Genomic DNA, 121,896 nt, shown 5'->3' on the forward strand with positions numbered 1-121,896 from the left:
CTCCAGGATCAGGGCCCGCTCCTTCTCGCCCAGCGGCCGCAGCTTGATGGCCAGCTCGTCTGCGGGAAAAAGCGGCTGGAGAGGAGGAAGCCCAGGGCGCAAAGAGCCACGGGAGAGGAACTCGGGGTCCCCCGGCTGCCTGGGCTCTACAAGCAACCGGGATGGGTGGGTGTGTCTCCCAGGGGCACAGAGGAGGCTAAAACACAACACACAGAGGAGCCGCTGCAGGGTCAGAGCCAGGCCACTTCATCTAGGCCACGAACCAGTCCAGTGTTTCCAACAGAGGACAGCTAAATGTCCTCAAGGGAGGGAAAACCACGAGTAACAGGCAGAGGTAGAACCCATCACAGCTTGAGAGACCTCTCTGGATTTGTCTACCGCCTCTAAGCTGGAGCCTGCCACCACGTCTCGCATTGGCAGGAAACGCCGTGCATCAAACGCTGCTTTGTGATCGGGGGGGGGGGGCTTCCTTTTACCTGAAAAGGGTCTCCTGCTCCTTTGGGGATCCCCCAAGATACGTCTGGCTGAGGCTGCCATTGTTTGGGGGGGGTGTTCCACCATGGGGAAAAGGGCGCAAATGGGGGCCTGATCCGGCAGGGTTCTCAGGCCTGGGCGGACTTTTCTCCCCACTGCCTTACCTAGGAAACCTGCCACCGTCTTGCAGTCCTTGGCCATGTTCATCTCCAGCACGAAGTCGGCGTGGGTGTCGAAGCCCAGCAGAGCGGACTTCTGGGCCCGCAGAGCCACCAGCTCCTTCAGGATCCGGCTGTTCTCCTGCGGGGGGCGGAGCGCAGAAGGAGCTCAGCCGCCGGCCGCGAAAAGAAAGCTGAAGCCGACGCAAAGTGTGGGGAGGAGGAGGAGGAGGGAGGGAGGGTCCCGGGGGGGCCCAGCCTGCTTACCTCCTTGCACCTGGAGTTGAAGTGCTCCTCCATCTGCCTCCGGGTCTCCGGCACGTGACACTTCTTCATCAGGGGGAAATAGTGCGGGTATTTCAAGGTGACCTTGAGCCTCCCGTCTTCCGCCTTCTCCAGGGAGCTGCAGAAGTCGTCGGGGAGCCCTCCTGGGGACCGGGGGGGTGGGTGGGAAGGAAGCCGGAGGGGACCGGTCACTGGGGGCCCGGGTGGGACCCTAACCCTAACCCATTCCCACAGGAAAGCCACGGACGGTGCCCGTCCGTCCGGGAGACACGGCCGCCTCCAGGCCCAGCGCGCTCCTCCCCTACGCCGCCTTACCCAGCTCTTCCTTGGTGAAGGGCAGGAAGGTCGTGTCCTCGTTCAGGTTCTTGTTGAAGTCGATGCAGAGGACGCTCAGCTTCTTCTTGATCTCTTTGATTTTCTGTCAGAGAGGGAGAGGCGGGGCTGAAGGAAGCCTGGCGCTCAGCCGCCCCTAAGCGCCTCTGCGCAACCGCGGCATGCCCAACCCCAAAGTCCCTGGGATATGCACTGCCGCGATTCCTGGGCATCAGGCTTGCTTGTAGCAGAGATCCCTGGGGCAAGTCCCATCATCCCCAGTCAACATGGCCAATGGCTGCCTTGCCGGTTTGAAACTCCGGCAAATTTGGAGAAGGCTTTTGTTTCGCTTGTGGGTGGGCGGTCACGTTTGCTTGTTTTTTTAGGTTGCCTTAATGACACAATTACATTTTATTGTCTTATTGCAAAAATCCACCCTGGGATTTATTTATACAAACACCTGAATGGTTAAACTAGGCTGACCCTATGAAAAGGAGAACGGGGCTCCTGTATCTTTAACAGTTGCATAGAAAAGGGAATTTCAGCAGGTGTCATTTGTATATATGGAGAACCTGGTAAAATTCCCTCTTCATCACAGCAGTTAAAGCTGCAGGAGCTATACTAGAGTGACCAGGTTTAAAAGAGGGCAGCTTTAACTGGTGTGATGAAGAAGGGATTTCACCAGGTTCCCCATCTATACAAATGACACCTGCTGAAGTTCCCTTTTCAATATAATTGTTAAAGATACAGGAGCCCGGTCCTCCTTTCCATAGGGTCACCCTAGTTAAACAAAAAAATAAAAAGAGAAGCCCTGTGTTCAGTTTCCCCCACAGCGATGGTTCTTACAGCGACCGCTCGGAGGAATCGCACTCACCTCCTGCGTGGCCTCGGGGAGATGAAGCCCGCTCCTCCTGCCCAGTTTGATCAGCCTCTCCAAGTACCGCTTTGCTTCTGGCTTCATGGAGGTGCTTTCGAGTTTTTCCTGGAAGAAACGGGGGCCGGGGGATGGAGGGGTTAGCAGTTTCCAGAGCTCTTTTGCTTTTCAGCTGTTTTAAGACCTCGCAGTAGGGGATCGCTTGGGGAATGCTAATATTAAATGGCCAGTCAAACTGTTCTTACAGATAGCCGTGACACCAGCAGAGCAACTGGTCTCTTGCAAGGAGCCCTGAGCTGGCCTAGCAGCTCAGCTCTTGCAAAGCTCACCTTTGTAGCTTTCCTGGCCAGGGATATATAAGGGGAAGTTATAGCTACAAAAACACGTGCTACTCTTTTCAGAAGAACAGGAAAGCTGGTTTTTCTGCGGGGTGAGAATAGCAGAAGAAAAAATACAGGATGTGGCATATGGACGCCCCGTAAAAAAAAAGCCAGAGAGCGAAACGTGGCGATTTCGTGCTGAACGCTGAGCATGCAAAGGCCGCCTGGGTGATCAGCACATCTTACTACAGCGCAGCGAGGCAGGGAAGGCGCCCCCTGGAGCCATTCATCATGCAACGAAGGCAAGGCGGCTCTCTCGCCTGGCAGGGCAAGGCAGGATCTGTAGGGCTTTTTCCTGCCTAAACTTGGGTAAAACTGTGCCCAAAGTCTCTCACCCTGTGGGCGAAAAAATTTCACCCAGCAAATAATCCTTTGATTTAGAGGCTTGTAGGAATAATTAGTAGGTGGGCCCCCGTACTCTTAATGAGCTGTCAGAGCAACTGAGCTCTTGCAAAGAGCCCCCAGGTGAATTAGCAGCTGGGCTCTCAAAAAGCTCACCTCCACAGCGTGGTTGACACTCACAATGGACATCTCCGTAGCTTTACTGCCACTGATAGGTTTGAGGTAACAACAAAATAAAATAAAAATAAAGGCAGACTTTGGCTTCTGCTGAGATGAGTAAAGATTAAGCCATGAGTTGATTTAATCTTGATTAGGAGCTTACGCCACAATAAATTTATTAGATGTTGAAGGAACCCAAGTCTGGGGCAGTCCCCAATCTCTTTGGACCGGCGCGCACACCTGGGAATTTGAGGGAGGGCTGTGGGCACCCCCACAAAATGCCTACCTAGCGGATCGCCACTTTGGCGCCTCCCTGTCGCATGTATGGATCGCAGGCTGCGTCTTACGCTGCAAAAGTGTTTGTTTCTTGTCTATTGGTTGCTGCAAGGTCTCTTTAATAAGCGAGCGTCCAATTTGGCTCATTGCTGGTGGTACAATACAGCTAACCTTCTCTTAAGCATATATTTTGCAAGTGGCTTCTTTTTGGGAGGAGGTTTTTATGCAGATAAATTTAGTACTGGAACAGTCTTTAATATTCACTGATGTACACGCTTTTAAATTGCTTACCGGCCTCACGGGAATTAACAAAGGATCAGAGTAAACTATTTCTCCACGCCCTTTTTGACAGCTACAAGACTGACATTACAAGAGTGGAAGGATAAACACTCATCTCTTGTAATCCAATGGTTTGGGGACCTTTTCAAGATTTGAATGGGTGGCCGACACGCCACCTTCGAATGGATGCCGATTTGGATATCGAACGTTTTGACTTACAATGGTGGTGGATGATGGGAGTTGTTGGCCCAAACTTCTGGAGATCTGCTGCAGCGCTCTCCTGATGTTTCGGGGTGTTCAGGGATGATGGGGTCACGGTCTGAGGGTGGGGTGGGGGGGAAGGGTGAGAAGGGCAGGCCGTCGCCTGGGGGCCCGGCCCCTCACCTCCGTACCCACCTGGAGCCAGATGACGCGCTGGTAGACGTCCCTGCGCATGCTCATCTCCACGTCAAACTCCGAGAGCTTCTTGTCGGCCTCCGTGCTGGCCGAGCGGACCTCCTTGCAGGGCGAGACGTGCTGCGGGAAATCCAGCATGTTCCTCTGCACTGGAAGGTCAAGAGACACCGCCTTCCATCACCCTTTGCCGGGGAGACCCCCAGACCCCCCAGTAAAGACCCCCCCCAGCCCACTGTGGCCGGAGAAGGGACCTTTTTGGAGACCTAATTCTCGCTCACAGTGGCGGTGTTCTCTTTCTTCCATGTTTTGCATTCTATTACATTTGGTTCTTTTGCATATTTGCACAGTCGTTCATATTTCTACGTGTTCTACGGCATTTGGGGGCTTTTTAACTGGTTAGAATCCACGCAGGCAGCATCCGTTCTCGGGCGGATTAGAAATAAATAAAAACAACGCTGAGGGGACGGGGCCTGCGTGGCATGGCCCCACTCACCGGTGTAGTCCACTTCCACGGCCGCCAGGGCCTTCAGGGTGCTTTCGTAGGAGACGTCGCGCTGCTCCAGGGCGCCCACCGCGTCGTAGACCCGCTTGGTCCTGTCCATGAGCTCGGCGGTGGCGGTTTCGATCTGGGGCGCCGTCAGGTCCCACCGGAGGCGGTTGGCTACGCAGGCCGGGCTCCGGCTCTCCATGACGCTGCCTGAACCAGTCAGACCAGAAGTTAGGGGCCCCGGGCAGAGGCAACCCGGGCGGGCAAGAAAGGAGACACACACACACCACACGTACACAACACACACCTCTCCCACAGGTGTAGCTCAGCTCGCCACACAGTCACAAAACAGCTTCTGTTATTTCTCAAAAAAGAAGTATTTCTGAATGCAGGAATCAAAGCTGTCTTGGGCGGGGGGTCCAGGTTGGGGGCCGCCACGACCTCCCGGGGCGCCGGATGCCACCGCTGAAGAAGCCCGGTGTGTGTGGGGCTCAGCGGTGCCAGGAGCAGCCCGCTTCGATCAAAGGGCCCCCTCTCACCCCGAGGGGCTGGCAGAGGTGAATCGGAGGCACAGCTGCAGGATCCCCTCGCCCTGATCCTGGGTGCCGTCAACAGCACCCCGGCAGGCAGAAATGCAACCGGTGAAGCAGCTCCTCCCTCTCCCAGGCTGGGTGTTTCCTAGCCTGCAACCCCTGCAGGACTGGGGCAAGCTTCACCGGGGACATGGGTGCCTGTCAAGGCTGCCGCTCCGAGGGGCGAGGCCAGAGGAGTGGCGAGGAGGAGGGAGGAGGAATCGGGCAGCCCCCCGCGCATTCCCCCCTCTCCTCCTCCTCCTCCTCCCGGGTTACCTGTGGGGGGAGCCATGCTTCGCTCGGCGGTTCGCTCGCTGCAGCTGCTCACCATGCAGGTTGCAAAAAGAGCGAGGGATTGTGGGAGCAGGAGGAGGAGGACCCCGGAGGAGCCCTGCCCTACTAGGGGCGGGCAAATGGTGGCCCGAGGAGCCGCCCGCCCCACACCCACCCCACACCCCCCGCAAACCAGCCGGTGAATCATCTGCTTTGCATGCGCAAAGCCCCCAGTCCGCCCCTGCTTTGCATGCAGCCAGAAGGCTCCGGGTTCGATCCCCGCCACCCCCAGTTTGGAAAAAGGATGAGCAGCCCCCGGGGGAAGGGAAGGGACCCTTCTCCACCCTCGTCCCAGAAACAGCCGCTGCCCCCGTGGCCCGACTGGCTCCGCGTAAGAGAAGCTCCACGGGGTTCCACTTCGATCCAGACCCATGAGGACTAGCACCTTTTGCATGCAAAAGGACCCAAATTCACACGCGCGCGGTCTCAAAGGACCTCAGGCTTGCAGGGCTGGGAAAGTCCCGGGTGCAATCACGCAGGAGGAGGTTCCACCGGTCCGGCTCCCCTTATGCTCCAGAAGGGGCTAGAGACCCGCCAGACCCTAAGCGGCTGGAGGGCAGAGCCATGGCGGCTGGTGATGGCTTAATGAATGGAATGCACTCTGTGCATGCTCAGAGGCACAGCCACATTGCTAGCATCCCTTCCCCTCGCGTGTTTTCTCTCAAGGGCCTTCGAACGGCACCTCTGACAAGCAGGCGGAGTTTCCCCTTTCCTTCCACCCACAACCTCGGGCCAATAGGAGCCGGAAGTGTCGTTAGGCTACCCTGAAGACCGAAGCCCCTTTGAGCCAAGAACGAGGGGCGGGGCCACTTCGTTCCCTTCTTTAGGCTCCTCCCCTACACCATGCATGGCGCCTCCATAGCGGCGACTCGCCCGTCTTCCGCCCTCAGTTGAAGTTTCTACAGAGCTACGCAGCCTGCAGGTCACTGAGTACTGGATTTGGGGTGGGGGTCTGAGGGGTGAGTTTGCTTTGCATGGGGGCGGGGAGTTCGACTTTTGTCTGGAAAACAGAGGCACCCCCTTGCAAGGTTAACAGTGCACTACCTTGCAGGGCTGTTGTAAAGCTATTTCTGCCCTGCTGCAACCCTGATGTCCAACCGGTCGTTCTGACCTACATCGCATGGTAGTTGTACGCTAACTGCTCGGCCTGCCGTGCAGCAGGGTCGTAGCAGCGCAGGGCAACTTTGCAGGGCTGTTGTGTGCCGGCTGTTCAGTCCTCAGCCTAACACTGGACTACCTTGCAGGGCTGTACGTGGCCTTTTTTGCCCTGATTTGGGTGGTATGGAGTGCCAGGCTGTGCATTTCTACTCAGAAGCTGTTCCCAACGCATTCGATGGGGCTTACCCGCAGGAAAGCGTGCCGAGAACTTGGCCTACACCTCCCATCATCCCTTACCATTAGCTCTGCTGGCCAAGGCAGATGGGAGTTGTAGTCTGAAGCACCCAGAGGCCCACAAATGGCCCGTGCCTGGATGAGGAGGATTGGGGCCGGGGGCAGCCTGAAATCTCACCTCAGCCATGAGGCTCGCTGTGCGACCCTGAGCCCTACCTTTCAGGGTTGTTGTGAGGGGGGAGAGCTGAGCAAAACGTCCTTGGGCCACTTGCACAGTAGGGAGGCAGGATAGGTAAGGAATGTATGCTGGCAACAGAGTGGTGGTAATAACAACAACAACATTTACACCGGACTACAGCGCAGGGTTGTTGTAAAGCATGGTGGACTACCCTGCAGGGTTGTCATTTGCCAGCCTCTCTCAGAGCTAGGGCACACACACACCGCCCTCAACCCATTCCTGCAATATGGGGGTGATGGGCTGTGTGTGCACATTACTGTGAATAATCACATTATTCACACGATGACATTTAAATCCCGAGTCAGGAAGACTTGTGTGTGTGTGTGTGTGTTTTTTTTGGGGGGGAAGGGTCACCTGCCGCCCAATCACAGCTATTATTATTATTATTAATTTATATAGCACCATCAATGTACATGGTGCTGTACAGAGTAAAACAGTAAATAGCAAGACCCTGCCGCATAGGCTTACAATCTAATAAAATCATAGTAAAACAATAAGGAGGGGAAGAGAATGCAAACAGGTACAGGGTAGGGTAAGCAGGCACAGGGTACTGTTTCTACTAACAGTAGAAAGTAACAGTAGCTATGTTCAAATCTCAGATTTCTCCCTACATTTTCACCTTCCCATTCCACCCTGTAACTGGGGATTTTTGTACCCGGAAATACCCTACTGAGCGAAGGAGATGTGTCACTCTAAATTTTCCTATCTCTATAGAAAGTTGGATGACGTCACGTATTCTCCTCCGCGCGTGCGCCTTCCGGAGCAGCGCCAGGACCTCCGACGCATGCGCTGTTGAGAACAGGGGGCGGGGGGAGAGGCGGAGCGTGAGAGAACCGAGGCATGGACGTCGATGACTGGCGGAACCTGCGCCGCCGCGCAGGCGCAGTAGAGGGCCTGTCCATTGCGGCTGCGCAGTTGAATCGGAGCCTGGAGAACAAGGCAAGGGGGCCTTGGCCGCGCATGCGCATTCGGGGGGACTCGCGGGCTGCTGCGCTGGTGGGGGGCGACGGAGCGCTGGTGAGTGGGGCAGGGGCAGGGGGCGGGGTGGGGGGCAGAGAGGGAGCCCCCTCCCCAGGAAGGTGGGGGGAAGGAAAACAGGGGGCCCGTCCCCAACCCCCAGGCATTCAGGGGGGTTTGGGTGTCCTGGGCTTTACCAGTTGGGTTTCTGCCTGTCTCCTCCTCCCCCTCCTTGAGTAGCGAGGGAAGGGGCGGCTCCTTTGAGGTATCCTAGGTCAGGGGGTGGGGGTGAAGGTGCTGCAGGGCTGTACCTGTTGGATTTCTGCCTCTCCCGCCCCCCTTCATGAAGAGGGGGAAGGAGCTGCTCCCCCCCCACCCACCCCAAGGCATCATGGGGGATTTGGGATGTTCGCCGGACCTGTTGGGCTTCTGCCTCCTCTTTCTCCCCCGGATGGGAGGAAAGCAGCAGCCCCTGAACCTCCCTGAAGGTCTTCTGGGTTATTCTCTGTGTTTCTCCCCAGGACTGCACCTGTTGGATCTCTGCCTCCTGCGTAGTTCTCTCTGTGTGTGTGTGTGTGTGTGTGTGTGTGTTTGTCCCCCCAGGACCGTTCCTATTGGATTCCTACTTCCTAAGCGTGTGTGTGTCTTTCCCACTCCTGGTGCTATACCTGTTGAATTTCTGCTTTTTTATTTTCCTCCCCCCCCCCCGCCCACTTCTTTGGGGAGAAAGGAAAGGAGGAACTGCCCCTCCCTTTCCTCGAAGGCACCCTGGCTTATTTTGATGAGGGGTCCTTATTTGGGGTGGGGGGAGCAAAAAGGGCCCTGGAGATTTGGGGGGGGGAGAGAGAAGGGGGTTTCCCTGTTGGATTTCTGCCTGTCCTGAAGCCACAAACATTCCCCTGCTCCAGTTTTCCAACCCCCGGGACTCCCTCTCCCCAGCCTCAAGACACAGGATGGGCTATAAATGCTGCATTTCCCCTACCCTATATTATTATTATTATTATTATTATTATTATTGTTTATAAATGATATTCAGGGGTTTTCTGAGTTCAGCCACAGAGGGTCAGATATCAGAAATAATATCCTGCCTCAGATCCCCGTCCGGGAAGGCCAAAGAAGCCTCCTACGAGACCCTCCTCTCCCAGGACTGCCCCACAAAGAGACCCGCAGGGGGTCTCTTTGGCCACCCACCTACCTGTGACCTGGCCAAGGTCGTCCCTCCTTTGAGCGATGATGTTAATTTAATAATGCAATACCATCGGGGTACGTGTGTGTGTGTGTGGGGGGGAGTCTGGGGGTTATTCGAACCAGAGCCCTCGAGAGTGGTAGGACTTCCCCCCCCCCCGCCTAAACCCTTAATTTCTTTTGTGGATTAAGACTAGAAGTGGAATGGGACCAGGTCTGTGTGTGTGTGTGTTGAATTATCCTTTATTCCCTAAAATGCTCCTTTATTCCATATTTAAACTGCCCACTTCTTTTCCTGCCTCCCAAAGTCATGTCAATATCCAAAAGCCCTACTCCTCCACGCAAAACCCCCAGTTCCTCACACATAGCAAGCTAGCTTGTCAGGGACCAGCCAGGACCCTCCTCCTTGCCACGCTAGCTTTCTGTGTGCAATGAATTACAAATGTGGGAAACATGATTGCTTTTCCTTGAACCCGTCGCTTCTGCCTTCTGCTCTCCATCCAGACCTGTGCTAACCAAACTGGAATAATATAGTGTTGCATTTCCAAGCTGCGAGCCGTCTCAGCCGTCCTGATGCCAAAAATCCCAGGAAGGTTTCTCAAGAGCTGACGTTCGGCTTCACAAACACATTTCTGCATTTCATAACTTAGGTTGTGCAGATTTGGATCTGGGGTGGAGGCAGGATCCTGCCTTTGGGTGGAGCCTGGATTGGATGGATCCTGGCCAGCCGGAGGGCACCCCCACGCCAAGGCGAGGATCTTTGCAGCTGCTCAGGGGTCCCCTTGCCTCGCCCTGCCCTGGAACTGTAGGTTCCGGGAGCGTGTAGGGGTCGTGCCGGCCAGCCCCCACGCCGATTGGGATCTGGCCTCCTTAGGTCCCATAAGCATAGGGGACCTGATCTGGAAAGGACAGGGGCTTTAGTAGGACGTGGGTGCTCCCAGGAGGAGGCACAGGGGGGGACGACACCCAGATTATGGACGTGAAGAACACACTTCCGCACGGTCCGTGTTTGTGCAGCGGTGCTTTGCCGGGGCAGAACGGACCCTTCCCCAACCTAGCGCCCTCCAGATGTGCGCTCCAACACATCTGGGGGAGCCTGGGATCCCATCTCACCTCCGAAGCAAGAGGCGTTCGGTCGGGGGCAAACAGCATGGCCAAGCGGCCTTCACCCCAGCTCGTCGGCTGCATGTGCAAAGCCGTCTAGCTGAGGAGCGGGCCTCTGAGCGTGTGCAAAGTTCTTTCCTGCCGTGGCTGAGCAGCCGCAGCTGGCTCCGTGCAGCCGTGGGATGGAGGGGGAGGGCCTCTGGGTCAGAGGATGCGGCAGGCTGGCCGGCCGGTGTGGGTCCTCGGCCTCCTCTGAACCCGGCGCCTCTCAGCCCCACCCCGCCTTCGTGGTACCGATCCCTTTAGCTTCCCGCCTCTCTCTGCTTCACCCAGCAGGGCAGTAGCGGCAAAGGGCTCCCCGGGAGGCACAGCATGGCGGACAAGAAGCGTTTGGCCTTCTCCATCATCCACTTCCTCCAGGATCAGCTGCACAACGGAGGCCTCTCCCCGGATGCCCAGGAGAGCCTGGAAGGTCAGGGGCGGGAAGCGAGGGCGGGGGGGGGGGGCAACGGTCTGCCAGAAGCCCTGCGCCGGTTGGGAGAGGGCCTGTCCCAGGGGGTCCCTTCCTCCCCCGCTGCCTCGAAAACAAAGGCCCACCCACAACGGTTGCTCTCTCTGCAGGATGGCTGAGTGGCCCCCGCAGCATGTGGGGGTGGGTGGAAAAGCCAACGGCCCTGGGGTGCTGGGCGTCGCTTGGGCCACGAGCCCCACGCTAACCGCGCCCCCTTGGTCCCGTCTTCCCCAGTCGCCATCCAGTGCCTCGAGACGGCCTTCGGAGTGTCCATGGAAGACAGAGGCCTGGCCGTGTCCCAGACCCTCCCGGAGATCTTTGAAGCCGCGGCAGCAAAGGTGGGCGGCCCCAGGGACAACCCGGTGGGTGGGGGTGGGTGGGATTCCCGTCCACTTTCTCCTGGGATCGGCAGGTGGGAAAAGCGAACCCCGTCGCCCGGAAAGCCCCACCCCGTCTCCTCCTCCTCCCGTGACACGGTGGTTTCAGAGATGCAAAGCTCTCTCCCGGACAGCTTCCTTCAGGGAAACGCTCCCTGGCCCAGAGACGTCCGTTGGCGTTACTCGTGTAGGAGCCCCGTGCTGAAGCCGAGCAGCTGCTCCCATGGCGATTTAAAAGTTTAGAAGTATAATATAAAATTAGAAATAAGCAAACAGAAGCTAGCAGCAGTGCAAAGCTTTAAAATACAACCCCAGGTAAAAGCAAATAGAAAAAGTAAGGTGCCTGGGGGAATGGGAAGGTCTTCCTGACGCCAGGCGAGCCTCTCTGGGAAGCTCCTTCACAACTGGGGTGCCACAGCAGAGAAGGCCCTATTCTCAGCAGCCTCTTCTTAATCCTCAGCTTCTCCGAGTAGAGCAGGAAAAGGCCGTTTGCCGCTGGAACCCCTGGGGCTGCCGGTCAGTGTAGAGAAGACTGAGCCAGATGGAGCCGTGGTCTGGGTCAGCGGGGAGGGCCCCAGATGCCCTTCCAGGCAGTGTGGGTCTCCTTTCTCTGTGATGCCGGCCCGGCTCCTCCCGGTGTTGCAGCAGCCGGAAAGGCCTGTGCGAAACGCTCCCCCTGCAACACACACGCACACATGGCCGTTTGCAACACCTGCCATGCTCCGACCACGCCGTCCCGAGGCCTAAGCGTGTGTTTCTCTCTCTTTCCGGGCCTCCAGGAGCCGCTGCCCAGCACGCCGACTTCGGAGCCGGTCACCCCCTCGGAAGAAGACGCCGCCGAAGCGGAGAGGCTGAAAGCTGAAGGTAAGGAGAGCCCGGGCCTCTCCTCCGAGCGGGAGGCAGGGCCCCGTCTCCGGCCGCCCCTTCCCCTCCGGCTTCAGGAGGCGGGGCAGCTGAGCTCTGGAGGGCAGGGCCCCCACTGGGCTGCCAGGCCCCAAGGGTGGTGGGCCGGGGCGTGTGTGTGTGTGCAGCTTGAGGGATGGCTTTGCCTCTGTCAGCCACCGGCCCTCCGGATACTTTGTGCTCCATCGACCGGCCTTCCTAGGTCGCCGTCTGGAGGCTGCAGAGTGCTGGACGTCCGCTTCCGCTGCTCCCTTGCTGCGGCCCCTCTCCTGCCGGGAGGGACGCTTGCTGCTCCGGTGGGGGGCTGGAATAGGGCTGGGGGCTGATGCAGGGCAAGGCAGCAGAGGGCCCCCTCTCAGGAAGGCCCCAGCACCAGCCGTAACCCGCCCCCCTCGCCTCCCCCCTCGCCAGGGAACGAGCAGATGAAAGTGGAGCACTTCGAGAATGCCGTCTTGTACTACGGGAAAGCCATCGAGCTGAACCCATCCAACGCGGTCTACTACTGCAACAGGTGAGCCCTGCGCGGAGGCTTGGCGGCCCTGCCCGGTGTGGAGCGGAGCGCTGAGTGGGACTCCCGCTCTGCACATGCTCTTCTGCCCTCTTGCTTCAGCTTCTCTCCCCCTGCGCCCGGTTTGTGGTGTCTGGTTACGAAACACACGCACGCCCTGCCGCCCTAACCCTAACCCTTCCCAAAAAAGTGCCAGAGGAAGGACGGAGGCGAGTCCCTCTTCTTCCTCCTCCTGGCGCTCCGTTCCTGGTGGTTGCTGCCGGGTGGTGTTTTAGGCCACGCCCCTTCTGCCCCTAGCCCCGCCCACTGCTGGGATGCAACACGCACACACCTCGGACAGCTTTTTCACAGCCGAATTCGGCCCCTCGGGGTGAAAGTGGCTCAAGACCCCCGGTTCTGTACCATGAATACAGTTCCCCACGTTTGTGCCTCGTGCGGACGCCGACGCTTAGAAACGGATCGATAAGCGGCGCTCCGCGTGACTCCTCTGAAGCATTTCCTCAAATCGCTTTATGGCTTTAAAGCGAGCAAAGATTTAATGGCTTTTAAATGCCATTGATGGCTGTAAAATGGGGCTCGATGAATTCCTGGAGGAGGCGAAGAAGGCTGTCCGTGGCTGCTAGCCCTGATGGCTCGGTGCTCCCTCCAGCGTCAGAGGCAGTAGGCCTGTGTGCACCAGTTGCTGGGGAACATGGGCGGGGGGGGCTTTGTTGGTCCCTGGCCGACGGCTGGTCGGCCACTGCGTGAACCGAGTGCTGGACTAGATGGACCCTCGGCAGCCTCGGGGCTCTTCTGATTTCTCGTTCAGCCACGTGTCTTTCCCTCCTGCTGCTGAAATACGGACCGTGAGTTGCAGCCAGGAGGAATCGTGTTGAGTCTCTCTCTCTCTCTCTCTCTCTCTCTCTCTCTCTCTCTCTCTCTGCAGGGCTGCTGCTTACAGCAAACTCGGGAACTACGCCGGGGCAGTTAGAGACTGCGAAAGAGCCATAAACATTGACCCAAAATACAGCAAAGCGTACGGCAGGATGGGGTGAGGCCCTTTCGTCGCCTTCCTTCCGCCGCGGCTTAACATCTGCCCCGTTTGGTAGATTGGAGCCCACTATGGTGGGGGTGGGGGGTGAAGAGATGCAGTGGGGGCAGGGGAGCGCTTCAGGCAAGGGAGGTGCCACCTCCAAGCAGCCCCTGTGTGCAGGAACTGCAGGCGCACGTCGGAGGGTGCCGGGTTGAGGAGCGGAGCCGCCCCAGAAGAACTTAATGGGCGGGCAGAGCCATGGCAGTCCTTTGGGGGGTCCACGTGTGTAAACCCCCGATAACTCCACCCCCACATTCTGGCCTCTGAAGCCTGCAGAGAGTCTGGCTGGGGCTTCCCCAGTTCCTGCCCCCCACCCTGCCCTTAATCCGACATTCCTGGGGCCTGCTGCTCTCTCCCGGCCAGGCTTCCTCCACCCAAACCAGTGGGTTGGGCGTTGCATCTTCATCTCCCCGTCGCTGTCCCTTAAACCACAGGAAGGGGGGGGCATAAGCAAGTCGGGGGGCTGATTTCCCAGTTGTTCCTCTCCCCCCCCCCCCGTCCGCTCCTTCCTGCAGCTTAGCGCTGTCCAGCCTGAACAAACTCTCGGAAGCCGTAGTCTACTACAGAAAAGCCCTGGAGCTCGATCCGGACAATGAGACGTACAAGTCGAACCTGAAGGTCACCGAGCAGAAAATGAAGGAGGCGCCGAGCCCGGTGGGTTCTCCGGACACGGCAGGGAGGGACCTGGGAGGGGCTTCCTGAGTCCTGGGGGTGGGGGCGGGGGAGGCCCAGGGACCTGCCGCCCCCCAGCCTAATTTCCTTCAGAGATGGGGGGGGCATGGGGGGGAACGGGGGGAGAGAGAGAGGCAGGCACAGTTTTGCCAACTCCGCCCAGTCTTGCCCCCGGCCACCTTCGGCTGTGCCCCCAAACGTCTCTCCCCACAACGGCTCCTCGTAGGAAAAAGCCCCCCTGGTGTGCATTAGCTGCCCTTGACACCTGCTCCCCCCCCCCCGTTGTCCTCGCAGACGGGAGGCGCTGGAGGCTTCGACCTGGCCGGCCTACTCAACAACCCTGGCTTCATGAGCATGGTGAGTGAGGGTTGCGCCTTGCCTGTCGGATCGCGCCCTGAGTTTGCCTCCTGAAGGCGGAGATGCACCGGGCCTGTCCTTGCACAGCGGAAGGAGGGGGGCTTGGCTGGCCCAAACCGGATGGGGCAATTTGGGGGGGGGGACCCTGGCTCAGAGGGGGAGAGGCCGGGAAGGCGCTTGGCTCGATCCCCGGAAGCTGAAGGCTGGGAAGAGGCGCTGTCCAGGAGCCATTGGCTGGGGCATGCTGGGAGTCGTGGGGCTTTTTCCTGACTAGGGTGGGAGAGCCCACTGCCTCCCTAGGTCATGGGTTCCACTGCTGTACTGCTCTAACAGTCAGGGAGTTTTTCCTGATGTCCAGCCGGAATCTGGCTTCCTGTCACTTGAGCCCATGATTCCAAGCAGGATTGCACCTGGCTCTTCAGCCCCAAATGACTCCCTGAGTGGCTTGCCAAGGCTAATCTTTTCCCCTGCCCTTGCAGTCTGAAAGACATGATGCGAAAGGAGAAAGCATGGTGGGGGGGGGGCAAAGGAGGATCCGAACTCAGGCCATTGGTCTTCATTTCAAAGTGCTTCTGCGCATTCCTTGTGGCCAGGAGGGCTGGAGACCAGACGGAGCACGTTGACGTTTTTCACCTCCTCGGTCGTCTTCCGCCCCCTGCTCTAAAACGCAGTCCCTGTTCAGCCCAGGTGGGCAGCTTGAGCTTGGACTCCACCTCCCATCATCCCTTAGCTTGTAGGGACTGGAGTCCGGCCTCATGTGGAGAGCCACAGATATTTTCTGCTGTTCCTATCAAAGTAACACGGATCTGTGAATGTGTTCTAATATAGCATGAAACCGCGTTGTTGCATTTAAAACGTATACAGAAGATCCGTTCTCTCTCTCTCATTTAATAGGCCTCGAACTTGATGAACAACCCACAAGTGCAACAGCTGTGAGTAGGGGGGGGCTTGGCTTTGGGTTCCTCTAAAGCGGTCGGTCCGGTCCCCTAGACGTGGCGTGGAAGCAGCGGGCTGCGATGCTCAGGCCCAGAATCCTCTGTGCACTTACGTGGGAGTAAGCCTGGGCTGGCTCCCCACTCGTGAACATGCAGAGGGCCGCGGCGGGAGTCCTTCAAAGGGGGCAGGAAATGTCCTCAGCTGCCGAAACAACGGAACTCCCTGATTTAAATCCAGTGGCAGGTTTTTTATTATTATTATTATGAGAAAGGGGCAGGGAACGACCCCCCCCCTGAGAAGAGCCTCCGGACCGCTTTGGGAGCCACACCCCCGTCCCACTGATGCGTGGCTTTCTCTGCCCCTCCCACACCCACCTTCTGCCACGGGGGGTGCTTCCACCGTGTGGCACCCCGTCATCTGCGTGAGGGAGAAGTATTTTTAATTGTATTAATTTTCCAAACACAAAGAGAAAACTCAACAGATTTTGAATCCGATTCTTGACGGAGAGTGACGCCTCTTTCTCCCCTTGGAGACGGAACTGTGCGCGTGGGATCTGTTGACGGCGTGGAGGTTTTCTTTGGCTTTTCTTCACCATAACAAAATACATTTAGGGCACAATCCTACGCGGGGAAGAAGCCCTTCGGACTCTCCGCATGCCCCGGCCAGCCGCATGGGTCGGGTTGTGCCTTTGGTCTCCTCCCCGTAATCCGAGGGGGGAGCCTTCCAGCAATATAGCCGCTTTGTACGTAACATGGAATCATGCCCTATTTTGTGGAAAGCAGGTATTTTGCCTTTAGTTCACCTTGGCCCCCTGTGGCTCTTTGTCAAAACGTCAAGACGTTTTTCCTAAATCTTTTGGGAAAGCTGCCGTTGTGACTTCATTTCGCCTTTGGGGAGGGTGGGATTTAATCTTTTCTTTCCCACGCACAGAAAAATCTGCCTTTTGTGTGTGTGGTTTCACCGGCCCGGAAAGACGGGTCCCAGCACACGGCCGAAGGGCTGGGAGGGCGGCTGTTTTCCTTCCAGAGAGCTTCGGCTATGGGGCGGAACATACATGTCATAAATAAATAAATAAATTCTGAAGGCCAATAATCCTGCTTCTTCCGCCGCCTGGCCCACCTTGGGGTTTTCTGAGGCCATTTCATGAGGGCAGAAGAAGGAGCATTGAACCCCAGAGCATTTGGGAGCCACGAAGGGGGTTTCTGAACCAGATTTCCCGTTCCTTGGATCCTCTTTCACGGGGCAGGCGAGATCCGTGGCTCGAACCACGCGTCTGAGAAGAGCCTTCCGTGGATTTGAGGCCAGTAACTCTGAGCAGGTGGGGAAATGCTCCCCTTTTTGTCACCCCACATGACAAACCCTAATCCCCCCCCTTCTTCTTTTTTTGTTTTTCTGTAGAATGTCCGGAATGATCTCGGGCGGCCACAATCCCATGGCGACACCGGGCGCCAGCGCTTCCCCCAACGACCTCGCCAGCCTTATCCAAGCGTGAGTAGGGCCACGTTCTCTCTTGTCACAGCCGCCGCTGGGGCGCAGGGAAGGGGCAGCGACCCACCTGTTGCGCACAGCTGCTTCTGCTTGATCTTTTGCTTACATTCCTCTCCTGTCGCGTTGTCCTTGGACCCTTCCGCTGGCTTCCTGCTCCTTTCCTGTTTCCTTGACCTTTTAAACAGGGTGACCATTATGGAAAGGAGGACCGGGCTCCTGTCTCTTTAGCAGTGGAATAGAAAATGGGATTTCTTTGTTACGCACGCAGCACCTGGCGAAATCCCCTCTTCATCGCAACAGCTAAAGCTGCAGGAGCCCTGCCCTCTTGACCAGATACAAAAGAGGGCAGGGCTCCTGCAGCTGTAACTGTTGTGCAAGGAGAGGATTCTGTCTTGTGCGGGGCGGCGGCTCCAAGAGCTCTTTGCCGGCACTTTTTCGGTTTTCAGGCAAATGACCAGAACTGCCTGTAAAGTTTGAACTTTATTTTTTTCCCCCCAAGTTAAAATACTGTCGTTTTTAACTTTTATATTGCATTTTTATTCTGATGCCTTTTAACGGTTGTAATTGTTTGCGGACCGCCCAGAGAGCTTTGGCTGCTGGACGGTGTGGAAAAGCCATCGATGAGTAAACGAGCATCAATGCTCGGCCCTCACTCCTGGCTTCCTTCTGTCGGCCGCCGCAGGGGACAGCAGTTCGCCCAGCAGATGCAGCAGCAGAACCCAGAGCTGATCGAACAGCTGCGCAGCCAAATCAGGAGCCGGACCCCCAGCAACAGCAACGAAGAGCAGCAGGAATGAGAGAGAGCCGGCGGGTGAGTTTGCAAGTCAGTCCGTCCCCCCTCTGTCTCTCTGTCTGTCTGTGTGTGTCTCTCTCTGTGTCTGTCTCTTTCTGTCTCTCTCTCTCTCTGTGTGTCTGTGTGTGTCTCTTTCTGTCTCTCTTCGCTCTCTCTTTCTGTCTGTCTGTGTCTCTCTCTCTCTCTGTCTCTTTCTGTCTCTGTCTCTCTCTCTCTCTCTCTGTCTCTTCACTCTCTCTCTTTCTGTCTGTCTCTCTCCGTGACTGTCTGTCTCTCTCTCTGTGTCTGTCTCTTTCTGTCTCTCTCTCTCTCTCTGTCTCTTCATTCTCTCTCTTTCTGTCTGTCTCTCTCCATGACTTTCTGTCTCTCTCTGTGTGTCTGTCTCTTTCTATCTCTGTCTCTTCGTTCTCTCTGTCTCTCTCTCTCTGTGTCTGTTTCTCTCTCTCTTTCTGCGTGGACCAGTGGCCAGCCACCAGGCAGTGAATCAAGGGGCAGTCCTGTGCGTGTCCAGACAGGAGAAGTGTGTATATTTAGTTGGTTTCAAAATCCATCACGGCACAAAATGTGGCCCCGTGCAAGTACGGAAGGGAGGCAGTGCTTTAGCCACGTCAGCGGACGTCCGTCTCCAGAGCCGGCGTTGCTCCCTCTAATTCCAGCCTCCGGTGGCGAGGGCTGACAGGATCGCAGCCCAGGCCGGAGAGGCAAGAGGGGAGGGGTCGTGGTTCTCGAGGGAAGCCCGGGGTGTGCAGGAGTAAAAAAAAACCTTTAGTGGGGAAAGCTGAAGCGGCACCCGCCATCCCAAGCACCCAGTTGCTGGGGAACATGGGCGAGAAGGTGCTGTTGCCCCCATGTCCTGGTCGACCCCTGTGTGAGCAGACTGCTGGACTACATGGACCCTGGGTCTGATCCAGCCTCAGGGCTCTTGTGGGGTTCTTACGGCACGCTGTGCCCGGCGGCCCGAGGGTTTTGGGGGTTGGGGCCGGGCCGGGCCGCCGCAGAGAAAGCCACGGAGGAGAGGAGAGTCCAAGCGGCCAACGCACGGCTGCGTGTGCCTGTTTCCCTTCTGTCCAGGGCTGCTCTTTGCTGGGGAGACGTCCTTCGCTGCCGGGGGAAGAAGGAAAGAAGGAAGAGGAAGGAGCAGGAACCGGGGAGCCCGTCTTTTCCTTGCCGTCTCTCCATCTGGAAGCCCCCCCAAGAGGGACAGCGGGTGGGGAGCCCACCCTGGTCCGACCTGCATGTTCTAGACAGTTTCTTGTAGTCCGCCCACCCTCCTCCTCCCTCCTTCGCACGCTGTTCCTGCGGAGTAGGCCTCTCCAGAAGAGCCGGTGAGCCGTTGACCACGACCAGCGTTCAGCCCCTCTTCTCCCTCATCCTCCCCCCCCCAAACTCCTGAGAATCAGTCAGATGTCCGGTGATTTTAAATCCCGCCCCCCCACTTGGGGAGGCGCCGCTGCCCAGAAGAACACTCCACTCTGAACCTGCACTGCTTGCCAGCCGCCGGGAGACACAGGGCTGCGTATGATCTCTTTTCCCCCACCCTCCCTCCCGTCTTACAAACCTGTTTCCCTCCCAGTTTGGAAGGATTTCTGTTTTCGCTTCCCCCGTTTGCCACCTTTGCAGACTCTTTCTGGCACCCATGAGCCCCGCAGGGGAGCGGAGGGAGGGCGGGGGCACGCTGGGGGCCTGCCGTCGGCCAGATGACCCCCCCGGGGTGCAGCAGCGGTGCTCGCTGGCCTGTAACACCGAACAGTAAAGAAGAACCCGCCAGGAGGAGACTTTGTGTGATCATGTGTGTTTTGGGGAGGGGGGTAGGAGCTGCCGCCGTGGGTAGGAGGGGGGCGGGGGGGCAAGACCGTTTTCTGGGATTCTTGCAAATTGGAGCGCTCTCTCTTTGCTTTGTTTCTAAGCGGGATTCCGTTGATTTGTTGAAGGTGACGGGCAGCGTGGCTTGAATAGTCGGAGGGAGAGTGGGCAGCCGGCAGCCGTAGGCTGTTTGAAGTGTTTTTAATTCCAGTTTGGCTTTTGTTTTTGGGGGGAGGGGGAGGCGTTCTGCCCACAGGTGACCCCCTGGAGACCCTCGGGGCCGTCCCCAGCTTGCACGAGGGCACCCCGGGGGTCGCTTTCCTGGCCTCGGAATGGGCGGAGGGGGCTCCTTGCCTTTTTCTCAGGCTGGGCAGAGACCGGCCCGCCAGCCGCTGTGTCCCCAGCCCAGGGGTGTCTCACACGTGCCACGAAAACGCCCCTTGGAAGCTGTTTCTTGTGGTAGGGGCTGGCCAAGGGAGCGACCTGCAAAGACGTGGGTCTGAAACCGACCCCCTTCCTGACCGGCTGTTCGGGGGCCCTTCCGCCTCTCCTCCTCCAATGAGCCAGAACAGGCCAGTTCTGTGTCAGGGTCTGGATCGAGAGGGCGGGGGGCCGTTTCCAAAGACAAGTAGCTCAGCTGAAAGGAGGCCTGGACCCAGAACCCCACACATCGCCCCAGCCTGAGCCACGCTGCCTCGCCCTCCAGGGGAATACGCCACCAGCCACGGCTCCGCTCTTGGATCTGAGCCTTCCCGCCACGGGAGCTCCTGTTTCGCTCGGCCTGCAGCCGTGGGTGCCGGGACCGTCTCCATCGACGCTCTTATGCAGGATTGGGGGGCAGGGGAGTATATGGCCTCAGTTTCCACCTTCCCACAGGCACACCTGGGCTGGACCCCTGGTTCCAGCCTGGGCTGGGACTGGTGATACCAGAAGGGCTCTGGGTCCTTTGCAAACGGTGGAGCAGGAGAGGGGTGGGGGGTGATGGAGGGACGTGACGTTTCCAAGATGGCAAATGAGGCCTCGGTGGAAACACAGGAGGGATCTCAGAAAGGAAACCCCAACGGGTCAGGTGGCGCGTTGCCGCCTTCGTGTTTCCAGGGGCCGGCGGAGAGCCGACCTGACGTCCGTTTCCCAAAATCGGCGCTGTTTACTTTTCTTTTTTTAATGTAGAAAATAAACTTCTTTTGACACTGTTTATCTTCTGATCTCAGCTTGTCGGTCGCTCAACGTTTGCTCAGAATTGCCTTCCGCGAAAGGTGCAAGTTAAAAAAGGTGATGCCGGGTCTAAAATGCTGTGGGCCGTTTGTAAGGAATTGTAAGGTGCAAAGGAAAGTCAGTTTTTCAGCCAGCTACTAATGTGTTAGAAGGACAGGAAAGCATTTCTCTGTCCTGTGACAAGCATTGCAGGATCAGGCCGCCAAAGTAATCTGTAGCGTGTAACCTGGGTGTTTCCAAACAAGGGCGGTTCGGATGGCTCATTCCAGGCCCCTCATAAAGGCCAGCAACACCTCGGCCCCACCGTTTGACCCCTGCATTGGGTGCTGACCAGGAAAGGGGTCTTGGAGGCACGACAAAGATGCCTACCAGCTGTGGAAAAGGCTGGTTCTGTGCTCTAGATCGAGAGCAAAAGGATGAAACAGATGGCCTTCAATAAAGAACGCACAGTTACGTGTCCTGCAGCAGAGCCAGGTTGGGTCAGTGAAACCCCAGCATCCTGTCCCTGGCAGTGGGCAGCCAGATGTCGCCGTAAGGGAAGCTAAGAAGAGCCCCGAGGCTGGATCAAGCCATGGGTCCATTTGTTCCAGCCTTCTGTTCACACGGGTCAACTAGATGCCTGAATGGGAAGTTTCTAGTCCTGGGGATGATGGCATGGACCTTCTGTCTGATCCGGTCTCCGGGCTCTTCTGGTGTTCTTATGACCTGACACACGAGGAAAAGGCGTTGGGGAGGGAAGAGGGGGAAGCGAAGTAGACCGGCGACAAGGCCGATGGGATGGTCCCGCTCCCGAAGGAGGGGCGCCAAACTGGTGCAGGCCTTGATGGTCCCTGAGCCTGCTCCGGTCTCCCCTTGCCTTTTCTTCCCCACAGGGCCAAGATGTCAGTTACCCTGGGGGTGGGGGTCCGGCTGCAGCAGGCCCCGATTGCTGTTGGACTCCAATTCCTGCCAGGCAGGCATGATTGGAGTTGTAGTCCGACAACATTTTGGTTCTGTGAATTGCGCACACCGCTTTGAAATCTTTAGGTCTAAGCAGTTCATAAATGCTCATAAACATCTGGAGCAACGTTCCTTAACCTGGTGGTGTACTACAATTCCCATCATCCTGGCCAGCTCACTGGGAATTGGAGTACAATGCATCTGGAGAGCGCCTGGTTGGGGAGGGCTGCGGAGAGACCCGGGTTCAAATCTCTTCTCTGGCCCAGCGGCCAATCTCTTTCTTGCCCTAGCCTACCTCACAGGGTTGTTGTGTGTGGACAGAGTGGGATGTGGGGAACCATGAAGGAGAGTCATGCACCCTCATTTTAGCACCTTGTGGGATATAAATGTAATCAATTAACGTAATTAGTAGATTTATTGATTCCACATCCACACGCACTACCCGCGTGCGCGTCTTTCCTTCTCCCGGCACCTTCCTTCCGCCGGCTCCTGTTCCTGGCCGGTCGCCCTTCTGGGACGCGCAGCCCCTCCTCGGAAGGCGGCGGACGCCATTACAAGCCGTACCGCAAGGAAGCGGAAACGGCGATGGGGCGGGGCTAGAAGGGACGTGGGCGGGCGAGATAGCCAATGAGAGTCGACATGGCGTCACCGGCAGCCAATAGGCGGCGAGACACCTGCGGGCCGGGCGGTTGCCAAGGGAGGAACGAGGAAGAAGAAGAATTCAGGGAAGGAGGAAGAAGAGACGAGGAAGAGGAGGAGGAAAGAGGTGGAGGAGGAAGAAGAAGGGGCGCCCTGAGGGGGGGGGGGAGAGAAATGTGGGGCGGGGCTGCGCCTTCCCTTCCAGCTGCGCAGCGCCGAGCACCCCGGGACTGGGGGGGGGGGAATTCGGAGTCAATTCGGATTCGATTCGGATACTCCAATTAGGAAACCGGGAGGGGGAGGGGAGGAGGGATCAGGACCTGCGGTGCAGGCTGGGCAGCATGCTAATTAGTAATAATAATCATTTATTATTATTATTAATAGTGATTAATTCGTCTTATTAATTCGCATTAATTGCTGTGCTGTGTGCTTCTGTGCAGGATTTGCACCTGGGCCCCTCTTCCGAAAAGGCTCCCGGAGGGGCTTGCAAAGGTAAGGAAAGAAAAGCATTGGAATAAATAAATAAATAATAATAATAATAGACACGTTACTTGTAAGCATCGCCATTGTGGGTAGCAAAGCGCAGAAACTTTGGTGCAGGCTAAAATCTGTGCTTATTGTTGCTGTTTTGATGAGATTATTGTTGTTGCTTGTTTATGTGGATTATTTACTGTGTATTTGTCAGCGATGCTCACCTACCACGTAAATACGATAAAAGCTCTCAGCGCTGTGGCGTTTGAGTCCGGCCCTTCGGCCAAAGAGTCCCCCGGAGGCGCTTGCAAAGCGGAAAAAAGAAGACAGAACAGTATAATAATAATAACAGCATTAGGACTACGAATAACAGAATTGTGTTATGATATCATCCACAGCCTTCCCCAGCCTGGAGGATACTGGGTGTTGTAGTCCAAGACACCTGGAGGGCAGCCAGATTCGAGGAGGCTGCCATCCGATCACTCGCTTACCTGGGAATAAGCCCCGTTGAACTTCTCAGGATGGCAGCCCTCCAGGCGCGTTGGACTGTGTTGCATTCTGGGAATGTGGGAAGCTGCCTGATACACTGAGTCAGACCATTCGTCCATCCAGCCCAGTGTTGCAGACACTGACTGGCAGCAGCAGCGTCTGTCCAGGTTTTCCAGGCCGGGTTCCTTCCTAGCTCTCCCTGGAGCGTCTGCCGGGGATCGAACCGGGGCTCTGACACTCTGCCTAAAAACAAAGAAGATTCTTCTAGTCCTCATGGCTCAATAAAGGGCTGATTTAAACAGGAACATCAGGAAAAACTTCCTGACTGTTAGAGCAGTATGACAATGGAACCAGTGACCTAGGGAGGTGGTGGTCTCTCCCACACTAGAGGCCTTCAAGAGGCAGCTGGACAAGCATCTGTCAGGGATGCTTTAGGGTGGATTCCTGCATTGAGCAGGGGGTTGGACTCGATGGCCTTAGAGGCCCCTTCCAACTCTGCTATTCTATGATTCTATGATTCTAAGCTGCCATGTACAGAGTCAGACCCTGAGTCCGCCCAGCCCAGTCTTGTCAGCACGGACCGGCAGCAGCAAGGGCTCTCCAGGGTTTCAGGCCTTTCCCAGCCCTACCCGGAGATGCTGCCGGGAATTGAACCCGGCTCCTTCTGCATGCAAAACTGGGGCTCCTACCACTGGGCCATGGCCCTTGTAGGCCAACACAGCTGGCAGGCCCCAGGTTGTGAAAGGCTGCCGTAGGGCCGAGCAGCCGGGTGTGTGCTTGCTCCGGGAGGCATCCATTCCTCCTCCTCCTCCTCAGGTGTTCCTTCCTGCCGGCTGTTTGTCTCAATCCGCCAATCTGTGGTCAGGCCGGGACTGCTCGGCATCTCTTGCTTGACTTCCGAACGGACTTCCTTTTCCTCTGTGCCCTGCAGAGCCTGCCCCCCCCTTTTGCTTTATAGAAATCTCTCTCTCTCTCTCTTTCTCTCTCTCTCTCTCTCTCTCTCTCCCCCTTCAAGTACAAGCGGACCTCCCTGCACAGCCCCTGAGATGCGCCGCGGCCCTCGGAGACGCCCGTCTCGACCCCTGAGCTGAGCCTTCCAGCGCCGCCACCATGAAGGTGCTGGTGGCCAAGGTGCTGTGCCTGGTGGGCGTCTTCGTGCTGATGCTGGCTGGCTCCCTGCTGCCGGTCAAGATCCTGGAGGCCGACCATGAGAAGGCCCACCGGTCCCGGAGGGCCATGGCCCTCTGCAACTCCTTCGGTGGAGGCGTCTTCCTGGCCACCTGCTTCAACGCTTTGCTTCCCGCCGTGCGAGAAAAGGTAGGCGAGGCGGATCCGACCGCGGCTGCGGGCCTTCACTTGCAGCGCGTTCGCACGGTGTCAGTCCTCTGCAAAGGCCATCTGACCTTGGAATACTGGTCGTCAGAAGGGGGGTCTGATTGCTTTGGACGTCTTCGGTCCAACCCAGAAAAGTGAAGACAGGTGAAGTCCTCTGGAGGCGTTTGAAGCTCAGCGCACCGTTTGCCTCTTGAACGACATGTGGAAGTGGGTTCCAGGGGAGTCGGTGCTGCTGCCGAGAAGGCTCCGCTTACATATTGTTCCCTGGTGATCTGCTGTTGGTCGTGGGGCGGCTAATATGGCCTCAGGGATCAACAGGGTGTACATAGGGGAAGGGAGCCCCCTGTATTTAAGAGCTCCATGCCCAGAAGTCCCCCCGCTTATGGAATAAACTCCCCAAAGGGTTTTGCCTGGCACTCATCCGGTTGTCTTTCCAGCGTAAGGCAAAGACCTCCCTTTTCTCCCAGGTGTTTCAGGGATCTACTTCTTGGGTGGATGTTAGAGGTAGTAAATAAACGACAATGAACATCAACTGTGCAGGACAAAGGACCGGGCAAGGCGGAGAGCTAGTTTTGTGCGCCTTCTTTGGGCATGGAAGGCTGGCGTTGCCCCCTCCTCAGCTGTCCTGAGCCCTGGAGGAAGGTGCTGAGCGTTCTTCGCAGGCACAGTCCTAGAGAGAGGAAAGTCCTGCAACTCCCAGCCTTCCCTAGCTGCTCCTCTTCCTGGGATGGCTTCTTTGAGACGGAGCCACGCACAGGACTCTCAGTCTGGGCACGCTGTGGCTTTGTTGCGTAGCTTGACAGGGCTGGACAGCCCCGGGGCGCCCTCTGCACACGTTGGCTGCCTGTTGCCCCCCGCACTGAGAGTGGATGACGCCATTGCGGCGGAACGCCTCGGGCAGCCTGAACTCCAGCTTTAGGGTTCCCTGCGGCCGTCTGGCCATCGTGGGGTGGGGGGGCCGGCGGGTGTCGGCCAGGAGGCGAGGCAGGAAGGCTGGTTGAACTGGGCGAAGGAGGCTGTTCAGGAGGCAGGAACCCGCCAACGAAGGCGTTGGAGCAGGAGAGGGGGACCGCGGGGCCACCTTGGAGCCTCCCGCCCGTTGGGCCTCGCCACGTCGCCCTGGAATCTTCAGCGAGCCCCGGCAGATTCTGCCGGACGGCCATGAGGGCCGGGCACTTGGGCAGGGCCAAACGTGGAGTCGGTCGCAGGGCCTCGGTTTGGAACTGTTCTCTCCTTCAGCCCGCCTCTCTCTCTCTCTCTCTCTCTCTCTTCTCCTTCGCAGCTCCAGGAGGTGTTGAAGCTGGGCAACATGACCACGGACTACCCCCTGGCGGAGACGCTGATGGTGCTGGGCTTCTTCATGACGGTGTTCGTGGAGCAGCTGGTGCTGACCTTCCGGAAGGAGAAGCCGTCCTTCATCGACCTGGAGACCTTCAACGCCGGCTCGGACGTGGGCAGCGACTCGGAGTACGAGAGCCCCTTCATCGAGCCCTCCTGGGGGCGGGGCCACGGGCCCCACGGGCCCCACCCCGGCCACGCGGGCCACGCCCACGGCCTCAACGTCCACGAGCTGTCGCGCTCCGGCCCACTGCGCCTCTTCAGCCTGGTCTTTGCCCTGTCGGCCCACTCCGTCTTCGAGGGCCTGGCCCTGGGCCTGCAGGAGGAGGGCGACGCGGTGGTGAGCCTCTTCCTGGGCGTGGCCATCCACGAGACGCTGGTGGCCGTGGCCCTGGGCATCAACATGGCCAAGACCGGGCTGGCGCTGCGGGAGGCGGCCAAGCTGGCCGTCACGGTCAGCCTGATGATCCCGCTGGGCATCGTGGTGGGCCTGGGCATCGAGAGCGCCCGGAACGTGGCCAGCAGCGTGGCCTCCGTGCTGCTGCAAGGGGTGGCGGGCGGCACCTTCCTCTTCGTCACCTTCTTTGAGATCCTGGGCAAGGAGCTGGAGGAGAAGAGCGACCGGCTGCTCAAAGTGCTCTTCCTGGTGCTGGGCTACACCGTCCTGGCCGGGCTGGTCTTCTTCAAGTGGTGACCGGCGTTGGCGTCCGCCGCGGGCCCTCGCTTCTGTCCCGGCGCCGGAGAGTGGGCTGCTCACGAGGAGGAGCGGCGCGGCCCCTCCCGCCCGCCCGCCCCAGGCTCTTCGCACCCTCAGGGAGAAATTGGCGGCTGAGCCAACCACGGCGCCTGTGGAACATGCTAGGGAAAAATACAGCCACACACACAGACACACGCGTGTATCTATGTCTGTATTGAGCGGCGGCTGATGGGGCTGGTTGATCCTGCGGCGCCCGGGAGGCAGAGGAGGGGCCGCCTCCGTCTCGGGCGCACGACCCCGCCGAGGGGCCCCCATTCCGCCTTTTCCTTTCTCCCCCCTTCCCCCCCCCCCCCCGGCAACGCTCTTGTTTACAGGCGGCTGCAGAGTTTCAGCCGCTCTCGAGCACCACTGCCGTTTAACGAAGGGGAGAAGGGGGGACCCTCTCGACGGCCCGTCTTAAAAACAAGCGCGGGGTCTCTAGCAGGGACGTTGTTCCCCCACCCTGGGGGAGGCCGTGCCCTGCAAACCGGCCCTCCACCGCTCCGTCACAGGCAGCCGTTGGACACTTGCCATTTTCCAGCCGCTCATGTTTAGCTTGTGTGACCAAACACTGTTAATGTGCGAAGATGTTTTCATTTTTTTTAGATTGGGGCCAATCTTTGGAAGGGCTCCCAAAGGGGATCTCTCTCTCTCTCTCTCTCTCTCACACACACACACACACACCTACCTTGCTGAGGGGGAGGAGGGATTCTACATTTGAAAGTGTGACACTTGTCTTGTCCAGAGAAGAATTGGATGCTTTTGCCACGGGAGCTGCAAGCGCAGAAGTCTGAATCCGACGTTTCCTTCCAAGAGGCTTGAAGTTCGCCTCGCCGAGGTTCCTCCCAGGATCGCCCCAGGCGAGCCGCCTTTGGAGCAGCCTCTGGCTGTATGAAGCTGTCTTGCCCGATGTCTGGAACGCCCCGGGTTCTGCGTGTGCGATGAGTGAGTAAGGAAGCGGCACGTATCTCCAGACACGAACTGCAGGTTCCGGTGGGGTGCTGGTTTGCCGGCTGCCACGTGGGGAGAGGCGCATCGGAGGACCTGCAGGCTTCACCTCCAGACAACGACGGCTTCTGCAGCGCGTCGGACATGTGGACGTGGCCACCCCGGTGCCATCCGTTTTAAGCTACATCCCTGCCCTTTCCCACATATTTAAATCTAGCATGGAGAATTGTTGTGGGTTATTTATTTATTACGTTCCCACTGCAGGAACACTTTTTTTGTTGTTTTGCAGCCGACTCCGTTGTGCTGCGAAGAGAAATACTGCAGATACGCTACCAATAGCCCGGCCTTTTAGCCTGTATTTAAATAAAAAGTCCTTTCAAAATGGTTTCCCGCCCTGTGTAATTGTAGCTCTGTTCATCATGCGGAGGGAAGTTGTAAGCCTTCCTGTTCGTGGCCGAGAGCCAGCTGCTTGGTGATGTGGGAAACGCCTTCCGGTGGGGGTGGGGGTGGGGGGGAATACTAGGTAACAGCCGTCCAGCTCTATGCCCCCCGCGGAGGCCCAGAGCCTGCAAAAGGATCCAGAGCCAAGGGGATGCGTTGCGGCCGCGTATCGCATCCATCGTCCGCAGGGCCTCCTCCTCCTCCTCCTCCTCTTTCTGCCCCTTGGAAGGTGCTCTGGAGGTCTAGCTGGGCTTTTCTGCACGCAAAAGAGGACTAAGGATCGTACTGAGAGCTACCTCGCAAGGCTGTTGTGAGGGGGACCAACGGAATGGCTGAAAAGCACGTGGAAAGTACCCACGCCTCATCGTTCTTTTCCGGTAGGTTTACGGAAGTATTTCCTACAGGCTGGAACAGGCCAAGGGTCCATCCGGTCCAGCGTTCTCCTCACATGGTGGCCAACCTTTCCGGCCCTGGTTTCCTCTGGATGTCTTGGACTACAAGTCCCATCATCCCCCAGAGTCGCAGTCCAGCACGTCTGAAAGGCCCCAATTGGGGAAGGCTGGTGTCTAGCTTGTTTATTTACAACTTTTATGCCCCGCTCTATATCTGGAGAGATTCCTCGGCAGTCAACGAGAAAAGAAAAATGGGATCAACGTGTAGAAGTGTTTAAACATGGAAAACCAGACCAGGCTAATAAAACCAGGGTTGGTCCATCCGGGAAGGCTGGTTTAGAGAAAACCAAGCACCGGAAGCAAAGTGATGTCGAGCTTCGTATGCCAGGAACAGAGTCAAGGTGCTCCGTGTTGAAAAATGGACAGCTCCCTGCAGGCTTTTGCTGTGCAAGAAATCTGTTGGCCATTAAAGTCCGGTCAGTGGCTACTAGTCCTCACGGCTATAGGCCGCGCCCAGCATTGGAGGCGGCAGTGTGCTTTATCTACCCCAGTTGCTGTTCCACCCATTGTGGGCTGGTTGGCCACCGTGTGAGGAGAACACTGGACCGGATGGACCCTGGGCCTGATCCAGCCTCAGGGCTCTCCTGACGTGCTCCTGTCTCACACGGCTCCTTCGGAGGAAGATTGCTTTTCTCTGCTGCAGGGCTAGCCTGGCTTCTGTCGCCCCGGCCTGGGACTGGTTTGGAGAAGGGGCTTCTCCTGCTGTCCTTGTGCTGGCGTGAGCGCCTGTGTCCCCCCAGGAAGCCTCGTTGCCCAGCGGGGCGTGTGGCACTGCTCCAAGGAAGACCCTGCCGGGCCCAGCATTCCCCTCCGCCTCGCCGGCCGCCCCTGCTGCCTCTGAGGAGCGGCGATCAAACGGGGCCGCTCGGGAGGCCTGCAGGCAGATCAGTGCGGCGCGCAGAGTCCTCAGCAGGCTGCCAGCGGGGCTGTGCTGTGTGGGCGCCAGGCTCCCCCCCCCCGGCCGCTGGCAGCCCTAGGAATAGCGGGGCCCAGATGTTCATTGGCTTCATGAGTCACCCACGGAGGAAATCTCCCGTGTGGGCGGCATCCCTGCTCGCTCCTGGACATGCAGGCGCTGGGGCCGGCCTGGGCTTGCTTCAGGTTTGGGAGGGGAGTGTGGTCTAAGGGGCAGTGCTCCCACAGCAGTCCTAGGAGCCAGGGCAGAAATGGCCGGGATGCAGAGGAGGCAGAAATCCGCAACTTCTCGGTTGAGGCTCTCCCTCGTCTTGAGGGCTGTGTCCGTCTGTGAGCGAAACCATGAAAAGCCAGACAAGAGCAGAATCAGTGGCCACTGGTCCTCACGGTTCTTTACGCCCTCCCACGTTGGAGGCAGCGTGCTGGGGGATGCAGCAGGGAGGGTGCCGTTCCTCTCTGGCCGCCCCCAGTCCAAGAAAACGAGACGGGCCGCTGGCCTGACCGGGCGGGAGGCCGCTTCCTAAAATGCTGCCAGGTTGCTGCCCGCTGCAACTTGAGTTATTATCCTCTCTGGAAGTTTGCAACGCTCGTTTTAAATAGCCTCCCAGGGAGCAGAGGCAGCTGGGCTCTGGCAGCCCTGGGGTCCCGACTGGGCCCAAACGGTGCTTGTGGGGCAGATTCCGAGCGAGGAATCGCCCCACCTGGAGGAGCCGCTACCACTGACTGAAGGCCTTCTGCCTAGAAGCCAAGTAAGATTCTTGCCCTCGTGGTTCTGAACCAAGGGGGCTGATGAAACAGGGACCTGAACAGCAGCGGCTCTCCAAGGGCTCCCTTGTGTGTGTGCGTGTGTGTGTGTGTGTGTTGCTTTGCAATCTGCCCCCCCCCCACCCCGTGAAGGAGTTTCTCAGCTGTCACCGCTGAGATGACTTAAGCCCATCCCTTTAATCCGATAAATGGCTCACCGCCCAGATGGCAGCCTCTCTCAGCCCCCTGTGCACACAGCACCCCCTGTGAAGTCTTTGGGTGCGGAAACACAGCCCCCGGCCCGGCTCCCGTGCCGTGGCACCCTTCTCGTAGACGTACGAGCCTGGCCACGTCTCCACGTGGCCTTCTTCCTCCAGCCCATCGTCCGTCAAACATGAACTGTAAGGAAGAGGCTGATGGCCGAGGGAGAAGCAGAGTCTGGTGGCTTCTCCATGAAGCCCCCCAACCCAGCCTGCCCCAAACTGGGGCCCTTCACTGGTGTGGAACAACAGCTCCTATCAGCCCCGGTCGGCATGGCCAAAGGACGCTTCCTTTTCCCTGCCCTGAATCGCCCACTGCTCCTCCGCTTCGGGAGGAGGAAAATGTCTCCCCTTCCCCTCCCCAGGCCTTATTGTAGACAGCCCCCTCAGGCCTCCTGCCCTTCCCCTAAACCCCCCCCCCCCAGTCAGCTAAAGAGCTCCAAGCCTCTGGGAGTTCCTTCAGCCCCCCTCCAGCCCGATGGGCACTTGGGCTGAAATGCAGAAGGTAGCTCTCCGCTTGGGGAGGCGTATTCTTTTCGCTGGTGCTCCGTCACCATGTGCCGCCCAAGGAAGGCCCTGCGGTTTTACAGCCCACAGAACTTGGCGTGAGGCGGGCAGCAGCAGCAGGGTTTGGGCATTGCAGCTGTGGGCATTTGGGCTCCCAAGCCCTTTTCTTTCTGTCCCTCTGGGCTCGGAGGCGTGGTCAGAGGACGCTGTGTGCAGCCAGGCTGGGTTTCCCTGTGATGTGGATGGCAACAAAGGAGGGGGCCTTTTCTGTGGTGGCCCCACAATTATGGAACAATCTCCCCGATGAGGCTCGCCCGGTACTAACATTGTCAGTGCCAGGTCAAGACTTTTCTCCCAGGCATTTAACAGCCTATGTTGAGTTTTTTACTGACCCAGAATAGATGGAGATTGCATGTAATCTCTTTTTATGTGTTTTATGCTTTAATATTATGTATATTTGTTTTTAATGTTCTGTGTTTTAATCTTTGTGAACTGCCCAGAAAGCTTTGGCTATGGGGCTGTATATAAATGCAAATAATAACAGATAATATTTATTTATTATTGCATTTATATTTCGATGTTTTTCCTCTCTCACAAGGAACCCAAGGCAGCGGATGTGCTCCACCTCCTCAACACTGTGTCCTCACAACAACCCTGTGAGGTGGGTCAGGCGGAGAGTCAGGGACTGCTCCAAAGCCCCCCAGTGAGTGGGGACTGCCTCTCCCCAAACAGACCTCTTTGTGACCACGATGCCCTCCCTGCAGGGTTGGTATGAGGAAGGGGACAGTGCGTTCTGCACATGCTCTGCAGGTGCTGCCTTTTAGCCTCCTCCTCATGACACTCTGGCTTTAAGGGAGAGACACCTTCCTGGGATTCTCAGGTGCCCCCCCCCATGGCTGCATTTTGGAGGGGCTCTTCCGCGTCCCCCCCCCCCCCAAAGTCAGGCCAGGTCTGAAACACAGCAGCCGGGCCAGTTCCACCCCACTCCGCCCCGTCTCTGCATGTGTGGGGGGAGAAGGAAGGGGGGGAATAAGACCCCCGGAATAAGAGAGGGGTGGGGGAAAGGCAGGGGGAGAAAGACCGTCCGGCAGAAAGCGAAGCCGGGTCCGGGAGGGCTCCTCCCAGCTCTGCCCCTTTCTTCCATTTCTCTCCGGCCTTTCCCCCTCTTGCCAGGACCCCACGGAAAAAAGGGGGGGCGGGCGTGGGGGGCGTCGGCTCTGCAAGGGCAGCGAAAGGGATGAATGGACGGGGGGGGGGCCGGCGGGCAGGCAGGAGGCCCTTGCGAGCGGGCGAGCGAGCGAGCAGGCGCCTCCCCGTCCCTCCGCGTGTCCGCGACGTTCACACGTGACGCGCCCTCCGCCGCCCGCATCCTCCGACGCAGCGGCAAGCGGCAGCGCCCCGGCTCGGCCCCTCCGGCCCCTCCGGCGCCCGCTTCTCCCCGCCGTCCGGCTCGGGCTGCTCGTCGCCTGCGGCTGCTCCGTCCCCCGATGGCTGCTTGGCGGGGGCTGCTGGGCTGCTGCGCCGCCGGCTGAGCCCCGCGACAGGTGAGCAGGACGCGGCTCCCGGGCGCCCGCTCCACCCCCCCCCAGCCGGCCCTCCCCCCCTCCGGGCGCCCCCCCCCCAGCCCCTGCGGACTCCCCCTCCCCCCAAAGCAAGCCCCCCCCTCGCCGGCCCTCCCCCCCCCGGATCCAAATGCGAAAAATGTATTGGCGGGGGGGGGGCGAGGAATGACGTGCGTGGTGCAGGGACCCGAGGGGGGGGGGGGGTCTCGCTGCGCTGGCCTGGGCTGCCGGCTCAATCAGAAAAGCAGCCTGCCTGCCTGCCTGCCTCAGTTTCCTCGGCGGAGGGGGAGCGGAGCCCCTTCCACGGCGGGGGCCAGGCGGGGGGGCGGGGGCTGCCGAGGCCGCGCGAAGGTGCCCATCAGGCCAGAGCCGGTCTGGTCCCTCTCGAGCCCAGCGCCCTGCCTCCGACGGGGAGGGGGTGGCTAGACGGGGAGCCTTCAAACAGGGCAGCAGAAAAACAGCCCCCCTCCCCACCCCGTCCGGGGCTGGGCGGGTGCCCCTCTCTAGCTCAGCCACCTGCCTCTGAGGGTGGACAGTGAGATGGCAACAGCCCCTCCCTCGCTTGTCCCCCCACCCCTGGCACCCCTGAGCTATTAGCCCACAGCGGGCCTCTTGTTGGGAACGCTACAGCCGCTCTGCTGGATCGGACCAGGGAGGGGGGGAGCATCCTGGGAGGTCCCAGGAGCACAACGTCCCTGCCAGGTTGGCCTCCCCAGGCTCAGGGCCCCCTCGGTGATTCTCGGTGCCTGCTGAGCCAGGAGGGGCCGCACAGGCGCCGTGGGCCTCCCCGGAGATCTCTCTGTCCTCCTCTCTAGCCTGCGACCGACCGTTGCCGCCACACCTTGTAGCAGGGAGTTCCGCCGCTGAACTGTGGCCAGAAGAAGGGGAGGGCCCTTATGCTCTGTGTTCAAAGCTGCGGTGTGCGATGTGGAGAGGGGTGCCTCTGACCTCTGACCTCCCCCCACCCCACCCCCAAACGCATGCTGGGGTGTGTGTGTTCTGCCCCAGCCAGACCCGACCTCCCTTCCAGGAGCACCTCCGTCAGCCTCTGCCCAGTTTACAAAACGTGGCTGGCTGGCAGTGGGTGATGGGAGTTTTAGTACTGGGGGGGGGAGGCCGGGTTCCCTTCTAGAAAGCCCAGAAGCGTCGTAACGCGGAGCCCCCCGGAACGAAGCCCCGGCCGTCGGAAGCGCTGCCCATCCCCCGTTCCGTCTCCCACTTCCTTGACTGGTGTAAACTGGAACTCCGTAAAGAAAACCCCAAATATCCAGAAACAAAAGTCCGACCCCGAAGCTTAGGGAGGGGATGGATCTGGACCCCCGCAGGATGGGGAGTGCCTGCCTGGCAGGTTGGGCCCTGGGCGGTCTTTGGCCTGGCGCGGGAGCAAGGGGCGGCATGCTAGGTGGGACTGTGGGCAGCCTGTCGGGGACCACACCAAGGTGGCTCCACCGAGCCCAGTGTCCAGTTTCCAACAGAGGACAGCCAAAAATAAGAGGCCGCAAACTGGAAATGGTTTGATACCCTCAGCACGTTTCAGAAAGGTTTCTAGGCTTTTAGCCTGAGACGGGAGACCCTCAAGTGGGACGTTGGGGTGACAGACCCCTCCTGCTGATGCTGGGACTCTGAGATAGACTCTTCCATACAGCCATTAGGGCTAGTAGCCATTGGAAGCTGCCTCCTCCTCCTCCTCCTCTTCCTCCTTTAATTTGACATCTTGTGGCAGTGAATCCCACGGTTTCACTCTGCTCTTTGTGAAGAAGGACTTGCTTTGAGCTGCCGTGAGTCAGGTTGTGGCTGGGTGGGAGAGGGTGTTCCCCCCCCTCCTTTGCCCATGAACTGAAAAGGCCCAGCTTTTACCATTCCCCCCCTCCCCCCCCCATGCAAACTTTCTTCGCGAGAGAGTTTCTCCAGTCATTTCAGGGATGCCCACGTCTGTGATGGGGTGCCTGAAATTGCAGAACCAAATACCACCCATCTCTGTTCGGATCCTTGGGGGACGGGCGCCCTTCTCTTACACCCTGATGCTTAAAGCAGCAAAGCGTCCTGTGTTGCCTTAAAGACTACTGCTGATAGCGAAGGATACTAGGAAGGCAGAATTTAGGCCAAGGAGGAGGGATGCCGTCTTTTAAAATGTAAGTTAAAAGGGTCCATCCCACCCCACCCTCCTGGAGGGCTGGTTGCCAATATCAAGTGAGCCAGGGTTGCTGTGGTGACTCTGCACGAGCTCAGAGGCATCTCGTGATGGCTTAAAGCACAGCTTCCCGGGGTCCGTGAGCCGTTGGGGGCAATTTGTGGCCACGTCAAAGCGATGGAGACCTGAGGACGGAGTTCCCCTGCTTCTCTCCCGCCTCTTGTGTGTGTCTTGTTTTGTAAATGCTTCCTCCTTACCTTCTATCTTCGGTTCCCAAACGTTGCAGTGGCGTCAACAGCTCTAGCACTGGGGGAAAGCACTTGATATTTTAATAAGCGCCTCGAGATTAGCTTCTTGCTTCCAGAGGGCGAATCTCTTGCACTTCTCTGGCTCAGTTTCCAAAACCTCCGTCGTGCGTAAAGGCCCTCCTTCACTTGAGCAACTCGCAGCAAACTCTCTTCAATAATTACGGGGTACTTTGCTGAACGGGATCAAAGCTTTCAGCTCGGCCGTCTGATCTTTGCGTGGCCTCGCTAGCCGTGGGAGGCGGGAAGTGGCAGCCCCTGGAAACCGACACACCCTGTCGCACCTAGGCAGGGTTTACTCCTTGCTGCATTTCCCAGGTCGGGAAATGGCAGATCTGTGAGTGTCTCTTGGGGAAAGTCCTCTGTTTATTGCTTTTTGGCATTTTGTTTTTAACCCGCCCTTCTTCTAAAAAGCCTCCCCGAGCGGATCATGCAAGATTAATAATGAGACTGGTCCTGCCCAGCCCTCGGGCGTCTCATCTCAAAGACAGACACGACACAAAAGGAAACAGGAGGGGGAGGGAGGAGGAAAGCAGTAGCAGCAGCAAAACTCAGGACCAGGCTCTGAGTTCCAAAGTTCTTACGGGCTTTAAACACACCCACACAAAGGCAGAACGATGTGCATCACATCGGAATGGGGGAGGCAGGAGGGCTTTGTTTGTCCACCTTTGCTTTCCTGGATCGGTGCCGTCAGCCTGGGTGTGTTCGGTGGTCGCTCACTCTGGATGCCTCCCTAAAGCTGTGGAGTTCACACATGGACTTGGAGGGGGCTTTGGAGGCCAGCTAGTCCACCCCTCTGCGCAAAGCAGGCAAGCCAGAGCCAGTACATTCCCAGCCTTTGGTTGAATCACCCTCAGGATCGAGACCCCGCTAGCTGCATCCATCGTCCAACTGGTCCTTCCATGAAGATGTTTCTCCTAATGTTCAGCCCAAATCCGCCCTTCTGTGACTTCAGCCCCTCTGATTTCGTCCTGCTCTCTGGGGCCGCAGAGAACACATCTTTGCTCTCTCCTGTGGGGCAGCCCTCCAGGGGGGGTGAAAGATGGAAGAGAGCTCTCATCACTTTCCCCCGGCTAACCGTGCCCAGCTCCTCCAACTTTTGCTCATCAAGTGGGGTGGGCAGTCTTCTGTACACCCAGCCAACGTCATGGCCTCCTCTGAACTCGGTCCAGGTTATCTCCTTCCTCCTTCCTTAATGACTCAGTTCTGCAGGAGAGCCGTTTTGGCTGGAGCCGCCTTCCCCAGCCTGGTGTCCTCCAGATTTGTTGCACTACAGCTTCCATGATCCCCCAGCCAGCACAACTTCCTGGGCTTGTACCCGGGACCATCTATGGCCTCCGGGCGAGTTGTCCAACGCAGTCAACCCGCTGAGTCTCTCCAGCCCAGGTGGCTCTCAGCGGTTACTCCTCGCCCCGTCTTCAAAGATGGGTTTTCTTCTTTGCAGCAGGCTTGAGGTCCTGTCCCCCCCAACCCCGCAATGTCACTGTCCATTTGGAGAAGACTTTCTTAATTAAGGCCCGTTCGCTCGCGATGCGTCAACGCCGCTTGGGCTGCATTTATATGGACCTGTCCGAGTCTGTCCTGCGACGCTCTGGATTGCCAAAGTAGGTCTGGCGGGGAAGGGAGCAGGGCCCCTCGTCTCCCAGTGCCAGGAGCTTCAGGGCTGTGGTGGGGCGGAGCCCACCTTCAGGAGGACGCCTTCCCCCTGCGAAATGCCTGGTTTTTCAGCCCCCTGACTTTTCTGTCTCCGTCTGCAAGGGGGAGGCAAAAGGACGTTGCGGACTACAACACCCGCTGCCCCTGACCATTGGCCAGGTTGGCTGCGGTTCGGGGGCGCTGCAGCCCGCCACGGCCGGAAGCTGCCTCCCTGCTCCACGGGGGGCTTCTCATTTCCCTGGCAGCGCTCCGAGTGTGGGAAAGGCCTTTGCTCAGCGTCAGAGACCCCCAGACCTCTAGGTGTGCAATCGGGGGGGGGGGGGGCTGGGAGATTGAGCAGGCAGGTAAAGGACAGGGATGGGTCAGGAGCCGTTGAGTGGCGGCCAGGCCCCCTATGTCCCACGGGGCACCCCAAACAGCCTTTTGCAGAAACCGGTTCGGGGCGCGGGCCAAATGCCATCTTTGCTCTGCTGGAGCTGTTTTCGCTGGTGAAACCAGGACGGCCATATGGGCGCCCTGCAGTTGTGTCCAGAAATAGAACATGCTGATCCTATTATGGGATGTCCACCTGGGGCAGTGAAGCGAAGCCTGTGTCCTGCCTCCACTGAGGACAGGTTGCTGGGGGACAGATCCTGAACAGGGGGACAGAGCCAGCCAGCGCCATGCGGAGACGGCTCCTGCTCATATTTCGCGCAACGGGCTCTGGGGGGGGGGGTTCAGGAGGGAGGTCCCAAGGGGGGGCGGAGACTGAGCCCAGAGAGCAGAAGGTGGCTTTCTGGGGCCGGAGGGGAATATTGAAAATGACACCTCCGTAGAGCCAGCGATGGGAAACGAGGGCTCAGAATCACAGGAAGGAAGCTTGGACGGAGACATACTTCAGCAGGGAGCGTGTCCGTCCGTCTGTCACATTGATATCCTGCCTTTTCCCACCTCCAGGTAGCCCAAGGCTGCTTATGCGATCTTCCTCTTCCTCTCCACATTGTCCTCACAACAACCCTGTGAGGTGGGTGAGGCTGAGCGTCAGTGACTGGCCCAAGGTCACCTGGTGAGCTTCAGGGCCCAGCGGGGGCTAGAAGCCACATCTCCCCGGTCCCGGTCTGTCAGGGATGCTTTAGGGTGGATTCCTGCATTGAGCAGGGGGTTGGACTCAATGGCCTTATAGGCCCCTTCCAACTCTACTACTCTATGATTCTATGACCCCGAGGGGACTCCTGTCTTGGCAAAGTCCGTCCTGTCGCCATCTCTCCTGGAGAGCTAGAATCCAGCGGCTAGATTTCTTGTGAACTGCGTGGAGAAATGTAATAAATAAAGAAATGATGAAATGAATGGATGAATAAATAAACAGATGAATCAAGGCAGAAGAAGGGCCGGAGCAGCTTGGTGGCAGCAAGCTCTTGCTTCTGCACGGATAAAATCCTGGCCTCGGGATGGAACTTCACTGAAAAGCCCCTTGACCCTGGCAGGAGCCGAGTTCCAACGCTCTCCAAACCTGCAAAATCCCCGGTAGTTACCTCTTAGGTAGATTTTGCACAAGTGCCCTGAAAATGCCCCAGAGCTTCCTCTTCTGTGTGCAGCCAGGGAAGTCGGGAATCCGCCTCTGAGGATGCTTGTGTCAGGTTTTGAAGGGGGCCGATGGCAGCCGGGCCCACGGCTGGACTCCCAGTCGCCATTCGGCCTCTCGCTTTCCCCCCAGGAGCAGAAGCCTTTGGTCTGAGCCGTGCTCGGAGCTGGACGTCCACCGTTTCTACCCTCTCCGCCTTTGCCCATGGCTCCCCCACCCCACTTTGACTCCTCTCTGTTTGGAAATGTTGCTTTGCCCAAGACCACCGGGCACCCCCTGCTCGCTCAGCCCCCCTTTCTAAAAGGGCCCCACGTCCTTGGGCTGCGTTAACGGGACAGCGGCATCCGGGGCACGGCCAGTCAGAGCCACCCTCCGCTCTGCGTTAGTCAGGCCGCGATTGGAGTCCCGTGTCCGGTTCTGGGTGCCACGTTTTAGGAAGGACGTGGACAAGTTGGAGCGTGTCCAGAGGACAGCAAGAGAAGTCTGGAAACCCAAGTCCTAGGAGGAAAGGTGGACAGAGCTGTTGAGTCCAGACATGGGAAGGTTCGGGGGAGGCGTGATAGCGGCCTGTGAGGATCTGAACGGCCGTCAGGCAGAAGGTGGAGCAGACCTGTTGTCCGGAGGAAGGGAAGGGCGTAGCCTGGGGGGGGTCTTTGAAAGGGTCTTCCTTTCAAAGACACCCCCCCCCCCACACACACCCCTCTGGGCTCCAGGGAAACTGACCATGGATTGAGAGAATGCAAGGTCAGCTGTGCTTGCGTATCTGTAAAGGGCATCCTTGCACACCGGCTAATACTTCAATTAACAAACCCAACTACTTTCCTTGTCAGTTTCACTAGAAATTGGCATTGGGTGAAACTAACCAGGGCATGTTTGAAGGATGGCAATTTCATCAGAGACAACCCATAGTGAAACAAACCCTTGACGATTATATTTATTGAGAACATTTGTATTCTTGACAGTAATGAGAAACTCCATCAAAATGCGAAGCATGTAGCAGATGATAAAAACACACAGCTAAAAACACACTCAGTGACAACATATAGCTAAAAACAACTGTAAGAATCCTAGAATAGTAGAGTTGGAAGGGGCCTACAAGGCCATCCAGTCCAACCCCCTGCTCAATGCAGGAATCCACCTTCAAGCATCCCTGACAGAGGGCTGTCCAGCTGCCTCTCAAAGGCCTCTAGTGTGGGAGTGCCCACAACCTCTCTAGGTCATTGGTCTTAAGCTGGTGTCGCAAAGATAACCGTGTTGGAGCCAAGCAGGCCTTGTTGGAGAGATTGTTCCAGAATTGGGGTGGGCCACCACAGAGAAGGCCCTGCCGCTCGTTCCCCGCCCTCAGAGGCGGCACTCGAAGGAGGGCCTTAGACGCCGAATGTAGGCCAGGGGGTCGGTTTGTGCCGCGCTTGACCGTGTCCTTGTGTCTCCTTCCCAGGTGCGGTAGCCGCTGCTCCCCGCCCCCCCCCCCCGTCCAAAATGCCGGAGCAAAGCAACGACTACCGCGTGGTGGTGTTCGGGGCCGGCGGCGTGGGCAAGAGCTCGCTGGTGCTGCGCTTCGTGAAGGGCACCTTCCGCGACACCTACATCCCCACGGTGGAGGACACCTACCGGCAGGTGATCAGCTGCGACAAGAGCGTGTGCACCCTGCAGATCACCGACACGACGGGCAGCCACCAGTTCCCGGCCATGCAGCGCCTGTCCATCTCCAAGGGCCACGCCTTCGTCCTGGTCTTCTCCGTCACTAGCAAGCAGTCCCTGGAGGAGCTGAAGCCCATCTACCAGCAGATCGTGCAGATCAAGGGCAGCGTGGAGAGCATCCCCGTCATGCTGGTGGGCAACAAGTGCGACGAGACCCAGCGTGAGGTGGAGGCCAAGGAGGGCGAGGCCCTGGCCAAGGAGTGGAAGTGCGCCTTCGTGGAGACCTCGGCCAAGATGAACTACAACGTCAAGGAGCTCTTCCAGGAGCTGCTCAACTTGGAGAAGCGGCGCAACATGAGCCTCAACATCGACGGCAAGCGCTCCAACAAGCAGAAGCGGGCCGACAAGATCAAGGGCAAGTGCAGCCTGATGTGAGGCCGGGGCAGCGGCAGCGGCGGCGCCCCCTTACCCTCGTGCTCCTCTCCCTCCCCCTCGTCGCCGCCACGGGCGTCCTCGTGGGCTCCCTCCCTCTCCCAGCCCTGTGGCTCGTGGCCTTCCCTCCGCCTCACCTGCGCTCCCTCCGGCCGGCCAGGGGGCCCACGCAATATCCCCCGGGGCCCCTGCTTGCGCCTCCCCTTTGAACCCTTCCGTGGAGGGCAAGAGGAACCGTGGCCCGGGGGCAGGGGGCCGCCGTGGCATCGGCCGGGGACAGGGGGCTTCTCCAGCCTGCAACCTGGCACACCGTGGGACGGAGCGGCCCTCTCCGCTTGGAGAGACGGATCCCCCCTGCGCTGGGACGGCGGAGGACCGGGGCCCTTTCTCCGGACTTTGGGATTGGACCAGCAGCTGCCCTCCTCCTCCTCCGACACCAGCCGCCCCCTCTGCCTGCACGCTGCACAACCAGAGCAATGCACAGCCCGCCCTGCCCCCCTCCCCCCATGGTTTGGCTTTCCCCCACCCGTCATCGTTTGGCTCGGAAGGACGTTGGACAAGCCAGGGGTTCCCGTCGCTTTGGCCGCCACCCCACCCCTGCCGGGGGTCTGCAGCACAAGCTCCAAGGCAGCCCTCCCCGGGGGAGGTCAAGAGTGCCCCCACTTCCAAGGCCCTGTGCACCCGTGGGGGGTGGGCAGAGACCAGGGGTAACGGGGCAGCACTCATTCTGCCCACGAAAGCACCGTGGCAATGACGGCGGTGCCGGCCCGCCCCTACGGCCCCTTTGAGACCCACCTCACAGCCCCAAGGCGTTCCCCAGGCCTGCCCCGTTCCTGCTTGGCTGTTCCTTTGGCTGTGGGTGCAGCGTAGCGCCCCCACCCCACCTCCGGAAGGCTGTCGGTGCCAGGGGCTGCGCATGGAAAGACCCCGCTTCTCTGGCCTTGGGCGCGGGCCTCCTTCTTGGACGTGTGCGTGGCGCAAAGGCCTCCCTAGGAGCGGAAGAACGGCCCGTCCAGCTGGGTGTCACGGAGCGAGAAGGAGCCCCCTGCTCCTGACGAAGACCAAGGGCCCCTGGCCCTGCACGCCCAGGCCCGGCGGAGCCACGCAGTGGCAAAGTGGCCGGAAAGCCACGAAGCAGACGCTTCCTTCCCACTTTCTCCCCCCCCCCACCGCCCCATCCTGCCCTTCTTGATATGCCAAACTTTGAACATTGCAGCTCATCGTGAGACTTTCTTCATTTATTTATTTATTTTTAATTTAAGGGTCTATTTATTTAAAGTGACAAAAGTCCGAGCGAAACAGCACACGTCTAGCCAGCGAGGCTAGAGGGTTAGGCCACGTGTGGTAGAGCAGGGAGGCACCCCTGGAAGGGGGCTGGCTGGTCACTGGGGCGGGGTGGGGCAACGCGGAGCAGATGGGACCCGTGGTTTTAGGAGCCACAGCAGCGGCACCTTGACGTGGCTGCTCATCCCGCTCTGTCCACGGGGCTCAAGGGAGGTGATGCGCGAGCGTCGTGGCTTGCTGAGGCGGAAGCGACCGACCACCAGTTGACTTTGTGGGCAGGTCGGCTCCCGTGTGCGCCCGGGGACCTGCTCCCGGCTGCAGAAGAGAGAGTCCGACCGGCATGACCTCCACCCCACACAGACACTTTATCAGCTGGCCGTCCTGGCTATAGAAACAGGGCAGGGAAGGTGCGACGGAGAGACCTGTGGCACCTGGAAATCTCCACCCGCCTTTTATTGCGACAGAAGCTTCCGTGCGTCGTACCGGGAGGCATCAGGGCACAGGGAGTGTTCTCTTCAGGTGGCGGGGACAGAGGCACAGCTGTGGGCGTAGCAGGAGTGGCAGGCAGCAGCGAGACTCAGGGGAGGAACACGCTCTTGCCCCCTTCGCTCGCCTGAAAGGATAAAGGGTCAGGCCGCCACGGGGCTTGCAAGTGTCCCACACACACACAAAAGGGCGAGGAGGGGCAGGGATCGCCTCCCGCAGTTCCCTGCAAAACAGAATTCTCCATGGCTCAGAATTTAGGGCCTTTCTTGGCTCTCAGTTAAGAGAGAGAATGGAGCAAGTCTCTAGTACTCATGGAGACAAAGACAGCTTTCATGACATGCAAGCCGAGTGTGAACAGCTCTGGGATGTGTGTGCGTGTGTGTGTATGTGGAGGGGCGCCTGTGTGCCTTGCATTCTCCTCTCTACCCCTTCCTTCCTTCCTGTCTGTGCTTCGTGTCGCCCTTCCCTGCCCCCATCACGTGTTTATTTTTATTTTGGTGGCCTAAACCATTCACAAACTCAGCAGACAGCCCCAACACGGAGCAGCTTTTTTGCACAGCGTCAGTAGAATTCGAATCCCGGAGAGAAAAGTGCCGGTGGAGTCACGTTTGTGGTTTTTGCACTGTTAGCTTAATCCCCCTGATGCAATCTTGTCTGTGTGGGGGGGTGGGGTGTGGGGGTGGGCAGACAGCTTGGCAAGGGGTGTGTGTGCAAAGTTGGAATTCCACGTTGGGCTACATGCAGAATTCGTCCCTGACGAAGAGTTTGAGTGGTAGTTTGCTACGATAGAAAAGCACACATGAGACACTCCCCCCTGGGTGTGAGTGGGGGGGATGGCTCTCTTTTTTATAGGAAGGGTGACGTAAACCAACGTTTAAAAGGAACAACTCAATTCCTGGTTCTGTGGGTCCCTCCAGCTCCAGGGCCTGGGAAACGGAGGACCCCCCCCCCCTTCTCTGGGCATTGGCCTCTCCCCATAACCTCTGGCCGGTCCAAGCACAAGACTCCCAACTCCTGACGGAGGAACCAGATTTTAGCACAAGGGGGGGCACGTGGGAGGCCACCTCCCCGCCACATCCGTGGGCAGATCCACTAAATGGGAACACGCCGTGCTTCCGTGGGCACCTCTCCCTCAAATGTGGCTGCCACTACCGTGGCATGTGAAAGACACTCTGGAAAGGGAAAATCCTCTCTCTCTCTGTGTGTATGTTGTTGTTCCAACCAGGACACAGTTTTCATATAGAGGAAAAATTATTGTATGGCACATTTTCTATTTCTGCTGCCTTTTGTTTTTCCAGAAGAGTTTTGTCTTTTCTCTCCATAAGTGCTTCATCTCCTTTGGGATTCTGGAGATCTTAATAATTTGAAATCTGTAAAAGTGCAGAAGTAGCGCTCTTGCTATCCATGGGCTGCTAGCTTTTCTAGGTAGGGGACCCCATCTCCGGGGGTTCAGGAGCAAACTGGGGTGCGCCCCCCAAAAAAACACCTCCCCAAGCCCCAAATAAAACTGGCAAGTCTGTTTCCGAATTAAAGAAATCCTCTGCGGCAATCCTATACACAAAGTTGGGACTATTGCACTTACTTCTGAGTAGACATGGGTAGGATTGCGCTGGTTAGTCGATTGATCGTATACATTTTAATTCATTATTTAATCAATATAGCAGTGTTTTGAGGCCACCTCTTCCACAAAATTCCCCAGGGCAGTTAGCAAAGTTAAATTAAAATCATAAAAACTTACATCAAAAGATAAAAATGTGATTGTGAAACTGCAAACAAAGCAGCACGGAACTATATTTAAAGACACAGTGGATTTTAATGTGCGTGTTTTTGAAAAAATAAGTTTTTGCAGACAGCAGGATGGATGCCTGGTGAGCCACCCCAATTAAAGAAACCCAGGTCAATTCATCATTTTGAGTTTTAATTGACTAACTGATTGCTCAGTTGAATTACAGGAGTGTCTTGAGTGAATGTAACGCTCCCAGCGTCATCCTAGGAGAGATTTTCCTATATTGCGTCTGTGTGTCTGTGTGTGGTGGAGAAATGTGTGTGTGTGTCTGTGGGATGCTGAGGAGGCGGATTTCTGGAGGCGGGGAAAGCAGGCGGTGCCTGGACCCCCCTCACTGGCCAAAGCAAAAACCAGCATGTGTGAAGACACACTTCATTAGCACAATTTATACTGGTTAGTTCAAAAGCACCGGGGAGTCAGCTCAGTTGCACGCTTCGTCATGAATTTGGGGGAGTCTGGCGCAGAGAGCGCGGGGCCCAATCCTTAGCACTGTGTTCGTGTTGGTCGGAGGGGGGGGTCAGCGCTACCCCCAGACCCGCATGTGGCCTCCTTGGACCTGGGCTCCTTGCTGCACAATTAGTTGAATGTCCTGCGTTGACCTTTCTGAACCAGCAGCCTCATTGTTGCTGCTTGGCCTCCGTCTTGGCTCTTGCCCTCATGAGGACTAGCCCCTTCGTTTGCGGACTTACCCCATCCTTTTGCACCGGCGTACTTTGCTGCCTGCACGGGGCGGGGAGCTGCCATGTATCCGTTTTTCTGTTGTGGCTGAGGCCCGCTGTGTGACCCGGCCCGGCTGCGGACCCCGAAAGCCGCTTCTCCACCTTCCCACCCACCCCTGGGTCAGATCTCATGTCTCGAATCATAAATGGTGCTTCTAAATCTCCAGGCGAAGGGAAGCTTTGCGTTGTAAATACAGACGTCGTCCCCCTGTCCCGTCCCGTTTCCCCGCCGCCCTCTGGTCCCGAATAGATTTCCGATCGATGCCAGCATGACAATATCAGCTACTGTGGCTCACTGGCTTTTAAAAAAGGACAACGAAAGAGGAAAACAAAACTCAACACTATTATAACAATGTAATAATAAAACAAACAAACTCATGGTACGATGTAGCCTTTATTCTAGAAATAGTCTTCCTTGAATGAATAAAAAAGGATTTATCCCAGTTTCTCCCCATGGCTGGTGTGGTTCTTCGGTTAAGCAGGGGAGCAGCGACCGGCACACCCCGACTTCTGCCCTGGGCTTGTCCCCCAAACTGTCCCAAGGCAGGAGGAAGCCCACGGGCAGCTGCCCACGAGAGAGCCTCCCTTGACTTGGGCTGCCTTCCTTGTGGGATCCTTCAGGATCCACCAACGGGTTGAGGCTTCTGTGCTGTTGCTGATGGTATCCCACCTCCTGCCACGTCTCGCACGCCTGCCCTGCGTTGAGGTGGCCCCGTGGTTCCACATGGGCCAGAGTTGGCTACTGGGTGCGTGGTGACGGTGGCCCTCCATAGCACGGAGAGAGAAGGCCTGTCTGAGCCTCGGATGCAAAGCCGTCGTTTTTAACCTGGAGAGATGGAACTGGGACACGCTGACCCTTCCCGTAAAAGGCAGCTCTGCCGCTGAGCTGTGAGCCTTCCTTTTAAAAAAGAACTACGATTCTAGTCCCCATGGTACTTAATACAGGGCTGATTTAAACAGGAACACAAAACGGCCTTATACAGAGACAGACATTGGTTCTTGTAGTTCAGTATTGTCAGCATTGACTTGCAGCAGTGACGCCTCTCCAGGGTCTCAGACGGGGGTCTTTTCCCAGACCCGCCTGGAGAAGCAGCTGGGGGTCAAACTGGAGGCCTTCTGCAGGCAAAGCAAGCGCTTTCCTACCGAGCTACAACTGGGCTCACTGGGAACGTCAGGAGTCACCTGCTTGTGTCCTGTGAGACCACGGGCCCATCGAGGTCAGGCAGGGGTGGGCTGTTGGTGGGGGTCTTGAGGTTTTGGCCTGCAGTTCCCATCTCCCCTCACTGTTGGCTGTGCTGACTGCAGCTGATGGGAGTTGTGGGCCAAGACGTCCGGAGTGCTGCAAATCGCCCTCCCAGGACCAGAGTCTTTGCAAGCCATTGATACTAGGATTGAACAGGGCACCTTCTGCATGCCGAGGGGTGGGGTGGGGCTCCACTCATGAGGCCTGGCTCTTCGGTTGAGCTACCCTCAACCAGGATGATCAGGGGTCTGGAAACAAAGCCCTATGAAGAGAGACTGAAAGAACTGGGCATGTTTAGCCTGGAGAAGAGAAGATGGAGGGGAGACATGAGAGCACTCTTCAAATACTTAAAAGGTTGTCCCACAGAGGAGGGCCAGGATCTCTTCTCGATCCTCCCAGAGTGCAGGACACGGAATAACGGGCTCAAGTTAAAAGAAGCCAGATTCCAGCTGGACATCAGGAAAACCTCCTGACTGTTAGAGCAGTACGACAATGGAATCAGTGACCTAGGGAGGTTGTGGGCTCTTCCACACTGGAGGCCTTCAAGAGGCAGCTGGACCACCGTCCGTCAGGGATGCTGTAGGGTGGATTCCTGCCTTGAGCAGGGGGTTGGACTCAATGGCCTTGTAGGCAGCTTCCAACTCTACTATTCTATGATTCTATGAAGTCCTCGGGGCCACCCTCCCCCACAGCTGTCCACCAAGCCTTTGGCCTCTGCAAACCCAAGTTTCAGCCCAAAGGTGCATTTGGTGCAGAGTCGCAGCCAGACTGTGACCAGGTGAGCCTGGTGCTCACTGCTCAGCCAGCTGTCCGGGTGTGCCGTGTGGCTGGACAACTCCAGGGCCCCGCTCCGGGATTTCTTTCCCTCCGTGCCGTGGGAGGGCCTGACACCTCCAATCAAGGACGCCTTCAAAGAAAGGGCAAAAGAGAGGACTCGGGACACCTGGCCACCCCATGAGGTGAGGCAGAGGACCGCTTGTTTGGCCGTAAGTGGCCATTTTGGGGGTGGTCTACTTGGGGACATTGCTGTTGTGATGAGTGACTTTAACTGGAAGCGGTTCTTTGGGGGTCTCGGGCAGACTCTTCCCAGCCCTGTGACCCACAAGCGCCTCTGCTCTGGACGAGCTGAGGATGGACCCCCTGCACACAAAGTGGGTCCCTGAAAGGACTTGCCCTCGGAACCCTCCGTCGTCTCCGTCTCTCTCCTGGGAAATCCTTTCCCGATCGTCTACGTCCTCCGTGCCCGGAAAGGAACCGGCTGCCCCAGCCGAGGCCCCGGATACCCCGTCCGAACGTGGGGACCTTCAGAAGGCCGCCTGCCTCTGTCGATGCCGCCTGGGGCAGGCCTGAAAGGGACGGGCCTGTCGTGGTGCTCAGCCCCTCAGCCTGTTCCCAGCTGATGGAGAGAGTTGTGAAGCCCCCCCTCCCTGGAAAGGGTCTTAAATGGGGTGGTGGGTTGAGAAAGGAGGCAACTTGGAAAGAAACGTGAACTGCCCGGCCAGCTCTGGATATTGGGGGCATGGGGTGTGGGGTATAGAAACGGAATGAATGAAAGAGAGAGAGGGGAAGAGTTCGCTTGACGCCCCCTGCCCGTTCTGTGTTCTAAATTTCCTGCTTCTGATGTGCTGCTGTCTTTCTCGCCTCTCTCTTTTTAAAGCCCCTGTCATGTACAACCAGGCGAGGTTGGGTTTCTCTCTCTCTCTCTCACCCTCCTCTTTGAGATCTTTCACGAACGGGAGACTCCGGGCTCTGGACTGTGAATGCAGAGCACGCGCGTTCCCGTTGCTGCTGCGGCAAACAGCACATCAAAGCGTGGCCACGTTTCGGGCTTCTGTCGTGAGGCATGATGTGGCAGGCGTGGGATGGGGGGAAACACACCTCCTGCAGAAGAATGGCCCGGAGGACTCTGGGATGCAGACCTGAATTGGGCTCTACGGCTCTACACATGTGTGCGTGTGTGCGCATGCGCACCCATGTGAACGAGAGAGCAAGCGGCAAAAAGGACCCGTGTCAGAATGTCTTTGGAAAACGTTCCCATCGTTTCTTTTCATGGTTTTATTGTGGTCCTCCACACCAGCCACCTCGAAGGCCTGATTTATGCGCTGCCTCCAAAGGCTGCCAAGAAACGTCCTCCCCTGCGCACACTTGATCCATGCTCACCAGTGCACTTGTGAAGGGGTGTCTGTCCATACAGGGTCCTCACCCAACCATGTGCTGCCGTGTTTTCTGTGATGGGGTGTGTGGGTGTCTGATTCCCCCCCCATGCCAATATTTTCCTCTGCTGCGTCCTTCCGACTCACCCCCCCTCCGCCTTTGCCTGGCAAATCCCGAAATGCGTCATTCACAGGGTTGCCGTGGAAACCATCTGTTCCCTTGACGTTTGGGAGCTGGCTGGTTTGGGGACGGGGACAATGTTGAACGGGCGAGGAGCCCGCCGGTTTGCTGGGGAACGGGTTGCACCCCCAGGGCTTGGAAACGCGGCTTCTTCTTCTTCTGCCCTCTGCAGAGCGAAGACGTCACGTCCTTTCGTCTTTACCGCTTTCCGCAGGTGCATTGATGGGCACCCGTGATGCTCTCTGCCGCCACAGCTTCGCTTGCCAAATTGGGAGGGCGATGCCATCAGCTTTATGAGTCACACGGGTCTCTTCAGCCACTGAATCGTCATTCACGCTGAGCATCCGCTCCTCGCGGAGAAGGGGCCAACGATTTCGGCCGTGCCTCAGTGGCTTATCAAATACCCGTTTCATTATGGGCAAAGCCCGACATGGGAAACGAGCCGGCTTTTTAAAATAAAATGTAAAAGGCTTTTTGTGCAGGTAGCCCAACAAACCGTTCAAGGCTTGCTGGGTAGCACCGTCCACCTGGCCCCATCCCTCCCCAGATGTATTTAAAACGAGAGGTTTCCCCACAACGTAAGATGGGTAGCCAGAGGTGCCTTCCTGAGCCCAGCCGTCTTTGAATGCCGGTACGTGTGGGGCAGGAGAGGCAGGGAGAGTGGATCGGGCCCTGTGGCGCCCTTCACAGAGTTCCAGGGAAGGGGAACTGGAGTGAGGCAGGGCAAACAGCATCCACCTCCATCCTCCCCTCTGGGCGCCTGCCGGGCCCAGCGGGAGAGCCTGGCCTGGCAGGGGGAGGCCGGCCTTCCGTGTCCAACCCGTGGGCACGGCTCTGGTGGTGCAGCACACACCCCACAAACAGGCGCTGGGTCCTGGAGTGCCTGAGCCGACGTTGTCCACCAGGGGGGGCCCGACACCCAAAAGCCAACGGCACCGGCCTCGCTCGTTCCTTTCCCAGGCATCTTCTTTGGCCTTAAGAATTGGGGTGCGGAGGGCCCAGAAACGGCCGCTGTTGGGAGGGGTCTCTTCCCAGCCTGACAGCTGCCTATTGGTAGAAGAAGATGTCTGGCCCAAGCCTCCTGTTTCCGACAGAGGACAGTCAGAGGAAGCTCATGACACGAGGAATCAAGGTCATGGTGTCCACTCAGCTCTTGAGGGGTTCGAGGCAGACATTGTCATGGCTGACCTGGGCCCTGGGGCACAAAGTCTCTTCCTCCTCCTTCTGAGGCTGGTGACCCCATTAGACCCCCCCTGACTCCCGTGTTCCCGTAGGCATCCCCTCGGACCCCCGAAGTGGCCACACCGGGGCAAAGGGCACGCCTGAGGGCCTCATTGAAGCCAGATTCCTCAGGAGTAAGAAGGCTCCTCAGCAGTAAGAGGGCTCCTGAGGAGTAGGGGATTCCTCAGGAGTAGGGAGTCTGGATGGGTGAACTGTTTGAAGCTGGCTCTGGACGGGGTGCTGAAGGACACAGAAGCTGTCCCTCCTGGGCTGCCCACTGCTGGAACTGCCCCCCGCCCTACATACTGCAAACCTCCCAGCTGCCCCTTCCCTGTTCCGAGCCTGGGCTGCCCCTTGATCGTGAGGGCCCTGTTTGCCCCTCGTTTTTCTCAGCACCCCTGCTGACGGATCAAGCTCAAGCAGGACATTGACCTACCTCGCAGGGTTGTTAGGAATATAGGAAGCCACCTTGACAAGTCGGTATTGTGGTATCTAAGCTTGGTATCGTCTCAGCTGCCTGACAACCCAGTCAAGTCATAAAGTAAGATTCTAGTGCTCATGGCTCTGAATTCAAGGGCTGGTTTTAAAGAGGATCATAGGAAGCTCCTTGACACAGAGCCAGGCCCTCGTTCCGCCTAGCCCAGGAGTGCCGAGACTGTCGGGCTGAGGACCCGTCTCTGCCCCAGCAAAAGAGGAACGGGGCAGCAGCTGAGGTACGGCTCTGGCCTCCCCCTTTTGTACAGGCTGTTTGCTTCGCATTAGTCCATTTCTGAGGGGCGGGGGTGGCGGCAGGGGGAAGGTGCTGCTGCGGCGTCCCTCTGAATCCAGGTCCCGCTACACCATTACTGATTTTTATTTCATTCCCTTGGGAAGCCTGTGAAACTCCAAAGCGGCGACCCTGTGGAAATCCACACGCTACGTCCCTGCGGCAAAAACAATGGTATGATTCCGTGCATCAACTAGAGCCATAACAGCCAAATGAAAGACCTGGAAAAGCCTGGATTTCTCCCAGAGCAGCGCATGGGGCCAAGATGGCTGGCTTTTTTGCAGGCGCAGATCCGTGAGAAACGGTGTGCATCAAGCCCCTGCGCACTCCGCTCGCTAGGAGGCTCTGGGCTGAGTTTCTCGTGCCTTTCTGTTCTGGTGCGTCATCTAAGCCTTCCATGACACAGGGCCAGGAGTCAAGTTTTAAACCTAAAGCTTGTGAAACAAAATAAACCAATCCCAAGAAAAATGGCGGAGCAGGTCTGGCACGAAAAGCCTGCAGCTTTAACAATCCTGCAACGAAAGTGTCGCTTGCTTTCTGGCCGCAAAACTCCAGAAGGGGGAAATTCCATTTCAGTGGAAGTAAAATTTTACTACAGGAAAAAGAACTGGCGATAAAACGTCACAAGCGTTTGCCAAGTGCAATAAAACACCTGAAATGATTCCCAAACGCTCGGGCTGAGCGAAGAGCAGCGGAAGAGCCTCCTCCGTTTGCGTTTGGGAGGCCAGATGCCAAAATGGAGGGCGCTGCTGTGCCTTTTGTAGACAGTTGGCCATGTCATGAAGCCGCTCCTGCCCAAATGCCCTTTCGCGTAGGGTGACCAGTACGGCAAGGAGGACAGGGCTCCTGTATCTTTAATGGTTGTACAGGAAAGGGAATTTCAGCAGCTACATTTGCATGCATGCAGCACCACTGACCAGATACAAAAGAGGGCAGGGCTCCTGCAGCTTTAACGGTTGTGATGAAGAGGGTGCTGCATGCATACAAAGGACACCTGTTGAAATGGCCTTTTCCATGCAACTGTTAGAGATACAGGAGCCTGGTCCCTGCTTTCCATATGATAGGAGATACATTTTCTTTTAAGATGTTTTTAGGATGTTTTTAACAATGTATATGATGTTTTAATTGAGTATTATGTATTCTATAGTTTATTGTTGTTCATCGCCTCGATCAAAATGGAGAGGCAGGCAAGAAATAAATTTATTATTATTATTATTTATTCTTTGAACGCATTTCTCTTGTCTGAAACAAAAGTTGCATCTGCTCTAATAGCGCCGAACGCACTCTCATTTGTAGAAAACACACTTGCCTTTAAAGGACGCTGTTGTTCGTCTTCCTTCCTTTCCCATAGATAATTAGCTATCACCACAGCCATATTCGGCCGCTCCTGGATTGCCTGAACTTCGTTCTGTTTGCAGTGTCCTGCGCTGCACAGTCTTGTGGGTGCCGTCACATCAGGCACAGGTGCGAAACGTGCGACTCCCAGATGTTGCTCGACCCTAAGCAGCAAAATGAGGCATCCATGGGAATTGTAGTACTGCCCGATAGGGAGGGTCGACACGTTCCCTGTCCTGGACCTAAGCCACCATTTCTCTCTGTAATCCTATTTACCTACCCACATTTCTCTGTCTTACATTCTTATATGCTTTTGTCCCTAATCCAGCTGCAGTTGTGCATAAACCCCCCAGAAGGAGGATCGAAAGTGAGTGAGATTGTGGACATCTATAGCCTGGTTCGCACGTGACGACAACCCAGAGTATAGGTTGTTGTTGTATCATGGTTTTCTTGGTGAATCGTGGGTCATCATTACATGCAAACCCTTCATTATGGTTTAACAACGGTTTGTGAACCACAAACAACCCAGTAAGCGAAGCCGTGATTTGTTGTTGGGCTGTGAACTCTGCCTTGTTTGTGTTTCACAACCCATCGTTAAACCGTAGTGCAGGGTTTGCACGTAACAACAACCCACGATTCAGCAAGAAGTCACGATTCAACGAGAACTCATATTCAACCCGTACTCTGGCTTGTTGTTACGTGTGGACCAAGTCAGCGGACGGTGGGAAATGGTCTTCTACTGAGCCCGCTCCTTGGCCTTTCTAGCTCAGTGTCGTCAACACGGACTCGGGCGGGTCTTTTCCCAGCCGTCCCTGCAGACGTTGCCGGGACCTCATGCCTGCAAAGCACGTGCTGCCCCACTGAGCTTGGACCCCCTTCCCATTCGGCGGTCCGCTTTCCCCGCCACGCGATTGGGGCATTTCTGCTGGCTAACAAGCTAAGCTAAGCTGCAGGAGCCCTGAGCGCACGTCATCTGCAAACCAGAGCTAATGAAGCGCTTGTTTTCATTAAGCGTACACTATTTCCTTTCGACGTTGTTGGTATGACGGAGGAAGCAAAGTCCACTGTTGGTGTATCGACCTTTCCATCTGCTTCTGACATTGCGTCTGACACGCTGGGCTCTGTGATTTAAAACAACACATTGTTTTACTATGTACAGCACCATGTACAGTGATGGTGCTATATAAATACATAAATAAATAAATAAATAATAATAATTATTATTAATAATAATCCCCTCCCCAGACTTTATTAAATCTCTCTCTCTCTTTCTCTGTATGCACACACACACACACACACACACATATATATAGAATCATAGAATCATAGAATAGCAGAGTTGGAAGGGGCCTACAAGGCCATCGAGTCCAACCCCCTGCTCAACGCTTCTGCCTTGAAAGACAGCAAAGAAATATTTTAAATAAATTATATATGCTGCTGTCTTAAAAAGTCGGACTCTGTGCTAATGTTTTAATAAGTTCTTGACAAATATAAACAACCAACTACATAAGGATGAAGTCATGAGTAAAAGTGCAATCTTAAATGAATCTACTCAAAAGCAGAACTCAACTTTTATGTATTATATTGAATTTGGTGTTGTTGCCCGCCTCGATCCAGAGGGAGAGGTGGGTAATAAATAAATAAATAAATATATTATTATTATTATTATTATTATTATTATTATTACTATTGCTTACTCCCAGGTAAATGGGTATAGCGTTGCAGCCTTCCTATTGTGAAGGGGGGCTTGTATTTCTATGCAAAGCTGGAAGTGAAGGGGGAGCATTGAATGAGTTTGAAGTATTTTATTGCTTACGGCCATGATCCTGCTCCAGTTGCACAGACCCTAAGACCGGCCACGTGGCCTTTTCCTCAAGCCGCTAGTGGGTACAAGAGACAGGGGCTTTTCCGTGGTGGCTCCCTTCATCTGCAATAAATGCCCATGGGATGTGTGTGTGTGTGTTGCTCCCTCCCAGACTGCTTTTACACTGGATGCTCTGGTCTGCTTTTAAATGAATGGACGCCCATCTTTATTTCATAAATGGGTGCTTTCACTGTTGCTGTTACTTAAAATGTTCACGCTGCTTGTTTTGTTCAATGCCTTTTGTATTTTATTGTTCTGAAATTTGAGCTTGCAAATTGCCCCTGAGGAGACCTTTGTACCTCAAAAGGAGGCCTGGAAATCATTTAGATAAATAAATTAAAGTATCAGATTGCAGCCTTAAATATCTAACTATCTATCTGCCTATGATAATAGCATAGTTATATATAATTCGACCATTTTTATATAAAGTATACAGGTTATAATTCTGACTAATTAGTGGCTGGATTTGCTTGCTTATTCTTTCTCCATCTCATAGAATCATAGAATAGCAGAGTTGGAAGGGGCCTATAAGGCCATCAAGTCCAACCCCCTGCTCAGTGCAGGAATCCACCTTCAAGCATCCCTAACAGATGGTTCTCCAGCTGCCTTTTGAATGTCTCTAGTGTGGGAGAGCCCACCACCTCCCTAGGTCATTGATTCCGTTGTCATACTGCTCTAACAGTCAGGAAGTTTTTCCTGATGTCCAGCCGGAATCTGGCTTCCTTTAACTTGACCCCGTGATTCCATGTCCTGCACTCTGGGAGGATCGAGAAGAGATCTCTTCTTGGATCGTGTCTGTTAGGTGGAAACCTACAAACAGGGGCTTTGCGTTGTGATCAGAAGACCTTTGTACAGCGCCTAGAACACGTGTGTGGGTTTATAGATATTTAAAATTAGTGTGGATGGATAGATAGATAGAGCTGTACACACGTATTGTGTATACATCTTTACGTCTTGAACTAGGACTGGGGAGTCCAGGGTTCGAATCCTCGCTCAAGTAGAAAATGTATTGGGTGAATCTCATAGCCTGGCCTACCTTACAGGGGTGTAGTGAGGATAAAATGGAGATGGGGGAGGGAAGGAGCCCCCACGACCTCCGTGGAGGAAAAATGGGCTGCAAATGGAGTAGCCCCCCAACTCCCCCCCCCAAGGTCTACTTTATTGATCTTTATGTTGATGTTGATGATGATGATTTGCGTCCTGGTTTTGCACCAACTGGCCGTGAGCCTTCTTTGGGGCCCGTCCTGAAAGACGCCTCTTATTCAGACCGTGACTAATAAAACCGTTATTTGTGTGATATGTTTGATATTTTTAATGAAGCCCTTGGCAAAACAAGGAGACATTTTTTATAATATTCTTTAATGTCTGTCAGGCGATTCAGCGTCTTCCGCCTCCCAGTTGCAGGATGAGGAGGTTCACGGGTCCATAGACGTCTCTGCATGATGACCTGTGTTCCTTGACAGAGGGGGCCTTTTCCTCCATGGATATGGGGGAGAAGGGGGGGTCATAGAGAGTTGACAAAGGTGTAGATGATAATGATGATAATGATAATAATGATAATGATAATGGGAATAATGATAATAATAATAAGGGGGGGCGTCCTATTGTGATGCAAATGATCATGGCCTAATTGGCAGCCCCTCCCCCACTGGTCAGCCCCCTCCCCCACCTGAGGGGGGTCCTCATGAATAATGCAAATCGGGGCTCATGCATAGTCAATCTCCCCCCGCCCAAATTTGCATGCGGCGCGGCCCCGCCCCCTCGCTCCGATTGGCCCCCCGTCGGCCGCCTCCGTCGCCTCCTCCCCTCTCCCGCCCGGCGGCGACAACCTAACCGCGCGGCTGCGCCCCAGGCCCGCCTTCGCGCGGCGTGGATTGGCCGAGCGCGGCTGCCCGTCATCCCCCTGACGGAGGGGCTGCTCTGCCTGGTTCGGGGCTGGGCAGCAGGTTGGGTTGCGCGGCGGGCAGCGGCGGCGGCGGAGAAGCGCTCCGGGTAAGAGGGGAGGGGAGGGGAGGAGGGGAGGGGAGGGGAGGGGCTGGACCCACGTTCCCCCCCTCCCTCAGCAGCAGCTCTCGCGCCGGGGAGGGGGGCAGGAGATGCGGCGGTGAGGGAGGAGGAGGAGGGGAGGGGCACTGAGGAGGGGCTACCATGGTGATAGAGGGGGAGGGGATGACGGAGTGGGGGAGGGGCTCCCATGGTTATCAGGGGGGAGGGGATGACAGAGTGGGGGAGGGGCTCCCATGGTTATCAGGGGGGAGGGGATGACGGAGTGGGGGAGGGGCTCCCATGGTCATCAGGGGGGAGGGGATGACAGAGTGGGGGAGGGGCTCCCATGGTTATCAGGGGGGAGGGGATGACGGAGTGGGGGAGGGGCTCCCATGGTTATCAGGGGGGAGGGGATGACAGAGTGGGGGAGGGGCTCCCATGGTTATCAGGGGGGAGGGGATGACGGAGTGGGGGAGGGGCTCCCATGGTCATTGGGGGGAGGGGATGACAGAGTGGGGGAGGGGCTCCCATGGTCATCAGGGGGGAGGGGATGACAGAGTGGGGGAGGGGCTCCCATGGTGCCAGAGAAGAGGAGGGCAGATGGAAAGGGTGGGGGAAGGGTTTGTACACTTGTTTTCCATCTTGCTTGATGGGAGGAGGGGATAGAAAAGGGGCGGGGCTCACCTGGTCCGAGGGGGAGGGGCTCCTTCCTTGATCAAAGGGGAGGGCCTTGCATCCTGACGCAAAGCGGGTGGGGCTTAAAAGGTCACGGGGCGGGGCCCCTGGGCGCTGCAGGTGGCAGCTTCTCTGTGTCACACGCACAGGCAGGATTCATCTCTGGAACTCCCTGCCACGAGATGTGGGCCTGGCCACTTTGGCTTGGATGGCTTCAATTTGAGGGGCGGGTAGGATATGTGTGTGAGGGGAGTAGGCCCAGTGGAAGGAGGGTGGTGGGCCCCGTTTGCAGCTCTCGAGTGGGGGGAACGGGCTGCCTGCAGAGCTGGAGGTCCCGTCCGTGCACAGCGGACGGCGGAGACATAGGACAGGGGATTCGCATTGGCCTTGCCCCTGTTGGAACCCTGGAGCCTTGGGCCCTGATCCAGCGGGACCTTCCCCAGGGCAACATCAGCACTGTGGCCTCCCTGGCCCACCCTCCTCCCTGGCTTTTGTGCAGCCCATCTCCCCTCCACCTCCTTCCTTCTCTGCAGCCCTGCGAGGCGGGACGGCCTTCGTGTGCCCGTCTTGCAGAGAGGCCACGAGGCGTGAGCGGGTTTGTGGCTCTGGCGCGGCTTGAAGCCGGGACCTATGGGCTTCCAGCTCTCAGCTGCACCCTCGGGAGATGTGTGTGTGCATGGGGGGGGGGGGGGAGGGATGCCTGAGTGCAGGCCGAACACGGCAGTGGGATGGATCTGGGCTTGAGGGGCGGCAGTGAGGATGGCACGTGAGCTGGAGGACCTGAGGAAGGGGGGAGCCCTTCATTCCGGGGTGGGGGTCAAGTCTCTGCTTTCCTCAGGAGTTGGTTGGTTTGGAGAGTAGGCTTCTTTGGGGGGAATCTGGGGGTCTGGGAATGGGCTCCCTCTGCACCAGAATAGGGGGCTGAGCTCTGGGCGTGACAGGGGCTGTCCCGGTTCTCTCCTCTGCCTCTCAGGGCATTATGATTGTTTTTCATCTCAGAGGGGTAACGCTCCATGTGGGGTTGACATTTGCAGCAGGAGCGAGGAGGCCAGAAAGTTGTAGAGGAAGTGTAATTATTACTGCCATATTAATATGATTATTTATTGCATTTCTCTGCCGCCCAATAGCCAAAGCACTCTTGGGCGGTTTGCAGAAGGACCATATATATGAACAGCAGAGAAGGCGGGTCAATTAATTGCAGAGAGCAGCGTTCTAGACCAGAATTTTGAACTGTAACAAGGAATCCTCGGACCCAGGGCTTTGCTGGGAATCCATTAACCAGATGCAGAACTAGCCCTATTTTTAATTTGCACTTAGGCTGGTCTGAACTCTGCTCATGCGGATTTTAAGGTCCCTGGAGGAATGAGGGACCTGTCAAAATGCCATTTATTTTTGGAGCACCGCGTAAGTAATCATTGCAGACAATGGATGAGACGTTGTGTGTGTTGTGTGCAGGGACTAGGCTGGGGGGTATTGAAGAACATCATAATGAAAAGGCAGAGTGGGGTGGGGTGGGGCTCATACTCCCGCCCCAAGCCTTCGGTCTCAGATGTTATCCGGAGCGTTGTGGTGGTGATGTGGTCCAGAACCACGTAATCCACGCAGAGCCGGAGAGGTGGATAGTTGAGGTTTGTGGGAGCAGATTGGAGCTGTTCTGGTTGACCCTGGTGGAGCGCAGAGAAGCCTGGCCTGGGCTTTGCCTTCCTGTGAAGGAACCATGTGGAGAGAGGGACATTGTGAGAGGAAGAGGGGTGCCAGGCCTTTCCCCCACTGATTTCATGGGGAAATTTGAGTTCAACTCGCAACGGGTGTCTCTTGGCTCACGCGGGAATTCGGCGTGTCCCAACGTGGAAAGTACAACTTCTGCAATCGGCGCCTCTTCTGTTTATTTCCTTTTTGAAATTGGTTTAGGAGATGCATAGCTCCCTTTTCTCTTAGGCAGGCAAAGAGGCTTGCCGTAAATACATTCAAGGAAAAGCGGTCTGAGGGTCAATCGTCCGCTTGATTCCCACTTCTCTTCTGGCGTGCGCCCTCCGTGCCGTGCTTCTTCTGATTTTGCTTCTCGCTTTGCGATTGTTCCGTTTGAAGGTGGCTTTCTAGACGTGGCTGGCATTTCTGGACGTGGACGCTGCTGGACGTGGCCCTCCGTGCTTCCCACCGTAGGTAACGTGCCTGTGTACGGCCACGTGTACGATGCCCGTCTGTGGTTCCACACTTTGGAGACGCTCCCTGACCTGTGTCCAGCTGGTAGAAATCGCCCTTTAGTGACTTTGTGAAATCTGGCATTTAAAAACAAAAAGAGGAATTTGGACTTTTTTTTTTTGCTGTGGACGGTGAACATAGGGCATCTTTTAGGACCGTTGGTGTTAAACTTGGTGCTCTCCAGATGTGATGGCTGGGGGAGGCTGTAGTCCAGCACATCTGGAGGGCACCGGGGAAAACTTCTTTACGGAAGGGAAATGGAGGGACGTCCAGAAGTGTAAATGGTCTGGGGAAAAGAGTTGTACTGTTTACGAGTGGGCTGATGGGCTGGGGCGGTTTCCCCCGGCCTGCCTACCTCGGGCGAGGCTTGAAACGGGCCCCCGTATCTGAGGAATGGGATTAAAATGATCTTAAACTCAGAGGTTAGTAATTCCATTAAGAGGCGTCTCAGTATCCACAGTTGTCGTGTGAACGGCGTGTCTGTTTCTGGTTATGCTTTTAAAACAAAAAAATATTTACAGTTGATTCCATTTAAGGCATATTTGTTCAGAGGAAGAAGCGATCTCTTGCAGAACCTGCACGTTCATAGCTATATCAACAAAGGAGTGTTTCAGCAAGGGGGGAAAACCAATAAAATATTAAATGTTTTCATAAAGGATGTCATGTTTAGTATGTTCGAGGCTGTAAATCGCCTAATCCCTTCACATGTCCGCAGATGTGCATTGTGTTAAGCAACCTGTTGAGAATCTGTAGCCGCGTATAATTCTGGGCCAGAATGAAATGCTCAGCAAAGAATGGATGAGTGTCTAATTATAGATATGGGTGTTTACATTATTTTTCTCTCCTGACTTTTGCCTCCCCCACTGCTGATTCTGTGAGTTCCAAGTGGTCCCGGCTTCATCGCCGGCTTGGGCAGCAAATCTAAATATAGAATATTCTTTTGCAACATCCGCCGTTTCTCCTGCAAGGATGTGTTTGGCACTTTGATTTCGAAACGTTTTGGGAAAGGTTGCCCCTTTGATAAAACGAAGGGAAGGGCGGGGAGAAGGTATCCTGAATTCAGCTAGGAAAAGTGTCGTTGGGGTTTGGCATTTTTTTGTTTTGGCTTTTGAAACGTGATTCTCGTTCTCTGGGTGGGAGAAATAACACGTTTTCTGCACCCGGAAGGGTTTAAATATGGTCCCATAGCTAGGACCAAGCTCACTCGCTGGTAGTAGATCTTGCAGGCCGAGAGGAGAAGTCTCAGTTCTCTGCCTGCAGAGTCCTCAAGGGAATGAGGCAGCGGAGAAATGCATCAGCAGCATCACCCCAGGGAAAACCCACGAGAGGCCTGTCTGGATGGGGCGGGCAGTGAGCCCGCGCGTCTTGGGTCCAACGTGATCCGCCCTCTCTGTGTTTTCGTGACCGTCCTGGCCGGGCTCTTCTGCAGGAACTGGGCTCTTTTAAGAGTTGCGCAGAAGGGAGAACTTCAGCTGGGGCAGCTTCTCCTTCTTCCACACGGCTAGCTGTGGGTCCCTCTTCGATCCGGACGCTGCTTTTGCAGCTCAAGAGATCTCTTTTACCCTGCTGTCCTGCCATCGGAGGTGACGTGCAAAACCAATAAAATCACACGAAGTGACCCACATGATGAAACAGGCTGACGGTGTGTCCACATGCATGTCTACTTAGAAGTAAGATTATGGAACTCGATGGGGAATTACTCCCAGGTAGCTTGTATAGCATCCATCCTCAACCTGGGGCGCTCCAGATGTGTTGGACTGCATCTCCCAGAATGCCCCAGCAGCTGGCTGGGGCATTCTGGGAGTTGCAGTCCAACACATCTGGAGCGCCCCAGGTTGAGGAAGGCTGTTGTATAGGATTGCAGCCCAAAAGGCAAATGTTGAAGCACAGCAGGGCAAACGTAGTTAGGAGATCCTTAAACGAAGGCATCAGTTGATGGTTTATTTATTTATTCACTTAGTCCCAGGCCAATTAAATGGACAGGATTCGTGCGCACCTCTTTGTGCAGCTGATCCAGGTTGCTGCCTCTTTTCATAGAATCATAGAATCATAGAATAGCAGAGTTGGAAGGGGCCTACAAGGCCATCTAGTCCAACCCCCTTGCTCAGTGCAGGAATCCACCCTAAAGCATCCCTGACAGATGGTTGTCCAGCTGCCTCTTGAAGGCCTCTAGTGCCTCAGTGTTACCTGGGCAGAGAGAGAGATCACAAGGTCATGAAACGCAGGCGGCCGTTTCTGGAGCCGGGTTTCAGCCCCGCTACGTAGGGCAGACCGGGCTCAGGAGGCTAAATGATTCGCGTTGGTGTCTGGGTTTCTTTTCTATTGCCAAGACCTTAAGGCAGCATGTGAAAGCAAGGATTGCAGTAGAACAGACAAAGCATCCATGGCTGGGAATGATGGGCATTGTGGTCCTGAACGGCATCAGGTCGGGGGAAGCTGCTTTAGATCCATTGACGTCATTGGGACTTAATGCTAGTTTTGGCTGACTTGACCCATTGCTTTCAGTGGGACTAAAGTGTGGATAACCTATTCTGTATCCGACTCCCAACGGGGGTGTCCTTTAGCCTAAGTGACCGGGGAGACCCGGGTTCAAGTCCCCCCACTTGGCCATGAAGCTCACTGGGTGCCTTTGGAGCAGTCACTGACTCTCAGCCTAGCCTACCGCACAGGGTTGTTGTTGTGAGGATAAAACGGAGAGGAAGCAGAGGACCACGTGCACACCGCCTTGGGCTCCTTGCAGGAGGAAAATCAAGCAGGATATCAATGCAACAGCAAATAAGAAAACGAATCGGTGTTTTCCAAATGTGCAGGTAGCTGAAGGCTTTCGGCTCTGCAGTGCGGACGTCCCGGGTGGGAATCCAGACAGCCGCTAAAAGCCCTCTGAGTGGCCTGCATGTCTTTTCAGGAACCGGACACTTTCCAAAGCCAACGGAATGGGGGAGGTTTTCGCTCTGGGCCCTGAGGGCTCTTCCTAAGCCAGGATTTTTTTCCAAAGGTCTCCCACCCACCCCGGCATCACCACAAAGGAGGCCCTGATCTGGGGTTTGGGGATTCCACAGGATTTCACTTTGCGTGCAGAAGGAGCCCAGAGCAGACCATAATCAGGGATAAATCCGACCCCGGCAGCCGAACAAATGAGTCAACCCTGAATCAAACTCCGGGTGGCCTTCTCAGGACGGTTTGGCAGGGTACAAGGATTGGGACCCCTCGTCCTAGGGAGTCACCTCCCGCACAGCGCCATAGGACTTGCTCCTGAGTCAACCTGCTTAGGGCTGTGCTGTTTGGGATATGTGTGCATGCGTGTTTCTGGAGAGGCTGCTCCCTCCTCCTGCACGGATCTTTCTCCCTCTCCTCCTCATCTTGCTTGTTTTCCTTATCAGTGGAGCAAATTTGCATCCTGACATCACCGTATGTTCTTGGAAGGCTGCAGAAAGCTCTCTTTCCCTGCATCGCTCCGACTTAAGGAGAACTCACAGGCGGTCTCCTCGGAGGAGGGGCCCGGCAGAGCGGTGTGAAATAAGAAGTCGTTTCTGGGGAAAACTTCCTTGTTTGCTCTGAATTTCAGTGCCTGCTGCTTCCTCTTGCGGCTGCAATAATCACACAATCTACCTGTTGTTTGCGCCCGGCCTATCTGACGGGAGATCTTCGCTGGAACTGCACAAGGCGGTTTTCCGGGGTCGGCCGGGGAAAATCCTCTCCCTGGCCTTCCTCTCTTCGAAATGAAGCAGGCAAAACAGGGTTGAGCCGCAAACCAGAGCCTGCAGAACGGCACGGGTTTGCCTTTCCGTGGAACGTTGTCCAGACATCGGAGGGGCCACGCCAGAGTTTAATGGGGGAGAAAAACCCTCTACGTTTTGTGCCTTCCAAGTTCGCTTGCCGGGTGAAACAAGTCGTCTCGCACCGTTTGCTGCACAGCCTGGAACAACTGAGTTGCGCTGTGTCAAAATCTCAGGAGCGGGTTGAGAAAAGCGCCCATGTAAATGTATAGAGCAGCCTTCCTCAACCTGGGGCGCTCCAGATGTGTTGGACTACAACTCCCAGAATGCTGGGGCATTCTGGGAGATGCAGTCCAACACATCTGGAGCGCCCCAGGTTGAGGAAGGCTGGTATAAAGCATCTCCTTCTATACCTAAACCATTGGGCATGTGAATGTTCGCCCATTCAGAGCGATGGGAAGCCCTCGCTCCGATAGGGCTTTGTGACACTGCCCTATGGCCAAGTCTCATTGACCCCTCAGAGGGCCCGTAGAGACGCTGCGTCTTGTCATTTTGGATCCTCTCCACTTCCCATTTTTTCCAGTCTTAAGTTCCGTTTTTCCTTAAAAAAAAAAAAAGTTCACATGAAAATCCATAACCCTTTCTGTGCCCATTTCTCCTAACATGGGTTTCTGCATGTGTTTTGCAACGGTTTTTTTTTGCATACTGGAATGTTCTTTTCCATTAAAACCCACATTTTTGTATGCTTTCTTTGATTGGAGAACCCTATCACCCAAATCAGAGAAGTGTTTCAAAAGATAACTTGAGATTCAATTTGCACAGTGGTTTGAAGTGTGAAACTTAAGTTCACGATAAATTGGGAACTGGACAAATTTCTCCCCACACGTTACTGCGTGATCCCTGATTGGTTGGATCATATAGCTGCCAAAAAAAATCCTTTAAAGAACACACACACACACACACACACACGCACGCACACACTCCAAAGCTGCTACTTGATTGGGGGGGGGGGAATGAACAGGGATGAAAATGGTACAAAATAATGGTACAAATTCTGGAGAACACTTTTAGACTCCTGGAAACTCCCTATGGTGCACCGAACACGTCCACTCGCAGGCACAAAATTGTCTTCACCCTGCGATTTAGGGCTCTCTCCTCGAGGAAGAAGGAGGAACAAAGGCTCAGGAGTGGATTTGTGCTCCTGGCTTTCTTCGCTTTTCTTGTGTTTCCCCTGAACATAATGACTTTCTTCCTTTCTCCTCCCTTCCCAATAACAGAGCTTATGAGAGTGGAAGTAAATACTTTCTTGTTCTCCAACTCGCCCCGGTCTTCCTGAGGACGCCGGGGAGCGAGCTTGCGACGTGCAGTGCCCCAGTCCCCGTTTTCCATTACGGGGAACAAAAGCCCCTTTCTGCCGCTTTCTTCCTTGTCCTTCTGGCTTTTTTACGTGTCTTCTCACGATCGCTTTAGGAAGACGGACGCCTAGGAGGCACTTTGTCCATTTCTGCTTGCCTCAATCTTCATGCTTGGCTCTTCCCTTCTCAGTGGGGCATGGGGGGTGGGCCGTTCCCCCTTCCACGGTTGCTTAAACCTCTTGTTCTCGTGCATTTAGAGCGAAACTTGATTTGAAGCCTCTTTCCGTGACGCAGAACTTGCGTCTTTGAGCGCAGAAGGCCTCACAGCCCACCCTGGTCCCATCGGTGTGATAGCTGAAGCCTCCTATGGTGACTCCTCTTTTGGAAACATTCCTGGTTTGCGAGATGGTGGATCAGCGGGCATTTTATTAAAAGGAGGGGGCGGTACCTTTTCCAAATACACATCCACCAACCCTTTTGAAATCTGCTATTTTTAATTTTTATTATTTATTAATGCACTGATATCCTGCATTTTTCCTCTTGCACGGAACCCCAGGCAACATAGGCCTTCCTCCTCCTCCTCCTCTTCCTCTTCCTCTTCATTTTATCCTCACAACGCCACTGTGAGGTAGGCGAGCGAGCTTCATGGCTGAGTGCAAACTTGAACCTGGGTCTCTCCAACCCAACACTGTCACCGCTACGCCACACCGGCTTCTTTCTTTCGACATTAAACTTTTTTAATAAAGAAAAGGGGTAGAGAGAGGCTTAGACTTTTAGGGCATTTGCCTGCCTTTCAGCCACGTAGGAAACTGCAAAGCGTCGCTGGAGATGCACCACCATTGTTTGGAGGGACTTGCGAGTAGTTTGAGAGACGTCATTTTCTACAGAGCTTCTTCTGTGCCTTGATCAAACAGGCCTTGCAGGTTCTTGACATGGTGAAAAGCCTGCTAAGCCTGTACCTCGCACACACTGAGCATCCGTCTGTCTTTTTTTCATACCACTTCCAACGGTCTAAAATAATAATAATACCGCTTGACCATTTAATGCATTCTTCCCCAACCAGACACTTCCGGATGTGTTGTACTACATGCTGGGAATTGTAGTCCAACTCATCTGAAGGGTACCCGGCTGGGGAAGGTTGATTGAAAGGTTCAATATGGTACCCGGAGTCGTTTTGATGAGAGGCTGGTCGCTCCTCTCCTCTTCCTCAGATACTTGGTGGGGTGTTTTCTTATGGAACTCACTACCACAGGATGTTGTGATGGCCACCCATTTGGATGGCTTTAAAAGGGGGTTGGATGAATTCCTGGAGGAGGAGAAGGCGGTCCATGGCTACTAGCCCTGATGGCTATGTGCTGTCTCCAGTATCCGAGGAAGTAAGCCTGTGTGCCCCAGTTGCTGGGGAACATGGGTGGGAGGGTGCTGTTGCACCATGTCCTGCCTTGTTGGTCCTTGGTGGGCAGCCGGTCGGCCACTGTGTGAACTGAGTGCTGGGTCTGATCCCGCATCAGGGCTCTTCTTACGATCTTAATGAGCGTGACCATAATTAGCTCTCCTCTGTTGCGTTGGGGGGGGGAGTCTCTGCCAGGCTCGTTGAGTGGCGCGTTCTAGACTAAACACTTCTCTGTTGGGAAAGGCTGTTCTGGCGGAGAGGCAGAGGGCGGCCGTCCAGTGCTGAGCGCCTTTTGGCTCTGTCTCCCTCCCAGCTCGCCCGGCGGAGGAAATCCGGAGTGGGCTTCCGAGTGGAGCGCTTGCAGGGTCTCCTGCGATTTCGGACCCGCACGCACCCCTGTGGCAGCATCCAGCCGAGGCTTCGGTCTTGGGTGAATGGCGTCCTGTCGCTTGAATTGGGGGATTCCAGGGGACGCTCGGTGCGTGTCTTGCAGCGCTGCGTGTCTGCGGGGGGCCCCTGTCTTGTCCACCCACCCCAACGTTTCACATGGGATAATACACCCTGCAGCGCAATGTTGCTATGGGTCCTGACCTTCTAATAAAGGGGGTGGCAACGGGGTGCCCGTGGGCACCAATAACCCCCCCTCCGGGCACGTTTCGTGGTGCCCACCGAGATGCCTGAGTTAAAAAGCAATAATGGACACAGTTTCTTACTAGTAGCTGGGCCACAGGTCTCTGTGGATGCTGAAAAGCAGGTTTGAGGGAGTATTTTAAAGCAGGGGTCCCCACCCCCCGGGCCATGGAAAAATTGTCTTCCACGAAACCGGTCCCTGGTGCCAAAAAGGTTGGGGAACGCTGTTTTAAAGTGTCTGGGCTCAGTCTCCCGCCCTGTGCCGAGCCACGCCTCCCAGGGCAGCCATTTTGTGGTGGTGCCCAGGGCGATTCCTCAGAAGGGCCCCAGGCGCTGGCCGCTGCCTCCTTCCTGTCCGTCTGTCGGCTCCGCTCCGCTCGGCCCCCACCGCCTGCGTTTGCAAGTAGAAGGGATGGCGACTGTTTTTAAAACTCCGGCTTCCTCTCCGGATGTTTTGGACGACAAGTCCCAGCATCCCTGTGCTTTGGCCACACTGGCTCAGGCTGCTGGGAATTGAAGTCCGAAGCAGATGGAGGGCTCCAGGGTAGCAGGCTCAGCCGGTCTGTGACCCCGCGTGGTCCTTACGTGGCCGTCTCAGGGTCTGTCCGCCACGGCCACCACAGTTGCCTTTGGCGACATCCGGATGCTTGGATCCGGAGGTTCTTCCCCACACTGTCCTCCGTCGCCCCCCCCCCCCCCATTTCTCTCCCTTTCTGAGCTTTGTTTGTTTGATGGCTGGTTGGGAGATGTTGGCTTTCGAATGAAAGCTCCCTTTGACTCTGGGAAACACAATATTTCCATCGTGAGGCCGAGACTCAAGGGATGGACGGACGGACGGACGGACAGACCGGCGGCTCCGTCAGCGCTGGGGCTGAGCTCCCTCTTTGCGGGGAAACGCGGCTTGTTTTGCAAAATTCGATTTACAGAGATCCGTCGCTAATCTCCTCTTCTGAATATTAGCCCGCTTAGTCCATAATCTGACGTTGGCAGCTGATCTTGTTAAGGGGCGGTTGAGCATCTGCTCCGGGGCGGGGCGGGGCGGGGCGGGCACACCCCGGAGAGCCCTTCAGCAATGCCGGGTGCTTTGGCTACTGACACCCCCCCCCCCATGCACTGAGTCCCGTGTTAGTGGCCAATGTGGGCTCTCTCTCTCTCTCTCTCTCTCTCTCTCTCTCTCTCTCGCACACGTGTTGGGCATCATTTTATCACCCTGTTTATCCTTGTGAGATGCCCCAAATGCAGGGGGCTACCGTGTGTGTGTATGTGTGTGCCTGGAGGGAGGGATAACCCCCCCCCAGCGACCCACTTCCCTCCCAGTGTGACTCCAGCGCCGCCCCGCTCTGACGCAGCGTCGTCCGGCCCTTCCTCTTAGAACTCCCACTTGATGGGTCCCGGAGAGACTTTGATTCAGAGTGGAGGCCTGTTTTAGGTGCCGGGGGGGTCTCTGCCCCCAACCGGCTCCCTCTCGGCCCACGTGCAGGGGTGTGGGGTGGGAGCCCCCCTGGCTCCGTACCAGGCCCTGGGGAGGGGGGGATTTCTCCACGAGGTCAGGAACGCCCCCCCCTCCCCGCATGCAAGGGCGGAGGGATGTGTCCGTTGCCACAGCGAGGAGCGCCACTGAACCCTTGTGGATGTAGATCCCCGGACCCCCTCTTCAGGGAGCGCGCCTCAGCGGTGGGAGCCCTGATTTGCAGCCGGAAATGGCCCCGGGTCCAGGCTCCAGGTAGGGCAAGGACATCTCCTGCTAGCTGCTGCCAGCCCGTGCCGGCGACACCCAGGGTCCGGCGCTGTCTCAGGCATCTCCCTGTGCTCTCTTCTAAAACCAGTCCTTGAATTCGGAACCCTGAGGACTAGAGCCTCACTTGGTTATTGAAGGGGAAGAGCTTTGCAGGCAGACGGCCCCCAGCTCCACCCCCCCCCCAGTGCCATTCTCTAGGCAGGGCTTGGAAAGACCCCGAGGAGCCGCTGCTGCCAGTCCGTGTCGGCAATACTAGGTTGGGCCTGACTCTGTATCGGGCAGCTTCTGAGGCCCCCAAGTACAGCTCATGGAGGAGGAGGAAAAGGCCATCACAAGGGCTACTAGTCCAGGTAGCTCTTTGCTCCCTCCAGTGTCAGAGGAAGCAAGCCTGTGTGCACCAGTGGCTGGGGAACATGGGTGGGGTGCTGGTGCTGCTGCACCCGTGCTCTGCTTGTGTGACCAGAGGGCTGTGGTCCAGCCTCTTCTAATCCGTCAGGACGAGGGGGGGGGGGGCACGGCTGGATGCTCCCTGCGCCTCGTTCCCCCCGGGCAGGATGCGTCCTTTGCATTCTCCACCTCCGTCTGCAGGCCAGGAGGCATCCGTTGACTGCCTCACTGAGGACTAGGCCCTTGCTATAAGGGGATAGAGGAAGACGGGGTGAAATGCCGGCGGAGGGCGGCCGTGACCCCCAAAACGAAGGGAATCGGGGGCCTGGGGTTCGAGCTGGCAGCCGTTGGCCCTGTCTGGGCAGAATGGAGTTGCTGGCGGAGGGGCCGGCAGAACGGGCCGGCACCCGCGTTTTGCCCTCACCTTCCCTGCTGCTTGATTCTTGACTCGCTTTTGATATTGCTTCAGGAGGAGGTTTTGCTTCTGCGGAGGAAGTAGGAGAAGGAGCTTCTCTCAAGGAGGAGTAAACATCCTGCTCCCTCCCTCCCTCCCTCCCCCCCCCCAATCACGAATGGGCCTTTGGATCCCCTGTCCAACCTCCGGCCCCCCTTTGAACACGTTCGGGATCCCTCTCCGGCCACATCCCTGACACGGCCGTGGAGCGGGGCCCTTTGGGCAGGGAGCGTTCAGAAGCGTTTGGGGGCTTATTTATTCTTTCTGGCAGTCCTGCAGCGCCTGCGTTCCCCGCTCTTCCTCTCCTTCATCCGTTGCCATGAAGACCGGCCGACCGAGCCATAAATAAAAGTGCCGCTGTTGAGCTGCATCAGCCGGAGGCTCGTGGCCAAGGCGGGGGGGGGGGGGGAAGGGGAGGGAGGGAGGGAGGCGGGGGGGATTTGGGGAGGGTGCCGGTGCCGGAAAGGCCTGGAGAAAAGCGGCCGGGGAGGAGCTGCTCCGTGACCCACAGGCAGCTCTTCCTCCGGCTGCCCCGGGGCCAAATGCCTCCCGGATATTCCCCGCGGCCTCCGGGCGAGACTCCGGGCCCCGGGAGCGCGGAGGACGCAGCAGCAAAGGGCAGGCGGGACAAGAGCGCACCTCCGCTTCGCCAGCCCTCGGCGGCCACGATCCCGGCGCCGCTCAGCAGGCAAAGGTGCCACCATGATAGAGCCGGAACCCTGCCATCCGAGAGGCAGTCTCGTGCGGAGGGAACCCCATGCGAGGTGGCGCACGTGCGCCCAGGACCCGAACGGAGCCATGTTGACCGGGGGGGAGGCAGGAGCAGAGCGTGAAATGGGCTGGGGACTTCAGCTCCCAGCATCCTTGGCCATTGGGCCGTGCTGTCCGGGGCTGTTGCGGTCCCAAACATTTGGAAAATGGCCTTCTGCTGAACCCGGGTCTCTGCGGTTTAGTTTTCTGCAATGGACTTAAAACGGGACTGAGGAAGGTTTTGGGTGCTCTTGCAATCGTATTTTACGATTTTAATTGCTGTGAACCGCCCAGACTGTTTCGGCGAGCGGGCGGTATAGAAACGTAATAAATAAATCATTGCCCGTCCGTCATGCCAGCCTCAGTCCAGAATTGCTCCTTCAGGAGATTTCTGCCTTGGAAAAAGCACAGGACCCCTCGTGGTCTGGCTGGATTCGGCCTCTGCCTGCCTGCCTGCCCCAGTTTACAAACACCGGGGGTGGGAGGGCAGCTCAACCTTGGCACGTGGCCGTGGCTTGCAGCGCGAGAGACACCTGCTGGCGGTGCTGGGTACTGCACAGCACCTTTCGGGGGATGTGATGATTGCTTGTCTCGTTAATTGCGGTGACTGACGACGGTTTTAGGGGGATTTTGCCTGGCTTCTGCGGATCGGCTGAGGAGCAGGGGACGGGATAAATAAAGTAAGAGACTCGTCCTCATGGTTTTCAAGGAAGGTCTAACTTAAGTGGGAACGTGGGACACCGCCTGACCCTGTGCCAGGCCCGGGGTCCGTGTCGCCCAGGCTTTCAGGAAGGGGTTTTACCAGCCCTCCCTGGAGAGGCCACCAGGGATCGACCTTCCGCCTGCAAAGCGGCCTGTCCCTTAATAATAAAGTAAGATTCTGGTCCTCATGTTTCCGAAGAAAGGTTCGATGTAAGTAGGAACGTGGGAAACTGCCCGATACTGAGTCAGACCCTCGGTCCGCCTAGCCCAATATTGTCGGCACTGGCTGGCAGCCGTGGCTCCAGGCAGGAGCCTTGCCTCGCCCTCCCTGGAGAGGCCGCCGGGAATCGAACCGTGGACTCTCCGCCTGCAAAGCGCGAGGGCTCTGCCGCTGGACGGGCTCAGGCTCACCTTGCTTCTTGTAACGGTCGCCCTTGCTTGTGGTCTTTTCAGGAAACCGAACCTCAGTGGCGCGTGAGCCAGAGGCGGCAGAGCGGGCGTTTGCCACCCCCGGACAGGTAAGACTCGCCCCCCTCGGCGCCCTCTTCCTCCTCCTCCTCCTCCGCCCCGTGGCGTGGGCCGCAGCCCCTGTGGGGAGCCTGTTTCTCTGGGCGCACATCCTGTTTGGGAACGGAAGGCGGCAGGGGGGAGGCTGGGCCACAGCTGCCGCAGGGGGAAACTGAGGCACGGAGGGACGTTGAAGTCGGTTGGCCGCCTCCTGGATTTGTTGACGGTCCGCAGAGGTGGCGGGTTTTTTTAGCCGGCGTGGGCCTCCGGTCCACGCAAGCCGCACCTTGCGTTTCTTAGAGTGTCGTTTCCCCCACGTGGGAAGATCCACGTGCCTTTAAGCAGTAATGCGTAATTATTTAATTAATCTCCTCACAACAAACAAACACACACACCCCGCCCCGGGTGCCGCCTTCCCTTGAAAAATCCCACCAGGCCCATAATCGCAGCCTTGTCAATCAGCCCCCGAAAGTGAAGCCGCCTGAAGATCTTGGCTTTGCCCGCTGGGTGGCAGAGCCGGAACAGAGAGGCAGGGCTGCTGGTGGAGCCTGGCGAGTCCTGGGGTGAGTGCTGGTGTCCCATAGAATCCTACAATCCTAGAATAGCAGAGTTGGAAGGGGCCCACAAGGCCATGGAGTCCAACCCTCTGCTCAAGGCAGGAATCCACCCTACAGCATCCCCGACAGATGGTTGTCCAGCTGCCTCTTGGAGGCCTCTAGGGTGGGAGAGCCCACAACCTCCCCAGCACCCTTTCAGGCTTCTTCTGGCCTGGGCCTCTGAGCGGTGCCAGGCAAACGGTTCCACCCACTCTTTTAAACTGTGGAACTCACTACTACAAGATGTGGTCACGGCCACTCATTTGGATGGCTTTAAAAAGGAGCTGGATAAATTGCTGGAGGAGACGGCGATCCATGGCTACTAGCCCTGATGGCTCTGTGCTACCTCCAGTATTCAAGGCAGTGGGCCTGTGTGCCCCAGTTGCTGGGGAACATGGGTGGGAGGGTGCTGTTGCACCATGTCCTGCTTTGTTGGTCCCTGGTCGGTTGCTGGTCGGCCACTGGGTGAACTGAGTGCTGGACTAGACGGACCTTTGGTCTGATCCATCCTCAGGGCTCTTCTGAGGTCCTGACGTTCCTCTGTGTACCTTCACTCTTGTGACCGTGTCGAATTAGATCCGTGAACGTCTCTAAACCAAATCGTTCCAATTTAACAAGGACATGGCATTAGATCAGTTTCATCCCTTGAGTTCTGCCGTTCCGATCTTCCTATTTAACGTTCCGTTAAGAAATGAAAGGTTCCAAACCCTTAAGGGATTTATTATGAAGAGAGCAAGAAGGAACTGATAGAAACGATGTTTTGTTGCGTACGTTCCTGTTGGCTCCTCGTTTGCCTCTTTCACCGGCTGAAGGGCGGGTGGCGAGGACCAGCAACCGCCAAAGCAGCAGGTGAAAGAAACCCAGAAATAAAAGCATCCGAGAATGAAGTCCGTAGTGTTTTACGGAGTGATTTCCCCTGCCTTCCCCGCCTTGCCCCAGGCCAGCCCCCAGCGAGACCTTTCTTGGGAGGCATCTCGAAACACGGACGCGGTAGCAGACCGGCCAAAATGGTCCCAATTTTGGCTTGGTGTCACCACGGAGACTGTGCGTTGGGAGACAGTGTGCCTTGGCTGGTGGATACGGGCTGGGCTCCTCCAGTCCATCCTTGCCGTGTGAAGGTGGGTTATCGCTGAGGGCTTGCAGCTGGGAAAACTCCCTCGTTCCACAGGAGAGAGATTCCCCCCCCTTTCCCCGCATCACGGACCCCCCGTCCCCCCCCCCATCGTGTGAAACGTGGCAAATAAGTCGGGAGGCGGTTACATGGGACGCGCAAGGGATCCCTCGCATGCCAGCTGAGAAACAGAAGCTTGTGGGTCAACCTGGGGGGGGTGTTGTGCGCATGTGGGGTGGGTGGGGTGGGTGAGCAAACGCTGCCAGTTATGCCCAAATCTGTCTCCCTCATTCTCCCGTAAAAACCAAGCGGTCCGAGGCCCTTTGCACCTCCTCCTCCACTTCCTCGGGTTCCCTTCCGCCCATAAAGGTGACCTTTTCCTGAACACCCTGAGCCCTCCGGTCCGCTTAGCCCGCTGTTTCCTCGGACCCATTAAAAGGTCAAACGCCGTACCTCGATGCGGATCGTGCCCGCTGGGCGGTTCCAGAGGCGGTCCTGCCTTCTCCCAAATGCCGACTTTCAGCCGAGCTCCTTCCGAGGATGTCCGGGCCGATAGACTGAGCTCACGCCAAGGACGTCCGGGCATAAATAGGGCCCGTGAAGGCACGTCCCGGCTTCTTCAGGTAGAAGGCTATTTTTAAGAGGGAACTCATTAGTCTGTGGCTCTCAGGCGTCCCTTCCCCGGCGTTCCCGTGGGGCGTCGCGTCGAGGCAGAACGTGCCACAAGAGGGCAGCATCCACCCGTGCGACGCAGTGGCTTGTCTTCTCCTCATAGCTGCCCGGCTTCGGGGCGGGCGCCGAGGGTCGGCGTGGCTGGGCCTGTGCCCAGGGCCCCCTGGAGTGGCTCCTCCTCCACAAGGGGGTGGCGAGAAGGAGGAGGAGCAGGAGACGCCGCAGCCTCCGTGCTCCCCGGCTCTCTCGGCCTGCCAAGGGAGCCAGGAGGCGGAGGAGCTGGTGATGAAGGCAGGCCCACGGAGGCCCACGGAGGGTGTCCTGCCCAAGGGCCCCCCAAAACCCAAATCCGCCCCCCTGTTTGTCTTCAAGAGGCTCCCCCTCTCTCCCACCTCTGTGCCTGAGGGCAGCCCCAGGTCCTGGGCCGCCTGACCTTCACCCCAAATCGGGGACCCCCATCGGCTCCTGCAGCCACGTTTTGTTCTTGGTCTTGAGGAAGAGCACCGGTGGAAAATAACGAGTCGTGTTTTACACGTTTTTTTGGGGTGTGTATGTGTGTTTACGCCTCTGCCTCTTGTGCAGTGTGTTCGGTGCGCTCAGATCCCGATGGAGCTGTGGACCTGCAGTCCCGGCGTTCGTTTTTCCTCTGTCCCGTGTCCCTGGTTTCCCGCCGGCCTCGTGGAACGAATAGCGCCGTAGGTTCTTAACGTCTTCTTTCTTAATAAATGCCTCTTTCGGCTGTCAGTTCAGTCAAATCTGGACGGCTTGCGAAACCCCCCAGCCAGGGGTACATCGTAAAGCACAACGAATCCGGCCCGTTTCCTCCCTCTTGGTGACAATTTGGCTCTATGAAGCGTCGTCCCGCACAGCCTGGAAATCGGAACTAGCGGGAACGGCCCCACGTTTGCTCCCAGGGCGTCAGGGTGGCCCCCGGCATCGGCCCCCCTGCTCCCTTGACCCCCGCAGGAGACGGAGTGACGGGTCCAAAGCCACTCGGTCAAACGGAGTCGCTGGTCCCTGGGCAGAGATTCAGGCCTGGGTCTTCCACCTGCCCACGGCCCCCTGCATCGTCCGGCGTTTTTATTCCAGCGGGCCTTTGGCACGTGAGCCGGGCTGTCGGGTCAGCTGATCCTTCGTATTTCTTCTATTGTTGTGTGTGTGTGTGTGTGTGTGTATTTTCCTAATGGTGTTAGTAACGTGTTTGTTTCAGGATCGTTTTTATTTTGAAAGTCTGGCTCTTTGTAATTGCTAGGATTAAAATAAAGAAGACTTTCTACATAGGGGCGAACGAGAGATTCCCGTAGCTTCTCACAACCGTCTTCCGCCACCCGGTGCCCTCTGGATGGGTGTGGACTGCAGTCCCCATGCTCCCCAGCCAGCATGGCCATCGGGATAGTATAGAGCCGGAAAAAGTGCAAAAGAAGGGCAGCTAAAATGATGAAGGGGCTGGAGCATCTCCCCGACAAGGGAAAGTTATAACAACTGGGATTGTTTCGCTTGGAAAAAAGGAGGCTGAGGGGAGACATGATAGAGGTGTACGGAATTTCGCCTGGTGCGGAGAAGGTGGAGAGGGAGGCATTTTTCTCCCTCTCTCAAAATACTAGAACCCAACGGGGTCATTATCCCATGAAGCTGATGGGTGGGAGATTCAGGACAGATCAAAGGAAGAAGGACTTCGTCACACAGCACAGAGTTAAACTGTGGAACTCACTTCCACAAGATGTAGTGTTGGCCACCCATTTGGACGGCTTTAAAAGGGGGTTGGATCAATTCCTGGAGGAGATCAATGCCTACCAGCCCTGATGGTTGTGTGCTATCTCCAGTATCCGAGGCAGTAAGCCTGTGTGCGCCAGTTGCTGGGGAACATGGGTGGGAGGGTGCTGTGCACCATGTCTTGCTTTGTCGGTCCCTGGTCGACAGCTTGTTGGCCACTGTGGGAACCGAGTGCTGGACTAGATGGACCCTGGGTCTGATCCAGCCTCAGGACTCTTCTGAGCTTCTGATGTTCCATGCTGGCCTCTTGACGCAACAGGACCCGACTTCCCAGACGCCTGAGGACCCTCTGTTACCTTTCCTGGCAGCCCCCCTCTCTATCCCTCCACCCCCCGGTGATAGTCGGGAGAGGCTCCCGTTCACCCCGCCTAACGACGCCTCTTGCTCCGTGCCTCTAATTAGGGCGCCGGCACTGGCTCAGGGAACACTGCTGCCCCCGGGGGCTTTTTTACTCTTGGCAGAAGGCCGCGCTCTCCCGGCTCCTGGCTCACTCCAAAGCAATGATCGGGGGGGGGGGCGCATAAAAATAGCCCTGGACGTCACGCGCTGCCAGTCCTGTCATGCCCTGGTATCCCGTGATGCTCGAGGCCGGCACGACGAGGCCAGCCGAGACGCTCCGGACTCCTGAGGCGTCTGCATATTCAACGCCGGCCCGTTTCTCGGCCACCGCAGGGGGTTTGTTGTCATGAGAGCGATATTTATTTTGCTTCTGTACCACTTGATATCCTAAAACCTGTAAACAGTTTGCATCAGAAATCTCTCCAATGACATACAGAAAACGGGTGGTAAAAAAACCAGTACGACAAATGATAAATACACGGAGAATGTTACAGCGAGAGGATCAGGAGAGCGGAGACGAGTCTCTGTCTGTTGAGGGTCCGGGAAAACTTGAGTGAGCAGAGGCAGATTCAAAAGGCGTTTGCAGTGCGCCCCCATTTCTGCCTCCCGAGGGTCCGAGAGAGTGGGGGGGGGCGCTGTCGAAAAGGCCACTCTCACTCGCCGTGATCTGGCGACACCTTGACCTGGTTTGCACCTGACCCAGGGTTTATTTCATTCTGGGCTGGCGTGATGCGCAAACCTGGCTGCGGTAACAAACCATGGTTTGTTAACTGCAAACAATCCAGGAAGAGAAGTCGTGTTTTCTTGCTGGGTGCGGAAGCTCAGGTTGTTTAAACCGTGGGCTTGTCATGACATGGGAACCCAGACTGTGGATTGTTCATGGGTCGTTTCGCCAGGCTACAGAATGCAAGTGTAGCTAAAAAACCGCCCGCTGTCAGAACGATGGTGCGGGAGAGGCATTTGGCATACAGGGACGGAGCGGGTGAAGGAGGAGGGAAGCAAACAGCCCAGGGATCAAGAAAACAAACCACGGTTTGTTGGATTGCCTTCCAGGCAAAACCTAAATAGGGCAGGATACAAATGTTTCAATAAAACCGATCATGGGTTAAATAAACCATGTCTTGTGGCAGTGAATTCCACCGGTTAATTCTGTGCTGTGTGAAGCAGGACTTCCTTTTACCCGCCCTGAATCTCCCACCCTTTGTGGGCCTGGAGGCACGTGAGGAGGGCAGCCCCGTTGCTGAAGCTAAGCAGGCCACGTGCAGCCACGGAAGACAGGTGGGGTGTAAATGTAAGAATTAATGAAGGAATGGGAGGAAAACCCCGTTGGCTTCTACTCTTGAGGAGAGAGGGGTTCAGCCCAGGCCCCGAGCCGTGCAGGATGGGACAGGAACTCCAAAGTGTTGGTGGACGGGCGGTGGGTGCTGGCTGGCCTGTGTCTTTGGGGAAGGTGCCCTCGTTCTCCCGGTTGGCACGGAATTGCCTCGGGCAGCTCCCACGCTCTCGTAGCCCAGAAGCAGCTGAGCCGGCCTGACACACTCCCCCGGGTGAACCCGCCTCGCGCAAGGGCGGCTCCCGTCAGGTGCTCCGACCTGCCTCGGCTGACTCAGCGCCTCGTCAGGAGCTTGGGCTGGGACAGCGGAGGCATGCGGCCGGGCGCCTGCCACGTTCCCGGAGGATGAGCCGGCCCGGTGCGCGTGCGCCTTGCGCCACCTCTGGGGATGACAGCATCACCCGGAGACGCCGGAGCTGCGCCCTCTCTTCCCGGCCTCTGTGCGGAACCGATCCGGCATTTAGCGTTGCCTTCCGTGCCGTGCGCTCCTAGGAGTCCCCAAGCAGCCAAAGCTCTCTGGCCGGTTTGCAAAGAGGAATTCTCCTCCCTCCCCCACCACAAATACAACACAATCGCATAATATAAAACCATCTGCCTACAAAATCAAGCGAGTCAGTTTTGCGCGATCAGCCCTAAAAACCTTGTCATACGCTATCAAGGAAAGTCTTAACCTGACGCCAGAAAGTCGAGGATGCTGGTGCCAGGCGGGGAGATCGTTCCACAATCGTGGGGCCACCACGGAGAAGGCCCTCTCCCTCATTGCCGTCCCCTGAACTTCCCTCGGAGGAGGCGCTTGGAGGAGGGCTCAGACGGGGACCGTCGCGTCCGGGCACGTTCATACCAGGAGAGGTGCTCCATCAGGGATTGCGGTTGGCAAGGGCGCGGCGCCCTCTCTGGCAAGAAGCACTTCAAAATGACCAGCTGGGGAAAGTGGCAAAGTGCTGCTTTGCAAATGGCAGGCCCTCAGTGGGCTCCCTTTGGCGGAGAGATGTGGATTGGGGCTCTGAAACTGGGCCCTGGGGGACGCGTGTGCACGGTGTCTGCCTTTTGCTCCTTTGCTGCCGCTCCTGACTTTGACCCTGTTCGGTGCCAATATTTGCAGTTTATCTCGTCTCTTTGCGACATGGTTTTAAGACTCGCTTCCCTGCGGCTTTATCTGCCGGTGCTTTCTGCCTCTCGCGCTTCTCTGCTCCGTCGCACCCGCCGGCTGAGAAGTTCCCGGGATGTAGAGATCTCGCACCTCTAACCCGGCGCCTGGTCCCGGCCTGGGAGTTTGCCGGTTCTTCTGCAGGCCCCGACAACTCTTCGGGCCGCTCACCGTGACCGGTTTCCGCTCCATCCGGGGCTCGGGTCACCTTCGTTCTGCCCCTGGGCCGGAGTTCTCACACCCGCTTGTTTACCTGTGGGTGAAACTGATCCGGCACAGCGGGTTCTCCGGAAAGGTCACCAGGGTGGTTCTTGAAACTCAGATGGTGAAAACCAAAACCGTTAAAAATACGTTATACAAAGTGCAAAACTGCTTACATGAAAGCGTTTAACCAGACACTCAGAGGGTGTCGATCTAAAAACGTTTTTTTTAAACCAAACAAACACACAATTGACTGAAGACGATCCAGGAGCTGGTTAAAAACGCAGAGTCTGCTGCCAAATGCTCTAGAGGAGGGAGCCGTTTTAATCTGGGACCGAACATATAACAAGGTTGGCCTCGGGATGTGTGTGTGTAGATCATTCCCAAATTGGGAGGCCACCACCAAAAAGGCCCTGTCCCTTGTTGCTCCCCCCCACCCCGCACAGATGCTGAACGTAGTGCACGGGCCTGTTCATGCTGGGGATTGGGGCCCTTGTAGGGCTGGAGCGGATCCCTCGCTTCGTGTGTGCCCAGTTAAGAACATCAGAACATCGGAAGAGCCCTGATGCTGGATCAGAACAAGGGTCCATGTGTAGTCCAGCACTCTGTTCGCACAGGGGCCAAGCAGCCGTTGGCCAGGGATGAACAAGGCAGGACGTGGTGCAACAGCACCCTCCCACTGCCTCGGATACTGGAGGTGGCACACAAGCCTCCCACCTTGCTCGGTGCTTCCTCATTTGGTCCTGAGCCGCCTGCCCGCTGTGGGCCTCTGGCGGGGAATTCTAAGAAAGCTGGGGCCGCCCGGGCCGCCTCCCTGCTTCTCAGGAAAGGGCCTCCCCGCACACGTCTCTGCCTCGGAAAGCAGAAGTGGCAGCACAGCCATTGACGCAAAGGATCTGGCGCTTGCGAAAGGCCCGGTCTCCTGGACTGGCGCCAAGTCGGCCACGGAGGGCCCTGATCCACCCTCTGGAAGGGCTGGCGTGCGGGGGGGGGGGCTGTGGCTGCACGGCCGAGCCCCCGCTGTGTGTGCCAAAGGCCCCCTGTTCTATCCCCAGCGGCAACTCCCGGGAGGGCGGGAAAAGGATCCGGCCTGGACCCCTGGAGAGCTAGGTCTGCCGGAGCGTCCCTGGACGCTCCTCTCGAGTAGCCGAGGGGTGCGCAGTTCAGTTACTGGGACGTTGTCTTGCCGTTCCCGCCGGCGTTGACACAGCACCCTCGGGAGGCCCCCCCTGGCCCTGCGGATCTTCTGCGCGCCCTCCTCCTGTTCCGGGAGGCGAGAGGAATCCTCCCTGCCATCCTAGCTTGGGGGGGGCATCCCACGTGCCACAGGGCTGGCCGGTGCGTGCGTGCGTGGCTTGGCCAAAGAGCGTGGGACCAGCCGTGGCATCCCCAAGCAGGGCGGGTGCGTCTCCGTCTCATTCGATCCACCTTAGGAGCGAGAGGAGGTCCCACGAGCCCCCGTGTGCAAAGGAGGCTCAAGAATGAACCTGCCCAGACAGTGAGAGGCGAGGTCTGTGAGAGGCGAAGCCCTGCGTGTGGCTGACCACTGTTGGAAACAAGATACTGGGGCAGGCAGGCCTCTGGCCGCATTCTCTCGTTCCGAGGGGGTTCCGTGTCCGTCGGGAGCCGTTTTCTCTGCCTGGGGGTGGGGGTGGGGGTGGGCTGAGCCCCCCCCCCACCGAGGATTAACCGCTTTCTTTTGAGGGGCAGAGGAGCCCCATGGGAGCGGCTGCTCCCGTTCTGGGTGCGGAGCTCACGTGACGCCGCAGCGGTGGCCGGCCCAGCGGAGGAGAAGCGACATGACGCGCCTGTTTTGTTTATGTCTTTTCTTCCCGGACGGTGGGGAAGCGAGCCGGCTCGAGTTCCACGGAGCCCGGGGTTCTTGGAATCGATCCGCACAAATAGCCTGGGCGCTGCTGCTGCTGCCTCCGCCTCCCGCGCAGTCAAATGAGTGACCGGAAAACGGCTGAGCCGGCAGGGCTTACAGGAAGGCAGGAAGCCTTCTCTTCTGAAGGGGAGGCGGCACGCCAGCCCGGGCACTCTGGCTCCCTCGGGGCCGCTCTGGCTTCTTCTCCCCCTTCCCAGCGGTCCTGGCTCGGCCGGCGTGAGGCCCTCCTTTGCCAGGCTGCCACGTGGGACGGGCCTCCTTGCTTGGGGTTGCCCTCTGCAAGGCCCTGGATTTCTCACTAGCCAGGCCTGGGCAGTTCCTGGCCCCCAGGGTGGCCGGCGGATCCGATGGTGTCACGCTGAGCGTGCTTGACTGGGGAGGCCCGGGTTCAAGTCCCCTGCTCGGCTGACTTCCGGCCCATCCCTGACTCTCTCAGCCTGACCTACCCCACAGGGTTGTTGTGAGGATAACATGGAGAGGAGGAGGTCTATGTAAGCCACCTTGGGTTCCTTGCGAGAGGATGAAAGCCAGGATATAAATGCAGTAAATAAATGTATAATAATAATAATCATCATAATGACCCATCTGGGTCACTTTGAGGGTTCACCTGGTTGAGATGCCCCACTGAAAAGCCCACCCGCTGGGGCACAAAGCCAGAAACCCCTCCACACCCCCCAGTTGTTTGCTCCATTACACCTAACGTCCAGACTCTTCGCCCCTGAGTTTGGCCTGGCTCCGTCCGGAGGCCAAGCAGGTGTTGTGGCCACTGAGTCATGGCCCATGTGTGGATATTCGGAGCCTCTGACTCCCTCGGGGGGCATTGAAGGCCTTTCGGCCCGAGGACCGGATTCCACGTGTGAGAAGCTTTTGAGGGCCATGTTCCACACGGGCCCCCAAAATACGAAGCCCCCCCAGCAGGGGGGAACTACACCAGAGCCACAAGACCGGCAAACATTTGGTAGTTTGGGAGGGGGGAAAGTGGGCAGGGGGTTTGCCCCCCCCCCCCAGGGGTTGGCTTAGGGTTTTATTTATTTTATTTACTAAAACATTTGCATCACAAGGATCTCAGGGCGGCGTACGGATAAAACCATACGAAAGCTATCAAACAATAAATATACACCGCTAAAAACGAATTAAACCATTTACAAGCTAAAACCGCTATGGAATTTAAAGCAGTGAAACCGATTCAAACAATGAAAACGATGTTCAGGCTTGGCGAATTTAGCCGTTAAAAGCTTTGTTTTGCCAAAAAAAAAACCCCATGGTCCGGCGGAGGAGATCTGGGGTGGGGTGGGGCGGCCCTCGGGCTGGGCAGGAAGGGCAGCCAAATCCCGAACCGGGTCGCACCTTTTCCCCAAAGATAATTGGGATGGTGTTAATTGGCGGGCGGGGAGCAGGGGTGGCGGAAAGGTCTTGGCCGCGTCCCCTGGCCCTCGGCCCTGCTGGAAGGCCCCGCTGCCCCGCCGGCCGCGTGCAAGCAAGGCAGGAAAGACCCTCCCGCTTTCCACCCTCCAGGCCACCGGGAGGGAATTTCCATGGAAAAATCCGTCGGCTGAGCCCAGTCCCCTGTCTCCGTTGCAGCCCGAGGCTTTGATCTTTCCCCGCTCGCTGGAGGCCCCGGCGGTTGGGGCTGCACTTCTACTCCTGGATCTGCCACGGCTTCCCTCAGCCCAGATGTGGCCCTCCAGATGAAGGCTGATGCACGCCGGGGTGGGTGGAGGAGAGCGCGTTCCAAGTCCCAGCCTCTTTGAGCTTCTGCCTCTCAGCAGCGATTCCAAACCCGGCACCAAACCAGGGTCCCGCGGAGCCGAGAGAGGAGGGGTCTCCTCGGCTACCGAGGGGGTCCGGGGCTGATCTCTCATCCAGTCGGCAGTGCCGTCATTGTGGTAGATGCCGGAGTGTCGGGCGGGTCACCGAAAGTGGCTCCGCGGGCCACAACTGCTCCCACCCCCTATGGCATTAGCCAGCCCTTCTGTCTCGGCTCGGCCTGCTCCCCAGTGGACCACCGCATTGCCAGCGGGGAACTCCGGACGCTGCCGTGTTGGGGGCTTCCTTCCCCTGGCCAACAGCGGCCAGCCTTTGGCTAGCCAGGGCAGGAGAGGTGTTCGCCCCGCTGCAGCCCTTGGAGGCAAACACGGCAGCCGCGTCCGGCTGCTCCCAGTGGGGCCGTGCAAAGTCCCCTAAGAGGGGCAGGGGCAGCCCTCGGGGGCGAGGGGTCGCCGGAGACTCCGTCTCGCAGGCTGCAGGGCCCCTCCGGGGGATCCAGCTGCTCTGCAAAGGACGGAGACTTGTCCTGGCCTAGAAACTGGCGGTCGTGGGTAAACCGTCCATTTATTTGTTTGGGGGATGTGTGTGTGTGTGTGTGTGTGTGTGTGTGTGTGTGTGTGTGTGTGTTCGTTTGTGAGTGTGCACAAATATCCACGGTGTTGAGGATTAAAGTATCCTTTCTGTTCCTCCCAAAAATGTCAGCGCTTTCCAAAGTCCTTGACTGTTCTTTGACCGGTCAGCCGACCAGATTTTGTTCCGGCCGGTCCGGTGTCCAGCCCCATTCATGCCTGCCCTCCCCCCCCCTTGCTTTGCGTCCCCCTTTGAGCTTTGGTCTGAAGCCTGATTCCCCGCGGCTCCTTTGCTCCAGCAAGAGCCGCTCCGTGAATTGTTGTTAGAATTAGGGTGGTTTGTAATAGTTGCTTTGAACTCCTGGGATTAATTATAAAAAGCACACGTGTGTGTGTGTGAGTGTGCAACCGTTGAGGTTGGGTTTGGAGGGGGGCAGCGGCCTGCCTTCTCCTCCAAAACAAGCCCGTGGTGTCGATTTGTCAGCGTGTTCCGAACGGAGCGTCCCTAGGAATGAAATGCATATCAAGATGTCAACAAGCAGTCTGTCTCTGCCCCCCTCCCCGCCCCGTGAGCAGCTGGTGCTCCTGGCCCCGTGGTCAAAATAGTGTCAAAGGTGTGATGGCTGCGTGGGGAGGGAGCGAGGGAGGGAGGGGGCGCGGGCCCACGTGGGTCATCGGGCCGCTTAGGGTGTTTCCTTCTGCTTGAGGGCAGAGGCGCGGATTGGGCCCGGAGGGAGCGGGGCAGGGGGGCTGCCCTGAGATAGGCAGCCCACCCTGCGTGGGAAAGGAGCGAGGGGCCTTGCACAGAGTCAGACCCACAAGCAGGACACGGTGCAGCAGCACCCTCCCCCCATATTCCCCAGCAAGCGCTGTGGTCCTGGAGCCATCAACGGCCTCCTCCTCCTCCTCCTCCTCCATGAGATGGTGCTTGGGGGCCTCGGAAGCGCCTGAGGCAGAGGCAGACCCCACCCCCATCCCAAGTCCACCTAGCCCAGTGTTGACAACACTGGCTGGCAGCCGTCAGGCAGGATCCCCTCCCCGCCCTCCCTGGAGATTCTGTCGCGGTTCGAACCCGGGACCTTCTGCCTGCAAAGCGGGGGCTCTGGCCCGGAGCCTTAATGCCAGAGGCCGTCTCAGGCGGAAGCAGTGCACTGGGGAGTGAAATGTGCCCGTCAATTCAGGGAGGGAGGAAGCGGGCAGCATGTTCAGCGTGGGGGAACACAGGGTGGGAGCAGCCGAAGGAGCAAACGTGGGGTGATCCAGGTGGCCCCCTTCCCCGCCTCTGCAGTCTCTCTGTGCCGCACTGGCTGCCCTGGGCTTCCATGGGGCAGGGGGATGTGGAGGTGGGCAACACCAGCTGCCCCACGGATTCTCCGCTGCCGGGTTTGCTCCGTGGCTTCGGGACGCGGGGTTAGGGTTAGGGAAGCGGCTCTGGGTGACTCCTCCTGACCTCTCTGGGCCCTCCTCCCATTCGAGATAAACCCTCGAGGGCTGGGCTGGGCATTAAGCCTCCCCCCCCCAACCTCGGTAGTGATGCCGGGGCCCGTTTTCTCGCTCCTGGGGAGGACTTCGCCACGTGGGACGGTGGGCAGGGCTCCTCCTGAAGCGTGCTGGTTTGTGCCATCATTTGTCCTTGGCGATCAAGATACAGTATGTCCCCAAACGGTCACCCGGACCAATTAACAGGACACTTTGGTGAGGTGTCTTTCCCCCTCGGATCAGCCTGACTGTGAGGCATCCGCTAAGGTGGTGTCATGGCCCTGTGATCCTCCTTCCTTACGTAAAAGGGCAACTTACTCTCTAGGTAAGCGGCCTCCTAATTAGCCTGTAATTGGCTGCTGACTGTCTCTTTACATAACAGCGGAGATCTCCGTGCCTCAGCTCATAACTTTCCCAACCGTAAAATCCTCTTTTGGAGTGTGGGTTCTGCCACAGGCACAACGGAGCCGTGAGTCACAGCTGAGAAACAGTTTCTGCCGCCAGGTACAATAAATCGCAAGATCCGTCTTCTGGGTGCCGTTCCGTAGGGAGCCGAAATGGCACAGCCCACATAGAATCATAGAATCATAGAATAGCAGAGTTGGAAGGGGCCTCTTAAGACCATTGAGTCCAACCCCCTGCTCCATGCAGGAATCCACCCTAAAGCATCCCCGACAGATGCTTGTCCAGCTGCCTCTTGAAGGCCTCTAGTGTGGGAGAGCCCACAACCTCCCTAGGTCACTGGTTCCATTGTCATACTGCTCTAACAGTCAGGAAGTTTTTCCTGATGTCCAGCTGGAATCTGGCTTCCTTTAACTTGAGCCCGTTATTCCGTGTCCTGCACTCTGGGAGAATCGAGAAGAGATCCTGGCCCTCCTCTGCATGACAACCTTTTAAGTATTTGAAGAGTGCTCTCATGTCCCCCCTTCATCTTCTCTTCTCCAGGCTAAACCTGCCCAGTTCTTTCAGTCTCTCTTCCTAGGGCTTTGTTTCCAGACCCCTGATCATCCTGGTTGCCCTCCTCTGGACACACGGTGGGGTCGCCGTCTTCGAGGTCCCCTGAGACCCTTCCCCACCCACAGAGTTCTCTTTGAAGAGGCTTTTCATCCTTTGAGGCTCTTGGCAGGAATTTGCTGAAAGCACCTTGACGGATGTTTGTTGAGCCGCAAGGGAGGGACAAGGGGGTGTGACGTGACCCGTTTAACCGGAAAACCCCTCTGGAACCTGGGCGAATGTGGATTCCCAGTAGGTGCGAATGCGGATTCCGGAGTGGGCCAGGCTGGGCCGTGGGAACGCTCCGCTCCGTTTGCTCGACACCTGGTGGGTCTCGGAGCAGCCTGATTTTCTCGGAGCGCCAGCAATGCTTGTGTCAGGACGGGTCTTTTACGTTGAAATTGACCATGATGGGTGTTGTAGGACCTTTCTCCGTCTACACGTGCATAGGACCTTTCTCCGCCGTTGTTTATTTTTTAATGGCGTTTCAGTTGGCAAACCGTCACAAAACGTACCAAGAGACGTCGTGCTTTGCTTCAATTTATTAGATCTATGCGGGGTTGTTTTTGTGGGGAAGAGAAAAGGCAGAGAGGTTTTGATAAACAGCGGGATACAGTTTTAGGAACTCAAAAGACCAACTCTGTATTTTAATTTTATAGCAATTTTGCTGTGTGGTTTTTATCCTGGTTGTGCTTTTTATACTGCATTTTGTATTTGTGCTTTTAACCTGTTGGTTGTTTTATGATGGTTTTAATTTTTGTGAACCGCCCAGAGAGCTTCGGCTATTGGGCGGTATAGAAATGTAATAAATAAAATTAATTAAATAAATAAAGGATGGGCCGATGGGTTTGCGTCCTGGTCTCCTTTGTGCGCAAACTGGGGTCCTCCCTGGAGGGCATGCGCAGAGAGCTAGCCTTGATGTGCCCAGCGCATGCAGCAGTGCAGGGAACAGGCACAAAACATCTGGAAAGGGAGGTTTTTCCTCCTCTGGCCGGCGGCTGCATGTGTGGAGAGGTCCGGACAGCAGGTGGCTCCCGCGGCCCTCTTAGCCAAGCCGCCTTGGGAGATTTAGCCAGGGGTTTCCTGGTTGTTGTTCTCCAAAACATGGCATTGGGTTTCTCTTGACCCCGGTTACCGGAGCAGGGCGGCTTTTCTGGTCCCAGAGATAAGCAAAGCACCTGGATGTAAAGGGAGCCTTTTGCTGCCCCAGTTATCACGTCAGAGTCACCCAGAGCAGATCCTGGTTTAAACGCTCTGAGCAACAATTTGACCTTGTTGCAAAGTGAAATAATAATCCTGTTTGTTTGTTTTGTTTTTAAAAACAACAACCACGTACCTCCCGTTGTTCAACGTCCCCCAAAATGGCCCAAACGCCCAGCCCTTGAACGCCCGCGAGGCTGTGGTTTGAAAAACGCACCAGCAAACAGACCGACAAGTGTTGTCAAAGTCTTCGGTACTGTGCTCCCGCGGCCGTTGCACAATTTGCAGCATGGCGAGGGGCCGGTCCCTGTTGAGTTCGCGGAGATGTACCCCTGGGCAAAGGCGCATAGAAAGGGTGATCTAAAAGCTATTGGAGTCATAGAATCCTAGAATAGCAGAGTTGGAAGGGGCCTACAAGGCCATCTAGTCGAACCCCCTGCTCCATGCAGGAATCCACCCTAAAGCACCTGACAGATGGTTGTCCGGCTGCCTCTTGAAGGCCTCTAGCGTGGGAGAGCCCACCACCTCCCTAGGTAGTCAATACTTTCTGCAACGGAGCCTCCAGGCCACCAAGACCAGGGCAAGGAATCCCAGCGAAGAACTCCCTTCCCCGGGCTTTGCAGCAGAGCAGGTCAGAGCTTTGAAACGGGGGCCTTTGCGTCGGCCGGTTTTAAATTGGAAAAACGCATCAGGCCGTGTTTTGGAGCAATCCTGGGCAGGGCCTGTTCCTTGGAAAAACCGCGCCGGGCCCTTCAAGGGAAGCAGGGCGTGCGCTTCCTGAGAAAGGGCCGGCCGTGTTTCCTCCTTCCGTCCCCGAAGCTGTCTGCAAAGGAGCGTGGCGGCCGCTAGATGGTGCCGGCGTCCCGTCCCCGTCCCACTTCCCCGCGCGTTGTTATTTCTGGCCCGTGGATCGTGCCACCGTCCCCATCACCACCGTCTAGACTGCTTGGCAGGGCTCATGCCTCCTGGCTTAGGTAAGCGGGGCGGAGGCACCTGCTGTGCCGATTCCCAGCCGGGTGTGTGCGTGCCCCCCCTCCACCCAGCTTCTCACCCAAAAAGCGAGGGATTTGCTGCTAGACTGACTCTGGCTCGTGGGGCTGAGGGGAGCCCCTGAAGGCGTTTGGGCAAGCGTGCCTTGCGGGGTCCGGCGTCTTGCAGAGCCCCTGAAGGCGTTAAAAGACTTGGATCCGAGGGCTGAGAAATTGGGATGAGTTTTCATCACCGTTGTCATCATCTGCGTGTGTGTTTATTTTTTTGGGGGGGGAAGGAAGTCACGAAAGGGGAAAGGGAGGGATGAGGCAGGAAGTGTGGCGGGGCGGAGTAGGAGGGGGGACGGTGTGACGAGAGAGTGGGGCGCATAAAGAACCAGAGGGTGCTGGGGTTGGGGTGGGCGCCCTGCCGGGGGTCCACGTAGCCTGGCCTCCGGCCTCCTTCCCACAGCGGCCCGGCCGGCCGTCTCTGGGCAGCCCACGAGCCCCGGGGCAAACCCTCCCGCACCCTCCCTCGGCTGCCCAGCAAGTGGCATTCAGGGGTCCTGGTTCTATTCGTGGAGGACGCGGCTACTGATGGCTACCTGCCCTGCAGCATCAGATGTGCCTCATTGGCCGCCTGGGCTGCAGCGGAGGCGGCTCTTGGCCACAGGAGCCCGGTGCGGATCCTGCTGGGGCGCTGGAAGCCGGGCGTCTCAGGTCAACAGCTCAGCCTCCTCCTCCTCCTCCCAGGTGTCACGGGGTGGATTGGGGCCGGCTGAGGCTGGAGCAGGGCCAGGTGGGCCGCGTCTTCGCCAGACTCCTCCTCCTCTTCTCTAAACGGCCTCTGAGCTTCACAGCTCTCCTTTGCAAAGCCTCTCCACCGTGAGGTCGGGAGACACCGCCGGGGGGAGCGCCGGGCTGAGTCAGAGCTTTTGCTACCGTGCACGGCGGCCTCCTCCGGCGCAGCGGTGTAACCTTTAGCAGCCTGCCTCCCTCCTCCTCCTCCTCCTCCTCCTCCTCCTCATGGCTTTCTCGTGGCTCCGAGCGGCAGATCCGGTTGCTGAGCTCTGCTGCACTTTTATTCATCTGGCAATAAAGGAGAGCTTCAGACGGGCCCTGTTTCCTGCAGCCAAACAGCCTGAGCCCTCGTGTGCCGGGGTTTGTTTCGCTTTCGCGTGCAGCAGGGAATGTCCCCCCGCCTTCCAAGCCTGTTTGGGGCTCTCTCTGGGGCTCAGGCGACAGCCTTTTATTCGCTCTCGCAAGGTGGCCGGCATGGTCCTCCTCCTCCTCCTCCTCTTTATCTTCACAACAACCCTGCGAGGTGGGTTAGGCTGAGTGCCCAGCCTCATGCCCGAGGGAGGACTCGAACCCAGGCCAGCTCTCTAACCACTACACCACCCGGGCCCTCTCCTTGCTGAAGAAAGGGCTGTCTGGGCTGGAGCGAGCCGACGCCGAACGCAGCCGGAGGGCACCCAACTCTACGCTCCGTGACCCTTTTTGTGAGGCGTCGATAACGGGACCTTCGGGGTCCTGCTTTAACAGGGGCCGTGGTGTGAAGTGTCAGGGGGCCCCGGGGGTGTCGTCCCCCAATCCCTCCCTCCGACAGATCCGGAGCATGGCGCCCTGCTGTTCCCTTTCAGTTTAGCCCCCCCCCCTGCCTGGCCTCCTCCTCCCACCCTGGTGATGGGGCTTTTGGGGGTTGGTGTCGATTCACACATCCCCCGCCCATCATCCCCGCGTGCCTCTTGTCCTTAAGGCAGCCTTCCTCAACCTGGGGCGCTCCAGATGTGTTGGACTGCATCTCCCAGAATGCCCCAGCCAGGCTGGGGCATTCTGGGAGTTGTAGTCCAACACATCTGGAGCGCCCCAGGTTGAGGAAGGCTACCTTAAGGTGTCGTGGGCTTCCCCCGGCCTCCCTTCCTCGCCAGCGAGGGAATCTATTTGCGTTCCTCCCAACGGCCGTGTTTTTACACGTCCAGAAATGCTTTGGAAAAGGCCCGTCTCTGCTCAGCGGGGCCTGTTGGGCTGCGTCCCATTCGGCTGCCCCCCCCCTCCCTGGCAGGGGCGCCTCATTCCTCCAGGCTAAAAACGGGCCTTGGCATCGCCGCTGTCTCCTCGTTGCCATGGCTTTTTGGGGCGTGGGCCGAACTTGGAAGCCCAAAATACCCTCTGATTCAGAGCCGGAGTTTGGCGTGCCGCCCTTCGGCTCCGTCGCCAACGTGTCGTTTCGTTCTCCGGAGGGCGGCGGGTGAAGGTGGGCCGTGGGGGGGGCGGTGGGGGGGGCGGTCTGAGCCTCTCCGCGGCTTAATTCTTTTTTTGTCCTACTGGCTTTCTTTTTTTGGCTGCAGAAACCACGCTGTGGTTTGTTGTTGGATTTTGTTGGGGGACGGACGGCACGGAGCGATGCCTCCTTGGTGGTCGGTGCTTGTAATTGGGGGGGGGGAGAGAGGGGGTCCCTCGTTGCGCAATGCCGGGCAGGGAGCGGTCATCTGGGGACACGGGGTGGGGGGGGAGAGGAGGGCACACCTGGAGCAGCTGCTGGGCCTCGGAGCCCCCCCTGCTGAATCCCCCCCCCCCCGGCAGCCTCCCCAGGTCAAACAGGTCCAGGCGGAACATCGCTCTTTGAGGACGTCCCGTCCCTTGGAAGCCTCCCCAGCGGCCACGTTCTGCTCCCCCCCATCCCCACCCCACCCCAGTCTTCCCTTGTAAACAATCAGTGAGTCGGTGTGTTGTGGGGAGGGAGGGAGAGAGGGAGGGAGGAAGGGAGGGAGTTCCTTAGAAAACATTTTATTGACTTAATTATTACACTTCCTTGAGGCCCAATAGCTGAAGCTCTCTGGGCGCCCCCCCCCCCCCAGCCCCCCATGGCAATTAAAGCCCTACGAGGCGGCACGTGGAAGCATAACAGCAAAATGCTGAGAAAGGCGCCGCCGTGGTGTAGAGGCGCAAGAAGACGGATCACAGGTTTCAGAACGACAGAAACAGAAAGGCTGAAAGCGGCCTTGAGAGGATTGCAATGCAGGCTCCGGGCGAGGCGCTCCGGGAGGCTTGTTCCAGAACCAGGGGGCCACGACGGGAAAGGCCCTGCCTCGCGTCATTGGAGGGACCTGTGTCGCCTGCTGCACGGGTTCAAACTTGGGACGTCCGGCGAGTCCTGCCGGGTCAGACCGAGGCCCGTCTCTTCCCACCGCGGCCGCCACATCAAGCCCACAAGCAAGGCAGCAGCGCAGCCGCACCCTCCCACCCAAGCTCCCCAGCAGCTCACAGAGGCACACCTGCCCTGACGCAAGAGGCAGCGTACAGTAGCCCACAGGACTAGGAGCCACGGTCGGCCATCTCCTCCACGGAGTGGCTAATCCCTTCGCTCGCCTCTTCCCTGAGCTAAAGGGACCCAACCGTTGCAATCCCTCCTCATTGGGAAATGGCTCCAGCCCTTCTCGCCCCCTGGGTTGCCCCTTTCGGCGCGTCTCCCAGCCCTACCAAACCCTCTGTCTCGGCCCACACCCCAAGGGTGGCCACACCACAGCCACGTCGAAGGCCGCCGTGCGCTTTGCCGTTCAGTTTTCGACCCCTTTTCCTGACGCCTGCCGACGTGGGATTTGCCTTTGTGTTTGTTGCGGGGCTGTGAACTGTGGGTTGTCCGTGGCTAACGCCGCGTGGCTGGGTTCACACAACGCAACAAGCCAGAGCCTGGGTTGAACAAACCATGGTTTGTTAACCACAAACCACCGAAAAGAGAACCCATGGTTTGTTGTGGGTTTGTGAAGGTGGTTAACATAGTGGGGGCGTCTTGGGGGTCTCCCTCGCTCCTGGGGAGTATTTCTAACCCCCCGCCTCGACCTTCCCCCCCGCCCTCGTCCCATCTAGCCAGCTTTCTGCCTAGTGGCTGCTCCTGCCCCCCCAGCCTGCTTGGGGAGGGCGGGCTCTTCTTTTCCATCCAGCCGGTGACGCTGGAGGACGGCCTCTTGCCCTCCCCAGGAGAGACGGCTGCTGCTGCCGCCGCCGCGGTGTTTTGCCGCCGGCCTCCCGCTTTGATCCGGCACAACAAGGCCCTCTGCGTCGCCCCCTCGGCTGATCCCTTATCTCACTTTTTCCAGAGCAAACAAACCACAGGCCTGCAGTCTGTCTGTCCTGTCCTGTCCTGTGCCGAGCACAGCCAGCGACCGTGGCTTGCCAGGGAGCCGGCTGCTTGGCTGGCCTGTGCACATGCGCGTGTGTGTGTGTGTGTGTGCAAAGGAGAGACCCACCGCCGACACAGCCGGTTTGATCTTCTCCTCTGGCTGTTGCCCTGCTGGGGCCGTTCCCTTCCCCGCAATGGGCAGAAACGCGGGTTCCTTGACCGGCTCGCAAGCGGCGCCTGCTCTGGTGACGCGTGGATCGTGCGCTCGCTCCCCCTCCCTCCGCTGTGCGCCCCGAACCTTCGGCGGCCGCTTTTCCCCCTCTTGCAAAGAACCCAGCGTGGCTCGCACGGTTTTCCTCCTCTCCATATTATCCTCACAGCAACCCTGCGAGGTAGGTCAGGCCAAGCGTCAGTGACTGGCTCAAAGTCACCCGGAGAGCAAGGGACTCGAACCTGGCCGTCCCGAGTCCCCGTCCAGCACTTTAACCGCTCTCCCCACCCTGGCTCTGGTCACTATTATTGTTATTATCTATTGGAAACGTTGAAAAGCAGCGCGAAGCTGCAGCGTAAAGCAGGAACGGGCTGGATCCTGGCTAGTTCCGCCTAAACATGTCTAGGAGTGTTAGAAAGATGGGGGGGGTCGCCTCTTTTTTGGGGGGCTTCTTCCCTGTATGCCCCCAGATGGGCAGTCTCCTCTCAGGAGGGCCAGCTTGCGGTTCGGCCGGCCAGGAGGTCAACCCGACGTGGCTGCCTGGGAATCGCTGGGCTCCAAAAACCAGCCCTGAACATCCACTCCGGATGCTCTCGGCCTGGCCCGGCCGCTGTGCAGCTTCCTTGACCGCTGACCCGTCCCACAGGTTGCCGCTTGTCCGGTGGCGCAAGAGCGGAGGAACTGGCCCGGAGCTGCTCCGGCCGGGGAAACCCCCTACCCCGTCTTCAGGCTGGTGACATTTAGCAGGCTCTTTATGGGCTGATAAGGGCCGTGATAAGAGGCGGAGTCTGTTGCCGCGCTGCCTGTGTCTCGCCTGCGTGTCACCGGCCGGCTGATCTTCCTCCTCTCGCCAGCCCGGCAGAGGACGCTGCTGGCGCCTTGCATCACCTGTGGGCCCCAGTCTCTGGCCGTGGGCTCTCTGAGGGAGGATGGCCAGCAAGGGGGCAGCGGGCACAAAGCCGGCCCCTTCGGGCAGGGCCTTTGTGAGCAGGGCCCCTTTCCGTGGGCAGCGCAGCGCGGGGGCGAATGCAAGAGCCAGGCGTCCCGGGGCACCCAGAGGACGAGCAGGTTTACCCTCTCGTCCCCCTACATCCGGCTCTCGGGTTTTATGGATCCTGCTGGAGTTGGACTGCATAGAATCATAGAATAGTAGAGTTGGAAGGGGCCTACAAGGCCATCTAGTCCAACCCCCTGCTCAATGCAGGAATCCACCCGAAAGCATCCCTGACAGATGGTTGTCCAGCTGCCTCTTGAAGGCCTCTAGTGTGGGAGAGCCCACAACCTCCCCAGGTCACTGGTTCCATTGTCGTACTGCTCTAACAGTCAGGAAGTTTTTCCTGATGTCCAGCCGGAATCTGGCTTCCTGTAACTTGAGCCCGTTATTCCGTGACCTGCACTCTGGCACCTCCAGCCGGCCACAGGCAGCCAGTTCCCAACGGGGGTGTGTGTGTGAAGGGGATGTGTCCGAGAGCCAACGGAGTGCTCCGCTCTCTCCTCCGCCCCGGCAGGTATTCTGCAGGCCTCTCTGGGTTCCCCTTTTGTCCCTGGTGGGTCCTCAGCCTTGGAGATGCTCCCTTCTGGGGCCTTTGCACAGCTGGTGAAGGAGTGCTGCGGCCCCACGGGGGCAGTCGCCCAACCGCCCGGGGCAGCGGGGAGGGCGTGTCCCGCCTGATGTTTCTCGGGAGCAGGGCCAGGGGGAATCTTCAAATGGAGCGCCGCTTTCTTCCCCCTCGGGGAGGAACAATTGGCACGCCATCCTCGGAGAAAGCCGTCTCCGTCTCTTGAGACACCCCTGGGCTGCCTCGCCTCCCCGCGCTGCATCTCCGTCCTCGCCGCTGCGAATGAGGTCACGGCTGGCACCGCTCAAACGGCCCCGTGTGGACTGCCGGCTGTTTTGAAGCGCTTGGTGGATCTCGTCCTTGCTCCTGAAAGGAGCCAGATACCTGCGCAGGTGAAATCCGGAGATGCCAGCCCCGCAGGCAGCCGGAGACCTCCGTGTGTGCCAGCCTGACGCCGGCTCCCAGCAGCTCCCGCCCGGCGTGTTCACACGGCAATGCCAGGTCTAAGCCACCCTGCGGCAGCCGCTGCCATAAGGAGGCATTTATTTTTACCTCCCGATCCATGCCCTCGGGCCGACCGTCCAAAAGACACCACACCAAAGGAAAAGGAGGAGGAGGGAGGAGGAAAAACAGGAAGAAGCTCTGAGTTGCAAAGATCTCCCACGTGCTCCTTCTGGCAGGGAAGAGTGGAATGGGCTGCCCCATCTCTTCTGTTTCCAACCAGTGGGGTGGGGCCAGGTGGGTCTCCCCCTTGATGTTCATCCTGGCAGGGGGCAGAGCAGCCTCCCAGCGGCCCCTGGGTCTCCGGCTGAGGGACGAAGCCAGAGTCTGCAGCTCGTAAGAACATTAACCCCATTGTTTCATAGGTATTTCTCCTGTGTCGGACTCTGTAGTTGTTGCAAGAGCCCAGGGCAGCTTTCCCAGATGCATTAGTGGCTGTAGGCTGGGGAAGATAGGACCTGTAGTCCAGCATGTTTGGACGGCACCAGGTCAGGGGAGAGTTAACATGGAATCCGGCGCTTTCTTGCTTCGCGATATCAATCCAGCAAGTGTGCGGCGCTGGGCGCGTGCTAACATGACTCCCTGGCGAGGGGCTTTGGTAGCCCGCCTTGCCTCCAGGGCCCAGGGTGGGAGGCGTGTGTAGGGTGGGAGGGCGGGCGGACACACACTCACACACACACACGCCGTCCCTTCCCTCATCCTTGGCGGTTTTTAACATCTGTGGGAGGCAGGCATTCTCACGATGAGTGATGATACCGCACAGACTCCACATCCCATCATCCCCAGGCTGGCGGGGAAGATGGGAGTTGCAACCCTGCCCCTCTGAAAGGTTGGGCAAAGCCTTTGTCTGGCCAGGGGGCGTGGCGGCTGGGCTCGCTCCCTCGCCTCCTTTCAAAGCCTCCACTCCTCGTGTGTAAAACGCCTTGAACAGGCCCTTCCTCGTGTGTCAGTGTAGTGATCCCTCAGAGAGAAAAGAGGGGGCGTGTGGCCGTGGTTGAGAGGGTGCCCCTGTGAATAACCCTATAAATAAAAACCTGCCGCGTCTCTTTTGTTCCTCAGTGACTCATTGCTTCATCCTTCTTTTTGTCAAATTGCATAAGGGAAGGAATCAGAGAAGAGTAGAGTTGGAAGGGGCCTCTAAGGCCATCCAGTCCAACCCCCAGCTCAATGCAGGAACCCACCCTTTAGCATCCCTGGCAGAGGGCTGTCCAGCTGCCTCTTGAAGGCCTCTAGCGTGGGAGAGCCCACCACCTCCCTAGGATAGGGACCTCGAACGCGGCACCTCGAACGCGGCCTCCGCTGCACTGCCTGTGAAGCGTGGAGCGTGGCTGTTGCGCCGATTCCTCTTCCCGAGCCGGACTCAGCTTTGGGGGGCCTCCGCCGCTCCGGCGCCCGGACTCGGAAGAAACGCCGCCGTCCCGCGCGACTCTGCAAACCAGCCCCCTGATTGGGGCAGGAAAAATGGCTATATGACAAAAACATATTAATACAGCATTAATACTGTTACGTTAAAAAATCAGGCTCTGCTCTGTAGTCCCAGAGCGCCTTGCGCCACGAGGGCCACTGAGCCTTTTCCAGCCCCGGGGGCCGGGTTGCAATTCAGGGAAGCCCTCGGGGGCCGCGGTCCAGGGGTGGGTGGAGCAAAAAGCAGGAGGAGGCGTGGTCAAAATGCCACCTGCCCACTCAGCCTCTTTTGGCTTCATCTTCTCATGGTGGCCGGTGATAAAGTCTTGGGGGAGGCGTTTCTGCCTTTTAGAGCAGGCCAGGGGAGCTGGCCATTCCGGCCTGCAGCCGCCGGGCCAAGGGCGCCTCACCAGGAAGGCCTTCTGCTTGCCCTTGCTGGCAGGGTGGCCGCTGCTGCTCCCTGGAAGGTGGGACCGGAACCCGGCACCAGGAGGCCGGGAAGGCTTCACGGTTTCAGAGGGACCCGGGGAGAGGGAGCTGCCGGCGGAGCGTCCCAGTGATTCATTCCTGTCCTTTTCGCACTTTTGCCTCTTCACCGTTTGGCGCGTGGGCAGCCGGCGGCGCGTTCGAGGGTTCCCCGGCCCAGCCGATGCGGGCGGATGACGTGGTGCGTGGTGTCCTCCTGCATCTGAGCCACCGTTGCCTAGGCGCCTCACCTTCCCTCCTTCCCTCCCTCCTTCCCTCCCTCTCTCTCGTTCACTTCTTCTTGAATGCTTGAGTACAAAGCTGCTCAGAGGAAAGACGGTGTTTGCAGGCACTTCCTTTGCCAAATCTGCTTCTCGGAAGAAACGGCGCACGCGTGTCCTGAGCCGCCCGCGCTGCCATTTCTCCCGGGCGTGTGCCGCACGGCCTCTTCTGCCCAGCGCTCCTGTAGCCGCCCAACGCTGAGCCTCGGGGGGCAACCCCCCTGCCCCCCACAAGGCTGCACGGTGTGTCCCCAAACGAATTCTGCCCTGAGCTTTTGATGCTGTTCATTCATTGAAACCATTTCTGTTGTTCTCTTGAGTCAAAAGCGTCCTGGAGTGGCCAATAAGAATCTCAAATCAGACCCCTCGGACTCACATTGTAAAGAGACACGAGTTGCAAGGAAACAGGACCAGGAAGGAGGAGGAAAACCACAGCCGCACTCAAAGCCAGTATGGTACAGCTGCTAAAGTGTTGGACTGAGAGTCGGGAGCTCTGGGTTCTCGTCCCCACTTGGCCATGAAAACCCACGGGGTGACTTTGGGCCAGTCCTAGACTCTCCGCCCGACCCACCGGCGGTGTGGCACGTGAGACGGGATGTGCTCCCGGCCAGGCGCTGCCAGGTGAGGTGCAAGAGGCGGGCTGCTCCGTCTCCCTCGGAGAGCCCAGAGCAGAGCACGGCTGCAGACAGCACCTCCTGCCGCCTCCGCCTCCGCCTCCGCCTCCTCCTCGTGCCCTCCCTGTCTCCGGCCTGTTTATTCAGCACATTTCGCACGGAGGCTGTAATTATGTTTTCAAAGTGGGGTGAAGTTCGTGAGAAAATGCCAGACAGTCTCCCTCTCTTCTCTCTCTCGTCGCCTTTCTAGTTATTTTATTTGTATTTTTTTAATCAGGCTCTCTCCGTGAAACATGTTCCAGTGATGCAAATAAATATATATTGGATTAACCGTTGACGTTAAGTTACCTGGCACCAGCAATGCCAGTTGAATCCTCGCTTCTTTACGCTTCGACTCGGCTGCAGAAGAACCCTTGCCGTGTGTCGGGGATCCGTCACACAGCCGGGCTTTGCAAAGAGGAAAATAAAACCGGATACCCTGAAGCATTCGGCACGCCGTGAATTTATTTATTTATTTATTATGGCATTTATGTCCCGCCTTTTTTCCTGCAAGGAACCCCAAGGCGGTGTACATAATCATAGAATCACAGAATTATAGAATAGCAGAGTTGGAAGGGGCCTACAAGGCCATCCAGTCCAACCCCCTGCTCAATGCAGGAATCCCTGATAGACGGTTGTCCAGCTGCCTCTTGAAGGCCTCTAGTGTGGGAGAGCCCACCACCTCCCTAGGTCACTGATTCCATTGTCGTACTGCTCTAACAGTCAGGAAGTTTTTCCTGATGTCCAGCTGGAATCTGGCTTCCTTTAACTTGAGCCCGTTATTCCGTGTCCTGCACTCTGGGAGGATCGAGAAGAGATCCAGGCACTCCTCTGTGTGACGACCTTTCAAGTCCTTGAAGAGTGCTATCATGTCTCCCCTCCATCTTCTCTTCTCCAGGCTAAACATGCCCAGTTCTTTCAGTCTCTCCTCATAGGGCTTTGTTTCCAGACCCCTGATCATCCTGGTCGCCCTCCTCTGAACACGCTCCAGCTTGACTGCGTCCTTCTTTAATTGTGGAGCCCAGAACTGGATGCAATACTCTAGATGAGGCCTAACCAGGGCCGAATAGAGAGGAACCAGGACCTCACGCGATTTGGAAGCTCTACTTCTATTAATGCAGCCCAAAATAGCATTGGCCTTTCTTGCAGCCATATCGCACTGTTGGCTCCTATTCAGCTTGTGATCTGCATTTTGTAATATTGCTGAGCCAAGTATCCCCCATCTTGTAACTGTGCCTTTGGTTTCTATTTCTTAAATGTAGAACTTGGCATTTATCCCTATTAAATTTCATCCTGTTGTTTTCAGCCCAGCACTCCAGCCTATCAAGATCCCTTTGAAGTTTGTTTCTGTCTTCCAGGGTATTAACTATCCCACCCAATTCTGTGTCATCTGCAAATTTGATAAGGGTTCCCTGCACCCTAATCCTCCTCCTCTCCACTTTATCTTCACAACAACAACCCTGTGAGGTAGGTTGGGCTGAGAGTCTGTGACTGGCCGAGTTTCCATGGCCGAGTGGGGACGAGAACCCGGGTCTCCCGACTCCCAGTCCGACACTGTAGCCACTACACCACATCCTCCCCCTCTTCCCTCCCTGTACCGTTCGCCTTGCGCGTTTTGGATCGCCGTTTTGGATCGCTGAGACTGACTGGCTTGTTGAACGGACGGTCCGTGAGCCGCGTGGGCAGCCGTTTTGGGCCGAGGAGCAGCGTAAAAATACTTGCAATCGATATATCGGCAGCAGTGTCGGTGTCACGGGGGGACGGGGGACGGGACACACCTTACATGGAAACACACGGGGCGGAGAGGGGCATTGCGCACAAAATCCTGCAGCCAGGAGATTTCGGCACGCTGCCTGTCTGCATGGGGCGGGGGAGCGTTTCGAAGCAATGACCCAGGGTGGCTGTGGACCCCCGAGCCTGGAGAGACTTCCATACCAGGCTGGCTGGTCTGACTTCCGCTGCCCGCCGGCCGGCCAGTCTCTCTCTCTCTCTCTCTATGGATAAATAAATGTGATTCGTTCCTTCTCCCTTCTGTTGTGGAGCTTTCGCAGCTGAGGAATGCGGGGAGGATGATGACAGCTGGGCGGAGGAATTCCCGGCATGCAGGGAATGCGGCTGCTTGTCCCTGAACGTCGTCGCTCGGCTCCGGGGCGGGGTGGGGGGCGCATGCCGTCCTGCGAACCACGAGGCCTCCCTGCCCCGCATCATCCCGCCTGCATCCTTGCGCCGTTGCGGTTTTGTTTCGCTTGCAGGAGCAGCAATCGGGGACCGGAGGAGCGTGGTTTTGTTGCAACAGCTGGCCGGAGCGTCGCTAATCTCTGCAACGGGGAAGGGGGGGAGGAGAGAGGGAAAGGCCGCCCTACCTTTCAGGGTTGTTGTAGGGCAGCCTTCCTCAACCTGGGCGCTCCAGATGTGTTGGACTACAACTCCCAGAATGCCCCAGCCAGCTGGCTGGGGCATTCTGGGAGTTGCAGTCCAACACATCTGGAGTGCCCCAGGTTGAGGAAGGCTATTGTTGTAGGGGCTGTAACAAGATGGCACGACACAGGAAAACTTTGCACACTCCACGGCAGCTTCCTAAACTGGATGGATTCCAGGTGTGTTGGACTTCAACCACCCTCATCCACAGCCAGCGTGATGGTAGTTGTAGTCCAACACATCCGGAAGCCGCCCGGTTGAGGAAAGCTGGGCTAGAGAGTCCTGCGTGGATTCAGTTTGATAAGCTTGAATTCCAGGGTCTCAAGGGGAGGGGAGTAGCCCCCCTCGGCCCACTGTGAAGTAACTGTGCAGGATCATCACGGGGGGGGGGGAGGCGTCTGGGAAAGCCCCCTGCCCCTTGTGAGTGGCACTTGCTAAATATAGGGGATTCCTACTGGAGAATCTCCAGATTCCCCAGGTCCAGATATCGGGCTTTCTGGGTCATCACCAGCACTCCTGCAGGTGAACCGGGCCAAAGATGACGCCTCCTCCTCCTCCGCCCCCACCCCGGGTGCACCAGCGGGGAGCCCACCAGCAGCAAGGACTGCAAGGGCCACAGGCGTGGGGGTGCGTTTCAGGGCCCTGGGAACTCTGGCTGGGAACTTTAGCCTGCCGGCCCCTCTGGGCTCACGAGCGGCCCCAGCGAGCTGAGTCTCAGTGCCGTTTTGATTTCCGACGGCACCTGGAGCGATGCTGCACCAGAGGCGCGGTGGGAAATCCCGACTCGTGGCCGTTGGCGGCCTTCTCTGGCTCGGCGGCTGTGTGCCACCCCTGTTTCAAGCCGGCCGAGCCGGTGGCTGTCCTCACAGCTTGTGGCGGTGAGTTCCACTGATAGTCCTTCCTTTGGCCTGTCCCGAATCACTTGCCGTTTGGGGTTCCATTATTACGAGAGACAGAGACCCAGCGGCCGCGAATGGGAAAGCCCAGCCGTGGGGCAGGGACGGGGCCCCTTTTCTGTTCTCCAGTGGAGCAAGAGATACACACATACACACAGGCACAACCCCGGGGCATTTAACGAACTGTGGACTGCCTCCCTCCCTCGCCAACCGGCCATCTTTCCGGAAGCAATCAGAGCCGCCCCCCCACCCCCCGAATGAGCAACTGAAAGCAAACAAAGAATTCATTTGCCTCTTTCTCTCTCTCTCTCTCTCTCTCTCTCTTTCTTTCAGGGATATTTCAAGAGCCGTGGAAGAAAAGGTATGTACACAGCTCCAGTAATTGGGTGTGAATGAAGCCTTATTATGCACTCGCACGCCCTCTCCCTCTCTCCCTCTCTCTCTCTCTCATGTACACATGTGGCGGCGGCGGTCACGGGTGCCTTTCTTTGTGGCCTGGGGCCGCGGGATTGGTCAGGGGAAGGAGAGATCCCGGCCCATCAGCCTTGGAAGCCGTGCCTTGCCTTCCCTCGCTCTTGAAGGGAGGGCGCTCTGCACATGCTTAGGAGCACACCTCTGTTCGTGTATTCACGTGTCCATTCGGGGCCAATGCTTTTCACCTCTTCCAGGGCCAGGGTTTCCCGCTGCCCCTTCTCTGCCGTGGAGAGCCAGAGCGAGAGTCCAGAGCAAAGCCCCGGGGAAATGGGGAGCCGGCCGTGGCGGCGTTTCGCTCTGTCGCCTCTCTCTCGCTCAACATCTCTGTGGTGCAAAGCCTCGCTATTTGGCCTCAGCTGGGAGTGGAAGGAAGCCCTTGCCTGGGCCGAGACCGGCCCCTCCTGCCTGCCCGTTTCTGGCTCTCCGTAGCCCTTCCCCACTGGCCTGCCTGCGACGTGCTCGCCTAGGGCGAGGGGCGGGGGCAGAGCAGCGCGCGCAAGCTGGACGGGGCCGTTGGGCTGCGCTGCTGTGGGGACAGGGAGGCGGCTGGGCGCTCTCCTCTCCCAACACGTCCTGCTTTGTGGGTCCCTGGCCGACAGCCGGTCGGCCGCTGTGTGAACAGAGTGCTGGGCTAGATGGACCCTGGGTCTGATCCGGCCTCAGGGCCCTGCTCATGCTCTTAGATTCAGAGCAGGCCGCCCCCCCCCCCCGGTCTCTGTTTTGGCTCTGTGCGAATTAAAGACCGATTGGCGCTGGGCTTCCTTCCCGCGAGCTCCGGCGTTGGGCCCTTTTCAGCACGAGGCGAAGAAGTTTTCCGTTCTCCGGCGCTTCTTCCAGTCCTTCCATTCTTGCCGGTTTAGTACCGGTTTTGCATCACCTATTTACGTTTTTTAGATCTTTGCTTTGGTTGTAAATGGCAGCGTTAACGTTTTTAAACGTCTCCAGGACGTTTCACGGCGTTGCCTAATTCCAGAGTTTGCGGCGGTGGCGAGTCGCCCAGAGCGCTTCGGCTGCAGGGCAGCCCGGAAACGCAAAGGGCAGATAAAATGCGGCGAACGTGCGCGACCCTCCCCAGCGCAGGGCCGGAGGTTCCGAGTGGAGCGGCGGGACGCAGAAGTTTCGCTTGTTTCGCAGGGGCCGGGAAGCGCGAATGGCGCTGGTCCTACTCTGGGCCAGCGAGACGCGGCCACTTCGCAAGGGAGCTGGGAGCGGGTGGACTCAGGGCTGCGCCCTCCCTCGGCCCGTTTGCAAGCGGGCTGCTCAGCGCCCCTTACCCACACATCCCCCGGCCCCCCGCGTCCCGGCGCTCTTTCTTGAGCGCCTCTGTCTCCCGATTTCCCCCTTGTCGTGACTCCTCAGCCCGTGCCTGAGCTCAGCTGCTGGAGCCCGGCCAAGGCAGCGTGACAGCCGCGTTTCCTGACAGGGGACAAAGGCCGGCCTCCTCCTGTCCTCGCAGGCTGCCTTGTCAGGCCTCACATGATGGCGCAGTCATCGGCCTTTGCGGAGCGGTTTCAAACAAACCCGCCTGGCGCTGGACCAAGCGTCTCGTGAGAAGAAAGAGCCGTCTCTGTCTCTCTGTCTCTCTCGCTCTCTCTTCTGCGGAGGAATCGCTCTGGAAGGGAAGGTCACGGCCGGCGTGAGTCTTTGGGTGCCGCTTCCCCCGGATTGCCACATCAGCCTCGTGGGCTGGTGACCGAAACAAGGGGGCGCGGGCTATTTTAAGCGCTCTGCGGCGCTCCGCCCGTCCCCAAAATTAGACGGGGTCACGCCGAACAAGAGCTCTGCACAGAAGCCAGCGGGGTCGGGGTCACGAGGCCGCCGTCCACGCGCCTGCCACGGCAGCGGCGGTGATGCACCCTGCTTGGGAAGGGTGCCGTCATTTGGAGGGCCTCATGGGACCGGGGTGACTCTGCAGCCGGGATCGGCGCCCGAGCAGGGTCAGGGGCAAGCAGCCAGGCCTCTGCCCAGGCCCGTGAGAAGAGAGGCTGCGACGGCGTGGCCGGCCCGTGGGCCCTGCTTGTTTTGCATCCTGGCGGGGGCACCAGTGGCGGGCCGGGCGCCCTGTGCCTGAGCCCCAGGCTGCCAGCTTCATCGGTGGCACGCTGAGCCTGTGGCATTTTGGCAAAGGGGCGCTTGCGGTTCCACCCCTAGGTTGCCCCACAGGCTGCAGGTTTCGGGGGGGGCTTTTGAAGACCCCCTCCTCAGGGAGGGTTCCTTCTCACGGTCACCGGCTGCTCTTCCTCCCCTTTGTTCCTGCTGGCCTGCTTGGCGGGCCGAGAGCCAGGGAGCACACAGGCCCCAGCCACTGGCCCGCACCCCCTTCCTGCCACCGCCGTTATTGGGGTCAGAGCGAGTGGCAGGCAAACACCGGGCAGGGGGGAGTGACTCCAGGGGGCTCTGGCCAGCGGGCCCTTCACGCCGGCGGCCCAGGCCCATCGGGGCCGGATCAGGCCTTCAGGAGCAAAGGAAAAGGCGCGCTGCAGAAGCACCACCCGGCTGGCCTGGGTTGCAGGAGGCAGCTTTGCCCGGTGCGGTTCCTGACGGGGCTTCAGCGCCCCCGGCCGGAGCAGCTGGTTCTAGGAGCTGGCGCTCGCCCTTCCTTGCCGGAGGGATGCTGGGGTCGCCCGGCTGAGGATCAGGCCTGCCTCGGGCCTTGCGGGGAGTGGGGGGGTGCAGCCTCCTCCGTTCCCGCTGGGCGAGAGCAAGTGAGCGAGCGAGAAGTCCCCTGCCAGGTCCAGACCCCCGGGCCAAGCCGTGCATCACAGGGAGCCGTGCCTCTGACAGGTATTGGACACACGGCGGCTTTTCCCAAGGGGAGGCGGATCCCCTCTCCTGCCCGTCCCTCTTCTTGGCCGCTGCGCTGCACTGCGTGGGCCACCACCTGCTCACCTGGGACGCCTGCTCACCTGCTCACCTGGGACAACCGGTCCCCGTGGGGGAGGGGGCTCCCCGCTGCACCCAGGCAGGGTCAAAAGCAAACCCTTCCTTGCCACAACCCTAGCTGCTGTGGGCCACCGGCGCGGGGGCATTTCCTGCCTCCTCGGGGGCCGGTGCACTCGGAGACCCCACCCACCGACCCCCACCTCCCCGGGCGGCTTCCTCCGGCTGCTGCCTCGCACTGAGTCATCTGCGCATCCGTTCTCTCGCGGTGGTTACCTGAGGCAGCCCTGCGCTGACAGCAGCCGGCCGTTTCCGGGAAAGGGGAAGGGTGGAAGCTGCCCCCCTCCCCCCCACATTCTCCGCCATGAGTCACTGCTGCACTCCGTGAACCCACTTTCTCTTCCGAAAGACGTTCCGTGCCAAGATCCCCACGCGCGTCCTGGCAAACCACCTTTGTGTTTTCCTAGCTCAGTCTTCCCTTACATGGCTTGGACTTCAACTCCCAGAATCCCCCAGCCAGCCATGGGGGAAGCCCACCCTAGAGGAAACCGGTTGGTCTGGATTCGGTTTCCGGCATCGTTTGCCTCCCTCGCCCAAGCGCACGTGGGTTGTGGAACTGTGCCCGTTCCCGGGAGCCTCTTCCTGATGTTTGATCCCTTGGCGTTCTCCTGGACCGCCTCGCAGGGCTGGCGCTGGGAGGCACCGCATTGAGCTGGCTGCAGTCATTTGTAGGTGAGGGGAATCTGGGAAGGTGGTGGGGCAGGGAAAGGCTCACGCTCAACCCCATTGCCGCCGGTCTCTTCAAATCCTTGAAAGGTTGTCGCACAGAGGAGGACCAGGATCTCTTCTCGATCCTCCCAGAGTGCAGGACACGGAATAAGGGGCTCAAGTTACAGGAAGCCAGATTCCAGCTGGACATCAGGAAAAACTTCCTGACTGTTAGAGCAGTAAGACAATGGAATCAGTTGCCTGGTGAGGTTGTGGCCTCTCCCACACTAGAGGCAGCTGGACATCCATCTGTCAGGGATGCTTTAGGGTGGATTCCTGCATTGAGCAGGGGGTTGGACTGGATGGCCTTGTAGGCCCCTTCCCACTCTACTAGTCTATGATTCTACGATTCTACGGTCAGCGGGGCAGCTCCCTCCCCCCTTCTGCTTTTCAGCATCTGCCTGAATGCAGTGATGAAAAGGTCATCCGGAGGTTCGGGCTGAGAAATCAGCAGGATGTTTTGGTGACTCCCCGTGTTGCCTCCTCGCGCTTTCCTCAGATCCGAGGCAGGCCCTGGAAACCCTGAGCTCATCCTTGCTGCTGCTGCTGCTGCTGCTTGCACCCTGGGGCTTCCCCGCTGTGGCACTCTGCCTGCCAGGGAAACCCGCCCCGCCTTGGCCTGCCCTGCCCTGCGCCAGCCGGGCCGCCTGGGGCTCTTCTATCGATTCGTTGGCGTCATTGATCTCCTGCCATTAGAAATAGTTTCTCCGCCCAGGAAATACGGAAGCAAGAACGTTCTGCTGCTGTTTCAAAAACCACAGAAAGCAACAGTGTGGTTAGAGTGTTGGACTGCGTTGGATATATCAAAATAAATAAATAAATAAGTCCCTACTCGGCAGTGAAGCTCACTGGGTAACTTAGGGCCAGGCTCTCAGCCTAACACACCTCGCAAGGTTGTTGTGAAGATAAAAACGGAGAGGAGGAGAGGACCGTGTAAGCAGAACATCAGAAGAGGCCTGAGGCTGGATCAGGCCAAGGGTCCGTTTGGCCCAGCACTGTGTTCACACTGGGGCCAAACAGCAGGACACGGGTGCCACAGCACCCTCCCTCCCATGCTCCCCAGCATCCCGTGCTTTCGGAGGTAGCATAGAGCCATCAGGATTGGTAGCCATTCATTCTCCTCCTCCGTGAATTTGCCCATTTCCTGATGCTCAGCCTGGCCCACCTCACAGGGTGGTTGTGAGGATAAAACGGAGAGGAGGAAGAGGAGGAGGAGGAGGGGGGCCACGTGAGCCACCTTGGGCTCCTTTCAGGAGGGGAGAAGGTGGAATACAAATGTAAGAAAGACCCAAACCACTCCATAAAGCGCTCCGTCCCACTCTTCTCGGAGGGGAGCCAGCCGGGGAGCAGCAGCCCCGGCACACGGCGCCGTCGAAACGGCAGAAGCGTTTAGAAAAGGCCTTCAGGACCAGGAGAAAAGCCCTGCAGCCACTTGCAGGATCATGGACCCAGGAGTCAATGAGGGACGGGGCCTTGCGGGCGGACGGGTTTCCCCCCACTCCCGACCAAGGGCTGTTTCGACCAGAACTTTATCCGAGGGGCAGTTGCTGCCCGCAGGTGAGATCAGGATCGGGGAAGCGAAAGGTCCCTGGAGATTCTGGGAAGCGGCCCTGTTCCTGCAGCCTCTTGCTTCACGCCGGAGGCCCTGGGGCGACACGAGAGGGGCGGCCGGATGTGTGTGTGTGTGTGTCATGTTGGCGGCCATCTGGTGGACCTGCCTTCCTCGGGGAGAGCAGCCGCAGGGGACGGATCCCGCCCAGCCCTGGCTGCGGGTCCCTGACGTCTTCTGTCCTGCAGACGCGGTGGCGCAGGAAAAGAAAATCCCACCAGGAAATGCAGGTTCCACGGCTGGCCGCAGAAGGCCAGAGTCTGCAAGTCCCAGGGAAGGGCCATGCGCAGCTGCGTGTATCCTGCCCCCCCCCCCGGCATTTCAAAAGTATGTTTAGAAAGTCCTCTCTCAAACGTCGCCTCGGTTTCAGAGGGGAGGGGAGGGGAGGGGGCGGGCCAATGCCCCCCCCTCTGCCGGGCTTCCCCTGCGCCCCTCTGGGTGCCGCTGTGGAGCACCTCTTTCCCCTTCCCCGCTGGGAAACGCGGCCGTGCAAAGTCCGCTCTGGGGGGCTAAGGCGGGTGGCACTCTCTGTTCCCGCCGAGTCCTCGGCCGGGTTACCAGAGCGTGGCCCGTCCTGCCCTGCCTGTCCCCCCCCCCCCAGGAAGGAGGAACCCGGCTGCGAACGGCACGCCGTGTCCTCCTCGGAGAGTTGGCTTTGCATTCCGCTTGTGGAACCGCCGGAGCGGAGTCCAAGGTCAGGGAGCGGAGAGGACGCGATGTGCCTCCGCCGTTGCCCAGTGCTGGGGGTGGGGAGGCCGGGGGTTCGGATCCCCTCCAACAGCGCCACTGTCAGGTGGAGGTGGGATAAGCTGCTGCCAACCGCCTGCTGCAAAGCGTGTAGGGAGCCGTTATCAGTGCTTGACTCGGCTGTCCCGTGGGCGAATGGCAGCGGCGATATATGTGATTCCCTCCAATTGCAGCCCCGCATTGCATGGTTTACACCAATTGCGGCCAAAATGTGTGTGAATCGAGTATCCGAGGCAGTAAGCCTGTGTGCACCAGTTGCTGGGGAACATGGGCTGGAGGGTGCTGTTGCACCCGTGTCCTGCTTTGTGGGTCCCAGGCCGATGGCTGGACGGAGTGGTGGACCGGATGGACCCTGGGTCTGATGCAGCCTCAGGGCTCTTCAGATGTTCGTATTTGCTCAAATTGCAGCTGTAATGAATTTGCACGAATTGGAAAACATGGGGAATCCGCTAAGCAGCCCGACACCCTACGGACCGAGCCGGGCCGGTTAGCGGAAAACGAACCGGGGCCTGAAGCATCACGAGGCCGTTGGGCTTCCCCTCCCCCAGTCTGCGATTACGGCGCGGTGTTGTTTGTCTGCAAAGGGCCGCTGCCGAACGTGCGAAGGGCTTCTTTCAGCGTTGCGCTCGGTGGCGTCTCCAACGCCCTTCTGCAGGAGCCATGAAATCGTGTCCAAGTGGGCCCAAAGGTGCAGGCGGCTCTCTGGGGTTGGGCCGCGGCACAGTTCCTGCGCTGGCGTGTGCCCCGGTGCCTGGCCACACGCGCCCTGCCCTCTTTCCCCCAGAGAAGCCCCAGGGGCCTGAGAACTGGCCGGGGTGTGGGTGTGGGCGTGGGTGCGTGTTTTCACCCGAGACGACGGAGGGGAGGGAGACGTCGCGCGGCTTCCTGCTTGCCCAGAATCCCTGAGGGTCAGACGGCGCCGTTCCGAACCCAGGGCAGGTTTTGGACGGGGGCCTCGCAAAGACCCCCATCTCTCCCTCCCTCCCCTGAGCTCATCGGGACCGGAGTCACAGCCCCGACTTTGCCTGGAGAAAGTCCTGGGTTCGATCAACGGCAGCATCTCCAGAAAGGGCAGGAAAACGTCCTGCCTGAAAATCTGGAGAGACGATGCTGCTGCCAGCCCGTGTCGGCAGCACTGGGCCGGAGGGACCTGGCTCAGTAGAAGGCAGCGCCCTGCATTCCTTTATCTGCCAACCCTCCTTTCTAGGAATTGGGGGGGGGGCTCTTCCTCAAAGCCCCCAGAGATGCCCGCTGGGGAGCCCACAGCCCGGCAATGGAGCCGGAGGGGCCGCGTGCCACGCGGTTTCTCCCTTGACCTCCCTTGCTCTGGACCGGCTGAGATAGATCAGCCGGCCCCTGGAGCTCTTTCGCGTGTTCCCCTGCCGCCCTCGTCCCCCGTGTTGGGGCTGTCTGACGGCCAGCCATGATGTCACCTCTGCACCTTGAGCCGAGCGTGTGGGCCCTGCTTCCTGCCATTGTGCCACGGCGGCTGCTCTCGTGCATCACTTCAGAGCAAATGGCGCGACACAAAAGGAAAAGGGAACAGGAGGGAGGAGGAAAAAAAAAGAAGCGGCACAACTCCAGGTCTGGGCTCGTGGGAGTTTCCTTCTGGCAGGGCGAAAAGGACTTCCCTGCAGCTGTTCCTTCCCTGGGCAGCGTGTGGGGCCAGATGGGTCTCCTGGGAGGCAGGGGAGGGCGAAACCTCCCAATGGGCCCTTGGTTCTCTTGGATTGGGGCCGCCTTTCTTTCTGCTCCTGCACCGGGAGCTCCTGGCCTGCTGCTTCTGCCCAGCCCACCGCTGGGTCTTCCCTGCTTGGAGTGGGCTGGATGGCCTCCTGCAGCTCTCCGGCGACCGCACCTAGAGCGGGACGCGGCTCTCCTCTGGCTGGACCGAAAGGCCTGTCTGGCCGAAACCTCAGGAAGGAGCCGGCCGTGGCCTTGAGTCACGGCATCCAGGTCTCTTCTGTGGCTCCCCCTCTCCCCGCCCTCCTTTCAGCGATGACCTCATGTGCTTTCTGCTCGTCTGCGGAGAACAAAGCCGGCTCCGCTCTGCTTTCACACTTCCTGAAACCGCGTTGAAAGAACCATTCAATTCTTTCTTTGCAGAGCTGCGTTTAAAATGCATGTGTGTATGTAGTAAAATACAGCCACCACGTGCGTCTGGGACGGAACAATGGGGCAAGGGTGTTAATGCCAGACCCTGGGCAAAAAAGACCCCCTTTTCCCCACTCCCCCGGGAGCAGCGGAAAAGTAATATTAAAGGGCCAGAAGTCTTGGATCTGATACCCCCCTCCCCAATTGCCACCTACTTGGGGCAGGAGAGAAAGAGTAGAGGGGAGCGCGTTTACAGGCTAAATCTAAAGGCTGCTGCGTAGATTGTGGCAGAAGCAAAAGCGTCAGAAGAGCCCTGAGGCTGGATCAGGCCCAGGGTCCACCCAGTCCAGCACTCTGTCCACACAGGGGCTGGCCAGGGACCCACAAAGCAGGACACGGTGCAACAGCACCCTCCCGCCCATGTTCCCCAGCAACTGGTGCACCCAGGATACCGGAGACCGCACATAACTATCAGGACTAGTAGCCCTTCGCAGCCTTCTCCTCCTCCAGGGATTTATCCACCTGCCTTTTAAAGCCATCCAAACAGCTGGCTGTTGCTACATCTTGTGGAAGTGAGTTCCATAGTTTAACCCTGCGCTGTGTGAAGAAGGCCTTCCTTTGATCTGTCTTGAATCCCCCACCGATCAGCTTCCTAGGGTGACTCCGTTGGGTCCTACTGTATTACGAGCAAGGGAGAAGGTCGCCGTCCTCTCCGCTCCGTGGGGCCGCTAACTGCGTGTGCGTTTGGGTAGGGCACCTGCGGGGTCCCGCCCTCCCTCCAGCCGATCTGAGCCAGAGGTCGGAACTGGCCAGCAACGGCTGCGAAGAGGAGACCCTGAGCTGGCAGAAGCTGCCGTGTTCGAAAGGGAAGCCCGTGTTTCCGTGGGTTACCGGCCGTAAAAAAAGACGCCTGTCTCAAAGGTCCATTTTCTCCAGAGGAGACCAAATGGGGCTGCTAAAGTTCGGGACGTGGCTGGCCAATTTCAGCTATCAGTCGCTTTCCTCCGAGGAAGAACACCCAGATTTGGCACGCGTCGGGAATTTGGGATTCACTGGGATCCCCGCTCCGCCCCCAGGTTGGGGATGGCTGCTTTAAAAGCAACACATGAGTAAGAGATCCCCCCGTCCGTCCGTCCGTCCGTCCATCGCTCCAAGGCAGCGGCGTGGCGGGAGCCAGGGGCACCGCTCCGTGCCTCCCGCTTTCTCTTGTTTACCCCAGCTAGTAAAAAACAGCAGAGAAAGCCCATTCATCTCAACCAGAGCCCTGGCTGTTAGGGTTGTTGTGTTGTGGGCTGAGGAACAGGGCTGCTGACTCACACTTTCTCAGCGCGAGGGAGCAGGGCCGCCCTCGTGTCCCTGAATCGTCGCTGACTCACGCGGAGCCCAAGAAGAGATGTGTCTATAAAAGGCCGGGCACCTCCTCCCGGCTACGAGCTTGGCAGGAAGACAAAGGGAAAGGCCACCGCCGCCGCCGTGTTGCGGGTCGTGACCCAGGTGCACTCGGATCCCCTCCTGGACCGGAAGCGAGAAGCCGGGCAGAGAAAGTGGGACGAGGAGGAACACGTCTGCCGAAGCCGTCCTCTTCCCAGGGAAGCGGTTTCTGCCCCGAATCGAACCCCGGCTCAAGGAGGGAGGAGTGGCAGATACTCCAGGCTCAAAGGGCGCCGGAAGAGGCTCAGGCCAAGGGGTCTGGGCACCTTGGGGTCGACCCTACCGCCCCTCGGCCATTCTGGCATGGGTCTCTCCCAGCCCTCGCCGGAGATTCTGCCGGGGTTGAAAACGCAGGACAGGGGCTCCCCGTCGGAGCTGCAGCCCTGCCCCTAAAACTAAAGCAGGGTGCGAGTCCTCATGGGCTAATTTAAATAGGTATCCCAGCAGCTGCCTTTTCCCGAGGGGCGGAAGCAGCAAACACACGGGGTGAAGACAGAGGGGACGTGCAAACGCACATGCACACACACACGGCCCCGCGGTTTGGGGCCCCGGAGCAGAGACGCTTCCCAGTGCTACGGCCTCCCCAACATTCTCGTTCTGACCCCGAATCAAGGACACGCCGTTCATTGCTTGCCGAAGTTTCACTTTATTGAAAAATGCAAAGACCTTTAAAAAGTGCGTTAAAACAGGGGTCGCCCCACAGACCCAGGGCAGTTCTGCAGGGAGAGGGGGCTCTTATCCTCTCCCCCCCCCCATAAACGGCAGGTGGGACACGGCTCTCAGGCTGGAAGGAGCCGCTCCGGGCCCCCGCCCCGTCCTCACTGAGCCCTGTCCAAGCTGCAGGCCAGGCCGGCCTTCCGTACCGCCCCCCACTCTGTGCCGCCTCTCAGGAGCCCTCCGGGCCGGCCAGTTTCTTCCCCTTGTCACTGGCCGCCCCCTTCTTCGCCCCTGGCTTGCTGGCCCCTCCGCCGGTCTTGGCTTTGCTGACCCCGGCCTTGGCTTTGGCCTCCTTTGCTGCCACGGTCACTTTGGCTTTCCCGGCCAGGGGCGGCTGGGCGTCCGCCTCTGCCTTATGGGGCTCTTGCCGCCTGCTGGCTGTCTTGGCGTCCTTGGGGAGCACTTCCTTGGGGGCTGCCACCGCTGCTGCCACCGCTGCCGCCGCCACTTTGGCCCGGGAGGCCTTGGGAGCGCTCGCCTTCGCCGTGATTTCCCGCTGGGAGGCCTTTTCCTTGGCTTTAGCCGGTGCCCCGGCTGGGCCCTGGGGGGAAAGAGAAGATGGGCTCCGTGATCACGGCGGCTGGGCCCTCGGCCACCGCCGGGTGATTTATTTATTTTCCTTTCGGGCCCAGGGAGGGACTTCAAGGCACAAGTTAAAACCGGCCACAGTTTTAAAACTGTACATTTTAACGTTACATTTCTTTAACACAATTTAGACAGATAAAAGAAAGGGCGTTTTCACACAGTGCAGAGTTAAACTATGGAACTCACTGCCACAAGATGTGATGGCCCCCAGTTTGGATGGCTTTAAAAGGGGGGTTGGAGAAATTCCTGGAGGAATTCAATGGCTATTAGTCCTGATGGCTATGTGCTATATCCAGTAGCAGAGGCAGTAAGCCTGTGTGCCCCAGTTGCTGGGGAACATGGGTGGGAGGGTGCTGTTGCACCCGTGTCCTGCTTGTGGTTCCGTGGTCGACAGCCGGTCGGCCCCTGTGTGAACAGAGTGCTGGGCAAAATGGACCCTGGGCCTGATCCAGCCTCAGGGCTCTTCTGAGGTTCTTAGAATGCAATCCTGCACAGGTCTCCTCAGAAGTAAGTGCCACTGAGTTCAGTAGGACTTCTTTCCATGAATGTGGGTATTAGATTGTGCTAACTTTAAAACAGGAGAAAAGAAGAGAGGATCTTACAAACTGAGTGCAAGCGAAGATATTTGTGCTGCAATCCCAAGTATCATAGAATTGTGCAGTTGGAAGGGCCCACAAGGACCATCTAGTCCAACCCTCTGCAATGTGCAGGAAAACCAATCCAACCATCCCTGAGAGGTGGCTGTCTAGCCTCTTCCTAAAAACCTCCAGAGATGGAGAACTCACAACCTCCGTAGGGAGACCGTGCTACCGTTGTGCAGATCTCACCGTCAGGAAGTTTTTCCTTATATTTAATTGAAAGCGAGGTGGCTGTAACTTCCACCTGTTATTTCAAGTCCTAATTTCTGTGGGAAATCGTTCTTGACCATCTCCCCTGTGGCACCCTTTTATGGACCTGCACGCTGCTCACACGTCTCCCCTCTGGCTCCTTTTCTCCAGACTGAACACCCCGAGGCCTCCTAGGGTCTCTGCATCGTCTTTGCTGCCCTCCTCGGAACCTGCCCACGTCCTTCTGTGCTGCCCAGAGTTCAGTGGATCTTTACTCCCAGGGAATTGAATAGGGGATCGCAGCCTCAAAATACCAAAAAGCCGCAAGGAACAGGAAGGGTTCCCCCCGCCCCCCGCCGGCCTAAAACCAGAGAGCAGAGGGGGCCGGAACTCACAAAGCGAAAGCCAACAGAGAGGAGTGCAGAGAGTTTGCATTTAGGGTGGAAGTCATGAACGGCCCAGGAAGTCCAGAGCCCTGCGATTGCCGCCTCGTGGCAGCCCCAAGCGATGTGCATCCCTCTCTGGGCATCCGGGACTTACTTGGCCAGGCGTCGCCTTGGGCTTCTTGCGGGCAGCCGCCTTTTTCTCCCCCTGGTCACCCACTGGAAGGGAAAAGAGGGGAAATGGCAGCGGGTCGAGGTCAGAGAACAGGGCCTTGCCCGGTCCGTAGGCCCTGCTGGCCACTGGGTCCTCCCCCCCCCCACGGGCGCAGAGCCAGAGACACACGTGCATCCCGGGCCGCTCGGTGAGGGCCGAGGCCTGGAACCGGGCTACAAGTGCGGCCAAGGAAACAGAGCTGGCCAGCCCCAAACGTTGCTCCCCTCCTGTGTCTGTCCTTCTCCCACGGCCCGTTTCAGACTGCATGCTCATCGCGGGCAGAGACCCACCCGCCTCCTGCTTGTCAAACTCCACCGCGTGGAACTGGATGCAGGAGGGAGCGCTTCCGGACGGCCCCAGGCGCGGAACCCCGGGGGCGGCTTTGTGGCTCAAGTGTTGCCCTGCACCGCCTGTCCCCCCTCTCCAGCTTTGGGCTTACCTTTGTCCCGGGGTTTCTCCGCCTTGGCCTTGGCCTTGGCTTTGGCTTTCTTCCCTTTCTCAGAGGGAGCCTTGGCTTTTGGCTTCTTTACGGCCTTCTTCTCTGGCGAGGGGCTACTTTCTCCTCCTGGGGGCGGCGACTTCTCCTCCTGCCCCTTCACTCGCCTGGGTTTCCCCGCTGCTAACTGCAAGTGCCCGGAAGAAGGCAGGAAAGGTCAAGGATCGCGGGCTCTGAACCCGTAATAATATCCCTCCCGTCCCTCCTGCCTTTCAGCGCCCCCCCCCCCCCGTTCCCCAGAGATGTTTCACTGTGGCCCAAGGCTGGGAAGCCCTCAGCGCCGCCAGATCAAGGTTTTAAGCAGGGGCCAGTAGAGTCAACACTGACTGGCAGGAGCTGCTCTCCAGGTTTCCCTTGCCCTAGGTGGGGCTTGAATCCACTGGGACCTTTCTGCGTGCAGAAAGTGGGGCTCTTGTCCCTCTCCTCAAACCAAAGTAAGTTTCTAGCCCACATGGCTGATTTAAACAGGGAGCCGCCTTATACAGCGTCAGGCCCTGGATCCATCCGGCCCAGTGTTGTCGACACGAACCGGCTGCAGCGGCTCACGCCGTCTTTCCTGCCCTACCTGGAGGTGGAAGGGGTCAAACCTGCAGGTAAGGCAGGTGATCTGCTCCTCAGTCGTGGCCCCTCTCCACCTGGCATCTCTTCCAGGGACCAGGGTGGTCCGGAGATGGGTGTCAGGGAACATTTTAAGCAAGAATCCAACCCTCTCCTGAACGTGCACCCTTAAAACTCAGATCCTGTTGCGTTCCCCTGCTCTCCTGCAAACCCCCCCCCCACGTGCGCTCTCTTGAGTAAAGCAGCACACGCTCTGGGCACCACCCTTTCAGAACGATCCGAGGCCGTGGGACGCAGAATCAGGGGCTTCAGGTGCAGGAGGGTGAGGGTTTCAGTGGGACATGAGGTCAGTTCAGTCCTGCTTAACTTCTACGTGAATTGGGTAGTTCTGGGCGCTCTGCTAGTTAACCAAACCAAGGCCTCCTCTACACCAAGCAGGGTGTTGCGCCATGAAGGCAGCTCAAGAGAGCTCCGGCTATTGGGCGGTGTAGAAATGTAATAAATAAATAACTAAAAAAGGCAGGAGCCCCATGGAGCAGGATATAGCGGCAGGGAAGCGGTCCATGGCGTGTTCACAGTTGTCCGTGCACTTCAGTCCCGCTCTAAAGCCGCATTTGTGGCTCCTGCCTCTTATGTCCTGCTTTCGTCGTGCAGCGTCCTACTTAGTGTAGATCAGGCCGTGGACCCAAGCCGACAAATGTCACAGGCAGCCGCTTCCACTCCTGCCATATTCTCAGATTCTCCACGAGCCGCAGCGGGTCCCAGCTTCTGTGCCGTGCAGCTGCGCAGAGAGGCGCTGGGCCCGCCCCCTCGTACCTTGAAGCGCCCCGTGGCCCCGTGCGCCGAAGAGTGGAGAGGGCGGATCAGGTCCCCTTTCTCCAAGCCTTTCGCCAGCGCCTGCTTCAGGTAGTACTTGAGCCGGATCGGGTTGACGCCCGGGTAGTTGTGCAGGATGTAGCGCTTGATGGCGACCACCGACACGCCCTTCAACTCGTCCAGCACCGCCAACGCTTCCTTCACCATGGTCAGCGTGGGCGGGTAGTGGGCCTTGGCGTTCCGGACCACCGGGACGGACGCCTCGCCTGGGAAAGCAGGAGCAGCGGGGCCGTCACACCACACAGCCCGGCACGGCTGCAGCAGAAAAGCCCTTCCCCGCAGGGGCCCCTCCCTCTCCCAAAGACCCGATCCGGCGGCTCACCGCCGGTGCAACGGGATGGAGCCCTTCAGAAGCGGGGCTGCCTCCCTAGGCACAGTACCCTGGGAGTAAGCCCTGTTGGACTCCGTGACCTGGTTCGCACGTAGCGACAACCCAGACTACAGGTTGAGAACAGGTTGGCTTTGAATCGTAGGTTGTTGAATCATGGGGTTGTCGTGACGTGCAAAGTCTGGACTATGGTTTAACTATGGGTCATTAAGCACAAGCAACCCAGAGTTCACAACCCAACAGCAAACCGTGGCTTCTCATCCGGGGTTGTTTGTGGTTAACACCTACCTCCTTGTGAAACCCTAGTGCAGGGTTCGCACATGATGAGAACCCCACGATTCCTCAACAGCCGACAGTTCAGCCTGTACGCGACCCATGCGCTGGGTTGTCGGCGTGTGTGAGCCAGGTCAGGGAGGCTTACTCCCAAGTCAACATGGGGGAGCAGAGCCTCCCTTTCAAGAAGGCAACGCTGAGACGTGACTGCAGAGCTGAAGGTTACAGGTCGACAGCCACGCTCACGCCACAGGGCCGCCGCGCGTGCGGGTTCGCCCAGGTGGATCCCACGCCTCCCGTCAGGAGCTGGTTAAAAACCAGCCTGAAAAACCAATCTTGTTTATTTGCACTTTTAGACCTCCCCCGTGACCAGAGCTCTCTGGGTGTTGTACAAGGAAATTAAAAACACAAATTACCAAACAACGATAAAGCCGGAGCATAATTAAAAGCAAGTTAAAACCAGCTGCGTCGGGTAAAAACGTCCCGGGAAAGAAACAAAATAAACCCAGCAGCAAAGCAAAACAACGCAAAACTCTAAAAACAGTTCTTGGAAAGCCAGACAGAGCAAAAGGCCTTGAAAAGACCAGGACGGAGGCCCCAAGAGAGGCAGTGTGGTGTAGTGGTTACGGAAGCCCTGGGTTCAGGTCTCCACTTGGCCGTGAAGACCACTGGGTGACTTTGGGCCTCCCCTACCTCATAGGGTTGTTGTGAGGATGAGAGGAGGATCGTGTGAGCTGCTTTGGGCCCTTTGGAGGAAAGGAGGGCAGCAAATGTAACCAAATCAGAATAAAATAACAGGGAGCCACCACTGAAAAGTCCCCTAAGGCAGAAAGGCTCCCCGAGGTGTCTCTACGTCCCACGGATATCTCCTGCTCCCTAGCTGGGGGCTGAGCGCAGCCCGTTGCAATGAGAAATTACCTGGCCGTGCCTCCATCTTGAGCAGTCCCGAAATCCTCCCCACCACCCACCACCCCACACACACACTTTAAAAAAGGAACTAAGGGAGTTTGCTGCTGCGGCACCCTTTTTATGCAGCCGCCGGCTGGCTGATTCGCCCCAGGTGGTGGCGAAGGCGGCTGACGAAGCCTCTCAGCGGCCCCAATCCTCGCCCTACTTGCTCGGAACCGGGCCTTGCGGATGCTGGCGGGGTGCTGCCCCCAGGTGAAGGTGCTCAGGAGCACAGCGCTAGGGGCGGGCAGCATTTGGAGCCGGCGCGGAGGGCGGTAGAGTCCTCGCTTGCATTGCAGAAGGTCCCAGGTTCGAAACCCGGCGTGGGAAGAGCTCTTCACTGAGCCCAGGGGAGCCGCTGCTTGCCAGCCGAGACCACAGTGAGCGGGATGGATTGGGGGCCGACTCGCGAGGAGGCCACTTCCCGTCTTCCTGTTGATAATCCGCCCTTGATTCAGAGCCATGAGGACTAGGAGCCTGCTTTGCTGTCAAGGGAAGTGCCGTAGGGTGCAGGAGGTCCCAGGCCCGTCCTCAGGGAGGGCCCTGGGAAGACACGGCTGGGCCTGACACTGCCCAAGGCCACTTGGAGTGGCGGAGAACAGAGGCGGCTCCTTTAATGTTCGGGAGAGGCTTCGGGGAGGAGGGGGCAGCAGGCCCAGTGAAACTCCTGCCTCTTCCCAGCGGTTCAAGGCCACGTTGAGCTGGCGGCTGGCATCTTTTCGGCTTCAGCCGGAGCAGAGCCGCCCTCTCTGAAACACCCAAAGGAAGGGGGTCCTTCTTGCCGGGGGGGGGACGACGACCCTGTGCCAAAAGAAGACCCTGCCTGCCTTGGAGGCCGCCCCCTGGGCTGGCCTGGAGCCCATGGTGCGCCCCACATGCTGCTGTTGTGCCTGCCAGGGGCTCATCTTTGAGGGACGTCCCCCCCCAGGAATCTCCCCCCCCCCCAAAGCAAGGCCCCGCTCCACGCCGCCTGCACCTTCTCCGCCCGTCCCTTTCCTGCCTCTCCCGCCCCAGGGCAAAGGTTTCGCCTGGTCGCCTTCGGATCGCCTGGTGGCTTACATAATCCTCCTCCTCTCCATGTTATCCTCACAACAGCCCTGTGAGGTAGGTCAGGATGAGAGTCAGGGACTGGCCCAAAGTGAGCTTCGTGGCCGAGCGGAGAACCAGCCCGACGCGCTCACCGCTACACCACACTGTCTTTAATGCCTTTCCCCAGTTTTCTGCCCTTCCACGCTCCTGATGCCATTGCTGCCGCTTTGGGTACCCTGGAATTGGCGTGTTTACACCCAGTTGAGCGCAAGAACGGCAAAGCGGGTTAAACGCTACTGCTGCTGCACTGGGATGCACACGGCTTACCGGGAAGCAGGGCCATCATAGAATCATAGAATCATAGAATAGCAGAGTTGGAAGGGGCCTACAAGGCCATCGAGTCCAACCCCCTGCTCAATGCAGGAATCCACCCTAAAGCATCCCTGACAGAGGGTTGTCCAGCTGCCTCTTGAAGGCCTCTAGGGTGGGAGAGCCCACAACCTCCCTAGGGAACTGATTCCATGTCGTACTGCTCTAACAGTCAGGAAGTTTTTCCTGATGTCCATCATTAGGTCTGGGCTTATGGGGCGCCTTTTACCAGCGCCCTGGATCTGCCTCCGCAGAGCACGGGGTGAGGGAGGGAGAGAAAGAGAGAAGGAGAAGCATCGTGCGAAGTTGAAGGGTTGCTTTGCAAAAGAAAGAGAAGCAAAGTTTTCGTTTGTTTCATTCTCGTCCAGCATTCTAGGCGGTGGCAGGAGCGGGAGCCGATGGCAAACAATGTCCACCACTAACAACATCGCTCAGGCCCGGAAGCTGGTGGAGCAGCTGCGGATCGAGGCCGGGATCGAGAGGATAAAGGTGAGCCTTCGGGAGACGGCTCGGGGCACCCGGTCACGCCGGGTCAGGCCCACTTTGGGCCGCGGGGATGCTGCTTCCCGGCGGTTGTCTTTGCAGAAAGCAGGCTTGAGGCGGAGAGCGAGGCTCTTCCCAAAGCCCTAAAGGCAGCCGGAAAGCAGTTGGGATAATTTGGGATTCTCAGAGGTCACCGTCTCAGCTAAGGCTGAAGGAATAGTATCACAACGCCCCCGTGTATATATTTTAAAAAGTGTGCAGCTGCATTTGGGACTGCGTAGAGTTCCGGCCGCCGCACCTCAAAACGGATCCCGTCGGGCTGGGAAAGGTGCAGAGAATGACAGCTGAAACGGTTCAGGGGCTGGAACGGCGCCCGTGGGAGGAGAGGTCGCAGCGCCCCGGGGCCCTTGAGCTTGGGGAAAAAGCCAGTGAGGGCGAGGCGTGACGGAGGTGCCCACAAGGATCCCTGGGGTGGAGAAGGTGGGGAGAGGGGGGCCCTTTTCCCCCTGTCCCGTAATACTAGACCCCAACGGGGTCATGATCCCATGAGGCCAGTGGGTGGGAGATTCAGGGCAGTGGAAAGGAAGCGTTTCTTCACGCATCACAGAGTGTAAACTATGGACCGATCCGCTCCCACCAGGCGGGGCGATGCCTGAGCTCAGATGGCCCCGAGCCACATTGCAGGCGGCCAGCTTGCCCCATGGACCCTTTTCAGAGCGGGAGTCCTTAATCCTGGAAGTACGCCAGGCAGAGAGGTCCAGGGCTCTCCGGCTTTTGTGGGCCTCCGGCTGTGCTTCCTTCGCTGGGCAGGAGCCTCTGAGGGGATCTGGGCCCATCATCTGGGGGGGATGCAGCCCCCTCTCCCCCGCCCCATTAAACCAAGCGCACGGCATTCGGCGTTCTCTGGGGCCCGGCCCGGCCTGCGCCGCCGTGCGCCCTGCCAAAACACGCGCCGGTCTCTTCCACCCGCCCTCGCATCTTGGTGTCGGGCGTCTCCGTGGGGCCGGGTTCTCAGAATAGGTCTTTGAACTAAAATAAGCGGTGAGCCGTCCGCCGCCTCTCCCGCCGGTGGCTTTGCTGTGGCTTCCCGGGGAGCCCGTTTTAGCCCCTGAGGCCGGCCGCGTTCCGGAGCCCTCGTCCCGATGCCGAGGAGGGGAGAGGAGGCGGCCGGCGGGACGGGCGGCTCATTAATAATAGCCGGCTAGCTTGCATTTAGCTGCGGCTTCCCTCGTTGGAGGGATCCGCCGGCATTTCCCTTCTCATCTTGCGGTTCTCCTTTTCCCTGTGATCAGGGGCAAAAGTGGGTTTCGGCGTAAAATAAGCAGGACTTTCAGGATGGCCGTTTCAGGAACCCAGAACGCTGAAAGCATCAAGTAAAGGCTCCCCGAGGTGGGTCTTTCCTTGCAGCCTCCGTTCCACTGACCTTTCCGCCCCCTCCCCTGTCTCCTTCCTTCCTTCCTTCCTTCCTTCTTTCCTTCCTTCCTTCCTTCCACAGGTCTCCAAAGCGTCGTCGGAGCTCATGAATTACTGCGAACAGCAGGCCCGGAACGACCCCCTTCTGGTCGGCGTCCCGGCCTCGGAGAACCCCTTCAAGGACAAGAAGCCGTGCACCATCCTATAGCGGGGCCACTTCCCTCGGCCCCCCGCGTCTCTCGGGCAGGGCGCCGGCCCGCCGCGACTGGAAGCCACACCAGCTCTTCACGCCGCCCAGAGGGGTCGGGGCTGAGCACCGAGGGGGAGCCGGCCGTGGGCCACCAAAGCGACCGCCCCGGCATTTGCGAGCCCCGAGGGCCGGGTCTGCTCCCGGAGGGATTCAGATTCTGAAAAGCCCAGCAGGCGAGGGGCGGCGGGAGCGGAGGGGTGGTGGTGGCGGTGCTGAAGTCCGGCAGCCGGAGCCTGGCCGTGACCCAAAGCCCCCTTTGCCCTTTGCCCAGGCCCGGACCTTCAGAGACAAGGTCAGGGTTGGGGGCCGGGGGGTGGGTGGGGGCCGAGACTCTCTGTGTGTCTGATTGTATGAAATCATCTTTGCCAATGACCGAGTTCAGAATCGGGGCCAGACGGCGGGAGAGGAGGGTGGCGCTCAAAGGAGCTGTGTGGGAAGGTAGCAGCAGCAGCAGCAGCAACAAACCATGAAACAACTCCCCCCTCCAGCCCCCGGATCTCCCAGCGTGCCCCCTCCCCTCGTGTAGAGGCATCGTGTCCCCACACAGGACCCGTAACAGAAGTTGTGCTGTCGCAGGGGTGGGGTGGGGGACCGTTTCCACCTAAGCCCCCACGAGCCCCGTGCGGGAGACGAGTCCGTTCCCGGAGGCATGAGACACTCCGCTGTGCTTTTCCGCTTCTCCTGTTCTTTCTTCTTCTTCTTTTTTGGGGTCATCGGACCGCTCTTCCAGAACTCGCTTCTGCGTTTCCCCTCCGTCCCGTTCTTGACGCTGCGCGAGCGAAGCTAGGCGAAGCTGAGCTGCTTTGCTTCTCTTCCACGGTGACTTTCCTTCCTCTTCCTTTCAGCTGGTCTGGGGGGGGCCCACGCTGCAAGGCCCGTCACGAGAACAGCCCCCCCTGCCGTTACGTTAGGGCAAAAGGGTCAGTTCAGTGATTGGCAGGAGGCTCTGGGTCCCAATGCCGGGAGCCCCCGCCCCATCCCACGGCCCCCACTTCACGCTCCCGGTGCCCTCCTCAGTCAGCACTAGGAAGAAGTGGAAGTCAAAGCAGGCGCTTCAAGGCCACGTTCCTCTTCCGTTAGCAAGAGAAAGGGGGCCGGAGGGGGCGTTCATGGGCGGATGGACCCCACAGCCCGGGGCGGGGGGTTCCCGAGCTGCCTGCTGTCCCTGGGCGCATCTTGCTAAAGAGGCAGCGGACCTCTGACCAGTCCCGTCCCCCCCCCACAAAGCCCCCGGGGGCACCTGGCACTCGGAGAAGCCGTCCGGTTCTTTGGGCCAGCAGGGCTCCTTCGGAGGTGGCCAGGCGGAGCGCGCGGCTTTGCAGCGCCCAGCCGGGACAGGAAGCGAGCACAGGTGCGACGTGGCGGGATGCCTGCTGCCATCGAGGGTGGCGTAAAGGTTGGCGTGAGGCCGTCTTTGGCCTGATTTGTGCCCCAAATAAGGGTGTAAAAGGCGGAGGGCTGAGAATCCGTGCTCGCAAAGCCGCCCCATTTTCCACCCCCTTCAACCTTGGATTTTGGGAGGGGGGGGAGTACTCCTCTCCAAGTCTCCCCAGATCCCTCCCTTGGGAAGTCAAGACAGGCAGCCCCCCCCTTTGTCACCTGCTTGTGTGTCATCCGTGTCCCTCGCTCCCACCGCTCTCCACCCACCAAATTGGAGGATCCGCTGGGAAGCGCCAGGCGAAGGGCTGCGGTCCTCCCGGCTCCGTTTCCTCTCCGCCCCGTGTGCAGGCCGGGCACCTTCGGCCTCGCCGGTGGCTTCTGCTTCCCCTGGACCTCTTGCTGCCCTTCACCCCAATCCGTGCCACGGGACCGGCCCCAGTTGCTTCTCACCCCTCGGCCTCCGCCGTGACTCTCTCTCCCCTGCTTGCCTTTCAAGACAGTTCGCTGCCCACCCTCCTGGGCAGGTTCCTGGGCTTTCCCCCAAGCAAGGCCACGGCACTCTCTCTCTCTCACACACACACACCTGCTTGGAAAGGCCGGCCAGCGTGGCCCAGTGAACCGGGCCGCTCTTTGGGGATCGGGATTCTCCCCCCACAAGGGGGGTTTGTTCCGCCCCTCTTGCTCCAGCCTTAAGCCCCCACCGCCTGCCCTGCACGGTGCTACGTGGGGAGAGCCGGCCGGCCCACCCAAGCTTGGCTTCTTCGTTTGGGGCCCTCCGTGCCGCCCGTCCGTCCGTCCCCCTCGGCGGCTCGTCCCGGCCTCTGCCACCCCATCTCCCTTTGCTTGGGGACGGGGAGGCTGATAGCTGACGTCGGTCCTGGGAGGCTGCCCCACAACCCGATTGCGGGGGCCGTCCTTGGGGGGGGTCTTTAGGGGTCATCTTCGGGAGCTCCTGGGGGGGCGCATTCTGGGCTGGTGGTAAACCTGCCGGCCCCCATGCGAAGGGCGGCGTGAATCTGTCGGGCTAGAGCAGCCTCCTTCAGGTGCGCTGGACTGCAGTTCCCAGCATCCTCGGCCGGCAAGGATTTGTAGCCCAACATATCTGGGGAGTACCAAGATCGGAGCAGACCTGCAGACAAAGACAGGAGAGAGGGGAGCCAGGTCTTTACCGCCGGGAGGGGCACGGCTGCATTTGGGAAAGGGCAGAGGTGAGGTGGGGGGCACACACCAGAAGGAGCCCCAAATCCTTGCTTTTCAGCCCTCTCTCCCCTCCTGTTACTGACGCGGGTGGCAGCTCTTCACTGGCCCGGTTTCTCCCTCCTTCCCGGCCCAGCAGCCGTCCAAGGGCAGGTCTGGCTGCCTCTTCTTTGTCCATGGAGGCCTCCATCCCGAAGAGCAAAGGACCGAGAAGACCTCTTGGGCTGCCCGGGAGACGCCCCCCACCCTGAGTCCTTGGGTCTCCGGCCATCACTTTGGAGGCAAACGCGCTGCCCTCTGGGCCGCTGCTGTCCCGCGTGGGGAGCCCACGCTCTTTCCCAGAATTGGGGAGATGGGCCGGGCTGCTTTCGCCCTCCCTCCCTGGGCTCTTCTCTCCAGCCGGATCAGGGCCTGCCGTTGCACTCTGCCTCTTACATTCCCCCTCGGTGCTGTTCTGTCACTGTCCTAAGGAAAAGAGGGCCAGGGCCTCTCCCCGCCCCAGAGAACCAGGGCAGGAAAGCCCCCCCCCGCCTGGAAAATTGGGCCAAGCTCCTTCGATACCTGAGTCACCCCCCACCCCCATTTTACCTACACGCTCCGGACTAGGGATGAACGGATTGGGTTAAGCGGATTATCGGCTGTCTTCTGCTCCGCCATCCACTCGTTGATGGAATCCAGGTGAGGGGGGGACGTGCCTGGGTTTCGCTCCACTTGCGCCCCTCTGCTGGAACCTGCAGGTCCGATTCACCAAAATCCAAATTCATTTGAGCCCTGTGGCCGAATCCTCCAGCGTCCCTCCTGGACACCCAGGCCTCACGCACGACCCTCACCCCCCCCGGCCTTCGAAAGGTGCCAACGTTCACCCCCCTTTGCCAAACTCTCTTTTAAAGGGGTACTTTAAAAGCTGGTCTCTCTCTCTCTCTCTTTCTCTCTCTTTTTCAATTTTAACAACACTAAAAATGCATTTCCCCCCGTTTTTCCCCATTTTTTCTTTTTAAAAAGCAGAAATGCCAGCCAAACACTTTGGAAACTTTAGTGCTTTCGATTTCTCTTCCTCTCTGGTTTATCGTTCTGACTTGCCAAGTTCCAAAATCGTTGCCAAAAGCAAACCGAGGCCTGTAAAGACGGTATTTTAGGGAAGTAAAATCCGTGTCTGTAACGTGGGCTTTTGATCATCTTTTTTTTATTTCTTCTTTTGTTTACCTTT

General features: G+C 58.0%; 5 protein-coding genes across 10 annotated transcripts in view; 4 read left to right on the plus strand and 1 right to left on the minus strand.

Moving 5' to 3' along the window:
• THOP1 (thimet oligopeptidase 1) overlaps nt 1-6,022 on the minus strand; it is a 10,733-nt gene extending 4,711 nt beyond the window's left edge. Inside the window, exons 1-8 of one of the 3 annotated variants that reach the window (XM_063147233.1) lie at nt 6,010-6,022; nt 4,429-4,632; nt 3,936-4,084; nt 2,104-2,211; nt 1,233-1,335; nt 900-1,060; nt 639-774; nt 1-59 (exon numbers count right to left, since the gene is read on the minus strand). The exon at nt 1-59 is cut by the window's left edge and continues 308 nt beyond it. In XM_063147233.1, coding sequence (XP_063003303.1) covers nt 1-59; nt 639-774; nt 900-1,060; nt 1,233-1,335; nt 2,104-2,211; nt 3,936-4,084; nt 4,429-4,624 — 912 coding nt within the window. In that variant the 5' untranslated portion in view covers nt 4,625-4,632; nt 6,010-6,022. Of the gene's footprint in view, nt 60-638; nt 775-899; nt 1,061-1,232; nt 1,336-2,103; nt 2,212-3,935; nt 4,085-4,428; nt 4,633-4,961; nt 4,993-5,270; nt 5,317-6,009 lie in introns of those variants that run through there. The other 2 variants (XM_063147232.1, XM_063147234.1) reach the window with 2 other exon arrangements.
• A 1,795-nt stretch (nt 6,023-7,817) lies between these two features.
• On the plus strand, nt 7,818-19,533 carry SGTA (small glutamine rich tetratricopeptide repeat co-chaperone alpha). Of its 3 annotated transcripts, none has more exons than XM_063147053.1 (12): nt 7,818-7,914; nt 10,480-10,615; nt 10,889-10,992; nt 11,811-11,895; nt 12,346-12,445; nt 13,368-13,472; nt 14,030-14,168; nt 14,481-14,543; nt 15,438-15,475; nt 16,878-16,967; nt 17,650-17,782; nt 18,832-19,533. In XM_063147053.1, exons 1-11 carry the CDS (start codon nt 7,858-7,860, stop codon nt 17,762-17,764), a joined length of 1,032 nt encoding a protein of 343 aa, XP_063003123.1. In that variant the 5' UTR covers nt 7,818-7,857; the 3' UTR covers nt 17,765-17,782; nt 18,832-19,533. The 3 variants fall into 3 exon arrangements, with proteins under 3 accessions (XP_063003123.1, XP_063003122.1, XP_063003121.1); XM_063147052.1 differs by having other exon boundaries at nt 7,837-7,914; nt 10,477-10,615; nt 17,650-17,778; XM_063147051.1 differs by having other exon boundaries at nt 7,838-7,914; nt 10,477-10,615.
• Nucleotides 19,534-22,419: 2,886 nt separating this feature from the next.
• SLC39A3 (solute carrier family 39 member 3) lies at nt 22,420-27,017 on the plus strand. Of its 2 annotated transcripts, XM_063146874.1 has the most exons (4): nt 22,420-22,483; nt 22,797-22,848; nt 24,332-24,633; nt 25,934-27,017. In XM_063146874.1, the coding sequence occupies exons 3-4, from the start codon at nt 24,427-24,429 to the stop codon at nt 26,681-26,683; spliced, it is 957 nt and encodes a 318-aa protein (XP_063002944.1). In that variant the 5' UTR covers nt 22,420-22,483; nt 22,797-22,848; nt 24,332-24,426; the 3' UTR covers nt 26,684-27,017. The 2 variants fall into 2 exon arrangements, with proteins under 2 accessions (XP_063002944.1, XP_063002945.1); XM_063146875.1 differs by lacking the exon at nt 22,797-22,848 and having other exon boundaries at nt 22,466-22,483.
• Nucleotides 27,018-39,678: 12,661 nt separating this feature from the next.
• Nucleotides 39,679-40,285, plus strand: DIRAS1 (DIRAS family GTPase 1). The gene has a single exon (XM_063147005.1). The coding sequence runs from the start codon at nt 39,687-39,689 to the stop codon at nt 40,281-40,283; it is 597 nt and encodes a 198-aa protein (XP_063003075.1). The 5' UTR covers nt 39,679-39,686; the 3' UTR covers nt 40,284-40,285.
• Nucleotides 40,286-55,284: 14,999 nt separating this feature from the next.
• On the plus strand, nt 55,285-118,256 carry GNG7 (G protein subunit gamma 7). The gene is made up of 5 exons (XM_063147235.1): nt 55,285-55,310; nt 69,760-69,824; nt 98,694-98,721; nt 116,335-116,455; nt 117,945-118,256. Exons 4-5 carry the CDS (start codon nt 116,375-116,377, stop codon nt 118,068-118,070), a joined length of 207 nt encoding a protein of 68 aa, XP_063003305.1. The 5' UTR covers nt 55,285-55,310; nt 69,760-69,824; nt 98,694-98,721; nt 116,335-116,374; the 3' UTR covers nt 118,071-118,256.
• The last annotated feature ends 3,640 nt before the right edge of the window (nt 118,257-121,896 follow it).

The sequence above is a fragment of the Elgaria multicarinata genome, chromosome 23 (genome assembly GCF_023053635.1).
Source record: "Elgaria multicarinata webbii isolate HBS135686 ecotype San Diego chromosome 23, rElgMul1.1.pri, whole genome shotgun sequence".
NCBI classification, from domain to species: domain Eukaryota; kingdom Metazoa; phylum Chordata; class Lepidosauria; order Squamata; family Anguidae; genus Elgaria; species Elgaria multicarinata.

Excerpts from the sequence above, each read along its gene's own strand:
- GNG7 (XM_063147235.1), top strand. The coding sequence starts at position 116,375 with ATGTCCACCACTAACAACATCGCTCAGGCCCGGAAGCTGGTGGAGCAG. Across the intron at positions 116,456-117,944 it reads CCGGGATCGAGAGGATAAAG|GTCTCCAAAGCGTCGTCGGA; the intron begins GTGAGCCTTCGG and ends TTCCTTCCACAG.
- SLC39A3 (XM_063146874.1), top strand. The coding sequence starts at position 24,427 with ATGAAGGTGCTGGTGGCCAAGGTGCTGTGCCTGGTGGGCGTCTTCGTG. Across the intron at positions 24,634-25,933 it reads TTCCCGCCGTGCGAGAAAAG|CTCCAGGAGGTGTTGAAGCT; the intron begins GTAGGCGAGGCG and ends TCTCCTTCGCAG.
- SGTA (XM_063147052.1), top strand. The coding sequence starts at position 7,858 with ATGCGCATTCGGGGGGACTCGCGGGCTGCTGCGCTGGTGGGGGGCGAC. Across the intron at positions 7,915-10,476 it reads TGGGGGGCGACGGAGCGCTG|CAGGGCAGTAGCGGCAAAGG; the intron begins GTGAGTGGGGCA and ends TGCTTCACCCAG. Across the intron at positions 16,968-17,649 it reads CTCGCCAGCCTTATCCAAGC|GGGACAGCAGTTCGCCCAGC; the intron begins GTGAGTAGGGCC and ends CGGCCGCCGCAG.
- DIRAS1 (XM_063147005.1), top strand. The coding sequence starts at position 39,687 with ATGCCGGAGCAAAGCAACGACTACCGCGTGGTGGTGTTCGGGGCCGGC.